The sequence below is a fragment of the Solanum verrucosum genome, unplaced genomic scaffold (assembly GCF_900185275.1).
Source record: "Solanum verrucosum unplaced genomic scaffold, falcon-dt-bn FXZP01000280.1, whole genome shotgun sequence".
Lineage (NCBI taxonomy): Eukaryota > Viridiplantae > Streptophyta > Magnoliopsida > Solanales > Solanaceae > Solanum > Solanum verrucosum.
Genome location: NW_026019982.1, coordinates 416,855 through 561,033, shown reverse-complemented (window position 1 = coordinate 561,033; position 144,179 = coordinate 416,855). Strand labels below are relative to the sequence as shown.

Genomic DNA, 144,179 nt, shown 5'->3' with positions numbered 1-144,179 from the left:
TCATGTCTATTAATTATTTTAGGGTTTATGATAATAAAAATGTGAGAGTAATGAAAATAAAGATCATTAAATTACATTAACTGCTTGTTTGGATGGTTGGCTTGTTTTGATTGTTAATCTAATTTTATTGTATTGTATCGTTGAACTAACCGTAATAACAAAAATTCTCATTATTCTATAAGAAATGAGTTTTTAACATTACACATTTAATATTACTAAGAGAATAAAATGTGTGAATTTTCAAAAAAAAATAATGTAATATAGCATATAAAGTAGGAAAAAATAAAGAAAATCTCCAAAAGAGAAAGATACCGCAAATTTAACCTCTGTGAAATTTCTCAACATCATACTAAATCCCAATAAAATGTAAGCATATCTAAAAGTAAAAATAATTTAATAGAAAAATATATTAGTAATTTCTTCAGAATCAATCAATTATATATGTTTATAAGTACAAATATTTATATCAATACATCTATTTTCAAGTTAATAAAATCATAACATTTATAAGTTCTTTAGCAATAATTTTCTTTAGTACTTATTTGTGAATGAATTAGAAATTATTTTTTGGTCAAGGATGATTAGATTGCTTGAATTGTAAAATGATGTTTTTTTTTTGGATTTTACGTAAGTAATTATTATTTTATATTATTTTTCACTTTCCTAATTTATGAAGCTATAATGAATAGTGTAATTTTGATTAAATAATACTCCAACAATATACTTGTATTAAAATAAAACAAGTAAGAGATAAAAAAAAAGTGCATACACCATCTTTCCTGAGATTATCTCTATGCATTTTGAATGATCATAATTCTATTTTAATACCTTTCAAGCGTGACACGACCATTTCATCCTCAATAACATAAAATGTTGTATTCATTCAATAATTTTAACGTCTATATTCCTTCGACGCCATCCTTCACTCCTCCTTTTTCTTGTCCTTTATGTTATTAGATAATACTTTAATATTGCTTTTCATTGAAAAATAAATAAAAGAGGAAAAAAGAGAAAAACTTATTACATCAAAATTTGTTGTCATATTGAAACTCTTTTGCATATTGAAGTTTAATTAATTTGTGTTACATAGATTCAATATTCCTTGACATGGGTCATTAAGAAATTAGGCTTAGATTCAATATTCCTTAAGATTGGTCATCAATAAATTAGTTAGGCTCGCGTACATATAAAATTTTTAAATAATCTGTATTGTACAAATTCAATATTCCTCAAGATTGGTGATAAAAAAAAATAGTTAAATTTTGATACATTTGAATTAGAAATGAAAAACATAAAATTCAAATTCAAAATTAATGATATTATAATCTATATACAGTTTTTAAAAGAAGATAATTGATCTTACCTTGATGAGAGCAAACCTATTTAAATATATATAGAGAAAAAAAATTAGATCATACATGAGGAAAGAGAAAAAAAAAGATGAAAATAAAATTTACAAAGCATATTATTCACAAACGACAAAGTGGATTGTTGAACTTATATTTAAAATTTAAAAGAAGAGAGAGAATTGTTGAACTTACCAAATTTTAATGGAGATATTACAAAGAGAATGAAAGTGAAATCAATTTGTGCCAGAAGGAATATGACATTTTCAGCTTGTATTTGTAAGTAAAAATTGGCAGATTTTTTCTCATACATTAATACTCATAATGGTGATATATAATTTATCCAATCAAAAAGAAAAAGAGAAGAAAACCAAAGTAACATAAGGAAAATGGAGAGATTCTAAGAAAGATTAATATTATATTAATAAGGAAAGAAACAAATGAGATATAATTCATCTAATTAAAAAGAAAAACTTTTGTAACATAAAGAATATAGAGAGATTCTAGGAAATTAATAGTATTTTATTGATAAGGAAAGGAATAAATGAAATAACGTTATTAGTTAACATATATGATTAGTAGGAGTGATTTCAATAAATGCTAATAATAATTAATAAGGAAATATATAGTTTTTCATGAAGGTTTTAGAATAGAAAATAAACAAAAATTTCAAAATTTTGACAAAATAGCTAAATAGTCATTCTGGCCATTGAGACATGCCACATCATCATTCTTACATTCAACTTTATATTATTATATAGATTGATTTCCCACGTAGAAATCGCACTCTCTGACATTGGGATATTCATGTGGGCCTCATGAAATATTAATATTTAGAAACTTTAACATTTGAGGGTAAAAAAACAATAGTATTTGTCATTTTCACTTTTCGAAAGACAAAATTATATTAACTTCTACCAATATTTAAAGATATGATTCTCACTAAATATCTAAAATTGATATAAGAAAAATTATAACTTATAATATTATTAGTATAACTTTTGAATATCTAAATTGTAATTTTAAACAAAAACAAAACAAGACAACTAATGTGAGATTGAGGAAGTAAAAAACGTTATTAACAAAAATGATAAGTCGATATACAAAATATTCTATGTTCAGGTCTAAAAAATAGTTGCCCCAAGGGTTAATGATGTAGGTACGAAGTTATCTGACCCAAGCATCAGTAAAAACTTAAATACATAACTTATCGATCATACAAATTAAAAGAAAAAGTCAAAAGATGGAAAATTCAATATTTATATGGCAAGATTGGATATATATTCTAGGGTGTGTATCGGTCGGTTCGGTTTGATTCGGTTTTAAGTATTATCGGTTTGGTTTATCAGTTTTCGGTTTTTAAATATGCTAAATCGATAACCAAACCAATAAGATATTTGTCATCAGTTTTTGGTTTATCGGTTTTGGTCTTTAACGGTTCGGTTTTCGGATTAACCAATAAAAAAATGATTTCAAAACAAATATATGACTTGTCCAACAATTTAACGCGAAATAAAAAAGAGAGAAATCTAATTACTCATTGAGTGCAAAAATTCTGCTTAGTGTAGTAAAAGTATAGCAAATACTCATAATTCACAACCCTAGTTGTTGCCTAAAAGACTAAAGTAATACTAAAACCTAAAGAATAAATGCAGAGAGCAGAGTTAATTAAGTAATGTTAATTGTTTAGGGTCCTTATAGTTAAAGTCTAATATAGTGATTATATTAATATTTTTTGTATGATATTATGTATGACTAAAAATTAAAATAGTAAATTATTATATTCTTAATGGGTTACCGGTTAACCCAATATTAACCCAATAACCGAATATTAAAAAACCAATATCGAGCCGATATCTCAATAATTTTTTTTATAAAATCATTAAATAACCGTTAACCCAATAACCCAATAACAATAAACAAATAACACATTTTTCGATTCAATTTATCGGTCGATTCAATTTTTATACGCCCCTAATATATTGAACGTTTGATTTTGACAAAAGAATAGCAACTATATGTTTAATATTTGAACTTTAAATAGTGGAGAATCTAAACAAAATAAAAATTGCAAAATATTGAAGTTGAAAAGAAAAAATAATTTTAAAAATTGGAGGAGACTCTACAGATGTTATAGTATTTGGTTAGTGCCATCAACTAGATAAGCTTTGAACATATATAGTGTTTTGACTTTTTGTATCAGCACACTGCCCCATTACAGTTTACGCATGCAATATAATGTAAAAAGGTTTAACTATGTCTTTGCACTATATAAAATTGAGCAATTTATCATCATTAATACTTTAACTTATGTATATTCTTATCGTTAAATATTTGGTTTAGATATACTTTTACTTTAAATGATTTCCCCATTTAAGTAAAATCTTCGTAGTTTCTTTTTATTGTAATTTGAAAATTTGATGATATTCACAACTTATGAGATCTAGTCCCTGAGTAGAGCATGTCTCTATGGTCATATGGTGAACAACTATAAAACTGTCAATTCTGATATGGTAGGTGAGCACAGAAAACGATAACAATGTACTCAACCAATGAGAAAACACTAGGTTGTTCTGCTCAGAGGATAATATATCCTTATTGATATGAAACAACCTAGTCAAGACATTTAAGCATATCAATTAAAAAGTGCATTTTCTCTTTGAAGAACAACAGTCTTCAAGAACCTCAAGGGACTTAATAGAGTTATTGAGTGTGCCTTTCGAGTGTTGTGTGAAAAAGCTTGTGTCGTGTGTGTTTAACTTGTAAGATTCGTTTCTAATCTATAAAATGCATCGTGTCTTTACTGTGATAACAAACAATGAGTATGATTAAAGTTAATTGTGTAGGATGTGATTGTAGTCTATATTAATTAGAGATAATTAGTATAGCGGGAAATGATACAAAACAAAGTTCAATGACTTTGCTAGGTAAATTGTCAAAGTTGAATGACCTTTTGAGATATTAACTCAGTCAAGTAATTAAGTTTTTGGTCTCTTAGATTATATGACCGAGGGGTTCGTGGGTTCGGATGAACCAATAACTTTTCTGTGAACCCCGTCTTTTTATTAGAAAATTAAATAAATATATATGTATATTAACTTGTGAACCCATTAACAAAATTGGTTGATGGCTTAGTAGAACCCCGAACTACTAATTTTAGCTCCGCCTCAGATTATGACATGAGTGATATAATGTTAATATTGAGTAATTAATTTCATAATCAGGTTAAATGAAAGAATCATTCTACTATATTATTAAAGGGAGTTTAGGCCAAAGTATAATATATAATATTCAAAATTGGGACTTTTCCCAATCTTCAATAAAAATATCACATATCATTTTAAAATTACCAAAAAAGTATTATAAATAATAATAATTAACAACTTAAAATATCATAAAGACATTTTAAAAGGGTTAATTTTGTAATTTTATCCATATCACATAAATTAGGACAAAGTGACCAGTAATGTACGTTATTTCAAACTTACATAAAAATATTATAAATCACAATAATTAATAACTTAAAACATTTTTTAAAAAAATATGAAAATTTGGATGACTCTCCAAATTTCATTTGTGTCACATAAATTGAGACAACAAAAATAACATATATTGGGTCCATTTTAATTTATTTGTCTTATTTTTTTTTATATTTAAAAATTGCGTAAAAATACTATAAATCATGATAATTGACAACATTAAATATGTTTTGAAAAAAATACAAAAAATTCCACTGATTCTTGAAGTGAATCTATTGTAAAAATACTATAAATCATGATAATTGACAACATAAAATATTTACAAAATGTTGTATGCGGGTAGTCTTATTATGCCTTAAATACCGTCAAAGAAAGTACAGGTTTGTGATTAAAAAACTTATTCCTTTATCCACACAAACAATCGATTCAAAAACTCGGTTATTAGCCCCAAAACATGCCATTTATATTATTGGGCCTGCGCATAGCAAGAACAACATTATCTAGTTTAAGATAAGAGCATGTTTAGACTAAATATTTGACGATAAAGATATATGTAAGCTAAAGTATTATTGGAAGGAAAATATGTTCAATTTTATATAGTATGAAGTCCTATTTGAATCTTTTCCATTTTTAATATCTAAATTACATTATTTTACTTTGAAAGGGCAAAAAGGACACTGCAATATTTTAGTTTTAAACTTTGACTCTTCAAGGCACTATTCTTCAAAGAAATAAAAAGGAGCAAATTAAAGAGGCAACTTTGTGTGATGAGACTCGACGCAGGAATAGAATAGTCATTTATTTAATTATCCCTCCCCTCCCCCCCCCCCCGCCCCACCCAATCCTAATTTTTGTCACATCTCATTTTTTATAGTTAATTTAGATATTTAAAAATTATATAAAAAATATCATAAGTTATAATATTTTCGAACCAATTATATGCTTCAACATACGTATTCAAAATCTATGTAATTTAATTCTCAAAAAAATAAAAAATGTCAAGTGACTCTTTGGGGTGGTTCAGTGGTTTGGGCTTAGGACTTTCATGTTAGATGTCTCAAGTTTAAAACCCCTTGTTAGTGAAAATAAGAGATTTGCCTTCTGGATCGAGCTCGTCGCACCAGGCTTACCTAGTGCGGGTCACCTCTCTTGTGCGATTTGCGAGCTATTGTATAGAAGTCGAAGGTTTTACCCTATGCGCACCTAAAGAGTAGCAGATACGGACAAGTATATTGGGACGGAGGGAGTAGTATTATATAATACTCCTATAAACTATAAAATCAGAATGCAATTTATGATCTATGACACCCTTGATGATGTTATCAAAGTCACCCCAGCTCAGCACCAGCAAATTGAAGTTAATTAATTGCTTTAAACCCTAATCTAATTAAGTCCTTGTTTGTCGTTTTTCACTCTAGGTTTTATGATCACTGCCTAATACATATAGACTACTAGTTAACTTTTTCATTTAGTTGATCTCAAAAAGAATATTATTTTTTATAATTAAAAATAACTTAATTTTAAAATTCTCTTAATAAAATAATTTATAGCTTTATAATAAATGTCTAAAGTTTGTTTTAGATTCTAAATTTCAAAAGTGACCCTAGTAAATATACATGTATGTATGCAATGAACAATAGTATAGAGATTGTTTAATTATATGAATAATCAACTAGGAATGATTATGTGACTAGTAACAAAAGGCATGAATTACTATTTTACAGAGATTTTTATTTCTAAATAATCTTATTCATAATACTCCTACTCTTAATTAATAAATATTTTTTTTTTTGTTTTTCATCCTATGTGAGGTATTCATTTTGAGACCTGACTAATTCAGGTCTGCGTCATGAAGATTTTACATTGAATGTTAAGCATTTTCTACTGAATGCGACTCCATACCTAAAAAATTCAAATCTGAAACTTAAAGTACTCATCACTCTACCAAAATTCAAATCATACAATTAATTCATGTACTATCCTCCAAAAAGGAAAGGAATATTGTTTCAAAACATTATATATATACACATATTATTTTCTAAAGTAACAACTAAAATACATGAAAATGAAATGAATGTTGAATATAATGAAATTGGAACAACTAACCTAGAACAAAATCCACATGAAATTGACATGTGAACGTCGGCAGTCTCATGTTCCTACTAATTATTTTCTTATAATTAAATTAACTTTTTTTTAACGATATCTAGCTAATATATATTATCTCATGACTAGGAGCTTTATCAACATTGGCATCAAATGAAAGTAAACGCCAAACAAATATGTCCATTGCTATTTATAAGAAAAAATAAATTCAACATGAGTATTTTGCAGCCATTTAAATTAGAGTTATGAGTTAAAAGCATATTTAAATTATTTTACTTTGTTCAGTTTCATATCTCAACTAATGAGAGCATGGATTTTCTACATGAACTATCACCCAATAGTCAGCGAAATATATCTAGACGTTGACTATACCAAATGTTTGTCTAGAAGTAGTTTGAGGCATGTTTATTCATAAAATCTTCGTCCACCTTGCATAATTAACAATTCTATTTATTGATACATTATTTTTTAAAATATATTTTTAATTGACTTCTTTAAAATTCTAGACTCTCCCCTTTCAAATCGGAGATATCCATTGTCACGGACCACAACTAAGAAGATGGTGGATGACACGGTTGAAATAAATTAACTTGTATGATGATAATTTTAGCCTTTTACCTAATATTAACTTATTTAAATTTTTCTCGGTGAAATTATGTGGAGTGCCACGTGTTAGTGTACACACATCATCAAAAAATAATCGAGGTGTGTTTCACTTACTATTGAGAGATAGTTCAGATATGAAATTCACACTCTTATGAATAGTTTAAGTATGAAACTCAAAAAATAAAAATAGTTAAGATATGTTTGTAACCTTTTAAGTTTTAACCTTTAAAATTACAATTTTAAATCTACTTAATTTAATTTATTACAGTTGGAAAATAACTATTGGATTAGATCCACCGATAACTAAAAGACACCAACATGTCATGTGAAACTCACTATCTCAAAATCTAAAAGAATGATCGAGGACGTGGCGCCACGCCTATTTAATTAAAAATAGATAAATTTATTTTATGTTGCACAAATAATGCTTATGATATAATAAATATAAATATATAGGCAAATCAAATGATGGTTGAACCTAAATAAAAAATAATGGCGCCGCCAAGGCATGATAAAATGTCTGTCTTATCATATACTTATTAGTGTATATAATATATCATCAACAAAATATAATTAATTAACATTTTCTTCAAGACCAGGTGTACAAACTACAAGCAATGGTGGTGCCCCATTATGCTTATATATATTTTTTTTTTCAATTTTATGTAATTTTAAGGATAATGCAATAGTACTGAAGGACAAATAATTAATGTATAAATAATTGATATGAACTCTAGGAGCAACAGACAGTCAAATTGTCTATTTGCAACTGCTTGTCAGGTGATCGTTGGCTAAGCCAACTGCCAATATATACTAGGGGCCGTTCGACCAATAGGATGAACGAGTTGAATTGAATTTGAGTTTGAATCGATCTAAGTATGAATTAGTAAATCATTAACTTGCACAAAAGTGTCTAAGATTAAGATGAGCTAAGTAATTTAGATTGGTTCATAGTTCAACTTGTCCAATATTTACTAATCTAGTATTTTTTTTAAAGAAAAATAATAATTTGTTTAATGACCAAACAAAACAAATAATTTATTTATTAAGATGGTATACGACATATTTTGACATGATCTTTTATGGATTATTTTGAGCTAAATACTTGGCCCAAAATAGCCCTTTTACTTGTGTTGAAATATGTTGATCGATCAAAATAACTTGAATAAATACATGAGCAAATTAGTTATATCACTTTTTTATGAATTAATTTTATCATATAATTGGAACAGATAATAAAAGAACTAGAATTTTTTTAAAATATTTTAAATGAGATAATCACAAACTGATGTAAACATTATCAACCATGGAATTTGGATAGAGATGATTATGATTACTATGAGATGAGGTTAAACATTATCAACCATGGAATTTGGATAGAGATGATTATGATTACTATGAGATGAGGTTAAACATTATCAACCATGGAATTTGGATAGAGATGATTATGATTACTATGAGATGAGGTTAAATAAAGTAACATGATCATGTGGGAGTTTATTTAGTCAAAAGATATAATTGTATTTTCACAAGAAAAATCTCAGATTTTGTTGAGAGGCATAGGAGCTAGATAGCTAGAGTAGTAGAGTATTTTTGTACGCCAACGAGTTGATATACCTTTAATAAAAAGTCATTATGTATATCAATAAGTTTGTTCCTTTAACTATATAATAAAATATATACAACTTTAAATTAAGGCAAAAGAGGCGGACTTTGAATTAAAATTTCACAATATCAAACCTTTACGGCTAACATTTTGGTTGTTTTAATTTTTAGCCTCTATTTATTCCTCTTTAATTAGCAGCAAAAGAAGAAACTGACTCATTTTGTGGGGAGAATCTTATCTTGATGCTTCAGATGACTCATGCTAAAGCAAACAAGTCGCTTCGTCTGTTTCAATTTATGTGATATTTTTTCGTTAGTTTTGAAAAAACTAAAAAAATTAAATTGCAATCGATTGTAAACTTCTCATTTTACTCTTAAGTAGAGATTTTATAATAATACCAATATTATGGAACATTTGAAGCAACAAATTTCAAAAGTTTTATCGTTACACAAATACAAATATATTTTAGATCACAAATTTCAGAAGTCTTCAACTCTCTTCTTAAACTTCAGGCAGATTCACAATATATATATATATATATATATATATATATATATATATCAAATACTAAATTAGAATGGAGGGAGTATTTAGTGTTGATATAAGTTTCCCAAATCTTTTGAATATTTGTTATATGTATCATATAGCAATGACGTAGCTACATTGATCTAAGGTGGTCAGTTGAACACTCATCGTCCAAAAATTGTTTCTTGCATAAAGAAAATAATATTATAGGTCAAAAACAATTTATATATACAGTATATACTATAGTTTTGAATATCCTTAACAAAATCTCTAGCTTTGCCACTACAATGAAATTTAATGAAGAAACTCTTTGTTTAGTCAAGACATCATTTCAATTCCTTATGATACTTTTTCAATACCTTAATTTGACTTGGTAAATTATATTACTGAATTTCACACGCACCAAAATAGAAAAGAAGAAATAGAGAAAGCTACAAGCACTAATCATAGGTATAATAATCACACAATTACATTGGTTCTACTAAATTGACAAAGCTTCCATCTATGTTCTATCCTAGGTTATGCTTTTGTTTTTTTTCATTTGGTGGAGTAAAAGTGGAATTCTCCCATATGAATATATTAGAAAAAAAAAAACATCCTAATAAAGATATCAATTAAAAAATCCAGTAAAGACTAAAATCTTTTAGATGATATTGGAGAATCCATGCCAGAGGTTTGTCTGTTTTAGTCCACCTAACTACAAAATTAATTTTGATCATGCATGTTCTCTCCATTATCAATATCATCATATAATATCCATTTTTCTTCCTTATAAATAGAATTATCCATCATAATCTCCATGCAACAACAACACTTATACACCCTCTTTCAGCTCAATTAGCCAAAAAACCCTTCATTAATTGTTCTTTGCTTAATTAACTAATATTCACATGGCTAATTCATCATCAAAAATGTTACTAATCCTCTTCATGATTATTTTTCTTTTTTGTCACTTCATTTCTTTGGAGGGTCGCATTCTTGGTGATCTTCAAGTTGTTCAGACCAAATATGATAGTCATTTTGTTCTTAGTAAGGCCGGATTTAGCCTAACGGAGATTGAGGAGTATACGAGGCGATCTTTAAAAGGCCGTTCAGATAGAGTTGCACCTGGTGGACCTGACCCTGAACATCACTCTTCGCCTCCAACTAACTAGCGTGCCATCATATGATGCTCGGATCCTCTAAAAATGTCTCTATTATAGCTGTGTCGAATCTTTTAAAAATGTATCCTGCACGATATTTTTGAAGGATACGAGCATAGGTTGGAGTTGATGATCAATTGCTTTTTTACAATTTTCGTTTTTCTTATTCCTTTTTGAAGTCATGTCCTTTTTTTTTTTCTTTCTTATTTCGTTAACGAGAAATAACGTATTTTTGCAAGATCTCATGAAACAATATGAGAGAAAAGCATCATGCTGCATCCATCTTGTAACTTATGAGATGAGAGATATGATTTGTAATGAGAATTCTCCTTTGTGAAATGAGGCTACATGTTGGAGGTTTAATTATCTCTTCTCAACCCCACCAAGTGAATTCATAATACAATTTTCACGTGACATGCTTAATACCACAAAATAAAAGAACATTTTAGTAAATTCAACATATCTTTAATTTAAGATCATCAAATTCAAAAGTCTTTTTTTACTTTATTAAACTCCTTATCAATAACTCAAAAACAAGACAATCTAATAGAAAAAATATGCGTAGTAGATCAGCCGTTAACAGTAATAACAAGCAATTAATCCCCTTCGTATTTCTTCTTTCCCTACCCTATTTTTTATTTTTAAAAAAGGTTATACTATATAGTTCAGCAGTGTACTACTCTCTTCGTTTTTATTTATATGTCATTCTTTGTTATTTCATAGGTTTAGTGCATAAATGAATTTATTCTTCCTATTTTATCCTTGAGAGTTATAAACTTTGAAAGTATGAATTTGACCAACATAGAAAAACTAAATGATTAATTCATATTCATTGGTTAATTTAATTAATCAAAATAATATAATTTATATTCATTTATTGAAAACTTGACTCCAAAAAATCACTAAAGAAGGGCACTATGATAAACTTATATAGTTTCTTAAAAGACGTAAAATCTATAATTGTACTGGTCCTTTCAAACCAATCTTTCTAAACTTAGAAAAGGACTTTGGCTACGATTAATCTTGAAAGCTCAAACTTCATAAAAGGCGACTAACTCTTCCACTGCTACATGAACCATCCGCTCCCTTTTCGATTCTTCTTCTATATACGTGATTAAATCGATATATAAATAGAAACAGAGAGAGTAACCTTATCTTAAGCCATGCAAGTAGAGTTGCAACTTACAAGCTTCACTTTTTCTTTTTTCTTTTTAACAAAAAAAGTAGTAGGAAGTGGGTCTTACCATAAACATACCACATTGTACGACAAATTTAATTTGTGGATAAAATAAAGAATGGATACAAAGATCCTATGATAGTGACACCAAACGAAATTTAACATATCACTAGGTTTCATTTAATACGTTGCCCTAGTACTCAATGATAGATTAAACTAATATTTTCACAATAATTAAATATTAGGCACCAGAAACCCTAAAAAATATTCCATAATCCTACCTAAACCCCGTGCGTGCTAAAAGTATACATCGTCACAGGATTAAAGCAATACTCCATTATTTATTTTCAAGTACTTTAAATGTTTTGTCCTTTAGTATCTGCCAGACAAAATGACTAATTGTGATTACGTGTTAATATCGTGCTTAGTAGATGATTTGTCTCTCTTCCTTTTTATCGACTTGTTTCTCTACAAATAATCATTAAAAAAAGCCTTAATTACTCCGCTTCTTAATTATTTATCCACTTTTAAATTGACACACCTATTAAGAAAATAATTATTGACATAACGAGTTTACCATTTTACCCCTTTTAATTATAAAGTTGATGGATTAAAAACTTAAGATTTTCAAGAAGTTCTATCTTTTTCAAAGTAATTAATTGAGGGTATAATAGATAAAAGTATTTTGTCCTTTCTTGATTTATCAAAATGGACAAGTAATTACGGACAACTAAAAAAGGAAAAATGGACAAGTAATTAGGGTATTCAGCAAACCAAGAGTCAAAGATAAGTAATACTCCAACGTTTCAATTTATTTAAGGACAAATATACCCCCAAACTTTTGAAAATGGTATGTCAATACTCTTCGTCATACTTTTCGTTCATCAAGGCCCTTGCCGTCCAATAATCAGTACACATTTACCCCTCCCACTAACGGAGCACTTATTGTGTACACGTGTCGCAATTCTACGCCACAACCCGAGTTGACCAATTTTTTAACACAAATTTCAAAACCTACCCATAACCCATTTAATCCACCCAATTTACCCACAAATAAACTCTCTAAAATTCTAAAGAAAATTGAAAATCTTTGTTGATTTCATCAAGTCCCTGATAGTATCCTTATGAACATTAATATAATTTTTAATCTTCTTCGCATTTTGATAATCCACATACGACACTGCCAGCAACAGGCGGTGGAGGTGGCGGTGGAGGTGGCGGCGGAGGCCGATACCTACCCCATCCATTATTACTGTGAGAATGATAATAAGGAGGATACTGATTTTGATAGATTACAGATCTAGTACCATAACTGGACTGACTGAAATTAAAATGGTAATTCGAATTGGAAGGAGGCGAATAGTTGGGTGGGGGAGGAGGAGTTAGTAAAGGATAAGGGTTTCGGAAAGGGGGAGGTGTTGTAGAAGTTGCAGGTAAGGAGTAGGTTGGGTGGGGAGGTGGTGGGGAAGGGAAGGAAAGGGCGGAGCAATAGAAGAAGACGACGGCGGCAACATTGGAGGAGGTGATGATTTTGATGCCTTTTACTCCATGAAATTCCCATTTTTTCTTCATTGCAGGAACCAGAAGAACAGTAAATCAACAGAAGAATTAGAGAAGAAGAGTTACAGAAAAGAATAATGGAAAATGTGGGACCCACATTGTTAATGGAAAGTGATTAGTATGTTAAGTTGTTGAAAAATAATTTCAAAAAATAAGTTTTACAAAAATAATCCATTAATTAATTGGAGTATTACAATAAAATTCTTATTATAATCAATTTTTTTAAAACGCGTGTAAAGTTTAACATAAATAAACTTTAGGATTTTTCTTTGGGATTTTAAAGAGTTTATTTGTGGGTAAATCATGTGGGTTAATAATTGGGTTATGGGCGGGTTTTTGAAATTTGGGTAAAAAAATTGGTTAGCCGCGTTGTGGCATAGTATTGCGACGCGTGTACACAATCAGTGCTCCGTTAGTGGGAGGGGTAAATATGTACTTATTATTGGACGGCAAGAATTTTGATGAACGAAAAGTATGACGAAGGGTATTGACATACCATTTTCGAAAGTTCGAGGATATATTTATCCTTTTTCCCTTTATTTTTTTTAAAATATATGTTTCTAGTTTGACAATTCTTTAATTTCAATATCTCATACGATTTACTTAATTAAGACCAAAACAACTAATAGATGTATATGATTTTAATTTAAGATTACAAAAATTTAGAGTCTATCTGGATATGAACTAAATTATACTCCCTCTGTCCCAATTTATGTGACACATTTCGCTTTTCAAAGTCAAACAATTTAAGTTTGATCGAGAATTTGCTCATGAATTTTTCAATTTTTAAAAAATGAAATTTATATATTTGTAAACTATATAAAAAGTATTATAAGTCTCAATAATTGATAATTCAAAATATTTAAAAGATATAGGAAAAATTTACGGTCAAAGATACACTTGTTTGAATCTCGTAATCCAAAATGTGTCACATAAATTGGGACAGAGGGAGTAACATATTTTATACATCATTTTGGGTTAAAAATATTTCTATTTTATTTTGTGAAATACTGCCAAAAAAGTTGATCGTAAAATACTATGTTCAACGCACAAGTTATTATTTACATTTTCCTTAATAATTCAAAAACCTAAGAATTTCTCAAAATACAAATATATAATATAATTTTTCGAGAATCGAAAATATGTCTATTATTTGTGCAAGATAGTGTGCATGTATGGTGAATTAGCCATGCGCTACGCCAGCTTGTCTTGTGCGTTGCTTCTATATCGATATGTTGATCAAGTATTTTTAAAGTTTAATGATATCTCCCTCAATATGTCTTGCACTATGTTAAACCAGAGTTCTAACACTAATTATTAGTACCTCCGTCCATTTTTAATTGTCATAATTTCCTTTTTTAAATTTAAATTATAAAAAATTTAGCTAACATTTTATGATGTATTTTTTCATCATCTAAATTTTTTTGTTTAAAATATGAAAGTAATATAATCTAATTAAACATTAAAAATTAATTATATTAACTTTCGAAATTTTGTGGACAACCATCAATATCCCATTAAGAACAACATATTTGTATCCCTATTGTAAACAATTATCAACTCCCAATGCTTGGTAATTGTTGTTCATAAGGAGAAACGATACATCGTAGGCTAAATGTTACAACAGAACACTATTATTAACATGAGAACATACATAGTACACAAGTCTACGCGATTTATGCTAATTATTATTCAATAGTCCAAAGAAACAAAACCAACTCGAAACCAAACCAAAACGAAATGATGCATGTCCATCTCAAGTTTTCTTCATTGTGGTAGTAGACTCTTTCTCAATTCCCACAACTGGTTCATCTCCACCGCGACCTGCAACAAGTTCAGTAGTTGTTTTCCCAATCTCAACTATAGTTTCGCCAATGGCTTGCAACACCACCGCTGCACCTTCCACCGGTTTGCTTTCTTTTCCGACTCCTGATTCTTCTTCTTCCTCGAAGTAGGATTCTTCTGTTTTCTCCTTTCTCCTTTCTTTTTCATCAACCTTTTCTCCTCCTCTGTTTTCTCCCTGTTTAAAATACATTACAAGATTCATAATGCAAAAACTATAATCAAAATGAACCATTAATCAACACTAATTACTTGAGGAAAAAACCCAATTACCGTTTGTTTACCTTGGTGTCTTCTTGTAATTTCTTAGCTTCTAATTCTCTTTCTGCTTCCGCCTTTTTCCTAGCTGCATACTCTGCTGCACTTTCCTCAGCTGAAACTACATAATCCTTCGCAGCACCTAACGTATCCTCTGCAAATCCCACTGTTTTCTTTCCAGCATCAACAACCAAATCCTTCACGGCCACTGTCGTCCCTCCCGCGTACCCTGCAACAGTAGAAGTAACACCAGCTATAGCTTTAGTTGCATCTGCAGCTTTTTCAGCAGTGAAGTGTGCTGCTCCCCATCCAGCTACAACCGCTTTGTCCTTCACTGTTTCAGCTACTTTCCCTGCGTATCCTACCGCGCCTTTCCCTGTTTCTAATGTAACATCTTTAACTTGTGCTGCCTTTTCTCCTACATAACTTGCTGCACCTTTGCTCTGTTCTTGAATTTCCCCTGTTTTTTGAGCAACATAATCTTTGGCTTCCCCTGTTTTTTGGGCTGCATAATCTTTAGCTTCCCCTGTTTTTTGCATTGTGTAATCTTTAGTATCCCCTGTTTTTTCCATAGTGTAATCTTTAGCTTGTTGAGCTGATTGAGCTGCAGTTTGTCCGGCACCCGAAAGGGTATCCTTAGTTGCAGCATAAGCTTGTTGGCCTTTTTCGAGAGCGACGTCTTTAGCAGCTCCAGTTTTTTCAGCAACATATTGAGATCCCTTTTGCAGGCCTTGAGTAATGGTGCCTTTAGCTTGTGCACCCTTTTCTGCTGCATAAGTACTCGTAGGACCAAGTCCATGAGTTGTAGATTCTTTAACATTCTGCAATGTGGAACCACCCATTTCCTTCGCTTTTTCGTATCGCTCTTCAGCAGCCCTTATCGCGTTCATCGAGTTCTGCTGTGCCGTTGCTCTGTACTGAGAAATTTCCTCCAAAGACGGACCACCTTTCGTCTCTTCAGCACCACCTTTGCTCTGTTTTCCTTTGTTAATGTCGGAATCTTCGTGTTCTTGGCCCTGAACTCCAAATTTAACACCACCTGGTTTCTCTTGAAATACTTGTTGCTTCCTCTCTTGAGTTTTATCGATTATATCAGATGATTGTTGCTTCTCCGCTTGATGTTCTTGATAAGGAACACTACTAGTAACAGTAGTCTTGACATGAACAACATCAGGAAAAGTTGTTGTATCCTCATGAACTTTATCAGCTAGAGACTCAAAATGACTAGCCATTTTATGAACTCTGTCTTTCTCAAGTTGGAGTTTCCTTTCATCAGTAACATTCTCTCTTCTTGCTTGCTCTGAAGCCATTGTTGATAACAAAACAAAAATTATAATTCTCTTGTAGTTTTATATATATATAATTGATGAAGTAATTGTGATGATGATGAGTTGGTAACAAGAAGAAAATAAGTCTTTTATACTAAAGAATTTAGAGTAACATTGTGATAACTATTTCTTGAGAATTGACAAGTGGTTCAATGTGAGCAATTTTGTCATGCAACGTGGTGAAAAAAGATAGCTGATTTAGGGAACTGCATGACTCAGCAGCTACATGCTAACGTGTTGCCTTTGCCGTCGTGTGTATCCCTTTATTATTATGAAGTGTAAATAGCTTAGTCCAAAGGTTATCCTAAGTGGATTATAACTAGTTCGGTGACATCGTTTGACTTAATAAGAAAAAGTTTGGACACTTGTGATTTAGAAGAATTTTTAGTTATTTATGGCGATAATATTTTAGATGGTAACTTAAATTTGAATAGTTTACTTAGAAAGTCATTTAACTTAAAGTAGGTTACTTAAAAAATTATTAAATTTTATTTTCTAACTCAAAAGTCACTTAATTATTACTATTTAATTGATATTTTACTTAGAAAATCACCAAATTAATTTAAATAATTTTTTAATCAAATTTTTATTGAGATACTGTTACTGTTTTAAACTTAATTTTTTAAAAATAATAAGTTGCTCATTTTAATTATTTTATTAAATTTTGTTGCAATGCATTTTTTGTTATGAACTATTTTTAAAAAAAAGGTTAAGATGGCTACTGTGCGTTGGATTACTATCGATTCCAACCTTTTTTTTTTTAAAAAAAAAATCATATTTCAGCATATTTAGTTTTATTTTAGACAAAGGCTAAAATGGAAAAGGGAATTCTTTTTGTCATTTGCTACTATACGTTTTTTCAAAAATATGTAATTAAATAATCGGAGCAGGATTGATAAGATAATTAAAATAGATATTTTATTATTTCTTTAAAATATAGTTTAAAATAAAAATTAAATTTTGTTGTGAAATAAATTTACTCAAATTGATTGGGTGACTTTCTAAGTGAAATATCAAATAGTTGAATAACTTTTAAGTTATAAAACAAAGTTGAGTGACTTTCTAAGGGCCCGTTTGGCCATGCGATATGGTATCATGATATGAAATCATGATATGGTATCATGATATGGAATCATGAGATGAAATTGAAGGTTTGTTTGGACATGCGATATGGAATTTTTGTGTTGTATATTTTCTCATAAACATAAAAATCCCATGAGTTGTAAAACTATTAAAATAGCCCCAATTGTTTATTCAATCTTATCAAATAAATAAAAATTATAAAATCGCATAATAAATTATTACAAAGTTATTTGTTCTTCAGTTAAATGATTGTTTCATCTAACTTTAATTTAATTAAAAAAAAATGAACATAAATTGTACTTGATATGTTCATATCTCTCAACTACTCTTACAAATAACCTATAAAGTAGAAAAAAAACATACATTAGTGAGTAAATATTAACTTAGAAGTTAAATGCACTAAGATAAAAATTAACAAACATCACTAACTTCTAACTATTTACAAGAAAAATCAATAGTTAAATATTATTGAATAGCGAAATTTTAAAAAGTTACCACAAGTTTGAGTCAAAAACAGTTCTAATAAAATTTAATCAAAAAAATTATAACTAGTCCACTTGACTAAATATTAATAACTAATTGATCAAATTTTTCCTAAGTCCTCAATCAATTGGACTTGATATCCTTCAGTCATGTGAACGAACATTTTGCAAATACTAAGATTAAGAAAGTGCGGCACCGCCAATGAAAATTGTCTTTTATCAATATTATGCTTAGTCATAAGATTAAGACGTTTTTTTTTATTATGAAAAATCAAAAAAGTATTACTCCCTTTGTTCTCATTTATATTCACCAAATGAATTTCTACTTTATCATTTATATTCACCAAATTTAAAGTGATAATAAATTTTATATTGGTGAGAATAATAAATTTTAAAAAGTAATGATGTGATTATAAATTTTATTTACATATGAAACAAATGGTTAGTAGATATAAATGTGGGGTTGTTTTAATAAAATATCTCATGGATCAATTATTGTATTAAAATATCTCAAATCATGATATGAAATCACATGATGATTCCATATCATGGTTTTTGGAGAATATGATATCACCTCTCATGATATGGAATCATGAGATGAAATCAGCGTAAAATCGCATGTCCAAACGCTAATTTCATCTCACGATACCATATCGTGATATGATATCGCATGGCCAAACGCCTACTAAGTGAAAAAGTCTAAGTCAAGTGACTTTCCAAGTGAGTTATTCAAAGTTGAGTAACCATCTTAGATATTATCTCAATATTTATGTAATTTCAAATCATTTTATTAAGGATAAAAAGTGAACTTTAAAGTTAAATTATTTATAATTAGAATATAGTAACATTCTTTCAAGACAGACTAAATAAAAGGTGTCACGTAAAATGTGGAATAATTATTTTGATATTGATGATTTAAATTTTATTTTTGAATTTTAAAATATAAAGAAAATAATATAAGTAAAAGATAATAATTAGATGGAAATACACAATCGAATCATTTTTTTTGATTTATTTTCAAATACTTATATTGCTATAAAATAGTGTCAACAATTCTTTTAATAGTTACCTTTAAAAAAAAGTTTTTCAAAACAAATTGACTATAAAATAGTTATTAATGACTTCACATCTAGAAAAGTTAAAAAGATAAAAGTTTAATTGAGAATTCTTTTTAAAACAAATAGACTTTAGGGCTCTGATATCTTATTAAGTTGCTCTACTTTTTGTCATATCCTCTCCTCCTAAAATGACCAAAATCAAAATTTGACTATATAACATTTCTAGTCTCGAATTTCATATTGACACACTTGCAACAGAAATTGGATATTTACTCAACTTATGATGAGCAAAAGAAACTCATTAACTTGAAAATATGTCCTATTAAATAGAAAAATTATCTCATTTATCGTTCGACATTGTATCAATAGTTGCATAAACTTTTTGATCATTTCTTTAAGAAATGTTCAAAAAGTTTATGCAACTATTGATATTGTGTCAAACAACAAAAGGGGAAGTTCTATAAACTATTTGATCGATTATTAAGATGTTTTTTAAAATTTATATATATATATATTGATCAATTTATATATATAATTCATAATTATTCAATGTAAAAAATAATTATATTTTATTATATAATGAAAAAGATTCCTTCAACTTAATAAAATGATAGACATTTGTTGCAATAAAAAACATTGGTTCCTCTTCTTAAAAATCTTTATTGATGAATAATAACTTTTAAATAATTCAATTCAAAGTTCTAAAATACCAACCTAAGTTACTATCGTATAATTAAAAACTTAAAATTAGTGCAATGTTATGACTTTATAATTAAATAAAGAACTTTTCTAAATATTAATTGTACTACATATATAATAATATTTTTCTAGTGGTTATAAGAAAACTTTTGCTAAAAACAAACTACAATTAGTTTCTAGTAATTATAAGAAGACTTTTGATGAAAAAATTAAATAATTGTAAGTTAAGTATTGAAATTTAAAACACAATGATCGGGAAATTTTTATTTGTTTCAATATACAAGAAAGTTATACAAAAATTATATAAAAAAGAGTAGGAATGAAATTTGACGCTATATAATTAACATTTACTATAATATTTTTAGTTATCATTACCAAAAGATTATTTTTCTTAGTTTTTAATTTGAGTTGTTCAATTAAGTGAGTAAACTAAATTATCACCTTTAAGCTCTCTTTATTTGTTTGAAATGTACCTTTATTTCCATGCATTGAAATACACTAATCACCTTTCATTTCTCTATTCTTTAGAACATAATCAATAATAATTAAAAAAATCATTATTTCACAGCTCTGTATGAATAGTATTCATGAATCGATATTTCATCTTAAAAGTATAATCTCCATATATTTTCAATCATTGGACCGCACATGTATCGGCGCGCGCCAATGCTACCGAGTATATATATATATATATATTGTAATGACCCGGAAGATCATTTTAGAAAAACTTTCATAAAAAAAAATTGATGATTAGTCGGTGAAGTTGGTTTGAGAATTTTAAACTATTCAATAACTATGGCTATTTTAACTAGCGGGTATTTATTTAGTAATTGATAAAAATGGGTCAAGTCTGAAAATTCATTTAAGAACCTATACAATTTGACTGATACCTATTAAAATAAGCTATTAGGGTTTGTCACTTTTTGGTACAAAAGTAATTTATTTAGAAAAGAAAAGAGATAAAAGGGAATAGGCGAGGACTTACTCGCAGCGGCGTCAGACGAATGGAAAATGGGAGGCGTACTTCTCCAGGTCAGAACTAATACAGTTCCAACTCTTTCCATTTATATTGAAGTTAGGATGCTATATATATATATATTAATATAATAATGTTATGAAAGAAAAATGGACAATGTACTTAGACTAGTCTATAATTGTTGTTTTGTTTAGTTTTTTTTCTTAGTGTGCAGTGACTGATGTATATGAAACAACTACATGATAAAATATATTGGTAAGTTTTGAGTTTTCACTCTTTATAGAGAAATATTGTAACATTGTTAGTGTTGTTTTGTAAGTCTAGGATACAATAGATAGTGGATCAATTATGGCGCAATGATGAGCCAATTATTAAGCAAATTCATAGAAAGGTGGGTGTAGGATTTCTACCTGAATTGATACAGTTTTCGTGTTTTAGTTTCATGTTGGAAATCTCTTATGAACATCGTGTCACAACTTCAATTATTATATATAATATTGGGTGCATATAAATAAGTATTAAGTATATTATATAACATGAATACCATTCGAATAATGATATTGGAAAAATTGGATTTAACCCTAGACTTGAAACTTGGAAAATATGATAATTGAAATGTTAATTGGCATCAAGATTTTAGAACTTGATTATAATTTTGAGTGAGTTTTTGGGTCTAGGCTAGACCTATAGTAATATAAGTGTTGTTAGTTTTGAAAACTTATTGTGAATATTTATTTGAATAGATCGAATTGATTTAGAAGTTCAACGAAAAGGGAAGGTTCAAGTCCCGGAGTGATTGTTCGACTATTTGAGGCAAGTGGATTTCTAAACCCTTGTTAAGTGTATGGAATTCATGTATTTCCTTGTAATATGTGATTAGGGTAATGAGGCTTGGTGATGGGTTGACTTGTCCACATTGATTAATTCTAATGATGAAAAAGGAATAATAAAAGGCAATGTGATCAATTGTTTGTGTGATGTGTTGAGAGTTGTTTGAAAGGCTTGTTGAATCATTGTTGATGTTGTATCCTGATTGTCTTGTTGTGAATTGTGCAATGTTATGAAAATGGTCATCTCCTCATTATTTGTGTGAACATGTCATTTGCATTGTTCTGAGACATGGTTCTGACAAGTGTTATGTGCATTGAGAAAGAATAAGAAAATAAAGAGGATGTACCATTTCGAGGGACGTATCGCGCGCCGCGATGGATACTATATTTTGAGGGACGTGTCGCGCGCCGCGACAGATACTATATTTCGAGAGACGTGTCGCGCGCCGCGATGGTTACTATTATCGAGGGTCGTATCGCGCGCCGCGATGGATGCATGGATAGATATGTCCCCCATGGGTCCCGGACTGAGAGACAGCGGGTGTGTATCATTAGGTCAGACATGCATCACTATACTTGACATTGCATTTCATTGCATTGCATTTTTTTATTATTGGTGAACTTGATCTTGTGTGTTGCTGATCTTGTGAGTGCTTTTCTATGGAACTTGTGACTGATGAATATTGAGCTTGTTGTTGAAGGTATGCAATTGTTAGAGTGTTGTTGTTGAGGATATGAAACTATTGTTGTTGTTGAGGATATGAAATTGTTAGAGTGTTGTGTTGAGCTATGTGTTTTGTAAATTGTGAATTGTTAGGTTGGGCTGGTTTTATACAGATTGTAGTTGTGAAGGTTCGGTTGGGGTGTAAGGAGTACTTGTATTCTATCCCCTTAACTCGTGTTTAGAGGTTTACTTGCTGAGTACCGTGTGGTTTGGTACTCACCCCTTGCTTCTACAAATTTTTGTAGGTTACGAGCCTGGATTTTTGTGGTACTTGTTATTCTCTCCTTTTCCGAGGCCTCTGGGAGATTTGTGAGGTAGTTGGTTGTCTTCTCAACGATCCTTCTTACTCCTGTTTATGATATTGTTCTACTCTAGAAACAATGTCATATGAGACTTGTATTTTTCTTTTGATTCAATTGTAATACTTTAGAGGCTTGTACACGTGACAACCAGATGTTGGGGGTATATTTGAGTTTATTATAAAAATTTCCGCATTTTATTGTAATGGTTGAGTTTTAGGCTGACTTGTCTTGGTGGGTTAAGACGAGTGTCATCACATCTATTTTTGGGTCGTGACATATATATATGTATATATATATAAAATATTGATATTGTATAACGATGTATATATGATATATAATGGTATGGGTGGTTCTAATTTCTTTTTGGTATTGTAACAATACAAGCAAACTAAATACGATGCTGACCTTCTTGTATAAACCGTTAAAGTTAACATTAGCAAAACAATGACATTTCTAATTGAATGAAATAGAGAATTTCTTCACGTAAAAAGAATTCTTAAGAGAATTACAATTAGTTGCCTATTACAGTCTATCGTTATTGTTAGGGATGACAATGGAGCGGTGCGGGGTGGGGCAGGTAGAGTTTAACCGTAAAATTTTTAATCCATCACACCCAACCCCGCATAACATTTTTTTTTCATTTTCAACCATCCCCACCCCACCCCGCCCCACATAGACCCATTCCACATGAACCCGCCTCACATAAATTTTTTAATTTTTTTTTTCTAGTTAAGTTTGATACTAAAAATAAAATTCATAAAAATGCATTCATTTTTTCATTAAGTTGTATTAATTTAATAGGATAGTGACTTAAAATTTTATTTTTTTAGAGGTCAATTGAGAAAAATGTAACAAATTGAATTATTTTTTATTAAACCATCTTTTTTATTGAACCATTTTCACTTACTATCTTGAATATTTTAGTAGCTTTAAAGAAATTATCTTAATAAACTAATGCTCTATCACTCTTATAACATGTAAAAAATTAAAATTAAGTTTAACCCCACATAAAATAACATATATCCACAACCCGTCCCGCATTAATTTTTAAAAACTCACTTCAGCCCGCCCTGTACAACCTTAAACCCGCTCCCCTCGCATAGCTTTAAATCCGCCCACCCCGCATCCCCTCGCCCCATTGCCATCCCTATCTATCGTATCCATGGTTCTCAAAGAAAGTTCAAGTTTGCAATATTTATACAATCCAAAAACCACCCTCATTCTCCATGTAACGTCCGACCCTGCAAGTGATATTGTTCGTTTTAAGCTTGGGCGTGCACAATTTTAAAACGTATCACTAGTTGGTAAGACCTCTACTCAACAGTGAAGTTTGTCTCGCTTTAATGGAATTTGCCTAATTAAACTTAGTTGAACTCTGGCCTGCATCACAAGGTTGACATATAAGTGATTCTAATACCATTTAAAATGGTCCAGCCTATTAGTGATATTGTCCACTGGGCCTAAGTCCGCACGACTTTAAAATATTTCACTAATTTGTAAGATTTGCTTACTTATATACCCAATATCTCTCATTTATTTTAACGATATAAACTTCCTCTTAAGCTAGAGTGTCGCACCTATTTGGTTATATACCATGAGCACAATCCAACTCATTCTCTATGCAAAGAATGATTCAAGTAAAATTTGCTTTTAAAAAAAAAAGATCAAGTCAATTTATAAATGTCCGAATAATGCAAAAATGGAAACACAGTGAATTACCAAATAGAAGCACGAATCGTCACATATATGTCTTTTTAAAATAAAAAAACTCTAGTGAAGTTATTACATTCTAATAAGATTGAAGTTGTTTCTCTTCAAAATAAAGATAAAATAAGTAAAATTAATCATTGATTTCAGATTTGATCTCAAAAAATAAGAATTGTTTTAACATATTTAAAGTCACATCTTAAAGAAGTTATGCAACATGACAGTACTTATATATCTTGAGATAATAAAAAAAAACTCCATTTCATCCAGTTCTTTAGTCATTGTAAAAAATATAAAAATTCTCAGATTGCTCCTAAATAATCAAATTTCAAAGTCACAATGAGTGATGAAATTACAATATCCTAAATAACGACGTTCAACGATACATAAAGAGAATACAAAAGAAAACACTTTGAGACGTATCAGAAGAAGGTCCCAAAAAGGTGGAAGGAACAAATTAATAGCATCACGGTGGCATACTTTCATAAATTTAGAAATTAAAATACTTATTTGGAAAAAAAAAAGTCTAAGAATTATAACAAGAAATAGACTAACTTACGATAATCCAAATTTAAGAGAAGTAAAATTGAAGCCACATGAAGTCCAAAAAAGCTCAAAAAAAGGAGCTTAAAATTTAGACTCAAAGGAGACGTAATTCTTAATGACGCCCAAGTTAGTTGAATTGGGGTGTGATTTTTGGAGCAAAACAATTCTTTTTCTTAAAAAAAATTATTTAATAGTAACTTTGATATTATTTTTTTATATAATTTTTTCTAACAGGAGTGAAAAAGTAAATTTAAACTTTTTATTTTTTTAAAAAAAAATTGATTTATTATTTTAATGGTCAAAATTACTTTTCACTCATTTTCTTGTAAGATTTTTTATAAAATTTTCTCTCTTTTTTTTCTTACAACTACAAAAAATAAATTACAATATAAAAGCAAAAAAATTAGTTTTATCTGTTTCCTAACTTTTTTTTCTTTTTATTTCTCATATTTTAACACTAAAAATGACAGAAAAAAAGTTTTAAATTTATTGTTTTCACTTCTCTTAGATGAAAGAAGGTATACATGAATCACTTTGTAATGATAGGAGTATATGTGAAACACTTTTATAACGATAAAAATACACGTGAATCACTTTTATAATGATGATCTATTAGCTCTAAATAATAAAGTAGAGGTATATTAGACCTTTTTTTTCCTATTTACTTTATATCCTAAATGAAATCATTCAGCAGTCAGGCATATCATTTTATACTTATAAATCCTCTCCAAAAGTAATATTGAAGGTCCTCTGTTGACAAGTCTTTATCAAGCCTACACTACTGTGTTATTATCAAAAAGTGAAACTCGACCTTTCCCACCGGGGCTATCCCATTCTAAGATAAGATAATTTTAAAAAATGGTTAAAACTAAATGCGTTTTTCCTCTCTATTGTTATACCCTAAATAGAATCAATTAAGACCCTATGCTATCTGACTTTGGAAAGAATTCAAGTCAGTGAGAGGATATGATAGAAGATTTCTAGCATATCTTTTCACAGACATGAATCCTCTCCAAAAGCAATACTAAATGTCCTTTTTTAACTAGCCACTAAAAATGACTAAAACTAAAGTTTCACAATATAAAGTTATTCGTCTCAAATTTCATATTGATGTGCAACAAAAAAAAGTATTTTCTTAATTCTTGATGAGCAAAAACCTCATTAACTTAAAAGCATGTTACATAAAGTTAAAAATTTACTCTGATTGTCGTTCAACATTTATAGTATCAAATAGTTCTGGAAATTATTTGATTATTTAAAAAAGGTAAGGGTTCGCCTCTTAGGCCCAAAAACATTATTTATATATATAACTAGTATCAAATGTGTGTATATATAGTTTATAGTTTTTTTAAAAATTTTATTATATAAAGAGAAAGATTCTTTCAAATTAATAAAATAATAGTCATTTGTTGTAATATAATACATTGATTTTGTTGTCAAAAATCTTATTGATGGATAATAAGATTTAGATAGTTTAATTGAAAGTTCTAAAATATCAAATAACAATTTAATATCATTTAATTAAAAGCTTAAAAAATTGAATAGAAAATTGACTTCATCCTAATGCTATGACTTTATAAGTGAGTAATGAACTTTCTAAATATTAATTGTACTAATTATTAACAATATTCAGAAATGAGAGTTGGGCATACGAATAGGGGTACTTTAGTATTTTTATATATGTCCTGTCATGTTCATCTCTCTGGTGCCACATGTTGAGTCAATTGTCTTCGATAGGCACTTCTAGCTTTTCTATTCATTTGCCTTCTTCATTGGGGTTACTCTGCCTATTTTCTTTCATTTGTTTCTTCTCAGATAGAGTATATACTTTTTGGAGAATTGGAGTGGTAAAATTAAATTTTTATTCTTCCAAGTTCTATGGAAAATGTTAGTATAACTAATGTTGAATATTCTATCATTTTCCTATGATTCATGATTAAGAAAAGCTCATGAGGGTGTATGAAATTCACTTTAGTGAAAAGCCAGATGACAAAGCATTCACAAGGTTGTTAGTATGTTAAAAGTTCTATTGATAGACAAGTCAACGTTGAAGTTGACAGGATTGTTCACATTTAGATTATAAATAAGTTACTACTCATAATTTTAAAAAAATATAATATGTGGTAATGCAAGTCTTTTCCAATGCAAGAATGAGAAAAAGTTAATTTGTACTCATTAAAAAGCTCTAAAACGAAAGAAATTAATTTAATTTTAGTGTTGCTTAAATCCTATACAATTTAATTAAATATGTATTCTTAAATGCTCTATTTTACATTGAGTATTCTCCCTTAGTTTTTGTACAAATCATTACTTACTTGGTAATTTAATGTAAAAGAGGTCTTATATTTCTTAGTATAAATTATAGGAACCACATATTATAAATACTAAATAACATCCTATCCCTTCTAGTTTTTTATTTACCAAAAATCCCTTAAAAATGATGTTTGCGGGATACATAGCGTTGTGCACGGGATACATTAGGTTTGATACATTCCACATAGCGGAATACATAGCGTTGTGCATGGAATACATTAGGTTTGATACATTCCACATAACGGGATGCATAGCGTTGTGCATGGGATACATGCGGGATGAATAGCGTTGTGCACGGGATACATAGCGTTTGATACATTCCACATAGCGGGATACATAACGTTGTGCACGGGATTCATAGCGTTTGATACATTCCACATAGCGGGATACATAACGTTGTGCACGGGATACATGCGGGATACATAGGTAAAATAAGGGATTTTTGAAATTTTTGAAATAAGTAGGGATAAATGGATATTAAGGTAAGTAAAGGAGTGTAGTTAAGTAATTTGTCATATTTCTTATCCTTGTGCCAAAAGTGGATCACTGCAAAATATTTATACTATAATTAGCCAAATTATATAATATAGAGGTCATAATTTGCTTCAAAAAAGATATTTAGACAAATGTTGAAATTCTAATTAATAGTGGTGTTGTGTTTGCTATTATACATATTTCAATGTTTTTCATTCTTACCGTTGAAGTTGAATTGGCAACTAGGGGATCAATTTTGTTATCTTTTCTTTTGTTTTCTATATGTTGCCATTGCATTCCCAAATGACTGCAATTTTTATAATTTTTGCATATTTGATATTTGTCATTTTCACTCTAGACTAGATTATTGAAATTATAAAATTCTCAACAAAAATTAAAACATTTAATTTAAAATGTTGGGCCCAGACGTCTTTATCTAGTACATACATTTAGTAAGTACTAGTATTTTTCTAGTGGTTGAAAGAACGACCTTTGTTAAAATAAATTACATTTATAATTTTCAAGTGATTAAGCAGATTTTTATTGAAAAAATTAAAATGAATTATAATTTGAGATATTGAAATTAAAATTTGATAATATAAAAAGAAGATTTAATGCATTCTTAGTTGGAGAAAGAATAGAAAAATGATATTTTACTCTATATGATTACTCCCTCTGTCCCTATTTAGTTGTCCACTTTAGAAATGACACACATATTAAAGCAACAATAATTAGCATAGTGAAGTTACAATTTTGCCCTTATTAATTATGATTCCAAAATAAATTTATTCAAGATAACTAATCAATGTTGGGGGGAGTTTAAATTTTCAAGAAGTTTAAATGAGGGTATAATAGGAATTTTTTTTTTGTCCTTTCTTGATTTGTCAAAATGAACAAGTAAATATGGACATCTAAAAGAGGAAATATGGACAAGTAAATAGGGACGGAGGGAGTAATATATAAAACACTTTATTTACATTTTCTGCCTAAGGCCCCTATCAATCTGGACACTTTTTTTTTAATGCGAAAATTTTACGCCTAACAACTCTACATAATGATTTGATCTTTAGAAACATCCATCATTTAACTACTAAGCCATAAATAAAACAAATTCATAAATTTCACTTTTAAATTATTATAATAAAAAATAATCTTACAACATCAATTGAATCAACAGAAATTAAGTACAAATTCAGAGGCAATATGCCTCATCAAATTCAACTAATTAAGGCATCCTCTCATGCCTAAAAATCACATTTTTTCTATATTACACTTCAACACTCACTAACCATTCTTATTTTGTTGACTATCATCAAATGACAATTTAAAGTCAAACAAATTCCTAAACACAAATCACCTTACAATTGAAAATCATTCACCACAATCAAACCTCTCTATAACAACACCATCTGTTCAGATATGTTTTGGCTGTTACAACAAGATGTTGTTATAGAAAACATAAAATCCGATCGCATTTTCGTCTTCAACTAATGAGTGATGTATAGAGAAGAAGGTTCCAAGTATCAGGCAATCCAGGGAGACACCAATGGCTACAATCTAAAGTATTGTGATCACTATAAGAAGTTGGATGTGCATCTTTTCTATATTGAGAAAGTGTTGTAATGTCCAATAAATGAACTGATTTTTTAATTCTGCTTAGTACTTTGTTAACCACAATGGCTGCTTGAGTTGTTCCTGCTGGATACCTTATGCCAAAGAAGGGTTGTTTCTCATTCTTGCATGATTTTGTTGGATCATTCCAATCTTTTCCCCTGATATTTTTAAAATAATAAGTGCATGTTAAAAAAAAAGAAAAGGAAACTTATGGTGATAAAAGTTAATTTATAATCATATAACTCGTTCAACTCGTTTAAGTTTGGACATACATTTGACCTAACCAATTCAAGAAATCTAAAATTTGGATTGGTCTAGACTATATATGTAGTTCAAATTGACTCTTTTTTAAAAGAAAAAAAAACTATTTTTCGTTCGATATCTTACCATAATAAAGAAAAAATAAAATGAAATAATAGGTAATTAAGCTAATTACTATAAGAAAATAAATAAATAAATAAATCAAAATTTGGCAAGAGTTGGATGGAGTGGTCTATATCCCATTATTTAGCTAATCTTGACCTAAATCCATCTCCACATTAATATTTGTGTGGTTATTGACATGTTCAATATTTACTGATTCATTTTATTTTAATTTGTTCAAATTCAACTCAATATGCAAATTTGGCATCCACTAAATGTAATCATTGCTACTTGAAGAAATTGGAAAAAAAGTTTAAAGTAAATCACAAATTGAAATGATTTGAAGAAAAAGTAATTACTTACTCGTAATGAGTTGGTGAAATTCCTTGAAAGAAGACTTTGGTTTTAGATGAGTCAACATTTCGGTCAACCCATTTTGCCCACGTGTACATCCCTTTGTAATAAGCCACCAAACGGTTCATATCTTTAAATACTTTATTACCTTCTTGCATATAATCCCACCTGCAATTATATTAAAAAAAAGTTTTTTACTTTACATCTACTAACATCTCGAGTCAAGTCGATTGATCTCGAGAAATTGGATGAACCAAGTTGACTGATATGTCATCAACTGGTCTCGGCCTCTAGGGCCGGATCTAACTGATGGATTAGGCTGGTGGAACTAGCCCAAGTCCTTAGGGTCGAGCCATAAGTTATAAACTCATTTAAATATGTATTTATTTAATTGAAAAAACACGGATAAGATAAGAGAAGATCGTACGGTTGAGAACTTTTAGTGTGGGTCCACCAATGCCAGCTGTTGAAAATCAAGACGTCCATTCCTCTCCAAGCATTGCCACTTATTATAGAATCCAACTTTAGAATAGTTCCAACATTTTCTCTCACCATGTCTACCAAGTAAGGAGTCCGGTACAATAACAATCTTACTCCATAATCCTATATTACACAATCAGAGTTTGATAAATATTTGACAAAGATCGAACGCGCTCACTTATAACAATAATGATAATAACATATCTATGTAGTCTCATGAAGTGGATTTGGGAAGAGTGGAGTATAATCAGACCTGACTTGTATTTTTATAGAGGTAGATTGATTGTTTTTGATAGACCATGGACTCAAGATAAAAAAAGTCTAATAAAAAAAAGGTAATGGAAATAAAAGAAACAACAGATAGTAGAAAAACAATACTACAACAAAATAATATTATAACAAATTATTCTATACAACATATACGAAACAAGAGTAATGCAATGTACTCGAATGGACGACAATTTAGTACACTCCTACCTATTGGTACGGACACCTTCTTACCTATTATCCTTCTATGTTAATTTGTGTTCTTCACACACCTTCTTATTTAAGATCGCGTCTTCAATGAGCTATAACTATGTCATGTCCTCAGTAAATAGAAGTACTCACTTGTGACAAATTTAAAAGATCAAAACTACAAAAGGGACATTGCACATGTAAATATCTTTTTCATTATGGAGAAAGTGTAATGTTTTTTCAAAGAAAAGTAAAGTTATTTCTTATTAAAAAAACAATGCAATTTAATATACTTGGCATAAGTAGTAAAGAAGTGGTCCAAGTATGTTGTTTGCCATATATAAACTTTAGACATTAGAGAAGAAAGAGTATGAAATAAGTAATTAATGGGCTACCAAACTTTTACATGTTGTCTTGTTCTCCTAATTACTTCTTTTTCTCAAACAATAACTCTAGTGGAGTGTCTACCCACAACTACTAATATAACAAATTAAATAGGTATGGCCTCATTAGCATAACTTTGATTCATATACACTCCAAATATACTATATTTGAAGTGTAACATTCCTATATTATTAGTTAACTTTAACTTGTTATAGTATCCAATAATTTGATTGTGTAAATATTATTTTCGAGATTGGTGTTTGACAAGATAGGCAATCTAGATATTACAAAAATTACTCTCTTCGTTTCAATTCGTGTTTTACTTTCTATTTTAGTTCTTTTGAAAAATAATGTCTTTTTAATATAATTTTTTAACTTTTACTTTCTACCTGACATGTTTAAAATCATAACATTAAAAGACATTTTGATACATTGTAATATTTTAAACGGGAAAAAGGACTAATATACCCCCGAACTATCGTAAATGGTATGCAGATATCCTCTGTCATACTTTTGGGACATTGGTACCCCTGCCGTCCAAAAACTAGAGCTTATATACCATTTATACTAACATGCATACACGTGTCATAATTTTATCCACCGACCCGACATTTATTGAGTTTCAGATCGACGGATAAGTTTGTGCCACGTGTCCCTATTTAGTCTTCCGTTAAAGTGAAGGGCTTATATGTTCTAGTTTTTGGACGACGGGGGCATCAATGTCCCAAAAGTATGACGGAGGGTATCTGCATACCATTTATAATAGTTCAGGGGTATATTTGTCCTTTTTCCCTATTTTATATATATTTAATTTAAAATCACATAATTGACAAGTGTTCTTCACATTCTTAAACTCTGCATCAAATGATCCCGGCTCATAAAACAAATTCATAAAAATGTCTTTCCTCATAAAAATTGGAAAAACAAATTTCACAATTTGACATTTCATACTAATGGTCTCCTCCACTAGAATAAATCAATAAAAACAATTTCCTTGTACCAAATCACCCTTAATTACGACGTGATCTCCGGCAAAATTGATGACAAATCCATATGCTTATAATACAATTTTCAAAAAGAAAATTGTGTTCAAATTTAGTCATGATTGTCGTGTGTTCTTTTTCCAATATTTGTCAATTCCAGCTTTAGAAATATTTGACGATTAAAAAGATTCAAAGAAGTGTGGAAAACGAACAAAAAAAGGAGTAAAATTTAAATTCCGACAAAAAAAAAATCAATTCTCTTAAGTGTTTCCGTGATTTGCTATGTGTGCTTGGTTAGGAGGAAATATATTTTTTTCATTTTTTGTGTGTTTCGTTGAACAAAATTTTGAAAAATATTTTCTTTACGAAAATAAGTTCATTAAAAATAAAAAGAATGACTTTCTTGAAAGAAATAAAAAAAACGGGTTTTATAAGTGACATTTATACATTCTCTCCTCCCACGCAATGCCCCCAACTCTACCAATTGACCATCCCACCCCTGACTCCCGAAGCCCCCACTTCCCACCCTTCTCATTCCTACGGTGTTTTGTTAGATCATATATATATATATATATATATATATATATAATTTTATTATTTTCCTCTCCTCTGTGTGAGAAAAAAAGGCAATAAATATATGGAGCGGCTGCCACATTGTTGTCTTTATTATGCCAAACAGCAAATAAAAGTGAAACTTGAAATTTAAAACACGCTGCACGCTTTATTTATTTTTTCACAATTATTATGATTATTGTCACCTCTTAAAAGTTGAAAAATAAAAAATATCACAAGAATTCCTAAAAGCTCTATTATAACTAGTAATTCAATTTCAATGTTTAAAACACCAATTTATCAAAACCAAAAATTCCTAATTTAAATCGAACTACTTTGTTAATTAATTTAATAAAATAAAATTCAGCCGAAAAAAACATATGTCCTTGTAATTAAAGCATGCATTATTATAACACCTATAATAATTATGAAATAAGCATCCTATAAGGTTAGAAGACAGAAGTAATTACTGGAGTGTGTTTGGTATAAAAAAATATATTTTTTAACGTTTGATAAGTAAGTAATAAAAATATTATGTAAAAATATTTATATGTAATTTATAAAAATATTATTAAGGGGATGGGACGAGGGTAGGACAGTTAAGAAGTGATGGTGATCTTGAAATGACTGTTAATAAAAAAAAAGACTTGTTTTTCCTGGTTCCAAGGAAAATCATTTTTTCTGATTCTTAGAGCCGGTTTGGATGGGCTTTTAGAGTATTTGACAATTATCAAAGTGATTTATTTTAAGTCAAAAATGACTTATTTTAAGCCAAAAGTTAAAAGCTAGGGGAGGGGAGCTTCTTTTTTTTTTTTAACTTAAAAGCCCTTTTATGTTGACCAAGTATATTACCTTTTTGCGCTTAATTCTTTTATACAATTTCCAAATTGCCCATATTGAATTATTATTATTATTATTATTTTATTTTTAAAATTATTATTATTATTTTATTATTTTATTATTTTATTATTATTATTATTATTATTATTATTTTATTATTATCATTATTATTATTATTATTATTATTATATTATTATTATTATTATTCCTCTTATAAATAATTTGTGGTGGTAAAGAAATATGTGATATTTTATTATTATTATTATTTTATTATTATCATTATTATTATTATTATCATTATTATTATTATTATTTTATTATTATTATTATTATTTTATTATTATTATTTATCATTATTATTAATATTTTATTATTATTATTATTATTTTATTATTATCATTATTTTATTATTATTATTATTATCATTATTTTTTTTTTATTATCATTATTATTATTATTATTTTATTATATTATTATTATTATTATTATTATTATTATTATTATTATTATTATTATTCCTCTTATAAATAATTTGTGGTGGTAAAAAAATATGTGAATGATAGGAAAATATTATTACTTATGGATGTAAAATATAAATTAATTTTGTTTTAATTTTTTTTTAAGTATAAAAACCTTAAATTAATCAACTTTTCATCATGTTAACAACTTAAAGGATATTTCAGACATTTTGATAAAAAAAGTGTTTACCAACACTTATTTGCCAAACACATCAACAACTTTTTTTCAACTACAACACTTTTATCCAAACACATAACTACTTATTTTAAAAATAAGTTCCAACACTTTAAAAAGTTACTTTTTAAAAGTTACTTTTTTTAAGTCAATCCAAACGGGCTCTTAATTAAAAGCTTATTTTTCAAAAAATTGATGACTTAATTAATCAAAATAAAAAAATTAAAAATATTTTTAAAATTTTCTTCCGTATCAAACACACCTTATGTTATATTAAATTTGATTACTCAAAATTTTATACTTAAATACATGCATATATGTAGCAAAATTTACCTTCCTTTAAAAGGCTACATAAAGACAAGGACAAGACAAGCATGTCTTAAATAAAGCTACTCCAACATTTTCGCCAATCTTTTTTTAAAATAAAACAAAAAGAGTAGAATTAGAAATTCAAATAAAAAGATTAAAAAATGAAAAAATCATAAGCCAAAAAATTCAAAAACTTGTATATGAACAAAAAAGAAGTTTCTCTATCTATATAATGTATTTTTTTTAATAAAGGATTCAATTGCTCGCACAATTCTGACTCCATCCCTATTATGAGACCGAGAAAAGATACTAGCACGAACAAATAATAGTAACAATATGTCTAATGTAATTTTACAAGTAAGATATTAAAAAAGTAAATATAAGTTATTTTCGATAGATTCTCGATAGAAAGAAAAGACTTACCAGAAATACAATTTCAGAAATTCCTTCTTTCTTTATGACAGCAGTTTTAGCATTTGGCACCCATGAATGAATCATACAAGCTAATGATTCCCACATATTCAAACTCAATGAATCACCCACAAACATTATATTCTTCCCCCTATATTTCTCCAAGAAAACCAACCCATTAAACCTGCAAAAAAATCAACATTTTCCAAAAAATAAAAATAAATAATTAGTAACAACTAAAAACAACCTAACTTGTTCCAACTCTTCAAAAATGATACCGCACATATGTCAGATCCTCCAACAATGCACCAATAACATTTCTGAAGAGTCGGAGCAAAACAGAATGAGTCAAAAAGATTCTCTTCTAACAAACCTTGGCAGGTTGCAAGAAAAAGGCTGCCATCTGTATTTAAGGTACAAATTATCAGGTCTTTTGTACTTTTGGCAGTTGAATTCATTGTCAATAAAAGGACAACTTGAAGAATCATAGAGAGGATATGAAGAATCATAAACCCATTTTCCACTGTAAATATTACAACTACTTTTAATTCCATTTATGGAGTTGCTACTGCTGGTGCTGGTGTTGTTCAGAAAAAAATGCTCTGTTTTTGCTTTTGTTTCTACTGAGAAAAGTAATAATAGTGAGAGAAATAGGAACCCCATGTTTTCAATTTGGGTGTTGAAATTCAAATGAAAGTGTTAGTACAGTGTATATATAAAGAGAGGGAGTGGGGTAGAACAGGGGAAAGCAGAGAGGGAGGAAGAAAGCAAGCACATGGTGAAAGCCAAATTGTACTACTTCACCATTTCAATTTATTTGTATTACTATGTTTTTTTTCAAAAGTTCATTTTAAGAAATACTCATATTTTTCTTTATAGTAATTCTTTTATAAAATAAAGGGAAAAAAGATAAATATACCCCTGAACTGTCGTAAATGGTATGCAGATATCATCCGTTATACTTTTGGGACATTGATGTCCCTGCCGTCTAAAAACTAGAGCATATATGCCCTTCACTCTAACGGAAGACTAAATAGGGACACATGACACAATCTTATCCGTCGATCTGATATTTATTAAATGTCAGGTCGGCGGATAAGATTATAACACGTGTGTGTCCGTTTGTATAAAGGGTATATATGCTCTAGTTTTTGGACGGCAGGGGCATCAATGTCCCAAAAGTATGACGAAAGGTAGATGTATATCATTTACGATAATTCGGGGGTATATTTGTCATTTTTCCCTAAAATAAAATTATTGACTTGATACATTTTACATAATGAAATATTTATTTTTCGTATAAAGATTAAGTAAAATAAAATGGAAGGAATATAACTTTTTCATATGTCATATTTAACCTCACAAGATTAAATAATATTTTAGTACATTTTATATATATAAAAAAATTAATCTTTTAAATTACTATTTTTCATACTTAGTTGTTCACTTTTCATTTTATAAAATTAAGAAGAAATCATAAATAATATGAGTACCGTTTATTTATCAATATCATGTATAGAAATATTAGAATCATTTATACAAAATATTTATCTATATTGAGTCAAAATTAGACAGATACTTTCTATTTTTCATACTTAATTGTTCACTTTTCATTTTATAAAATTAAGAAGAAATCATGAATAATATGAGTACCGTTTATTTATCAATACCATGTATAGAAATATTAGAATCATTTATACAAAATGTTTATCTTCAAATATAGGATAATCAATTTTAATTTTTCCGTTCCATTTCATTCTTTGATACTCCCTGCATTGCGTTTCTATTTATATGTTACCAATTTAAATTTCATGTTCCTTGAAAAATTAAATAAGTTTATCATTATACTCTTATTTAGTGTTTTTTTAAAGTCAAATTTTCAATAAATGGACATAAATCATTTATTTTGATTAATTAAATTAACCGATAAACATGAATTAATGATTTAGGTTTCATATGTTGGTTAAATTCATATTTTCAAGTTTAATAACTCTCAAGGATAAAATATGAAGAATAATGTTATTTATGTAGGAAAAAACCTTTTGGCCAGAAAATTTGGTCAAAATGGTAAAATAACATATTTCACACTATGTTATTTTACCTTTTTGAACATTTTTACCCTTTTAACTTTAATACTTTTTAATTAAAAAAATATCAGTTTATTTTAAAATAAAAAAGATATTATAGACTTCTTAAATTTCTGGCCAAATTTTCTGACCATTTAGCATTACCCATTTATGTATTGGTTTTGTGAAATAGTAGCAAATATTAAGATACATCTATTTATAATAAGAACGATATATAAATAGGAACGGAGGGAGTATATTTTTGCTTATGTAGTTCCCTTAAGAGTCTTTCTTATACTTCCTCTGTCCAACAATATTTGTTCACTATTGACTTTGCACACTTCTTAAGATTTACTATATCACTCTTTGAATATAATAAATAGAATGTCTTGAATAATGTAATAGGGAAATAACTATAATTAATGATAAGGGTAAATCAGTAATTAAGTATAAAATTGTCTATTGATTTCATAAAGTGATCAAGTATTGTTGGACATTCCAAAATAGTATAGTGAACAACTACCGTTGGACGGAGGGAGTAGGGTAAAAGATTCGAATGGGTAGGAGCAAAAATTTAGGCATTTAATGAAGTCATTGAAAAAGAATTTTTTTTGGAACTCTATGAACTTGTCTATTTATTCGAAAAAACTTTTTACTAATTATAAAGGTAAAATAGAATATATTTTTTATTAATTATATTTTAATTAGTAAAATAAACAAGAACTAATTTTGAATAATTTTTTTAATAAGATGAATAACTAATATGAGAGGGAAGGAATAAATTTTAAACGAAAAAGTACCATCCATGTACTCAAAGTCAGCATATAATATGAGATCTTGCATCAGTGTATGGATTTGATATAATTTCTTAAATAAATTGAAGTTGTATACACCTTAAAGAAAACATTACACCTTATTTTATCTAGTCGAACATAACAAATTATAATTTTATTTTTTAAGATAGGATATTAGAATAGTATTAATGTCACGGATTAAAATGAGTCAAATTGATTATTTTTTTAAAGAAGATATGACCTACCTCCTCCTCTTTTATTGTTTTACTTTCTCTTCTTTCTTTATTTCAAATAAAAAAAAAAAAAAAGAGAACTTGCTTTTTCTTTTAAAGAAAAGTGATTTTTTTTTGTTTTTCGAAATTTAAATTATTTTTGTATATCAAAGTTGATCCAATCGTTTAATAAGTCATATTTGGGTTCAATTGGTTAAGTCAAGTCAACACGATACAACTCATTTGAACTGGGTTGAATATTAAAAAATAATTAGTAAAGAGTAAATTTAAGTGGTCACTCACTTTATTACTTAAATTAATAATAACAGAGAAATACATAATTCATATGTAATATGTGTACAATATTATTGTAACATTATAAATTGTTACTTTTGCTGCCGTTGGGATAAATCAGATCACTCCTTTCCACGTTCCTACCTACGTATATAAATAATATTTTTAGAAGTGAACATTCTTTTTAATAGTAGGATTCGAAAAAGGACTAAAAAAACGTTATATCACTATATTTTATTAAGCCAATAAAAAACAAACGGTCATTTTCTACTTTCATTTCGGAGAGAGATACGATTGAGAGAAGTACTATATAATAACTGAATTATTAATATATACCAACTAAAAATTTCCAAGTATTAATTAATAGTAGTGGCAAAAATAAATTCATTTTGTATCTTTACTCAAATAATGCACCAAACATCAACCACATACACTATGCATATTTAAGAACTAACATGTTATTGTAATTTTAATCAACTTATCGATATAATAATCAATATACTATTAATGCACCAAACGTAAACTTTGAAAAAGGTGGGAAAGATTAGCATTAATTAGAAAAAGGAAAGCACTTAATTATTCGCATGGATGCTCTTTAATTAAGTTTGGTAGGTGATTATAAAACCTTTCACATGTATAATTTACTTTTTCATGATTGAGTGGGCCATGGAATATAACATAAGTTTCTGTTAAACTTTTTTTTTTTTCAAAAAAAAAAAAACTAAAATATTGAAAACGTTATACTCGGAATTTAAACCTATAATCTAAAACAAATTTTGAACTCTTTCCCATCACACTAGAATATTCTTTTATGTAAAGGAGATTTGACAGTTCATATATAATAAAAAAATGGTTTTTACGCTATTTGTGTCATACGATATAATTTTTTGACGGAGGAAATATATTTGAGTTTTTGAGTGCCCCTAACCTTTAGGGGGGCGTAGATCGAGTTCTGGGCTAAGGTTTCTACACATCAGCTCCTAGCCAACTGGCTTATTGTTATTTATTTGACGATACTCGTAGTACTTGATCAACGAGAATTAGTTATTGTAAACAAACATATTGTAACTATATATTAAGGAAAAAAAGAAAACCATCTTTTCTGTCTTTTCTGACTCAGGAATACATTATTATGATAGTTAAAACGATAAATTCTTTTTGACATTGTTATATATTTTTCCTTACACAAGAATAGCTCACCGTAGAATAATAGACATTAGGTATATGGAAAATAATTATTTCAATTTATTGTCAATTAGATCATGTATAAAAGGGATTTTTGTAGAGAAAATGAAATAACTTAATATATATCTTTTCATATATAATAAAAAGATGGTTTTTACGCTATTTGTGTCATACGGTATAATTTTTTGACGGAGGAAATATATTTGAGTTTTTGAGTGCCCCTAACCTTGAGGGGGGCGTAGATCGAGTTCTGGGCAAAGGTTTCTACACATCAACTCCTAGCCAACTGACTTATTGTTATTTATTTGACGATACTCGTAGTACTTGATCAACGAGAATTAGTTATTGTAAACAAACATATTGTAACTATATATTAAGCAAAAAAGAAAAAAACCGTCTTTTTGTCTTTTCTGACTCAGGAATATATTATTATGATAGTTAAAACGATAAATTCTTTTTGACATTATTATATATTTTTCCTTACACAAGAATAGCTCACCGTAGAATAATAGACATTAGGTATATGGAAAATAATTATTTCAATTTATTGTCAATTAGATCATGTATAAAAGGGATTTTTGTAGAGAAAATGAAATAACTTAATATATATCTTTTCTAATGTAATAAAGCCCTCATATAAAGAAAACAAAAATATAAGACATTGTAGACTGAGACAACACTTTGGAATATATATATATAGGTCCAGAGGCGGCTTTTGAAAAGAAAAATAAAAAATATATTTTAAAACAAAGCATATTTTTCATATCGAAAGTCTGAAAATCTCTGGTTAAAGATAGAAAAATTCGATGTTTTCCACCCAAACCTTTTGTGTTGTGATGTTTATTAATTGCTTGAAGCTCTTAGTCTACATTATATATATACTTCATATAATTTATGATATTACTAATTGCATGAATGTAGTTGTCAAGTTATGCTGCTCAATGAGTATCTATATCTATATCTATATTCTGATGCATTTTAGTTATCTTATAGAGTATCGAATAATTCTATCCAATTAAATTTTGGCATTAGACCACCCATTCCTCAGATTAATATCTATCTTTATCCTCTTTTCTTTTTTGTTGCCCGTCGATTTTCGAAGGCAACAAACGGAAATATATAATGTTAGTATATCGTCCATGTGCGTTACTTGTACAATTATTTTCTAAGAAATGCTGGTCCAGGACAAGATGAATTTTGAATAGTTTACTAGTGGATGGATTATGACTTGCACTCATGATTTCAACATGATATATGCTTTAATTACACTCTATCATAACAAAATTGATTTTGATATCTTATTATGGATTTATATGTTATCTTTCAATCAATCTAGCATCATCATAATTTTAACAACCTCACTTGTATATTAGTTAAAACATCTTTATAACAACTTTTAACGTGATCTCAACTAGCATCTGTGTCTTCTAACTTTGAATGTGAATAAGTAGACACATGTCCTTCATGGCTTTATACACATAAGACGCCATGTAGGACATATGTCTAGCTAATTGTTCAACTTTATTCAAGTTTAAGTGTCTGCTTGTGCAAATCCAAAGTTGGAGGACATAAATACAAGATGAAACCAAGTTAAAGAGCATATTTATCTATTATACCTATTTATTTAAATATTTTTTTGTTGCTTTAGTGAAAACATTTTTATACCGATTAGAATGCATATAATATAACATAACATCAAAGATTAGTTGCTTTTAATCTATATAGAAAAGTTTGACTATATACATGTATACCAAGAATCTATCAAGACTATTTTGGACTTGTCTATAAGTGTAATCAACTTTTTTCCTATTATAATGGAATCATTGTGAAGCGATAGTCTATCGAAGATCATTTTTTTGCTTGCTCAAGAATTGAAATAGAAATAACAGTGCATACACACCATCATTTTCAAATTCACTTAGGAAATTATATGAAGTATGTTATTGTATATTGTACAAAAATATTTTATTTTTTAGGTCCCTATCATTGAATTTAAATAATCTATTTTTTTTCATATAATTAGACTCCATATAGTCCATAGATGAATCTTCTGCCAAACAAATTATTTTAAGAAGGAAAAAAATAACATAAAGAACCAAGAAAAAGTAGCAGCCACCAAAAGGAAGGTTCACATGAATACTCTAACACAACCCACCAAACAAAACATCATATTTATTTTTTATGTATAAACAATTAAGTAAACAAAGTTGTTTTGATTAGGACATGAATAATGATGATGATGTATATATCATGACTTTTCTTCTACATTTCCAAAAAAAATAAAAAAATATAGTATTATTTTAAATTTGATTAAAGAAAACCTGGATAAAACTCTCAAAATTTCAACTGTGCTGCATAAATTGGGACGACGGAATGAGCTTTTTTAATTTGGAACCTTAGAAGAAAAGGCACGAAATTGAATCTGTTAAAGGGATGGCCTACTTAGAAACAAATTGGAGGGACACAATTGCTATTTTTGCAGTATATATGTTGGAATTATGCTTTTGTATTTTTAAATATGTCAATTTTAAAATACAATGAGACACTGGACCATTAAGTAAATTGGTTGTATTTACCTAACTTTATACTTTAATGTTTTTGGGCTGCTCAAATTAATAATGGATTAGGTGGAAATATTAAGTTTAAGCAAAGATCTTATATTGGATTTATGTGAATAGAAACATTTTTATTTAGGAAAAATCCTTTTGGCCAGAATTTGGCTAGAATGGTATTTTTCCTGTGTTATTTTACCTTTTCGAACATTTTTATTTTTTTTAAACTTTAATACCTTTTAATTAAAAAATGAAAAAAAGATTAGTTTATATTAAAATATAAAAAATTATACACTTTTTAAATTTCTGGCCATTTAGCATTACTCTTTTATTTATATCCCATTGCCTTAGATTCTGGAATTATAAGGATTTTAGAATAGAAAACAAAAATAGTAGTATAAAAGTTAGCATTTATCTTATTTCTAACTTGCAAAAGAATGATCTTGGATATGGATGGATGGTTTTGACCTTTTGACCTCGTTTATACTTCAAGTTTTGACTTTTGATCTTGAAGGTTTGCTCGTGAGACAAATGAGGAATAAAAGTTCAAAACCAATTATTTCCAAGGTCACTGGATGTAATTTAGGCTCCATTGTCCCTTACTGTTCTCGCTCAGTTTTTCAACGGCTTGATTTGGAATTTTACTTTGATTTTTGCTAAATTCACCCACCACATCCTTTATGATAGATTTGCAATTCTTCATAGGTAGACATGGTAGAAAAAACGTTTGAATAATTCACTCGACCGTCTAAAGTTTAAAGAGAAAGGGAAACGACTCTAATTGTTGAGTACCCATACCATATCGACTTCTATTTTGTAGCGAATCTTACTTACATCAATTCTAGCATTTTGTCTTGATATTATATCCTCTTCTTCATTTTAACTTTTTAGTTTTTTTTTCCTTTTTAAAATTATTCAACTTTTATTTTTCGTAGGGAGGAATTTATTTTGCATGAATTAGGTATAAGTTTTTTTTTTTTTGATTTCTCACCAGATGTCCGGTACCCACAAAGAAGTCCGACTAAATCTAAATTCGCGCCGAGAGACCCCATATTGAGGGTAAAACGCTCCCTAATAAAAGCGACTTTGTACCAAAAATGACTTGAACCCGAAACCTCTAATGGATTAGGTATAAGTTATTATTTGATGGACAAGTTGACATTGTGGGAGAAGTGGACATTGTTGGACGTTGGGCCAAAGTAACAAATCAAGGAGATTTGCACCAGTAGCCATTTTATGGTGCTATTTAAAACATAGTCACAATTTAGAAATTAGTTTAAAATATAATCACTTCTTACTCGAAGTCATTCATAGTCTAGCAACTCATGGTACCTCATGTTCTTATAATAACAATTATTGATCATTCTTCCAAAGACTTTGGGTTCGAATTTCGCCGTGATATTCTCTATTTGTACACCACTATTTAATATATAATTGCTTCTTTAAGAAATTATACATTAATTTGTGCATGAAGTTAAAAAAAAAAAAGTGGTTCTTCAGACGTGTTGTACACGTTTACAACACGTCTGAAGATACATATGGCTAAAATTCAAATATTTGTGCATGAAGTTTAGAAAAAATGGCTTTTCAGACAACATGTCCGAAATAACTGAACTTCAACCATATGCGCATTAACTTCAAAGAGAAGTACCTAAATTCCAAGCAATTACCTTTTACCAACTGAATCAAGATATCACCAATATTCTCACTATTTCTTGGTAAATAACCAAGAATAGTGAAGTTATAAACACTTTCATGAACCTCAATACTATACTCAAAGACACGCAAAGGGTAGCGGCCGCAGGATTCTACTAGCAGAAAGGAAATATGGACAAGAAGTTACAAGATAGAACAAGGAAGAAATAGATCACTTGTTCTATTCCTTCTCATTAATATTCTCACACAAGAAACCAATAATCAACTGGAAACCAGCTCGAAAACACATTCTAACACGATTAACAGGATATAACAAACAAACAAACAAACAAACTTTTCGGATTCTAATTTCCAGGCATGCCTATAGAGAAGAGACTCTCATAATAAAAACCACACCACTCAAACTCTACCTTATTTAAACTCTGCAATTCTTTGAACTTTTGGGTATCAGTTTCATAACAAAAGAGATTACCTTTTAAGGACTGAATCAAGATATCTCCGGTACTCTCGTTATTTCTTGGTAAATAACCAAGAATAGTGTAGTTATAAGCACTCTGAGGAACCTCAACGCTATACTCTAGACACCATGCTTCACTCACACGGTCCTTCAACATCCAAGCATTTAACATATCAGCATCTGTTTTATTGTGAACAAAACATAGATGTCCATTTATCTCAGCCAAATGTGAAAACCCAAAGTTATAGCCATTTGGACAACAGAGGGTATTTACTTCCTCATTTTCCAAGTTCATTTCAAGAATTGTCATACGATCGCTGCTAAAGGTATTATCTTTTGCAAAGGCTAGCCAATAAACGAACTCGTTGATGTGGACTGGTTGATGACATGTTCCAGAATATTGTGTGCAACTCAACAACAAGTCTCTCCATGATCCTACTACACTTGTTTCTTCTAACTTAAGGGTTAAGATATTGAAAGACAAAAGTTCTTCATAATCGGACTCGAGGTTCCAATCATCAGAATTGTCCACTCTCCCCTCGAATGATACTACAATTTTGTACTCATTTGTTGAAGAGACATAGCCTAAACAAGCTTTACCAGCAAATTCAGAAAGAATGATCAGCCATGACTTTATTGACTTGTGTTCTTCTTCATATCTCATGTGAGACGAGTTCGATCATTCTTGAAGATTGAAGGGAATTCTCTCAGCTCCCTAATCAACCTTTTCTTTTGTATCAGAATTGTAAGATATAAATCAGTAATAGAAACAATAATTGTACCTGTTAACAACAGCGGGAGTTTGTAGAGCGATCACCATGAAGAGAAAATTGCCCAAGTCAAGTGATTCACTAGAAAACAAAGTTGGTATCCACTAACTATAAATGTCTTTTTGTATGTCAATATGAAAAAACCTGAGACTTTTTTCATAAATGATCAATTTATGAAGTTGACTTTAAAAGGAGAATATGACAGATAACCAGTTGAGTGGCAAAAAAGTCAGCAAGTAGCTTGCATCATATGATTAAATTATATATATATATATATATATATATATAATAGAAGAATCAATGGATGACCAGGACGTTTAACAAGGCATTGCTGATGGAACTTTGAAAAGTTTTGCCTTCTATATAGTTTCTTACATGTATTTGTTTGATTGGTAAAAGATCAATTTGTTTCCAAGAAGAACACATTAGTCCATTTGAAATTCATCATAGGAAGCTACATCAATAATATTAAATGGCAATTTACTCCTTTCATTTCAAATTTTGGTCCATGTTTGAAAAATGGCAACATACTAAAGCTCTATTCATTGTGAATCAAAGTACTACTTACACAGTTACACTATCAAGGATAGAATTGGAATCGTCACCTAACACGTTAACTAGGTTTATTAGGACATCTGTAACTAATTTCTATGCTAAACCACATAACGTCTAGAAAAACTAAAGCAACGTTATTCCCATAAAAATGAGAATTAGTTTCACATATGAACATTTAACTTAATTCACAAAACAGTAAAGTCAGAAAACCAACTTTTTTTATCAGATTAAAGTAACTAAACTTTATCCTTTATTACAGAAGTGGAAATTGACAACATTAAACACAAATCACAACAGAAAATGAAACCCTTTACAGTAAATTCAACATATAATTGGCAATATTTTCTAAAAATGTTGTTTCTGTCTCAGTCAATTTTCCTATTTCTTGAAATTTCCTATGCACATGCATGATTTACTATCCATCTATAGTTCGTTATCTATTTATAGTCACTGAGATATTTAATGGGAATAGGTCCATAGTATCATGAATGCAAAAGCATTACCTCACATAATGCCATAGAGAAAATGAGAAATGTTTAATATAATAGTAATTTGGTATTTTTATTTCCTTTTCATACGTAAATAAATAGCCTGTAACATTATAGTTAGTGCACTTGAATTCTACTAGCAAAAAGGGAAAAATGGTACGAAAATTGTTTAGGTCATTTTCAGGACAAGTAGTTGTAGAAGAAAGCAGAAGGGTAGTTGACTAGCTTCTCACCTATTTTCCTAATCACAAAGACAGTTATATTGTAAGAACCTTCACAAATTATCACCTTGAACAACTTCAATTTACCTGCAAACCACTTGTTCAATGTTTTATCATTAATATTAGTTACTGCTCCTCACACAAGAAACCAAGAATCAACATGGAAACCACCTCAAAAATCACTCAGAAATGGATGTTATGTGCATTCGGGAGCTTCATTAGCTGCTTCATTTTCTTGCTATACTTAAAGCACAACAATGAGGCAGTAAATTTCAGGGCTCTGCGACATGCCATGTTCAATATGGCCTCGTCTCTAGACGATAGCTTTTCCCCTCATGGAAATTTAGAAATCTCGAAACCAGCAAGAAGAAGAGAAGATGAAGGGGATATAATACAGAAAAACAGTAGGAATAAGTGCAACATATTTGAGGGAAGATGGATTTATCAATCAACGGAAAGCCCATATTATGAAGCATCACAATGTCCATTCCTGAGTGAACAAGTGAGCTGCCAGAAGAATGGAAGGCCTGATTTTGACTATGAAAATTGGTCTTGGGAAGCTCATGATTGTGTGATCCCACGGTAGGAAAATTGTTTCTTCATTTTCTTGTTTCACACTTTTCTTTATTTTGGATTTAACCGACAGTGTGAAGGATTTTGCATGATCAGCATATAGAAAGTTAAACTCTTTCTCTTTTGTTATGAGCAAATTTCAGCTTCAATGGCAGAGATATGTTGAGGAGGCTTAGAGGCAAGAGGGTCATCATAGTTGGAGATTCACTAAACAGGAACCAATGGGAATCTCTTGCGTGTCTTCTTTATTCTACAATTCCTCCTTCAAGAACCCATCTTGATCTTAGCAGTGGCTACTATAAAGTCTTCAAAGCTAAGGTAAATCAACTTAGGGACTTACTTTTTCCAATGCAAGTACCCTCACAGGCACCGGCGCCCCTGATGCAATAACGCATGGTAAAACAGCACTGGTGCAATAATGCATAGTCACATGGACACGTCCACTGCACCCCTTGAATACCATGAATTTTATTTTTGCGCACTTTCCGACATGTCTGATGTTATCATACATGTGATTTGAAATCACTCTTTGTTTTGAACGTTCATACTCATATAAAGTCAATTTTTGGTTTTTCTAGGACTACAATGTTACTGTAGAGTTCTACTGGAACCCGTTTCTTGTCCAGTTCGACTCAATAAATGCTCCTAAAGTATTAAGGCTGGAGAAACTGGATTTGTCGTCTCAGCATTGGCAAGGAGCTGACATTATGGTATTCAACACAGGACATTGGTGGGTGCATCGTGGGAAGTTCAAGGCGTAAGTTCACTAATGAACTTTCTTAAAAGTTATATAACATCTCTACGCTGATAAAGAATTTTCAAACTATCAGATGAATATATGCACTGTCTGTAAAAAGTGAGATTAGTAAACTAACCGAAAAAATAAGACATGTTACTTGGTGCAACATGTTAAAATAAATAAACTTTGCATGCAGGTGGGACTTGTTCGAGTACAAGGGACGATTAGTTGATGAGCTGAAGCTAGAATCAGCATTTGAGGTGGCAATGAGAACCTGGGCAAATTGGATAGATCAGAATGTTAACTTGACAAAAACAACAGTTTTCTTCAGAAGCATTTCCCCAGAACACAAAGGTCAAAACGGATGCTACAATAAAACACAGCCAATCACAGATATGTCCTATGTAACACATTTTTCCGAGTCCCTGACAAAGATTGTTGATAGAACATTGTCAAAAATGAAAGTCCCTGTAAGATACTTAAACATCACTAAGCTCTCACAGCACCGCGTCGATGCACATCCATCAGTCTATGCCAAAAAGAAAGGACAAGAACTGATAAAGAGGAAACTAAAGCCACCCCAGAGTATTTCTGATTGCAGCCATTGGTGCCTGCCTGGAATGCCCGATACATGGAATAGGTTACTATATGCATCTCTGCTTTTGGATCACCCCATTGATTCCCCTAGTCTATCACATTTGGTCTCTTGAAAATCAGAGATTTACCATCAGTAGGCTATATTAGTTGTTGTATTAGTGTGGATAGTGGTGGCAATTTCAACCCATATTTTCTTAACCCGCCCGTCATAAACCCATTTGGGTTAACCCATTTTCAACCCGCAATATAATGGATCAAATGTGATTTCATATTTCTATTGGATTCCTCCTGCTAGCCTAAGCGAGATATCTACTGAGGGAACTTTTGAACTTTCATATGAGTGTATAACTGTGTATGTTGATTGTTTCCTTTCTTTTCACATTGACCTCACAATGCATTTATGGAGGACAAATATTTTTACTTGTTTATGTTGTTCCAATTAATTCCATAACATTTTACATAGTTCACATTTTTTTCTGAAAACATCTTCTGATGATATTAAGAATACTCTCTCCGTTTTAATTTGTTTGTCTTGCTATCTTTTTTAGTCCATTCCAAGAAAGAATGTCAGTTTCCTTTTTTTAGCAACTCTTTAATTTCAACTTTTCACATGACATGTTTAAGACCACAAAATTGAAGGATATTTGGTATATTCTACACATCTTTAGTTTAAGACCACAAGATTCAAAAAATTTCTTTACTTTCTTAAACTCCTTGTCAAGTCAAAACCAAATTGAAACGGAAGGAGTGGTATTATAAAAGTGTTTCTTCTTTGTATCCATTAGTTATACATGTGCAGTGCAATTACTTGATTTCCGATAATGATTTCAGGATTAACCAAATTCATGGAAATCAATTCTTACAAACAACTGCTTTAGTTAGGTTATATTTGGAATGCTCAAGTGAATACCACATGTACTATTGTAAAAGTTGCACTTTACAGGGCGCAACAATACCCTCCAGCAATTAAGCAGTTATTACTACTGATGTACGCGCACAAACATTAAATATAAAATGCAAAACAAATCGAGACAGATAGTAGAAGAACTACAGTACGTTGGCATACCAAATACCAATTAATGACATAGAATAAGTTCATTCAAGATAGACTTTAACACTGTAAAAAGTTTCCATATATATATATATTAATTTATGAAGATTGGCTACAAGATGGCCATACCTCATATATGGGTTGGTTCTTCAAGGTACCACTACGTATTATTTACTGGCTCGCTCTACTAGAGGAACGGATTGCTGATACTTTATGCAATTTTATAAGAGAATAATGCATAATAATATCACTCTCTAGGACGCCATGGATTGATTGGAAAAGCAATAATACTATTTACAGTATCATCAGAACTATAAAATCTCCCACTCAGATTCAGGATGATCATTAGCAGACAACATTTTTGTGTTTGAATTCATGGCAAGAACAGGCATCACCTTGTCCTCCTCAGCCTCTAGGTTGAATTGTTGATCTCCATATAGTGCTCCAAGTTGTTCATACTCTTTCCTTGTCAACCTCTTTTTCGTGGAGAAAGCTTCCCGAAGCTTATTCTGAGAAAATATTGACAGAAACGGTCAACAAAGATCTAAAAGATGCATTTAAGTAAAGAACCAGAGCCCCCCTCTGCTCCTCCTAAAAAGCGGACTAAAGGAATAAATACAGGAAAGAAATATATATGAGAGAGAAAGATAGAGGACCAACCTTATAGGACTTCTTTTTGACAGGACCATGTGGAACATGAATCCTGTCCTCTTCAACCAGGACACATGTTTCATCCAACTGGGATTCATCAAATTTCTCAACAATTTCCAAATCAGACTCAGTGCTGTCATACTTGGACATAGCAGAAGACAAATTATCTGATTTTTCTGTAAGAAAGAACAGTGGTGTCATAGAGATAGAATTGAGAAAATTATAATCCAAGAGACAATGAAGTGATCTGAAAGGCAGGCACATGGTTTGTTTCACAAACATCCCTTTGATTCAATTTATCTCAAGTGAATAGGATAGGAGAAGGAAGACAACCTAAAGATCTACTAATTTTTCCTTGAACGAGCAAGTAACGTGGACGTGGAGTACATTTATTTGCTGGGATGGAGGAAGAGTGATGCAGATACTGTAGTTTTCTCTAAATTCCCAAGGAAACAAAAGGTGAAAGTGCAACTGTAGAACCTTATATTGACTAATAAAACATAAATGATACATAGACATACTGACTCCTAGCACTCTGGCGCACACATGAGCATCTGACCTCCTGCAGGTTCTCACGAATATGCACTGCAGAGGTATAACCAGTGTGAGCCTTACTGGATGAACTAACTTTTGATGGCTTTAACTCTTACAGTTGTGCCAATTTAGTACTATTAGACATTTCATCCAATATAACACAACATAAGGTCCACCGTGACTCATAGTTGCGATCCACTGTATATTTTCTGCTATAATAACATAATTTTGGGTAATTAATTATAACATCTGACGATTTACCATTTGGTATATAGTTTTCCTAGAAGTAACACTCAGCAGTCAGTCTTGAATCAGTGTTACACAACAAAATGGGAACAGAGAGAGAAGAGAGATCTATCAGCGTTACACAGCAAAATGGGAACAGAGAGAGAAGAGAGATCTTTCTCCAGTTTTAGTTATTAGAGTAGCTAGAATTAGTCAGTACCTTCATGGGACTCATTGATCTCCTCATTAGCTAAATTGTTCCGAACATTACTGCAAATTTCGTATCTTGTATTACATGCTAACTCCTTTGTACAAGTATCTGTTGCCAATATAGAAGTTATCACAGAGAGCAAATAAGAGAAGAAAACTGCAGACAGTATACCACTAGAGTTCGGTTAAAAAGCCACCAACTGAGATAGAGCTGGAACCTGTTTGTTTCTTCCCGACAGATTCAACAGACATCGTAACAGAAGCCTCAGAAGTAATTGAAGTATCAGCTGCAGACACATTAGTTTGAATAAAGTGATCGCGAACTTTACTTGCTGCTTCTCCAGAGTCAGATCCTTTAACTGAGGCCAGGGCTGAAGTCAGGGTCACATGATCAGATGCCATTTCAAAACCACCCCTAACCTCAGCACTTGAAGATAATTTTAGTGCATCCCCTGATGCAAGACAAATAGCATTAGGCTTCTTAGCTGGGTGGCTGTCTCTAACAATTTCTTTGATTCCCACATTTTGACGTTTATAGACTCCTCCACTTTTGCATTTCCCTGAGATCTCAAGAAAAAATGATCTTAGCAGATCTGTCTGACCAAAGAGATTAAATAGTAGTTGGTGAATAATCAGCATTTGCATTTTGTACCCTTGATCACTTGAGTGTCATCATTTAATTTGTTACTAAAACGTCTGGCACTTCCTTTAAGATTTGCTTTCAACTTCTTGTCAATTTCATAGTGAGCATAAGGGTTAAGAGACAAGTCAGCAGCTGCGACTTTCACAGGATCAATATTACATTGAGGATGAACATCTTGCATCACCTCAGAACAGAATCTCTTGACATTTGTACCAACAGTGTTCACCTGATTCTCAACATATTTAACAGTGTCCTGTAAATGGTCACAGTCTCAGTTATTCTGATTATAAACATTTGGTCGAAATTAGCAGGGTGGATAATACGCAGTACAATTTCAGAACCTTTTAACATATCCAGAGACGTTATTGATCAAAATTGACAGACCACTGTTAATGATGCATGGTGATATGCTGTCATTTGTTTCAATACCATGACGAGGATGTATGTCATCCTTCCTGGCAATCATAAATTACTTACTCTGGGTGGACACAAATACAACTTTTCATATAGGAAAAGAGAGAATCCATTTAATGAAAGATAAGATTGTAATAGCAGTAATGCTACCTCAGAAAAGCACTTCTTTGCCAGTCGAGGTAGAGCTAGACGTACAAAGCTATTATGCATCAATGAGTATTAGTAAGAATGGTTTTTGATGGTATAGTCCATCAAGATGTCTGCATTTGTGCCTATCACCCTTGAGTAAGTTCCAACATGTAATATTTCCAAACTGTTACAGAAAGTGTAACAACATAGAGGAAGGTAAGGGCAATGAAAGTATCAATCAGTCTTTTTACACTCTTCCTCCAATCAAACTCCACATCTATCAGCGAAAAGGTGCAACCAACCAAGTCATTGCGTATCCAAGTCACTGATTACCCATTGTGTATCCTGGAGAAAAAGAAGACCCAAGGAATAACCTAAATAGAAACATGCAGGATGCAATCTACTTGGGACCATACCTAGAGATCTGGGGCTGAACACTGGATGCAGAATAGGATTAGTTGAGTAATAGGACGGATTTCAGCTATAAGCAAATTAACTTAAGGAAATACCAGCAACAAATAGCAATAATAAAATAGGGAGTAGGGATATTCGAAAGAATGAAGTTCACCTGGTACATAGCCTCTTCCATCTCCAAACACATAGTTTCAAATTTTTGGTATATGTTTCCAACCCATGATATAGATTTCAAGTCCATTGGAGAATAGGTACTCAAGTTAGTTCCGCAAGATGTTATAGCTTCCCAGCTGCAAAAATTTCAGACAAGTCGTTGCATTGTTAAGATGGATTTTTTTATGAACTGCACAGAATTATAAAATTCTCTTGGGCCAAGTCAGAAACCAACTTCAATCTGTTTCAAAAACAATGAATTTGTTAAATCTAACATGACTAATTAATGTTGACTCGAAGGCCCTCTTTCTTAACGAGACACCAAATGTTATGTCAGCCAGATTCCATCTGGAAATAGTGAGACAGTGAAGTGTTGTAGTTTTAAATGTTTCCACATTAATTAGATATTGTCATTCAAGTTATCAAAAATACAAATCTCGATAAATCAATTGTATGCATACCAATTTCCTCCAAACAAACATTATGGGTAAAGAGGATTGAGCTAAATTCAGACAGCCAAATATTAGATTAAATAGTAAAATAAGATATAATTTGATCTACCTCAAATATCCCAGTCAGACACTAGGTTCTAATGGGAGGGTTTACGTCTTTTATATTTTGCATGCTGAACAAGAGACTAAGCGAACTGTTCAAAGTGGAGTAAAAATCGTTTTCCAAAACCCTGCTAGGGCTTCATGAAGTTGTGTAACCAAAGCATTTGCAAACTTATGCTCGAATTTCCTCACAGCCCTCTACTCTCGTAATTCTCACCTTAGTTCATGGATGCAAGACGGAGAATTTTTTTTAAGAGGATTAGGTCAAGGTGCACTGCAGTACTCCTACTCAATATACCAAGTCTTCTTGATATCAGGAGCAAACAAAATTTAAGGCACACAAGAAGCTTTTCAACAGAGATATATAAATTTTAGTGTCAACCTTACTTGCAAATGATTTCATATTAAATGTGTGACAAGGCCTCACCATTTTTCCCTTAAAGACAGATTTTTATCAGCTCTTTCTTCCAAGGAAAATCACAACCTTTCTCTCCACTAATATTTCTCCCCATGTTAAGTATGCAACACTTGAATTAGGTAAGAATTAGTAATAAGACCAGCTAAAATTGATTGTTCAGCCACTCAAAATTAGAATACCAATGAGCCACCCCACCTGAATCGCCAGGCAGAAAAAATCAAATTCCCGTGTGCTCATAGGATCAACTTTGCAATATTAGCAGATTTACATACATCATGCATTTGAATCACCACACAAGTAGAAATTATTCTAATAAAAAAAATCAACTATAGCAGATAGTTTAAACAGCATAATCCCCTTCATTCATTATATTCATTTTGTTCATCTGATAACAGAGACATGTTGAGATCATTATCCAGGGTAGGATGATCGACAAATTAACAGATTGACTGACATTGAGACATCTAAGGTCGAACATATGCAAATGTCTGAAAGGTCTAACCATCTAGTAGCATTTTGATAAGCTCACCTGTTAAGCATTTCCCACATTCCGACATTCAAACACTATGTCCATTGTTTCACAAATCCAACAGCAAACCAGACTCCTAAGACAACTAGAGAAGGGAACAGAAGGAACTTCTTATATAGTATACTGGTGAAGCCAATTGCATCCCAGGGGAATTAATCGAGGTGTGTAAACTGGTCCAGGTTACCACACAAAAACAAAATGCATCCAAGGGGTTCCTTATAAGAGTGGCTTTTCAATGTCTTAAGCATATAAAACTCAGAATTGTCCAAAGACATCTTTTTATCAAGAGAAGTGCTCTAAAAGACTAATATCATGTAATTAGTTGAACCTTATTGGCAATCTCATCTCTTGTTTTCTAGATTCCAAAGCCATTTTGGTCATCCAAAGTCAAGAAGGTCTAAGAGCTTCCTTATTAGCTAAACTAGGTTCATACCAAGTTTCCAAGAAAAGCTAAGAACACAATCACACACAAAAGAAAAGAAAGCAAGCTACTTCACCCAAACCCCACAATTTCACATAAGCAAAAAATCACAGCAAAGGCAAAAAAAAAACTATTTCTTTCCCAGAATTTCTTCACAGAAACACAAGAAAAAACCATTATTACCTTGATCAAGAAGCACAGCTCTACAAAGAATCAATCTTTACTATCTATACTACATATGTACACAAATAACAACAGAGATACAAAAAAGGTGGAGTCTTTATCAACAAAAAGTAAACAAAAATAAGAATACTCCTAGAAAGACAAAAAGGGGTTGTGTTAAACAAAGAAAAAATGATTTTTAAAGCTGAAGTAGAGGAACTTACTAAGTAGGAAGAATAGAAAAGGCAAACCCACCAAAGATTTTCAGCAAAATAGAAAAGAATCAAGCTTTATAAGATGGATTCTAAAGAAAAAGTAGAAAATACAATTGGGATACAGAGAAATGGAGTGGGTAAGATAGTTTTCTTGAATAGGAAAAATTCTGAAACGTATAGAAGTGTACAGACGCTGTTCACCTAGTTTTCCTCAAAATGGATTCTTGACACGTATGCAACAAAATAGAGTTAAATATGAGTATATTCTATCCTTATCGGAGCTTGACTAGTCTTAATTTGTGCCTTGTATGATCCGATAGAGGGAAAGCCGCTTCCTACGAAATATTTTTTTCATATTCAAAGTTCGAATTTGAGATCTCTTCTTATATTATATTAAACAAATATAATGTTCTCGAAAAGAAATATTTAAGTAAATTTTGACATATTGATAATCACATCAAAATCAAAATTCGAATAGTTTAAAAAACTGAAGAAAAAAAATGCATAGAATTGTTAATACTGTCAAACATTTTGAGACATAAAATAGAAATAGTGGAAGGAGAAAAAAATTCCTTTTATATATCTTTATTTAATATACTTTTTTTTTAAAATCATCCTAACAATTAATTCAATTCATTTTTTGTATTTTCTTTTTGAGCAACTTTCACATATAGCAAACACAAAATTCATATTTGTATGATATAGCAAAGTTTGCATAATTGCGCTCCATAACAAACATAAATATGTATATTTCGCTATACATATACAAAAGAAAGTAGTTGTATAATCTGCTTTGGTATACATATACAAAAAGATCAATTGTATAAAGTGAGAGAGGCGAGTGAGCGAGCGAGATCTGGGAGAGGGGAGAGAGGGGAACGAAAATATATGTATATATACAATTTTCACGCATTTTATACATTTGCGTTTTTGTATAAAGTGAGAGAGCGAGATCTGGGAGTGTGGCGAGCGAGATCTGGGAGAGGGGAACGAAAATATATGTATATATACAATTTTCTCTCACTTTATACAAACACAAACGCATTTTATACAATTTGCGTTTTTTGTATAAAGTGAGAGAGCGAGATCTGGGAGAGTGGCGAGCGAGATCTGGGAGAGGGGAACAAAAATATATGTATATATACAATTTTCTCTCGCTTTATACAAACACAAATGCACTTTATACACTTGCGTTTGTATAAAAAAGAGAGAGGTGAGGGAGAGAACAAGAGTGGCGAGCGAGATTCACCAGGAGAGAGGTGAAATAGCAATAGTTTGCTATGAGGTACAATTAAATCAAACTATATTTATAACATTTAATTTGAATTAATAGTTTGCTATTATATACAATTTTTCCTTTTTTTTCATCCTCCAATTTAAAAAGAATAGAATATACGTGAATCTTATTCAAAAGGTTATTTTCGAGAGATATTCGATTCAAAGTCTAAAATAGAAAAATTATAAACAAAGTTTATGCCTTTTCTATTTGTGGCTATATCACCCTTATCATCAATTCATCATTAGCTAAAGAAGGGGTGATAAGTATTCTAAGGATAAGAATACAAGCAATCATGAAATTGAGAGGAAAAATAATAATTTTATTTTCTTGAAAATGATATCAAACATATTTTCTTATTAAAGTAATTATTCCTTTCCTGAAAAAAATAATTATTTGGAAATTGGTGTGCAAGAATTAGTCTTAAAAGGGCACTTGGAAATCAACTGAGTAATATAGAAAATCCACTTGCTCAAAAGTCAACTGGACCCCAAAAGAAAATATTTTTATAACAGTTATTTTTTATACAGTAACATTTAATAAGGAAAAAAAAAATGTCTTGATACTATGAATTTAAATAAATAGTACTCATAGATAGGATTGTTGGTGAAACCAAACACGGGATAATTCTAATATAATAAAGTTGAATCCGTTTACAAAATAAAAAATGAGTTCATCAATCATTAACGAGTGCAGTGGAATGATAAACTTTTTTTTACCTTTAATAGGTAATTAGTAGATCGTTTCGACTATCATTTTATTTTGTTGTGGTTACTCTATTTATGCTATTATTTGATATTTATTGTGCTTCAGCTATTATTTATATTTTGTTGTGGTTATTGTTCCTTTCATCTGTATGCTTTAGAATGTTCCCCTATTCATTACTTATATTTTCTCCTTTTAAATCTGTTTTGAGGCGTGTTACTTGCGTCGAGGGTCTTTTGAAAACAGATTTTCTACCTCCACTAGGTAGGAGTAAGATCTATGTACACTCTACCCTCCACAGATTCCACCTATTACGGTGTGAATTTTGATTAGTCAGCCAATAAATTTTCAGACATCACTTTGGTTAATATAAAAAATGAGTTCATTGGCAAACAATCAATTGAATTTAGCAGAGAACTTGTATCTCCCACCAGATAAAAATTTTGCTTTGAAGAAATTGAAAGATTCTTTAGGCAAGTAGGTGTATAGGCAAGGCAATAAAGATATGGAATGAAAACTATAATACACATCATATGTACCAAAGACTTTCAACAACAGTATCTAGTGTGAACTTTGAACTTTAGTTTTCCAATTGTACTGAGTTTCCAACAAAACATCATCCAGCTGCTTGAAAATCTCCAAAGTCATCATCTGCAACATCTTGTGGACCTTGCTCTTTAACTGATTCTGATTTATCTGGTTCCTCTTTCGCTGTTGCTGAGTCCTTCGTTTCAGCAGATTGCTCGAGACTCAATTTAGACGGTGATACTGGGGGAGACCTTGCATCAGTAGCAACAGGTGAAAGTGGTGCGGGAGGAGGTGGTGGTGGCTTGAGTAATATTGTTGAATCTTTTCGGTTGGCCTTTTCCTCCAATGATAGATTATTTAGACCCTGCTCGAAGAACTTGGACCTTATGGTGCCACCAGGTTTCTGTTGCCCGGATAGAAAAAAAAACACGGTTATTGGATGACAGAGCAACATTACTACAGGTCAATATATTAAGACAGGATTTATGGAGACTAACATTCTTTATCTGAAGTTTCAGGGTTTCCCCCTCTTTCAAACTGTAGTCGACTGATGAGGATTTCTGGTATTGCTGCTCCATCTCTTCTGCAGTTTTCTTCTTATTCAGGTATCTGTTTAGAATATTTTGAATCAGATCAAGAAAAACAAACAATTGAACATAAAACATAAAGGAGCATCTCAAATGAGTTTAACGCCCCTTCCTACCAATCCTAACATTTCGACCTACAGGAAACCAAACCCTCCCCATCCAATTGACACTCCTTTGCTGGAAAATTACACTGTGTAACTAGGTAATAAAAATGTTCTTTCTATGTATAACTATATGTTGAATCCCTTTGGTTTCTTCATGTGTTTTACTTTATATTTTGACTACCTTTACAGTGAAAATTCTGCTACGTCACAGTCCGGGCCAAAAAGAAAAGGCAAGCATACAGCTATTAAAAAAAGGACAGAATGCAAAGAGAAAGGCAAAATTGAACATGTAAGGTGATGCAAGAAAGCAAGATACTTCTGATGGTCGTGAAGAGCAGCTTGGAAGTCATAGGCTTCAGGTCTTTCTCGAAATCCAATGCCAATAAAAGCATGTCTGAGGCGTCCACCTGTACAAGTAACACATATTGAAGTAAACGGTGAGAATCTACCAGTTCAAGAAGAATGTTGGTTTTAAGTTAGCTGGTCTCAAGGAACACTAATAGTAGAGTTGCAAGCATTATGAATAATGGTTTGACAGCATGGTTGAAAACCAAGGGATGCAATTCCAAATAGCATTATACATTAACATATCCTACCATGTAAAGTTCAGTGATGGACTTAATGGTGTTACTGCAGTAATGAAGTGAACATCAAAGCAGTTCCAAGTTTAGACAGGATAGAATCTTAATACATTAGAAGGTACAAAAGCAGAGGAAGAGAAAAAATTCCAGCCAAAACTACATGAAGTCTAACAAAGAAAAACCACACAAATTTGAGGTTCTATAATGCCTACGAGACAGGTTATAGTATGTAACAGATGCTATGATTGGAAAACCAGAACAAGAAACTTCTTATTATTAACCTCAACTGCTCATAGGTTTACACTTGAGATATGTCTAACCTCGAGTGAAATTGGTATAACCTGATATGCATATATAAGGTGACACAAAAGAGAAAAATTGTTTGGGACCCATAAAGATCTTGTATCTTTAGTGTGTTAAGCTAATAATGGATACTAACTAGAAGCCTACGCTAAAACGATCAGAAACTTTGTTACATCTTTTACAACCTCCCTCAGCAAATCTGTTTCACATGCATGTGTGTGCAGGCATGAATTATTTCTATATCGACCAAAGGTAGAATTATATGATGGATTTCCTGTTCTACTAGAACAAATTAGATTAGAGCTAAACATTAAACAGAAGTAAATGGTGGCTAAGTAGATACCAATGTTCTCTTCAATCCGAAGAACAAAGTATCTGCAAGAGAAGAATATAAACAGTTAGTACTAGAGCAGCTAATATTAATTTGAATTTGTAAATCAACAAACTGTAATAAACTGTTAAAATCTGGTAGAGAAGTCTATGATGCCGTTAGAGTACTTATAAAGCAGAAAAACAGTGTCAAAAGGAGGTGAATCATTTTGATTACAAACTATATAAACCTGCTACTATCGATTACAGCCTCCACTGGATGTGGTTCCCCATCTCTGAGAAATGCACGTGCATACAATTCACCTACATTGAATAAAGTGGTAATAAAGGAGATCACAAGTCAACATATGCAAATCTTAATCATCTCATCTTCACAATTAGTTGGAGAATATTTGCTTTTTGCCCTCTCTTTTTTTCTCTTTGGTAATAAAATGCTTACTTTTTAAAAAAAAATTGGTAGGAGAATAAACTGAAATGTTATGGGGCTATAAAGATTATCAAATCGTTAGCACCTCATAAAAGAATGCTTCCTAGAGTAGCTTTTAATAAGAATAAGAGAAACTCTATTATAGCCATTTTTTTCATTCAATGTACTCAACGGGATAGAGGAATCCATAGCATTGAACATGGAATAATAAAAGATCGAAAATTCTCGTTGATTGTTCGTTCGGAAAGTTAAGCTAATCCTCAAGTTAACTAACCTGTTTCCTTGTCTTCCAATTTGATGATGCACTCTTCGCCCTTGCTTAAAACCTTTAATGTACCCTCCCATGCCCATTTATTAACATTCCACTCATCAGCCCTGCCACGAAGTGAAGAACTAAAAGTGAATGAAAATAGTTGGCCTCAAATATCAAATAGCTAAGGTTCCAGCATCAAGCACTGCCATTGTGTCTCTCAATCAAGATTTATATGTTGTGCACATGCAGCTAAACATGAAGGAGCAAATCACTATTGTGCCAACAAAACCAAAGTAGGAATTTGATCAGGAGCTCTTGAAGAATGTAATAACATCAGACTCACAGTATATAGCTTCTTTTTGGTTCTTTCAGATCAATAAAATCATATTCCTACCAAACAGAATACCAGGAAATTTTGCGGGAAATTACAAAAGGTTATCAAACAAAAAATATCATAATCTCCTTAAAAATAATATTGTTGACATTATGAAGTATGTGACTACCTAATGGTTATCATATCTTGTGCCTGGAAGACTTTAAAACAACAGGGCAAACATCGCTCACACAGGCTTAACCCTGTCCAATGTTTGTTCAATTTGTTTAACCATCAGACAAGCAAGTTTCACATGTATATTGAGATATCTTTTCTTCAATCAAATATAGGCTGAATACTTAAGATGTCATGCAAACTGGAATGTTAGAAAGAAACATGAAAAAGCTACATCACAAGTTACTACATAGAACTACGGAAAAGCTAAACCAAAATTTACTATATGCCATTTATCGTGATATAGTAAGTTCTGATTGTGCTTATCCTGGACTCATTGACTTTTCCTTCTATTATTCAGTTATTTGTCTATTTATTTATTTTTGATAAGTTCATTTACTACACCTTTTATTTGTCTTTGAATGGCTTATTGGCTTTTGCCAAAATTATTCACTAGAATCTCCAAATTTTTGGAGGAACAAATCACAGCAAAATGTAAACACAAATAATTCGATGGAACTATCATAAAAGTAGACAAATATTAAAAAAAGATATTGAACTAACAAAGTTTTCTCATTGATGAATGAAAAAGCTAAGTGCAAGAGACAAATTTTTAGATGAAATGAATTGGCTGAACCTGTATGAAGCTGCACTTTTCCTTGGAGGGATCTGCATATCAACAAACATACAAATGTTAGTTTGAGTAGTACTTCGTCTTTTTATGAAGTAAGTAATATCATTGATGGCACCAAGAAAATGCAAACACTACAAGTTTTAGTGGTACTTCGTTCTATCTTATCAATGTCACGACTGCAGCTAATGTGAACATTTCTCACCAACCAACAGAAAATTAATGGATGAAGGAACGGATCCTCCAGGGGCCATGATTTTCCAATAGATGCATCAAGCTCAAGATTTGGCATAAAATGTAGTAGTCAAAAGGACTAAAATGCATAGAGACTCCATTCTTGTAGGTACACTGGAAGATGAAAACCCTAAAATCAATAGAAAAGGATAGAATGATAGGCAAGGATTATCAGCCAGATAAAGGGAATATTGTGCATATGCAAATACAGAACTTCAGTTATTAGGTGCAAATTTTGAGACTCAGATCCACCAACTCCAGCATAAAGACCCATAAGACACACTTTAAAAGACAGTAACAAGCAAAAAGGATAGACACACAGCAACCCCTAAGTTAAAAGTCATATAAACTATAATTCCAGAGAAAGATCAAAGTGTTCGGGCTTCACTGGTTATAACACACTCCACATATCACACTCCAAAAGTGAAGTTTGATGTTCTTTTGGGAAACTTTCCTGTTAGACCAATCCAGGTTGTGAACAAGGCTCACTAACTTATCACTTTTCAGTTTTCTCTAGCTTCCTTTTCTCCAATTTTTATAATTAAACCAAGCATGTAATCAAAATTCACCTAAGCATAATGATGCTACTTATGGATATGGGCTCATAGGTTGGAATGAGAAGACGACATTCTAATCATTTACTGCCTGGAGGTATGCTACAAGCAAAAGACCAATATCTCATTTTCCTTTATCTTCAAAGTGTTCAAATCAACTTATTTGGACACAAGAAAAGGTACGAATCACAACTCTTCAACCTAAACAGAAGTCACATTACAACGCTACAGCAGTGTACAGTTATCCTAATCAAAGAATGATCTTACCACAGGCAAAAAACCATAAAAAAAAAATCACAGCTTAATGAAGTTGCAAAAGCTAACAATATCACAAGAAACCATTTTTTTTCCACACAACAAAAAGGTATGAAATCAACATTGAACATAAACAAGACAGGATGGAACGCCACTAAGACACAAGCAATGCCACCCTAAAAGTCCATTGACGTAGCCTCGTAGGCATCAATATCACCTGTCTAAATACAGGACTATCACCTTTGCACAACAAATTTCAATCTTTTTCCAGTAATCCAATAAGCTGTCCAAAATATCATACATCCAATAATAAACACAAAATCACCCAACTTTTCAATCAAAAGAGAAGCCACATTACAACCCCAGTTTATCCTAATCCAAGAATTATTACCTTACCACTAAGCCAGAAGTAATAATACAAATGACACTATATTTCAATCTAATACTATATTTCATAAGAACCATATCAAATAACGAAAGATTCAATCAATCAATCAACTACACCTCAAACCAAGACTAGCTGAGTGAGCTATATGAATTACCCATGATTGAACTCAAATGGGTATCACTAAATTGGGATCAAAACTAAACAAGAACCTAAATTTCCAAAACCCCATGACGACATTTGCAAGAAAGAGTAGAAAAATTACAAGAAAAAGGATGATAGAAGTGAAAATTACCAAGTAAACATAACATTCAGGGACTTGAAATAGAGGAACTTCAATGGGTTCTTCGATTTCTGAGGTGCCTTCTGTTAATTTATTTTCTTTCTCCATTGATCTAAATCTCTGTTTACACAGCTGATGCTCCACCAAAGCTTAATTCAATTGAAAGTTCAAGATCAGAGTAAAGGAGAAAACTCACCAAACTCGGTATCAAATTTTTGATGAAATTTAAGGGCCTGTTTGGGAATTTTGATTAATCAGTTCTTCTGTTACTACCAAGACAAATGCCCTATTTTGTTACATCTTTTTTGGATGGTTTTTTATCGGTTTATTATATTGTATTGTTAGTTAAATATAAATAAAAAATTATACAAATGGATCATAAAACTCAAAATAATTATATGTTCATACCCCAATTCAAAGTAATTCAAGAAATATCCATTTTCTCTAAAAAAAAAAATTACAGTTCATACCCTCATTCATTAAGGCTAATAATTTTCATTTAACTTATGATATTGTATTAGTATCATTAAGGTTGATAATTTCGCTTAATTGATATATATATATATATATTGTATTGATATCATTAAGGTTTCTTGTTCAGAAATTATTCATTATTCAATGATACTATAAGAGTATATGTATATTATTATGGTATCATTAAGGTTTTTTGTTCATAAATTACTCATTAGTCAATGATATCATAAGAGTATATGTATATTGTTAAGGTATCATTAAAATTTCTTGTTAAGAAATTACTCATTAGTCAATGATAAGAGTATATATATATATGTTTATGGTATCATTAAGGTCTTTTGTTCATAAATGATTTAGTATCAATTAAGTGAAATTATCAGTTTTAATGATATTAATATAATGTATAATACTACCAGTTAAGCGAAATTAATTGGAGATATATAATGCAATTATTTAATGGAGTATAAATGTAAAGAGGTATATATTTATAATTATTTTACTTTTTTGGTTATTTGCTTAGTTTCTCCGAATATAGATGCATATGTATACATTATTATAATAACAACAAATTGGAGAAAATCTACATTCTTTTTCCATATGACTATCAAAATGTAAACAAAAAATAATGAGCTGATTAAACTAATAATTCCTACAACTTAAAGTGATTTTTTGGCCCTTTAGGGCAATAAAGTAGAATTGTCAATGGAGAGTGAAAGTTTCAGGTTTAATTTACATATATATTTTGATAGTAGAATATATTTTTTATACTATTAACAAAATTTAATTTGTTATAATAAAATTTTTATGTTTCAGGTAACTGATTTTACTTAAAGAAAAAGTTTAAATATATCATCGAAGTAAACAAAATGACTTATCTATGTCACTTGTTGATAATTGAACACAAGGATGTTTAGTATCAATTCTTTTAGTATTATTTAGGGAGTCATATTTTATATATATGTATATACGATAGATGTTGTATATTTCTCTTAGTTTTTTTTATGTTTACTTTTTTTTCTTTTGAACCTCCTTAGTAAAATTCTGATCTATCACTGATTAGACATAAACATAATACCACTAACGTTACTATTTTGGATCATATATGTCGCCATTACCCATTAACAAAACTCTTTTACTATCAAAATAGTGTCACGTGACATTATTTAAATCCTTCATTACTAATCATCACTCACCTCTTTTACGTATATCACACATAAAAGAATGAGAAGGATAATCTTAATACTAAGATGTGTTTTTAACCTTTATTCCTTGCTTGTCATTTTCAAATACTACTGTAAGTTTGTAACTATTTTAATATCTAAAGTGCTAATTGATCTATTCATTATTGTTTGCCGTAGGGATAAAGAAATGGGAAAGAGAATATTATTTCACCTACTAGACCAGTAGTTGTATCTTCCTCATGGACTTGATCAACTTAGATTTTAAAAACTTTAGGTTATACGATTACTGGAAAGTAGATAAAGGCAAATGGCAGGAAAATAAATATGAAAATTCATATGACCGACTTCAAATTAGTTTAGTACTGAAATTCAGATAATATAATTAAAGGAAAAGGTCCAAAATATCCTTATCATATTTGATTTGTTTATGAATATCTTTCGTTAACATATTAGTTCGTAAAAAGCCCTCGCATAATTTTTGGTCCTAAATTAAAAAATGTTACAATAGTGACGAGTCAAAAACACACTTAAAATATTTTGACTTTTTTGAGTTTTATACATGGATTATCACCAAATGTTTATCGAAATACATCCTATTATTAATTGTTCACTTTTCCAATATAGATAGGATAAAGGAACAACTTATATATGCTAAGGTGTGTTTCGATAAATAGTTATTAATAAATCAGATAGAAAAAGTAAATACATGATAGTTTAGAAATAGAAAGAATGAAATACTTTAGGTGTTTTTAGCCCTTTATTCTACGTGTGAATTTCCCATGATCATGTGATTTACAATATTTGAGATGGTCCAGTACAATATGTTGGAGTCTCACGTCAGTACATTCAAACTGGGGCGGATCTACCCTAGAGCAAGGGGTGTCGAGCGATACCCCTTTGTCGGATAATTTACATTATATATATATAGGTCAAAATTTAATTTAATGAATATATTTACAAGTGTTGACACATCTTGAAAGTTTAGTGTAGTGATTAAGGTGTTGCAAAACTTGTTGGAGGGTTTGTATTCCATTCTTGATATCGGCGTTTACTTTTTTATAAAAATACCATTTCGAATTTTATGTTTTTATTTTTGGAATTTCATATAAATTATTAAATTCTTTTGACATTTCTTTTTGTTTTGAATATCCTTATTAGAATTCGTGACTCCGCCATTATAAAAAGTTATTTCACCCTAACAACAAAATTAACCAAATAGTCTTAAGATATTTCCCCCTCTCTCTCCATATTTAATCAAACGGGCGTTGGCAGCTGAAATGATGCATATAAAAGAAAAAAAATCAATTTCCAAGATATTAAAATCAATATCTCAAAGCATATAGAGTAATTTATAACAAACTATGTACTACCTCCATTCATTTTTAATTTTCATAGTTTCGTTTTTTAGAGTCAAACTATAAAAACTTTGATTAACATTTTACGATATATTTTTTTATCATATTGATATGCAAATTGAAATTTATAGTATATTATATATAGTTTTTGAATAGCTAAATTTTTTGTTAAAAATATCGAATTAATATAATCTAATTTAACTTTGAAAATTAATCAAATTAACTTTCGAAAAACGCAACATGACAAATAAAAGTTGATGAACAGAGTATATAAGAACATAACTAACAAGAGCTACTCCCAAAATGCAGTAGTGAATTGACAGTTGTGTGTTGTATCATCTTAGGAGAATAAAAAATAGTACTTTAATTATTATTAATCTTCAAAACAAAACAAAAAAAACTAGTTTTATTCTTATCTAGTATTTGTGTAAACGCTCAACTACTCAACTTTTAATGTGATATCTATCACTTTCTAAAGGTTGAAAAAAAAGGCAAATATCTCCTTGTATTATGATTTTTTTGTTACAAGCAGTGGGGGTTGACAACAGAGCGGGGCGAAGCTAGAGTTTTAGTTAAAGGAATTTCGTAAAACTTGATATTTTTAGTTAATATTTTGTATTTGTGTTAAGAAATTTATTTAATTTAATCAGTGTCTAGTAAATTAATTTTATATAAAAAAATTATAATTTATAAACTCAAAATTCTGAATTTGTCGTTAATCGGCAAGGAGGGTTGATGGTTAACTCTTAAGTTGTAACATTCTATGTCAAAAGAGTTTGAAAACGCTAATTTTATATAGTTATTGTTTGATTAAACTAGTTAAAAATAAGTTTAACAGTCAAATTAAGCAGCTAAATGATGCAAGTTGAAATCATAATCGTAATGCAATTTGGTTACTCAAGAAGTCAAAAGGTTTGGGTGGGGGTGGGGTGAGAGGTATTCTAAATTTAGAGGCGAAATTAGGATTTTAATTTTATGGATTCTGAATTTTATAATGACGATTATAAGTGATAATAATTGGGTTCTAAATTTAATATATTTAATGAATTTATTAATACAAATACACTATTTGAACAAAATCTACTGAGTTCAGCCGAACCTACATGTAGGCGCTCGATTCCTAATTCCAATACTCTATGCATGGTTAAGGAAAAAAAGAGTGTAATTGTATAAATCATGTATGTAAAGAAGCATGAAAAAAATCCTATCGAAAGCGCCATCTCCAGAAATAGGTCCTGAAATATGTGAATCTGAGTTAATCGAGAATACTCCAATACACTATGGTTAGGGAAAAAAGAGTATAACTGTACTATAAACCATATGTATGTTAAAGCATATAGTAGTAACAATGTATTGTCATGAAAACGTAGTCTCCAAAAATGAATCCTGCAATGCGTGAATTCGAAATAAACTTCGTGTCCTTTCTATCATTTACCTAACTGTTCATGTTGCACAAATCAAACAATTTACAATCACATGCAAAGCCCATCACAACACAAGTACACAACTCAGCCAAACAGTTACAAATGTAGTACACAATAAAACACCAAATCTAAAAGAGAACAAGTCACACTAAATATGTATGTAAAATCTTGGTACATGATACATGTTTTGCTCAGTAAAATATTTTGTAACTGCAAGTAGAAATTTTCTCATGTGCTGACTTTATCAATTGTAAAATCTGACCCCATACCAAAATAAATGAGTGGGATATTAATGGTATTCTTACCTTATCCTATGTCATTGGTAACACCAACTCTTCTATTTTAAGGGATATTCATTTATGTAACAGTATTCATTTTGTCAGTCCTGAAAATTTGGCAAATAATAATAGTGATCCAGACAAAATTACCAAACTCCCTTTAAAAAAAATTAAAAAAAATTAAAAAAATTTACAGAGAATCGAACTTTCACCAATAATGTAAAAATTTAAATAGTCAACTAACTGAGTTACTGAGTGGACGTTTGACTATGAAAACCAAATATTATTCGCTTTTTTTTTTTGGAATTCTTAAGTTGGAATTAGAGTAGAAGTGTGTTTGGTCGTAGTTTTTGTAAAGAATATTTAAAATTTGAATACTTTTTTTCCCGAATATAGTTTATATCTTCCAAATTCTAAAGACGAGCAAAATCACCTAACTTGACTAATTTACCTAAAACATACAATCAAATACTGCCTCTGTTCCTATTTAGTTGTCATCATTTTAAGTTTTACGTCCCTTAAGAAACTAGGTAAGTTTACTATTGTACCCTTATTTAGTATACTCTTGAAGTCAAGTTTTCAATAAATGAACATGAATTAATTTATTTTGATTAATTAATTTGACCAATGAACAATTAATTATTTAGTTTCCCTATGTTGATCAAATGCATATTTTCAAGGCTAATAAATCTTAATGGTAAAATAGAAAAAAAAAGGATCATTTATACATGGTTTTTGTGAAATAACATATAAATAGAAATGGAGGGATTATGTTTTTCATAGATTAGATCGCATGTACGAGCGACTACATACTATTACAAATATTTTCAATTTATATGGAATTTTTTATGATGGTGATTTGATCAGTTGCAAATATATTTTGAAACTGTCAAAATGAGCCAACTTCATGACTTGCATTGCCATGCCCTACACAATTCATGTGTATATTATAGCCACTTTATGTCATACTTAGTGCATGCATGCAAATAGTTTCACATTAGCTTACTGTCTAACAAGTACTATAAAATAGAGCCCATTTTCTTGAGTTAGCTCATCTACTTTCTTATTCACTTTCAACTTTAAAAACTACTTTTCTATCTTTTTTTCCCAATGGAAATTTTACCTGTGAAGACATCAAATTCTGATAGATACAAAATTGAAGCTAGAAATCTTTCCTACAAATTACCTCCTAAATATAATGAGTTTAAATGGATAGGCAAAAAGTTGGCTAACAACAACAAAACTAGTACTTATATACTAAGGAATGTGAGTTGTGAAGCCAAACCAGGAGAAATTACAGCAGTTGTTGGTCCAAGTGGCGCGGGAAAAACGACGTTGTTGGATATTCTAGCAGGAAATGTTGGTCCATCATGTGTTTCTGGTCATGTTCTTGTTAATGATCAGCCTATGAAGCCTGCAAATTTCAGGAGAATATCAGGCTATGTGACACAAGATGAGGCTTTATTCCCTCCTCTCACTGTTGAAGAGACTTTGATGTATAGTGCGCGATTCAGGCTACGTGCAGGGGATGATAAGGCCAAAGACAGAGTGAAAAAGCTGTTGAATGAGCTTGGTTTGGACCATGTTGCTGGTTTAAAAGTTGGGAGAGAATCAAGCAGGACTATTTCAGGTGGTGAGAAGCGTAGAGTGGCGATTGGAGTTGAATTAGTCCATGATCCTGCTGTTGTTTTGCTCGACGAACCAACTTCAGGTCTTGATTCTGCTTCAGCTTTTCATGTAATGCATCTGTTAAAATCAATGGCTAAGAATCATGGTAAGACAATTGTACTAACCATCCATCAGCCTGGTTTTCGAATTCTTGAACTTTTCGATAAAGCTGTGTTGCTGTCAAATGGCTTTGTCCTTCACAATGGATCTTTGCATCTTCTTGAAGAGAAACTTAAGTCCACAGGACATTTCATTCCTCATCATGTCAATGTTCTTGAATTCGCTATCGATATAACAGATAGCCTTGCAGAATGCCTGCATTCTGGAGATCAAAGTGACATTGAAAAATGTGAAACAGAACAAGAAAGTGTTAATGTGCTTAACAAAAACACCAATAAGGAAGTTCTCTACTCCAATTCTCCACTGAAAGAAGTACTAATTCTGAGCCAAAGATTCTGCAGGAACATCTTCAGGACAAAACAACTTTTCTTGGCTAAGGTGATCCAAGCATTACTTGTGGGGCTAATTCTGGGATCAATATTTTTCAATGCTTATAACAACAACACCAAGAATTTGGAGCTGCAATCTCAAGTTGGATTCTTTGCTTTTAGTCTCACATTCTTGCTGTCATCCAACACGGAAGCTCTACCGATTTTCTTAGAAGAAAGGCGAATCCTAATGAGGGAAACATCTAGAGGAGCCTACAGAATTTCCACCTACAATATAGCTAACACTATAGTATTCCTTCCTTTCCTTTTCATAGTGGCTCTTCTCTATGCTATACCAGTATACTGGCTAGTAGGATTAAAGTACGAATTCAGTGCATTCGCGTACTATACTCTGGTGTCCTGGATGATTTTCGCGATGGGGAATTCATTTGTGGCAGCCTGTTCTGCACTAGTGCCAAATTTCCTCCTTGGAATGTCATTTATCGGTTGCCTAATAGGTGCATTTTTCCTTTTCTCAGGGTACTTTATATCGAAGGAGTCAATTCCTATATTCTGGCTATTTGTGCACTATCTGAGTCTGTTTAAGTATCCGTTCGAATGTTTCTTGATTAATGAGTATGGAGGAGAGAGTGGGAAACTGAAATGCATACAGAAAGTTGATGGAGTGTGTCTAATGTATGGTGAACAGTTGTTGACACGATACGGTCTGGAGGAGTCACAGAAGTGGTCTAACATAGCTATTATGTTGAGTTTCATCTTTTGTTACAGGTTTTTAAGCTTTCTGATTCTCTGGTATAGATCTATCAGAAACAAATGTTGAAAAGAATGACTAACAAAATTCCTTTAATTTTATCTATGAAAATCTAAGTACATTAGTTTGTTTTCTTCATATTCTTGCAACATTTTCAGATCTTTTTCCATGCAAATTTGTTGTTCCAAATGAAACCTTCCCTATCCCTTTCCATTTTCAAAATCAAGAAGAGTTGTTTCCAACTCCAACTTGCTTACCAGCCGCGAAAAAGAGAGCACAAAAATCATCATTTGAGTTAAAATATGGCAAAAATGAGGTCATATATACAGCAGTTGCAAGGTAAAGATACACTTGATGGCTCAACTTGTCTAGTAGTAGTAGCCAAAAGGAATATTAAAGCATAACACATTGCAGCATTTGCCATTTTATATTGACTATTGAGAGGAACACTTCATTTTTCGCATATTTTATAGCAGCAAAAGACTTGACAAAGTCTTCAAATGCAGAGTTTCAGCCTACTGTCTTCAAATGCAGAGTTTCAGCCTACTTTTCACAGAATATAAAAAACCTTAGAGCTGTCTGACCTGTTGACGTCTCACATATAATTGGATGACAACATTCTAAGAAGCAATGTACTTAGTCCAATAATTCATGGAACAATTTTACTAAAATAAAGACTCAATAGGCCCACAGAGGATGATCTTCTCATACTTGGAAGAATTTTTTATACTCAACTTGTTACTTGTCAACCCTCTTTTTTGTCTGTCATTTGTCAACCCTCAATTTGACACTATTTACTCTGGTTATCAGCCTACATGATCCTTCTGTTCTCGGTTCGTGGGAAATGCTTCCATCACTAACCAGTTCAGCTCGATTAGTGGGTTTTTGTGTTCAAATCTCAAATTTAATTTGCCTGACAAGCTTCCTCAGGCCAACTTTAGGACAAAATACAGCCTCTACCTCACACCTTAACATGAAAAATAATGAAATGACCTAGTAATATTAGGAAGGTTTTTAACTTTATGTCCTAACCATTGTGAAAAATGTTACACTGTGAGGTTATTTAAAAGTCAATTATGAGTAATTTGGTAAAATAAAGTCAGTTGGTAACATAAAAAAGAGGTTGAGTAGTATCTTATACAAACTGTTTAAACTAGTGATGGTGTAAATTTTGTTACATTACATTGTTAATGTATGTAAGTTAAGAACTACAAAATCTCTAGTTTGGTAGCATATGGTAATGTAGAATAGGCTTGATAGGAGAAAAAAGTTGTCCAAATCCAATATTTATGTCAAATCAATAAATGCTAGCTAGTCATATGTCCGTTATATAAAAATCTACCACTTATTTGTTGTAAATGGACGCTCGCTTTAATTATAAAGTGATAGTGTAAAATTTGTTACATTACATAATTTGAAGGAACTATGCGCAGAATAATCTAATTATAAAATGTTGTACAACTTGGGCCTGGGATGAGTTTATTGGTCTGAGATGAGTTTAAATGAAAAGACATGAACAGTGTAGGATTCATATAACGGACTTCCAAGTGTTTAGGATGGATTGAGGCATAGTAATTGATTGGTGTTATTGTTGGAAAAATTAAAAGAAAAAAAATAACGACATAAATAGACTTGGGCAAACCTTCCTTTATGAGCTAGCTTTTATAGTTAAGTCCAAGGGTCATATCTACACTATTCAACACTCTAACCTTCTAAGGCCGCGACAGCTCCCATTCTTTAGTTTACACCCCCTTAAGTAGGCCAATCTGTCGCAAATCCAGATTAGACAGGCTAATGGACTTCAAATACTGAAGGATTATATACAGGAAAACAAAATAAGAAAAAGAAAGAGCTCCATGAACCCACAAGGCATGCCACAGGCCAACATTAAATACATTATAGCACTTGTGTTGGAGTATCAATCAAACACCATCCTTAAATAGGCAATAGATAACTAAAGATTCAATACTTTCCAGTTTCCAGCAAGTTCCATGTTCATAGTTAGTATTAGCAAGAAAAATGTTATTACTACCTTCCAAATTGTATGATGCTAATACACTATTAGATAGATTCCAATCTGGAGGCAGTCGCGCTCTTTTTCTTTAAAGTAATATGAACATAAATAAGGTTAACTAATTTAGAATGAACAAATAGAAAATGTCTCATAGCAATACACATGCACAACTGGTGTCTTTAGAGGAATCTGCAACATATGTATATAAATTTTCTGGACAGCAACATCATGAAAGCGAAGGAACGGTTACATCAGAATAATTTTGCTTATATTTTTACTGGTTGCAACTTAGTGCAACACGTTCTCCATTTACAAAGGGAAGACATATGTAGCAGCATGCATATCCATTTTATCAGAGGATATGCATGCTAAGACGTATGCCATTAGCCCGTGAGATCATTACGTAATACATTATATAGTTGATAAATAAATGCAGTAAATAAGACACATTATTCACCAGAAATCCCCTAAAGAAGATGAGCTCGAAGAATTGAGAAATGAAACTCTTCGTCTCTTGCTTGATAGTGTACTTCTCGAAGAGAATTCCTCGGATGCATAAAATTTATCAAGCACTGACCTCAAAGCCTGACGAACAGAAGTTATAAGAAGCTGGCACCTTTCAGTATCCTCAATATTCCCTTCATTGCCCTCAGTAATCACGAAAACGCTAACCATTCTGCTCCCTAGCGTAGCAATCTCTGCCCTTAGAGTCTTTAGGGGGAGAGTATCCAGAGCTTGTCGCAGATCAGAAATAAGCTCATGCTTATAGTCACAGCACAAAGATGCCTTGACAGAATAAGTGGCTCCGTCAGATCCCTCTGCTTGTTGTTCAACTTTAACTTCATCAATGTCTGTTGGAACTAGAACACCTTTGGTAGCTTCTGCTGCATTTACTCTCAATTCTTTTATGTGGCCGATGACTTTGGCAAGTAAAGCAGCCTTGTCCATCTATAATAGAAATGCGCAATTTAGCTAGAATTAAACTCAAAACACTTCAAAGGACATGTGAAATAGTGATGGAACCAAAATTAACTTCACCGTCATCAAAAGGTGAAGTATCTCACCTTTGCCCCTCTAAAATGTAAAGAAATGCATATAACGCTGGATTAAACTAACAGGGGGAAAGAATTTTCCTTCTTACTTAACAGTTCGAGCACTTCTAACAGTGAAACTAGTCCTCTTCTTCTATCTACAGTTGCTTCATTATAGTCTGACATACTTTAAACCTATGTTTCATGCAAAACCAAATTCTAAAACCATTTATACAATATTGCTTATCAAAAAAAATTAGTGGCATCCATTCTTCCAAGAATCGATAAGCCCAATATCCCTATGGCGACAAGTTACAGAGCTTAGGATGTTTAGAGATCATAATAAAGCTCGAGTGTTACCTGATGAATTCATTGCAAGGACTCAACTGCTAAATCAGGTGTCATGCCATTTCAAAATACTTCTATTATTAATTGGGTAAATTGTTGTAGCCAAAGTTGCTAAGCAATATTAACAATTCAGTCCAAAGAAAAAAAGAACTATTCAACCATTCAAAGAAATCGCTTGACATTCAAAGCGTAGTATGTAAACAACACAATAGACTCCTCTTCTACTTACCCAAATATGATCTCTAGATTGATTAGAAGATCCTTTCAGTTAGCTAGAATCCGTTACTTGAACAAAACTACATCTTGTGTAATCATATTAAAATATTTGACGGTACATTCTATACCTTGCTAAAAAACCGATCCTTGTTTACCAACCACACATCAGTGGAAGAAAAATCCGACTTTCCAAGGGAGTTGAAGTGGGTAAAACAGTACTCATTATGGAATTAATTTCACCAAAAGACAACGTTGGGACTAATTGTAATTCTGCTCAATCTACTTATGAGCTAGCCAATGGGCTTCACAAGTTTCAGTGTAAGCAGACCTTAACCATGCATCACAGAGGTAAGAGAGATTGTTTCCGAAACACCCTTGTAAATCAAAGTAGCTAGGAAAAAGGAAATACAGCAGTGGAGAAAACAAGTCAATTAATACAGAAAGCAGTACAGGTCATTCAGAAAAAGAACAGTACCAACAGCACAAAAGACAACAGATGTTAACAGCTATCAAAAACAACAAACAGTAGACAAAGTTTGATTCTTGAAACAAAACCAACCAAAATAAACTGAAAATTTACCTTATTAGTGCCAGGTATAAGATTCCTAAGAGTACCCAAATGACCATTAATCCTCTCCCTCCTCCTCCTTTCAGCTTCACTATGATTCTTCAAAGCAATCAAAGCTTTTTCTTGATTATCCCCTTTTCCCCCTGGTTTCACCATTGCCTTCACAAGCTGACCACTCTCATTATCCAAAACCAATGAAGAAGATGATGACAACCCATTTCCTATTATACCCTGAAACCCCCCATAAACCTCATTCAACCCATTAAAAGAACTTAAAAAATCCATCTTTTTTGCAGCAAGAAAAACACCCACTTCAAAATTACAGAACAACACCAGGAGGACGGTTTGTGGGTGATGACCAAACAGAGATTCTTGGACTGGGTTTGCTTATTTTTTCAATTCTAGTAGGTACTTCCATCACTTAAACAGAGATAACTTATTGTTATTGGCAAAGTTTCTGAACAAGAAAAGATACAATTTTCTTCTTGAATTGAAGCATTATTGAGGGATTTGTGATGAGCCCCAAAGTCCAAATTTTGGAAGATAAAAACAAGAAGATTTTGAAGGGTCCCTCAAAGTGAAAGGGTAGCCAAGAACAGTGATGGACACTTTAGTATTGTTGATAAGACAGTCACTATGTACTACTACTACTGCTAGTTGTTTCTTGTTTTGGAAATTAGTGGAGAACTCTATTTAAACCCAACATTAGTTTCGTCACCTCGTTCGATTGGAAACAAATTATTTTGATTGTCCCAAATTAGATTATTCTTGATAACTTATTTCAACATATATATGAAATAACTTATCTCATTATTAATTAAAACTGCCTAATACCTCAAATTAAACACAAAATAAAATAATCTTATATTTATTACTAATTAAAAAACTACTCCTAATATAAAAAGGGGTAAGAGGGACAGCAATGACTACCAAATCATATAAATTTTTTGCAATGTAATAAATTTTAAAATGTCAGAAACAGTAGTTGTCTCATATCTGTGACATTTATTATAAAATCCTGCTGCAAATATTGACATGTTTTCTTTCAAAATATATCTCATAAAGTGAGGCTTTTGAAAATATAGAGTATATTAGTTTTTACAACTACCTTACGGTAGAAATATTTTTTCTGATACTTTCGGTTTAATAAAAAAATAATTTAAATTAGTCTAAAAGAAGAAGTAATAGAAATACCAAGTAATAACAAATTGTAACAAAAACAACAACACAGTAACAGAACAATAAACATAATAAAATAGTATAATAGTTGAAGTACAAAAAAAAACAAATAATAACATAAATCGAAGCATAAAAAATTATAGAAATAATGTCACAACTACTAGTAATCTAGTATGAACGAATAACAAAACACAGTATTATCTACTAATCTTCTAACTTAATTTGTGTTTTCCACAATCTCATATTTAAAGTCATTTCATCAGTAAGTTAGAAACTTTATCTCATAGAGTATGATGTACCTTTTCGCTATTGCAGTCTAAATTTTTTTATAAATTAGAAGAGAGAGTTTGAGGCAGTTTCAACATGTCAGTTTTCTGACATTAAATTAAAGTTTGAAGGTATTAAAGTCCTTTAAAAAAATTGCAAAATAAGCTTGCTTAAAAATATTGTAATTTTTGCATTGTTATTTTAATCTAAGTAAGAACTCTTATAAATATCTTCTTTTTTCTATTTAATTACAAAGTATGCCCTGCCCATGCTGAATTCTATTTGCCATAAATGCTATTAAAGTCTTGCAAAAGATTTTGCAAGATAAACTTGCTTCAAAAAATTGTATTTCTTTCTTTGTTTTTTGTACCTCAGCAAGAGCTTTAAAAAAAGTCCAATCTTTTTTTATTTAATTACAAATTCTGCCCTGTTATTGAAGAATATGATGAACCACACTTTTCTATTTGCCATAAGTATTATAAGGCGTGGGCTTTGGTCCACTTCCTTTTTTCCCTCTTCCATTTGGCATAAATTTCATAGATACTTTCTCCATTTTTATTTATTTGTCAAATATATTTAACAAATCAAGAAAAAAAATCTTTTTCTCCTATTATACCTTTAATTTATTAACATTAAATTAATATTTTAAGAAAATATAGTGAGTAAATATGTTTAAAACTTTACCAATTAATAAGAGTAAAATGATAAACTCATTATACCAATCATTATTTTCTTAAGAGGTGTGTCAAGTCAAAAGGGTCGGAGGGAGTACATACTTCATCCGTCTTTTACTTGTCCATTATTTAAAAATAAATTATTATTTTTTATTGTCAATTTTCATATATTAAGAATAATTTTTTAAAAAAAATTATATTATATTTTTAGTATTAATTATTTAACCTATAAGTTATTTTTTTAATGAATATATAAGTTCAAATATGACAAGTAAAAATGAGATGACATAACATATAATATAATAAGAAGAGATGGTAGAAAGGACAAATAATAAGAAGAATCAATTATAGGAATCAAGGAAAATGTTATCCTCTTATTGGCTGAGAGTTTTCTCGAAAATCAATTCATATCCACTAATTATAATTAATAAAGTAAATAGTAAATGTTATCTTTAATTTGACTCTTATAATAATAAAATAATATTTTACTTGTTTATTTTAATAAATTAAGAAAATTAATTTTTTTTTCCTGACTTTATCATTATCGTTAAGTAATTCTATAAAATACTAATAGTCAAGTTAACGGAGAAAGACATTATCAATGTAAAATATCATGTGTAACTTCTTTTTTTTCATACGTCTATTATAGAAATCATTTCCTCATTTTAAAAGGAAAAAAAAATTATTTCCTAGAAAAAAATATATTGCAAAGATTTTAACTGATTAAATATTAAAAAATTAATATTTTACATAACGAACACCACCTTACATCCATCAAATTTCTTTTCTTTAATTTCACGTAAAAATAAACTTAACAAAAAAATAATAATACTTAATAATATCGGGCCCATACTGGCATGGACAATTGCTTTCTAGTATATGAATAAATAACATTATTATAAAAAAAAAATACTACTTGTTATAGCATATTATTAAATAATGTATTTTTATTTTTGTTAAGATTTTAAATCTCACATGTGTAAGTTCTTTTTTAACTTTATAATGTATTTTCCATATGAAAACAAAAAAAAAAAGCAGGAAAAGTGCTAATGTGAAAGGAATGTGGTAGTGAACCTTCAGAGTTGTTTCAGTCCAAAATCTTATTTTGTCCTTTTATGGTGTAAATTAAAGGGGTCCTCTTTTTTCTCATATAATTTGTCGTTTACCCACTAAAATAATTACACTGTCCATTTCATTTTATTTGTCTCAAATTCTTATTTGAACAGTTAAAAAATAAATTTATATTATAATTTTTTCAAATAAAAAATGGATAATTAAACCAAAATCGATATATCTATCATATTGATTTGATTTTTATAAAATTGATTATATAAATTTAATTTTGATTTTAATCAAATATTGATCCAAATCGAATAATTAACATTTAACACCTCCTAACTGTGATGATTCAGTCGTTTTTATCATTGTTGTTTGCTCACCTCTTAATTTGGGAAAAAATAAAAATTGAGCAACAATTAATGTTTAATCAAATTTTTCAAATATATTTTCTTATAAATACTTTCAAGTTTAGTTTCTGAAAATCAATTTTTGCTACTCCCTAGAAGCACTTATTTTCTCTTTAAAAATTGGTCAACCAATCTTACCTTTCTTAAAATTAAAAAAAAAAAAACTTTTGGTCTAGTAAAAACTTAACCAACTAGACTATTAGTCAAAAATAATCTAGAAAAAGTAAGTTTATAATTGTTCCTTACCAAAGTGACTTACTGACTTCCATTATAAACTCACTATTCTTTATTATTGTCCCTTTTTGAATACTGTCATAACCTCTTTTGTCTTATATATAAAATAATCACACTCATTCGATATCTATATTGAAGTTGGACTAAATTTGAATTTGCACAGAAAAGTTTCATATTGGAGTAATGTGTTCCCTAACAAAAGTGACTTCATACCCAGAGAAACTCGAACTCAAAACTTCTGACAATACAACTCTGATCGGTATCTTGACTAATAAGGTCATATTTTTGACAAAATGCTTGAAGGAAATTAAATTTGTTTACCAAAGTCATGAAAATGCACTATTAGACTGTGTGTGTGTGTGTATGGTCAAGTTAGGCCATCAGACAAAGGCAGTTGGGTAAGGGGGCCACTTTGTGGGTGACTAGTAACCAGCTCACCTCATCACTTTGCCAAAGAGCCAATCACTCACTTACCTACTCCATTTTTCAACTCTAATATTGAGACCCTTCAACTCAAATGACACATTATTATCTTTAATTTTTTTAATAACGTAGTGTACGGATCAATTAATTTGGATGTACCTCGATTAATTTGATGGTATATATTTGTTATTTCTCATTAACATAAGTATCAAATTTTGATAAATGTGATAAGTCACCTCCTTCGTTGGAATTAAACATGTGTGAGCGTACTTTCGTGATTCTCAATCAATAACTGTTTATTTTGTTGTTTTGTAATCGTTATTTTATTTTCAATTCTGCTTTGATTCCACTTCTCTTAAGTCGAGGATCAATAAGAAACAATTCATCATTTCTATAAAGGTAGAATGAGGTTTATGTATATCTATTCTCAAAATTTATTTATGAAATTATATTGAGTGTATTATTATTATTATTATTATTATTATTATGCCTCAGAGAGATATGTTTTAGATCTCGTAGAAATGTTTATATGTACAATTAAGTATTTTATATTGGATATAACTCTATATAGATAAACTTTTTGATAAATATTATTTAATTAAGAGAAAATGGTCAAATGACCTCCAACCTATTACTGGATTTCCAACTACACACATATTCTTCGCGGGAGTTCTATTACCCCTGAATTACATTTAAATGGAATAAATAACTCGTTAAGTGCTGAGTAGACATATAAAGTGTATGTCACTTTCTTTGAGAGAGTGAGTTGCCTATTTTTTTCTTTATTTCCATTTTTTTTCTAATTTTCTTTCTCTTTATTTCTTCTTATTTATGTATAAAACTATACATTTTTCACCATTTTCATTATTGAAGCTTTTTCAATAGATGTTTGGTATAAAAATTATCAACAACTAATGCATTTTATGAATAAATAATTTTTCAATAGACTTATTTAAAACATATCTAACAAATTAAATTTATTTTTAAAAATCATACCCATTAATTAATTTTTTTTAAAGTCATGTACTCAAGAGTAACAAAATCAAAGTGAAGTAATTGTATATTTAAAAAATATCTTCAAACTTATTAAAAGAAACTAAAACAAAACAATTTCTTCTACATTTTTAAAGAAGCATCCTACATGTTCTCCTAAAACCCATGAAGAATCAAAATCAAAAACTTAAATTATAAATTAATCATGAAAATTTTAGAGGAGAAAGAATAAAGAATAGGGAAGAGAAAAGGGGACTTGAATTTTTGTTTTTATAAATTTTTAGAGATATAGAAATTTATTGAGGTAAAAAATAGTGTTTATTATAATTAGGATTGAAAAAATGATTGGGGAAGAAAGGAAGAGGAAGGAGGAGTACCTTTTAAAAAAATAAATATTAAATGGTGAAATATACGTGTCAAGTGTGTGTATTTCACCCAAAGATACATGCCTGATAAAGACATTTCAGGGAGGAAATAATTCCACTCTAAAATAACTCAGGGAGGTAATAAAACCCCGTAAAGTATAAGTGTGTAGTTGAAAATCCGGTAATAGATTGGGTGATCATTTGGCCATTTTCTCTTTAATTAATAATCTAATAGAAAGTGATAAAGTAACTTGCTATCAAAGATTAAAAAATTCATTAATATTGTAAAGAGAGATTTTATACCACCATCAGTATATATTACTTTTTTTGCCTATTTGGTGTCCAGGGCATATATTAGAGTTCTAATTAAATTTGATTCGCGCACTATAGAGTTCATTCGGGTGTAACTCTTCTAACAAAATTTTCTCTATATTCAAGGCTTGAACTCGAGACTTCTAATTAAGGGAAAATTAATTACACCACTACACCACCATCCAGATTCATCAATATATATATATATATATATATATATAATAAAACTTGAATACATTATACATACTCTTTTAGAGGCTTTTCCCTTTGTCATTATGCATCTTTGGGCTGATCCTCTTTGTTTTGTTTGCCATTGTTCTACAAAAGCAACATTGTTAAAGTTGAGACACAAAAACCAAGATTTAGATTTTGGCATTTCATATTAGTTTCTTTTTTCTTTAATGACTATAGGTTTAGACTTGGAAAATATAGCTAAACCCATTATAGCTGCTTTAATTAAGATCGATTTTATGTTGCTGTACTTTGCTGATCTCAGTATCTAGAAGAGATCTTCCTAGTGTCTCTAGTTTTGGCATATCTATATCCTATTTTCCCTCATAGTTACATGGTCAGAATTTTAACGGAAAAGGGTCAAAAATATCTTTATACTATTCGAAAAGGTTTAAAAATATCTCTCATCCACCTATTGGGTTAAAAATAGGGAAAATTGAATGAAATAACAAACTATTAATTCAAATTAAATGTTATAGCCATAGTTTATTTTAATTGTATTTCGCAGCAAACATCCCCTTTTTTGTCATCTGATTCGATATACAATTAGTCATTTTCGGTATACAATTAGTCATTTTATACATTTCGGTATAAAATGTATAAAATGCGTTTGTGTTTGTATAAAGCGAGAGAAAAATGTATATACAAATACAAATACATATATTTTCGTCATATACACTTATAATTATACAAATACAGATCTTATTATACAAATTACAATGTGTAAATGAATTTATACAAAACTGAACAATTTGTATAAAACTGGATGTTTGTAGCGAATTATACAAATCAAAAGCTCCATAGTAAACATAAAATTTGCTATGGGGTGCAATTATGCAAACTATAGCTATAACATACAATTATGATTTTTATATTTGTTATATGTGAAAGTTGCTCTTAAAAATACCCATCAGTCAACCTTTTTGATCCACTATTACCCTTTAAACTAATAACTTTATATTTTTTTAATTAATATTATTATTATTAATTATTATGTGGCGTCTTTCTATTGGATAAAGTTTAATTCCAACCCACCAAACTTTCTCCTACCCCACCCGACCCATATTGACATCCCTTGACCCAAACCCAATTACAAGATCCATTAAAAAAATAAAATTGAATCATCTCTTCTCCCCTAAACCTAATATCCTATTTTTCTTCTTTCCCTTTTCTTATTAAGCTATTTCAAGATCAATTTCATCCAAAATAACCATAAGTTGTTGTAATTATAAGGCACATAAGCACTATGGTCCCTCTATAATCCAATAGAAAGACGCCACATAATAATTAGTAATAATATTAATTAAAAAATATAAGGTTGTTAGTTTAAAGGGTAATAGTGGACCAAAAAGGTTGACTGAGAAGTATTTTTAGTCAATAGGTGGATGAAGAGTATTTTTAAACTTTTTCGAATAATACATGAGTATTTTTGGCTCTTTTCCAGAATTTTAATTAAGATATTTAAAATATATAAAAATAAATACATAAAGAAGTCGAATAGATTAAGAAAATTCAATATCTATGTATAAAAATAATAATTTTAATTATATATATATAATGTAATTTTTTGCTAAAAATTTTCTAATCCCTTGGTCCCATTTAACTCCGCCATGCTTCTAGATTTATGCCGACCATAAAAATTAAAGAACAAGTAAATCTTTTTTTTAATTAAAAAAACAAAAACATCTTCAATTCATATATATTTGGAAGATCTTTTGTACACAAAACAAGAGGTTGACTATATGGCCTAGTGGTTCAAAATTCACCTTGAGGTTTTGAGTTCAAGTCTTAGGTACTATATTTTTGTCTTTCAACCCCTCTTGGTGAAAATCTTGTATTCGTCAATAGTGACGTAGCCATGATTCAAAACGAAATATTATTTTTATGTTCAGTGGATTCGAACAATTTATATATATACTTAAGAAATATATTTTTACCCTATTTTTATAGTATAATATTTGAATACAAAATCTTAGTAACTCAATTTATTGACTATCTGAACTCTATTTTACTGTGAAAATTTGAATCCCCACGTAAAATCATAATATTACTGAATAATTTGAAGAAGGATATGTATGTTTTGTTTAAGTACCTGTTAGTACGTACGTGGATACAAAATATTTTTTTTTAATTGCTTGATGTTGGGGGAATTAATACTAATATTAAAGGGGGCAAGGTCATGTATGCTCATGCAAATTAAATTAAATTAAAGAACGTAACACGTCGAGATTAAATGACAAGAGCATCAACTACTCAATTCATATTTTAATTATTAATTAATTATACATAATTAGTCAACGGATTAATGTGAATCTTATCATTATTAATTCAAAGCTCGTGCCTTTTACACTGTTTCCTTGTAAGAGGCAAAGTCGATATCGATTTAATTAAACTTCAATAGAAGAGAATTTGAAAGAAAAAGAAAACGTCATTATTATTATTTGGTTCATTAATTATATATATTTGTCTTTTAAGATTTTTGTACATTTTTTAGAACGATATATATTTGATGGCCTTTAATCATAAAAAGTATGTATTGGTCTAAATCAAATTTAATTTTACCTCTCTTTATATGTCTTGTTTTACTTCACTAATTGAAATAGTAAAGATGATCTTTAAAAAAAGAGAGTAAATAAGGACATATTCTTTTCCTATATAACTTCAAAAGCTATGAATGTTGATGATCGAGTTTCATATCGGATGGAAAAAAAAAGGATGGATTGTGATCACCCACTTCTTTTTCATCTGACGTGAGACTCTTTGGGAATAATCTTTCTCTCATGAACTAATTAATTTCTTTACGATGAAACAAAGAAGTTTGTTACAATGGATACAAGGACGGAGCCCTAGGGGCTAGGAGGCATGGTAAATTACGTGTGTACCTCTTCGTCTAGTTTAGGTGCATGTGCACCACTTTATTTGTAAAAATATTGACTCTGTCACTGATGGAGTAATATATAATAATTAATCGTCAATCAGTACTGCGCTCAGTTGGAGCACATTAATATTAAACATAATCAACCTTTCGATATATACCTAAGATTTTCATGAGCAATATTTTCCAATATGCCTTTAAGTTTTCTATTTTTTTTATTTCTAAATTGGTGACCTAAATTTCTTTAGAAAAATATCTTAGTGCATCGGCCTTTTAATTAATCTGTCATTGGATTCCACTGTTTAGTTGAGGTTTAGTTGGGAACGTATAATCAGAAAAAATAAATTTTATAGGTGAGGATATAAAAGGAAAATAAATAAAAATTAAATGGTTGGATATGAGTTTAATTAGTTATAAAAAGAAATAACTTTATTTAACTACTCCAATATAAATTATAAATCACTTTGAGTCAACTCTCAGAATAATGAAATTCTGTAATAACGTATTTAGTTTTAATTAGCCTAGTTTTGTAGCAGGCCAGAATGATTAACTATGCTTGTAATTTTTCTTATTCGATGTTATTAATTAAACATGACAAACATATGAATATGCCTTCATTAATGTATCAAATTATGTACTAGTAATAATTACTCTATTTGATTGTTCATATGGGTTGTAATCAATTCTAATTTCATTTTCATTTTTGGTAAAGATTGCTAATCTAGTAATTTGATTCATGTTGGGTATATAATAAGAATAATTGGAAAATTGAGGGGAGATAAAAGGAGGAAATATGAAGTGTTTGAATAAGGAAATACTTCTACTAGTTGTTAAAAGGGTTGGAAAGAGGGATCTCCTCGTGTCGTCATTGTCGCTCGCTCGGCTTTGACTTTGAAAAATGACCGAGAGATTATTTTTTGGACAAAGTTTTCTTTAATTATTAATTAATTAATGGCCAGCCCAAAACGACACAATCCAAATCGGATCCGTGCGACTCGATCTTGGGTTAAAACGTCTTTTTCATTTTATTTAAATTTTCCACTGTTTTAAATGACTATTCTGAAATGTTGTAACTTTTAGAAACAACCATGACTATTCTCAAAGGTTGCAAACTTTCATGAACAACCATGCATTAGTGATTGTTCTGAAATGCTACAAACTTTCAGAAACAGTGCTTGTTGGCTATAAATACTTATAATTCCTCAGACTTTTCACTACGAAATTTCTGAATTTCTTCTTATTCTCCTACACAATTAAATTTTTGTGTACTTTGCTCTCGTTGGGTGGTTCGCTGACAACATTATTTTTGTATCAATACACTAGTGAATAAAATCGTTCTATCATGGGAGGATATATTCCTTTAAACGTCGGGTACTAAAGGAGAATAATTTTCTTAAAGGGACATTGTGCATTCAATAAACTCGATTTTCTTTCCTTTCTGTTTCATTCTACATATCCTGGTATGTTTTTACAGACATTAATTTCTTAGTGAGTATACGTTTTAAACTTTGTTTTTATGTTTCTGCAACATTGTTGTTATAACTATTTGTTAGTACATATTAAATAACGATTCCTACGCAAATAGTTGAAAGATTTAATAGTTCATCAGAATTTTTACTTGAGTATACATTAGACAATTTTTTAGTGGTTTGTTCTATGTAAAAATTAGGCAAATGACATAGTATAAGAAAGAAATTACTTTATTTCCCTACTCTTTCATTAATTACCAAAAATCCCTTTTTTTAGTGTTTTTCGGATACATAATATAGCAGTGTGGATACTTAATATAGCAGCGCAGATACTTTAATTAATAACGAGCGGATACTTAAATTATTAAGTTGTTAGCAACACGGATACTTAATTAACGGGCGGATGCATAATATAGCAGCGCGGATACTTTAATTAATAACGGGCTGATACTTAAACTAATAAAGTATCCGGTTAAGTTGAATTGAGGGAAAATAAGGGATTTTTGTATTTTAATAAAAGAGTAGGGAAATATTGAGAATAGGTAAAGAAGTGTTGTGTATTTAAGTAATTTTTCCTTGTTCTCTATCGTAGTAATAAGAATTTCATAAGAATATTTGCACCCAAGTAGCGATGGAAGTCTACTTTAAAGTCCAACACCTTTCAAAGTGGGCCTCATAAGTGGATAGGCCCAATTAAACCTATTACATAATGGGCTTGTGGATCTGTAGCCCAGGATTACCTATGGATACCAAGTTTGCTTAGACTTGTAACTAGTGGATATGGATCAGCCCAGCTACTAAAATGATCCAACTTAAATATAGACTATGACCCAATATTTAGGGTGTGTTCAATATCCTATTTTCTCATGTTTGATTGGTTGGTTTAATTTTGAAAATAAGAAAAAGTGACTTCTTTTATGTATTTAATAAATAAAAGTAATAAGACAAACAAATGATATCGTCTTCTCCACCCTCACAACTACCTACACCCACCCAACCAGGGGCGGACCCACGTGGATTCTAGGGGTTCATCCGAAATTTCTAAGCAAAAAATTGCATTGTATATATAAGGTAATTTTTGTATATTTATGTAGTTATATTAGTTTTGAACTCCCTCGTGAACAAGAAGCAAGTTGTAGCGCAATGGTAAGTCCTTTTTAATTGATCCTCACGTCCAGAGTTCAAATGATCCTCGTGTCAAGGTTCGAATTGCATTGTGAATATTTTCTTTTATTAGCTTCTCTTCATTTAGTTTCGGGGTTCAAATGACCCTCGCATCGAGGTTCGAATCCCATTGTGAACATTTTCTTTTATTAGCTTCTCTTCATTTAGTTTGAGGATCAATTTTCACGTTTTTTTTTTTAAAACGTGCTAAAAGAGTAGATTTAAACCCTAAAAAATCCAAATGTGAAAGAAAATCTAAACATGCTAAAAGGTCTCTTGTAACGGAACTAACTTTTTGTACCTAAAAACTATATACTACTACTTCCTTGGAATTATGTTTTGTTGACTTATTCACACGTTTATACTTTTATTTTTCGAACCCTGAATGAAAATCCTAGATCTGTCTGACCCAACCCATCAAACCCCACCGTCCACCACCCATCACTCTATCCTCGTCCATCATCGTAATTTGTGTTAGATATATATAAATACTTTTAGGATGATGTTTTATTTACACATCAAATACAAAGAAAATATTTTTTTAAAAAAAGATTTGTTTTGTAGAAAATATTCTCCTCTGTATTGAAGACACCTCTAGTACAAAATTATTAATTTTGCTAGGCCTAAATGGCCAGAAAGTCGGTGTTAATAATTGAATGTCGTGCGTAAATGCAATTTAAAAGACGGAGCTTTCAAAAAGATTATACTGATTTTATTTCAATTCAATTAAATGGAATTATTGTGCCACAAACTTTGATTCCCTTTTTAAAGAAATTAATTAATTTTTGCTAACGATAAATTCAAATTGATAAAATCCAAATTATATATTGTATCTAGACGCTAGAGCCGTCAATATGGGCTAGGCCCGTTGGGCCAGCCTAGCTTTACCCGTGATTTGATAGGGCTAAGCTATGATTTTTGGAGCCTATTTAAGAAAAGGACTTTTTAGTCCTGCCTGAATAAGCCTGTCGATTTGTGGGCTTGAGAAATATAGATAGGGTCTGCCCGTGGACCAAATAAAAATAAAATAGAGTATTAAAAATAACAGGAGTCAACACTCAAAATCTGTTTAAAGTTTGAAATATTAGAATTTAAATACAAATTATGTTTATAAAATATGTACTACATAAAATAAAGTTCCTAAAATTTATAGGGAATCACTTTTTTGTGTTTTATTATGATCATTGGAAAACAATTAGGTTAATATTTCTATTTAACTATTTATGTTTTTACTTGAAATCAAACTTAATAAATATTATATTGATAATTTTATTTGTGTATTTGATTAACAAGTAGTAACACTAGTCGATATTTATGATAATATTTTTAAATTATAATTTAATTTAAAAAAATTATAAAAAATATACTTTTAAGAAAAGAGGGTTGGCCCGACAAAGCCCGTAGGCCACACACTTGTGGGCTAGGCCGACCATTTTTTGGCCCATATAAAAAATGGGATAGCCCGGCCTGGCTCGTCAAATTGCAAAGCCTGTATGAGTTAGCCCGGATGGGGTGAGCCAACCCATATTGACAGCTCTACTAGCCGCAATAAAATTAATTTATAAAATTATAATCCAGCTAATTTATTCATATTTAAATTGATTATTAAGTCAATTCATATTAACACGCTTAATTCAATTCATTTAGATTTTAAACTAATTCAACTTTAAATTAATTGTTCAAATTAAAATGTGACAAATATTATAAGCGAAAGAAGTGGGTATTAGTAGTATTTTTTTAATGCATCGACTGAAGTGGGCAACAAGTATATTACGTGAATGCAATAAAAAACTTATTTAGTGGACCAAACGTTCTTTAAAATCTCATTAAATAGCATAAATTTGTCTCTAATTGCTACCAAATAAAAGAATCGGCTAACGATCATGCTTTTAAATAAGATTAATGTCCAATTCATTTTTACGAATTATTATATTTATTTATCATTTTCAAAAGCGGATCTACCTTAATAAGTGGGGTATATTTGTACAGAACTAGAATATAATTAACAGTGCACAACGTATGAGTGTTCTTGTGTCATTGGTACAAGGCATATGAACCACCCGCGAGACCATGATTTGAATCCAGCTAAAGCGTTATTTCTTTATATTTATTTTAAGTTTTGCTTAAAGATCATATTTGATGCACCCAAAGTATTTAAATCCTGAGTTCGCCTCGAGTCATTTTTACCTTATAAAAAGTATTTTTGCTTTCCTGTCGTATTCTTAATATATTTATTACTTAGTTTAAAGATTATTTTTTACAACCTAAGATACAAAGACTATATAATAATTAAAATAAATATTATAATAAAATATATGTATTAATTATTATTTTTAAAAAGCGTGTAAGTTTCAGAAAAATATATCACTGTTGGCTCTAATTTTGTCTTTTTTTTATAGACATGACACATTTCACGTTGATGCCCCACGTGCGCACTATAATCTTACATCTCGATATTGATTTGATGAATTAAGTAATTAATGATGAAGTAAAATAAAAAATATATAATTATATTTTTTATATGTTAAAAATGACAACTAACAGTGAAAATTTTAGTTTCAAAATATTGAACAAATAAAAATAAATAAATAAAGTACTATTTAGAAAATATATATATAAATTTTTTTATTTTCATGCTTATCCTTATTCAATAGAAGTGAAAAATAAAATGATAAAAAAGAATTGTAAAAATAAATAAAATTAATTTAATTAAATTATATTTCAATTAATATTTTATTAAAAATATAAAAAAAAACACGACAACTAAAATGAATCGATGAATTAAAAGAGTAACAAACCATAGTCTTAGTTCTATTTTTTAATGGTCTTAATTTATTGTCTCGTGAAACTTGACAACATTACATTTAAACGGCTCTTGCCTTTCTCAAAGGGTTCCTCCAAATTTATTTTAAAATTTTAAAACTAAAGGAAAATTCTAAACTTATTTTTGGTCATTAATTTAATTAAAACATAGTGTTTGTTCATATATTTAGTAACACTTGAAAAAATATAATGACTTTTAAATGGTGTATTTCTAGTATAGTTTATTTTTTAGATTTTTTTTATGTGTCTGATATTTATATTATGATTTCAACTAATTTAAATTTGTATTGTATAAGAAACGTTATTTTCCATAATTTTTTCTTTACTCAAAATTTGAACACAAATCTGATTAAAAATTGGAGGAACTCTATTCATTCTATCAGGACCACTACAACTTTTATTGTTAGTTCAATTTCTTTTTATTATGTCCTTCAAATGAATTTCAATTTGAATTGTTTTTCTGAGTATATTTTTTTTTTTTTTAGGTCTTCTCATCTTGTTTGATATCAGCTTATAATAGGATTTATGACCATATGGGAATTCCCTATTATATAAAGAAGTACTTTTTTTTTCATTTTTATTTCACGTAATGATATTTTAAGATGTTGAATTAAAATGTTTGTCGTTATTCAAATCCCAAAGGAGTGGTATTGTTACATTTTTTGCTAATCAAACTAGCTTTGATTAATAATTGATTTATTTTAATACCTAATTTTAACATTTTCAACTATGAAATCATATTAATAATACTCTTTATAATAGTTCCAATTACGTGAATATTAATTGAAAATTATGGGAAATTGTTCATTAAACTCGCTACATGCTCAAAGGAATTTATTTAACACATTAGATAAATTACAATTGAATCGATAAAATAATAACATTTGATTTATACTGATAAGATTAAAAAGTAGATTTGTGTTGAAACAAAAATACAAACTAATATTCACCCAATTTCCAAGAATTGGTTAGGTTTGTAATTACTTGTGTTACAATTATTATACTATTTTGTTATGTAATATCGTTCGTTTAAACTTATTACAATGTAATATCTACTTTATTACTTGCTATATTTGTTTTATTTTGTATATTCAATTTCTTATTTTTGAGATGCAATATGTTAGTCAAAAATCTTCTAAAAACAACCTCTTTATTTCTACGAGACAAAAATAAAATTTGCATATATTTTATTCTTTCAAAGTACACTCATTGAATTTCATTGAATTTTTTTTTTTGTTTAAGATGATTTATGCATTGATTTGTCTGTAATGATAAAGTGAATTCATAATCATGAAATCTCAAATTTAAATTTCAATAAGATATTGATAAGTATATACTGGTACAATTACAAGTTGGCTCAACAACTATATATATATAGAATTTTTTTTTGAAAATACTATACGTTCTTTGCAATATGTTTTTTTAATTTCGAGTTTAGACCTTTGTCGTTTGATTGGGAACTAATGAATTAATTATCCTTAGGTTAGTTATCATGAGATAACTTACCCCACCCTGTATATGTGATAACTTATTCCATCACTATAATATAAATGGTGGGATAAGTTATCCATAAGTTATACCAGACATGTCAACCAAACAAGACATCAAACTTTTATTCTAATACTATTTTTTTTATCTCACGACTATATATTTTTATTCCTTACACCAAACGATCTCTTAGAATTTATGTAATGAGTCGATTTTGTTAGTGAACGCGAATACGTAAAAGTACCAAACCTTTACCCTAGCAAAGTACCACTATCACACTGCAACATCTATAAAACGGAACTCTCCATTTATCATTTTCTCCCTCTGCTTCCTCTTATCCCTCTCTGTAACACTTTCATTTGTCTGCTTTCCACTTCACAATCATGGCGGCGGCGGCGGCGACTTCCTTCTCCATCACCACTTCCACTCCTCCTTCCCCCTCCTCCTCAACCAAATCCCTAAAACCTTCTCTTGTTGGTAACTTAGGGTTTCTATCCTCGTCAACACCATCGCTTAAGCCTCTCAGAGCTCAAGCCACCGTTTCATCTGGCAGCTCAAAATCCGGTGGCGGCGCACTCGCGGCTCGCATGGTTGCAGCACCTGCTACCGTCAAAGCTCCTGCTTCGTTCGATTTTGAAACATCCGTTTTTAAGAAGGAGAAAGTAACCCTCGCTGGAAATGATGAGGTGCATTCCTCATCTTCTCTATTTGTTTGTCCAGATTCAATCTAATCGTGTAAATTTATATTTTTGATTGATAGAATGAATCAATCTAGTCTAGTTTAGCTTGAAAGTTAGTTAAAGTGATGCTTATGAGCGAAAAGTGGCTAAAGAACTGTGTTTATGCTGAAAATTTATCTGTCGTTTTTTTGAAGTTTTTGACCATATGAAATATTGTGGTGCAGTACATTGTGAGGGGAGGGAGAGATTTGTTCAAGTATTTGCCTGATGCTTTCAAAGGAATCAAGCAGATTGGAGTTATCGGCTGGGGGTCTCAGGTATATCTCATGGATTCAGTTTTTGTCAAATCCATTTTTAATTAGAAATTGCCTTTGATTGAACGATGTTCCTTAGTCAGAAATGACTTGTAATGAGATGTTCTTATTCCAAGGAATTAACTGGTATTTGCAATATAAACTTTAAGGAAAAAGTTCCTTATAGTAGTACTTTAGTGTTGCCCGTCTAAAGTATAAGAGAAGGATGATATTTTTGAGTGCTATCTGATTGGTGAAAATTTGTTAATAGAATTTTTGAAGATTCCTTTTTCTATAATATTGGAATCTGGCAAATATTCCTTTACATTTTCAAATTTCCTAGTGAGCTATTATCTTTTGATGTAATCAGTCACCCAGCTTTGAACTGCTTTTTTCTGTTGCTCTTTCTGAATTGCTCGTAGCACTTCATCCTATGTTGAATTCTTTATCTATTTGCTATTGGATTGTTGATGATATGGTTTCCATGAGTTATCTTCGTCTAATTTTGCTGAACATGGAAACTTTTTTCCTTATATGTGAGATAAAAATATTTTACATGCTTCCTTTCGTGTTTTGTGCTCTTTTTTTTGGGTGTTTTGAAGAGCAAAAAACAAGAAATGAAGCACACTCTTCTTTGGACTGCGGGGTAAAATTTATGAGAAGTTAAAAAATGTCAATATACATTAATATAGTGCTATACTAATTTCAATTTCCAATTCAATAATGTCAATATTAATCGAACTCCTCGAAAAGTTGAGATTGAATGAGCCTTCAAACATTTCTTTTGGATCACTTTGCGCATCATTGTTTGAACCACACTTCTCTGAACTGCATGGTTTCACCCGTGAAATAATAGCTCCTTGGTCTCATCGCTTCATCACTGGAAGTGACAGCTTTTAACAGCACTGCTCTTTTTTCTTCTCTTTTCCATATTCAGATTTGCTTAGTAAATACCATTTCTTTTGTAGGGACCTGCTCAAGCCCAGAACTTGAGGGATTCTCTCGCAGAAATAAAATCTGACATAGTTGTTAAGGTAATACTTCATCTTCTTCTGCTTTCTCCTTCCCATCCCACAGAGACAGATAACAGTGGAAGATGGTGTTTGAAATGGTGGTGAAATGTGTTATACTTTTGGCATATTGTTAAGCTTACAAGTGTAATTTCTGTTTCATGTAGATTGGTTTAAGAAAGGGTTCAAGCTCATTTGCAGAGGCCCGCACAGCTGGGTTTACTGAAGAGAACGGAACCCTTGGTGACATATACGAGACTATCTCTGGCAGTGATTTAGTGCTGCTTTTGATTTCTGATGCTGCTCAGGTTGGACATTGTTTTAGCCTCTGTTTTTGTTGTGGCAACATTTGGTAATTACGTTTTTTGATGGTTACATTTTATTGAAGGCTTCCTTCACACAATAGTTCAACCTCTTGGCTAACTTGGTAGATATTTTTTGGTTGAGTCTACAATTATTTTGGACTAAGATATGATATTGTTACTTTTTGTCTTCTGTTCGTCATCTTTTGAAATCACATTCACGTTGGGGTGCTAAAATGTGTGAATTACAATGTTAGGGCCAACTTTTGTCTTGGTATAACTATTGCTAAAGCATAAATTTTTAGTATTCGGAATCAATGTAAACAGAAGCATTCTTGGGAGGCGGAAGGGGTTTAAATATTGCTGTCTAATTTTTGTGATGTATGTGCAGGCTGATAATTATGAGAAAGTGTTCTCTCACATGAAGCCAAACAGCATACTTGGGCTTTCACATGGATTCCTCCTTGGCCATTTGCAGTCAATGGGCCTTGACTTCCCAAAGAACATTAGTGTGATTGCTGTATGTCCTAAGGGAATGGGGCCCTCAGTCAGGAGATTATATGTTCAAGGAAAAGAAGTCAATGGTGCTGGAATTAATTCAAGTTTTGCAGTTCACCAGGTCTATTTCAATGACCTTTCTCTACTCTCTTTCCTTCAAGCCATTAATTTATGTTCAATCAGTCTCACACGGTCACACCTTTTACTATCTCCAGGATATTGATGGAAGAGCCACAGATGTTGCTCTAGGGTGGTCTGTTGCCCTTGGTTCTCCCTTTACTTTTGCTACTACTCTAGAGCAGGAATATAAAAGTGACATTTTTGGAGAACGAGGTTAGTGTGTTTTCAAGTCTATTTCTAGCTTACTAAAGCCGTTATGGTTGAGTAATTGTGGTTCCCTCGTTAGGTATTTTACTTGGTGCTGTCCATGGAGTTGTGGAGTCACTTTTCAGAAGGTACACTGAGAATGGAATGAATGAGGAGCTTGCATACAAGAACACTGTAGAATGCATAACTGGAGTCATTTCAAAGACCATATCAACAAAGGTCGGTCTTCAATTTTTATCTTCCGTAAGAGTATTATGTCGAGGAAGATGCTTATGTAGCACTTTTGTTAAAAATTTCCCTAAAATTGTGGTATGCACATGTATCCGTTTTCCAGGGCATGTTGGCTGTGTACAACTCATTGACTGAGGAGGGCAAGAGGGAGTTTGAAGCTGCATACAGTGCTTCATTTTACCCCTGCATGGAGATTTTGTATGAGTGCTATGAAGATGTAGCTACAGGTAGCGAGATCAGGAGTGTTGTCTTGGCTGGCCGCCGCTTTTATGTAAGTCATCTTTTACTCTGTAGTTTTATGATAGTAACTTGGCCGGGTTTGGACTATGGTTTTAGTTTAGTTCTTTAATGATTAGGTTTCGAGATGTTTTTGAAGAACAATTCTGGGGAAATTTTGCACAAGTGGATTAATTTGAGAAAATGTTTTTCCCAGTATATTTGGACTAGTTTTTGTCAGACCTTTGGTTTTTCAGTTACAGGAAAATAAGTAAGATTCCTGAAAAGAGTCTGTTTTAGAAACAAACACAATTGTTTCAGGTTTGGAGCACTATCTAAAAACTATGCTAATTAATGTGGGCTTATTTTTTTACCCAATCAGCTATGAGAATAGCAGAAGGGCATTGGTTTTTTCTCTATATAAGTTTCGAGACTATAATCCTCCTACTAAGCCAATGTGCCTTTTTTCGGTGAAATCTTAATTTTGTTCACATGTTAGACCTAGTACTATAAGGTCTTCAAGGGGATAGTTGAAGAAAAACGTCAAATACTAAAATAAAATGATTTTATCTTTGGCTTCTGTACACGCAGGAAAAGGAGGGCTTACCTGCCTTCCCAATGGGGAAAATTGATCAAACAAGGATGTGGAAGGTTGGTGAGCGCGTCCGAGCAACCCGACCAGCCGGTGATCTTGGTCCTCTGTATCCTTTCACTGCTGGTGTCTTTGTGGCATTGATGATGGCCCAGGTTAGCATTTCTACTTTATACCTCTATTTTTATTCTTATATTTTATGCTTGAGCCATGGAAGTATTGCATGATATTTCAGGATATGCTTGAAGTGCTCTTTTGCTCTGGTCGCTTTCTCTTCCTTTTTAGATAATCATATTTACTCTTTTGCTTATGTGCCTTGGATTCGATACTTTTAGGACATCCAGCGTAAACGGTGTTAGCATGCCACTTGAACATCTGAATCTTGAATTGAGAAAGTTGTGCTTTTTGAAGAATTTTTTGCCTTAGAACTCAAATGAATCTTACTATTTTTTTTTAAGTTCTATAAAATCACTATGGAAAGGGTTGCCAAATGATGAAAGATTACGTGAATATAAAATGACCTGTTCTCTGACATTCCTTGTCATCTAAAATATTGTCTTCGGAAAATATGAACAGATTGAGGTTCTGAGGAAGAAAGGTCATTCTTACTCCGAGATTATCAATGAAAGTGTCATCGAGTCTGTAGATTCATTGAATCCGTTCATGCACGCTCGTGGAGTATCATTCATGGTTGACAATTGCTCTACAACAGCACGTTTAGGTTCCAGGAAGTGGGCCCCTCGATTTGATTACAACCTCACCCAGCAAGCACTTGTAGCTGTGGATAATAATGCCCCTATCAATCGAGATCTCATCAGCAACTTCCTTGCAGATCCCGTGCATGGAGCTATTAAAGTATGTGCGGAACTGAGACCCACAGTTGATATTTCTGTAACAGCAGATGCTGATTTTGTCCGCCCCGAGCTCAGGCAATCTGGCAATTAAGGGTCACTTTGTGAGCGAGTTAGAATTTTGTGTAATTGTGAGGTTGAGATTTCATATTGTTGATGTGTGTTGGTGAAGGCAAGAATACTTAAATCTGTTAGCTTATAAGAATCTTAACCTTTTTCGGGTACTAGCACTTTCTTTATGTAACCTTTTGCTGAATAACAGATTCGAAATTTGGGAACCCTTTTAGCAAACTATAAAATGTGGGTTATGTGGCAGTAGCATGTTTCAGTCTCTACATGTGTAATTTTAACAGTTTTAGTGCGGTATTTTTCTACCATTTTTGTCCAGTTTTCATCTAAAGTTATGAACGAGAGCAACAACTTATTATAAAGAAATTTGTGTAAAATACCAACTTTACAAGTATGATAAAATTTGTGCAAAGTGTCAATGTTAATTTTATAGATATCAGAAGGCGTGATGCAACTTCATAGATATAAAAAGCAAGTACAAAAAGATTAAATGCGCAATAACATCATCATAATAGACAACATATTAAACACAAATTTTTTTTTTTTGATAAGGTAACTTTATTAAACACAAAATTAGTACAAACTTAACAATAAAGTTGAACTTTTGCATTGTTAAGCGAGATAAATAGTACAAAATAATCAAATTCATATATGACATCTGTACTTGACAATTTCACCATAGGAATAAAAAAAGAGTAAACAAAAATTTCGTATGTAATATATTGAAATGCAATGTAATATTAATAGTTATGACCAAAAATTGGAAAGAAAAAAAAAAGAAAAATTCACAATTAGAAGTTTTTCTGAATATAAAAGTATTTGCAAATCTCAAGGTTAAACTCGTATTAAGGCCCTGATAATACTAAAATAAGCACTGAATTCACCTGGCATGAGAACATAGAGTAAAAGGAGAAACTACAAAAGACTAAACTAAACACAAAATTTCATTATTTTCAATCCATTGGCAAAGCACTAACAGTAACTATGAAATTCATCCATGGGACTGTTAATTTTACAGAAAAAATGGTAGGCAGGCTACTAATCCATAACCATGTGAGCAAGAAACCAGAACAACGATTAAAGTTCTGAGTTTCAAAAATTATTTCATGTTTTTTTTTGTCACCCTGATCCCAAGAAGACATATTTCCTCTTTCAGGGTAACAGATGTAACTACTCGCTATGCTAATGCCAATCATATCCTTGTTCATTTTACGTTAAGGTCGCAATCATCCTGTATAGCAACTTCAGAGAAGAGGGACTTGAATGCACCTAGGGAGAATTCAGTCAGATTCAAGGCAGCATTGGCAATGGATTTGTCTTCCTCAAGTATTTCTATTTTGTCCGATTTTCCCTGTATGAATGACGCATGGAAAATGCTACACTTAGTACAGATGAGAAAATTAAGCAAGATAAAGTAGAGAGAGTGCTAAAACATGTGAACAGTGGACATAGTGATATGATAATTAAACATCGGCAAGCCAACTTCTCTGTACATCTTGGAAGAGGGTAGACAGGAACTTAAATGTTTATCAATTATATCGTTTTTGCAAGTATCTGTCTAAGCCTACCACACAATCCTACACAAATTTGGAAAAGACTTCAGTTGCTGTAACAGGAAAAATATGTTTTGGTTACAGTATTACAACAGCAGAGAGTGTTTCTGCTGTAATCATATGGAATGTCTGTGCCATAAACTCGCAAATGGACTCAGTAACAGGTACATTAATTTTGTGGGTTTGACTAATCAACTAAAGCAAGTATGAGATGCAAGCATACATATCATCGGAGTTGTAGGACCCAGCCCCATAGATAGAAATAAATCCGACATGGCAATAAAGGTATCCGATGGATTTCAAGTAGTGGTTCAGTAGTTTGATGAGGATGAAAACTTGAAGAAAAGGGAAGTTTCTTAGAATGTAAGAAATTCTAAGGAGGTCTGATTTCTGTTCTAAAAAGTAATTCTCTTTAGGAACTATTTTTATTGGAGGAAAAATTTTTCCTCCTATAAGTATGGTTTTATTCACTTAATTGTATGACAATCGAGAGATAGAGAAAGATGTAGTTATTCATACAATAGCAACACATCCAGTGAAGTCCCACAAAGTGAGGTTTGGGGAGGGTAGAGTGTACGTAGACTTTACCCCTACCTTAGAGGTAGAGAGGTTGTTAATGATAGACCCTCAGCTCAAGGAGTAGTTCTCCATAAGGGAAGAAAAAGAACTAAAGTGAGTGGTATTCTTGTGAGGGTGTCAAAGAAAATGTATTCCGAGTGTGTATAACCTAGTGGGTTTCCTCTTTTGGGTGGGTGAGTCTCTCGAAGACTTTGAAATTACCAGAGCAAAATTTTCAACTATAGTGATATTGTTTTGCTCCTTTTGGGTTGTGGCTTTTCCCTTAAGTTAAAGAAGAGTTTTCCACGTAAAAATATCATTATCCTTCCTTACTTTCATCCTGCTTTTACTATGGTTATCATCCCAGTGTTAATCCTTGAGTTTTAGCTAGTATAGGAGCATGAGAAGGGGTTTTCATAGGCACGGGCATACGATCAGTACTATTTACATGCAACAAGAATAAAGTATGTGCATGCCTAGCCATTTGCAGTGTTGTAATGGATGGAATACGACGAGACCCTTGTATACCTAACCATTGATGGGGTTGCAATGGATTGGAAGGTGTGAGACCCCGGTTTTGGTTGAGATGTTTTCTCAAAAAGAGAGTTGGGCCAAGGGTTTTTTCACAATGTAGATCTTTGTGAGGAAAAAAAAGGGAATGCAGGAGTGAGTGGTACTTCTGATAACCGAGAAATCCCCGAAGACCCCGGCACACGGTTCGAAACTTGGTGGATAATAGGTCCACCCTTCTCCACTTAAGTATCAAGTTTTTGTATGTGACCGGATTCGAACCCATGATGGAGCCCAATATATTACGTATATGTGCTCTTGCCACTAGAACTGCCTTGAGGGCAAGGGTGAGTGGTATTGCAGTAAGGGTATTGAATGTATTTTGAGTGTGTATAATACAGTGGATTTTGGGTTTTCAGTTTTGAGTAGGGGACTCATGAGGAAACTAGAACCTCCAAACTACTCTGTTATACTGATACTATTTTGCTCTTTTCGAGCTGTTGTTTTCCCCATAAAAATCTTGTTATTCGTTAATTTTTACCATGGTCACTATCATCCCGGTGGGTAATACAGGAAAATTAATAAAACTATCTATATCACCTCATCGTGTGATCCTCTGATGTAACCTACAATCACAACTTCCATTTTGCCAGGCTGGATCTGTTCGTCACTTGAATCAACTATACAAGCTTGCTGAAATGGAGTAGAAAAACGACTATGGTCATCTTTAAACTAGGAAAACATATAAGAACGAGAAATTTAAAATAGCAGCAGATAAAAGATAAAAGAGATGATAAAGCTAATGTATGTCAAGTAGGAATTAGGGACTATGCAATTAGACAAATTGTAACTATAAGCAACATCATGCATGAAGCAATTAAAATGCCTCGAGAAGATTACTGACAAACTTTTTCTTCTGCTAAAGAAAATCAGTGAACTTTTTTCATTGCTTAGAACATACGCACTTCCAAAAACTGTGCTACACTATTTGATGCTTAGTAGACAGCATGTCAAACTATATATAGCAGTTGTCCACTACACAGACACATTGAGTAATGCTCAATAAACACTTTATAACAGTCACAATAAGTGCACAGTTAAATACAGTATTCTGCAATACCCCTAACTGAAAACAAATAAGCAACCATAATACCGACAGTTCCCTGAGCATCAAACAGTGTCAAGTGAAGCAGCATTGGGTTAGTTTACTCACCATCTTCCTCTTAGAACTGCAGCAGCCATGTCCCCAACCAACGCCAAGAACAATCTTTATGAACTTGTACGCCTCAGGTTTTGCCCAGCCAAAATAAACTCCAAACACTTGATCTGGTAGAGTAGACGGCCCTTCATCTGGATATGATCTTTAGTCAGAATTCTGAGAGTCTAATAACACAAATAAGAAGGAATCAGGGAGGGAGGATATGGGGCTTGTCCAAGACCTGCAAAATCATGGAGGAGGCCATTTTTGTACAGACCCCTGAAATGAACAGGTTCAACCAGCAACGCATTATCAACCCCTACAATCATCAAGTAATAAAAGTTGCATTATGCTAGAAGGACATGCAGGACCAAAGCATAAAGAAGGTATACTGGAAAGAAACATACAGTCTTCAAATGGTGGGAGACCCCATACTTCCGGCTTTAAATCTAGGAGTGAACGAAGCACAGAATCAGCTATTGTATATTGATCAAATTCAGAATGGAAAGATGGCACAGCTACCACCTTCATTCCAGCAGCCTTGCCTGCCCTGACTCCGATACTGTCAAAGTTATTGGGTGAGGAACTACTGTCATATCAGTTTCGGTTAATAAAAAATGTTCAACAGTCGTGCATTAACTGCACAAACAAGGAGCAAGTCAATTTAAAGAAAAACAGGATTACTTTGATTTCTAAGGAAGTATCTGAAGCCCTTCACATGCATTAGTGTGTGCCACAGCACAGCACAAAAATTGTCAGCTTTGACTAGAGTTAAGATGGCACACACTCACATCTCATGTGAATCATGTTTAAGCTGTTCTAATTAGCAAAAATGATATGCTGGAATAGATCACCAGCTTTTGATACCAAAGCAGCATTAAAATTAGTAGAATTACACACTGTAGAAATTAAGACTTCCATGTGTAGGTACGTGTATCAATGAGTTATTTCAGTCTTGTCCAGAAAAGATCAAAACCAAGAGGCATTTATGGTTAAAGCCTCATGTCCTAAGATAGGCACAAGACTCATACTCACCCCAGTTTGCGATTAATGTTTCTATAGGAGGTAAAATAACTTAACATGCTCCATGCACCAGGAATGTGAAATTCAAGAACCAAATTTTTACACACATAACGCAAATTCACTTCTCAGTCCCACAAACATTGTTAGATGGAATTACGTACTCATGATATCATCATATCAACATATGTTAAGAATCAAAATCAGCTTCGAGAGTGTGTTCAGCTAGTCAAGTTAGCTATTAGTATGGGAAAAAAAAAGGAGGAATGTCAAACTTTTTGAGGTACATGTTAATCTGGTAAGAGTTTACATTAAGAGTTTAAGCAGTAAACTAATGCTAGACAGCTAGTTATGCTGATCGCTTGTGACGATGTAAGTTTGATCCTTGAGAATAGAAATAGTCACTTACATGAAAGGTGGATGATTTCCACCACTCACTAGCACACAACATAGGCATGCAAAGAACTGTCCAACTTAAACAAGCTAACTAGAAATGAGAAAGAAAAGGCGACTTACACAGAATCCTCTATCACTAGGCAGTGAGCTGCATCTGCACCCATTTGTTTTGCAGCTTCAAGAAATCTAAAATCAATTCAAGAATTCACAGGAAATTAGAAGAAATATATTATCTCACAGGTGACACCAATTATCAACCATTGGAAAAGAAGTTCAGTCTGTCAGTGATAACACACAAATTTTGCAAGATTTTAGACTAACAATAGCTTCTGAACAATGAACATGTATAGCACAAAATTGTTATTCGGTACTTATTTTAGACATAATAGGAAAAGGGGAGATTAATTGAAGACGCTTTAAAGGAATTAGCTATAGGGCTCTTGAATTGAAATACTTTTGCTTACATATTTAGTCTTTTTAGTCAACCATGAATATCTAAATAGCAGAGATCAAATGATAGATTTCAGTAACTTTATGAGCTTTTGAAAGAATAGTATCATGAGCAGTTTGTACATGCTATCGTAATTAAGCACCTTCTTGGTTCTCCTGCTATCAATGAAATATTCTCAGATTTTCTTCAAGAAAAATGTGATAACACAAACTTCGAGAGGAATAGAGGATAAAGGAGTATGTCATATCTTATGCATAGCAGTAACCAGAACTATTCAGAGAATCACCCACAGTAGAAAGCCTAACTTACATGTCTGGAGAAGGCTTCCCTGATTTAACCTGATCACTTCCAAGAATTACAGAAAAACATTCTTTCCAACCTAGTTCAATGAAGAAAAAGGATTATGTTAGTTTATAATATACACCTTCACAAGGAAACAACTGAAAGAAAATTGATGTGCTGACCATGATTGAAAGTTCATAAAGGTGACCTCATTTAGGAAGAGAAGGAAACATTTTTTTAACAATAAGATGATTCAAAAATAACACTTTGCTGGCTTTAACAAAAAGAATTTTCTCAGTCCTAAGGAACTGTCTTATGGACTATTTACTTCGAAAATAACAACACTAATTGATGAAGCAAGAAAATAAAAGGATAATGTGAAAAGGAGCATAATGAAGATAAACTACGTTTTACATTAATTTCTTAATGCGTTATAGCACAACCTTCTTGGAGAGAGACTTTCCCATCTATGTTTTTCCTTTTGGAATTTGAAGCAAGGGCAAAGGGAACTCCATGCTTATGGAGATGTCTTATAAGGCGATTAGCACCAGGAAGTGCTTTCGCTTGCAACCACCTGCAACAAAATAGGAAAAAAACTATACGTGAATACTCTGTTGCGCATTTGCTTAATCATTGAATATCTTAAATCAGTGCAGGGAAGCTGAAACTAGCTAATCTATCACACCGTCAACACAATGTAAGAAGATGTGCAAAATTATTGACAAGTGGAGGCGACTAGTGCATAGTGTTTTACTAGATTCTGTTAGTTATACAGAGCAGAGCATTAATATCGTGCGGCTAGTCAAATTATTAAAGATGTCATGGAAACAAATATTTCATTCTCATCATGTCATCAACTAGAATCGGAGACAATATCACAGAACATTTCACTCGAAGACATTAAGATATAACTTTGTAACAGAGTGTAGGAAAACGGGAAGATGCATGTGCTCTTGAAGCAACACAAAGAAGACTTCTATTCAACATGTAAGAGCAATAGGAGGATGTAAGGATCAATAACCATGTTACTTATCCAATATGAAGTAAAATGAAATGCACAAATATGATGATTTTGTAAGAAGATGACATCAAACAACATAGGCGGATCCAGGATTTGAACTTAATGGCTTTGAGTTCCGAATTCTACCTCAACCTATTAATGTGTTGTGTTCGGACTCTATGTTTGATACTATTTTAATGGATTTTTTAACACATATATTAGGTTTGAACCAAATGTATCAGTTTGGACACAGACAAATCCAAGATTTGAAGTTTATGGATTCCTATAGTGACCTCAAGTTAATATACAGTAATAATTGGGTTCACATTCAAATATTTAGTGGATTGATACATATACTGGGTTTGAGAAAAAGCCGATGAGTTCACATGAACCCATAAGTTATGTTGTAGATCCGTCTCTATTTTGGACAAATCCATAACTAATGCACTGGGTCTGCCACTGTTAAGTGTCAACCAATTATGCTTTATAGTAGTTTACAAGTGAATATCCATATAACAATATATCCAAAATAAAAAGAAACAACTAATATATTGAGAGACATGGTTTAAAAAACACTTACAAGTCATGATAAAAGGGCATGACTGCTTGGACATACTGATCGGGCGTGATAGGGAGGTCGTAATCACTGACAATGCCAATAGCGTACTCTTTCTGCGCCATGCCCAATCTTTTCTTTTCCTTCTCCTTATCTGGCACCTTCCCATATCCAGCCAGAAATTCCTTCAGAATTTCCTTTGTCAAGTGCTCTAAAACATACACATCCAAGATTTAGTATCAGTGGGCTCATAGTGAGGTGCATACAACAACATACCCCAGTTTAATCCCACAAGTGGAGTCTGGATAGGGTTGTGTATACACATCCTTACCATATCTCGTGCACTTTACTTTTAAAATTGTTTCTATGGGCCTAATTTAGATTATAAGTTTAAAAACTCAATCTTTCTTTCTTAAGCTTTATCCCACATATATTGCATCCCACAAAATGGAACTGATAGAAGCACCCAAAGGCGTGGCCTAGCGGTTAGTAAAGTGGATTGAAAATCATGTGGTCTCATATTCAAATCCCAGCAAAGACAAAAACACTAGGTAATTTCTTCTCATATGTCCTAAACTTGGTGGACAGAGTTACCTAATACCTAATACATGTTGCTGGTGGGAGGTGACAACCGACAGGTATCACGGTAATTAGTCAAGGTCATTGACATCAGATATTGACCCACCTGGTGAACTGCCTAGGTATAAGTCCTAAGCGCAAGCTGACTCAGACACCATGGTTTTTTAAAAAAAACAGGGACTATATCCCTACATTGTCAGAGTCAAAAACACCATTCAGTTGAACTCATAGTAAAAAAAAAAATTAGATCCCAAAACACAAATGCTACAAACCCAGAAAAATATAAAACTAAAAAGGGAGTGGAAAAAGAGGACCTGTACTCAAAAGGGTACCATCCAAATCAAAAATGACAGTTGAGATTTGAGTATTTCCATGTTCTTCTGCAGAATGAAGATCCCCCATTGTTGTGTGTCAAAGAAGTTTTAGGCTTTGCTGTGAAATCTGATGAATGAGCAGAGAAAACATAGAATATGAAGGATTTTAAAGAAATATTTTAACGAAAGGATCAAATTCCATTTGCAATTGGGCAAAGGTGCTTACACAGTATGGGGAGTCTTTTTCCCGCCTTCCAAAAGTAATTATTCGGTATTCCAAATATTATTGTTCCACTACGTATATCCTAAATTCCAATATCCTCTTCTTCCTTTTTGAGTGATGTTCCAATCAACAGGCACTTACATTATTTAACTTGTCCACTATGGTGAATTTTGGATTTTCAATATGAGGGTTTGGAAAAACAAAATGTTGTACTATCTGAAATTTTGAACCACCTCAATCCCTAAGCCAATTATCATTTTGTGTCTAGGAGATAGAATCTCGAGTTCGGAGCCAAAAGGACAACAAATTTTTTCGAAAATTTTAAAAAGGCAACAAAATTATTTATCAAACTAAAAGGGTAACAAATTTAAACATATCAAGGTTTCCGTCGCAAGGCGCGGATACCCATGCGACTTGTAAGGGATGGCATCTTTTAGCCTTGTAAGGCTCAGCCGCCATGAGCCTTACAAGGCACAGGGAATCTGCGCTTTCCAGCATTTTTCTAAAAAAAACATACTACTCTTTTACTGATATTAATTCTTTTTGTATTAATTATTTATCCAAAATTTTCACTAGTCTATAATTAACGGATGATTTTGAATGTGTGTGATAAAAAAATATACTAAATTAAAAAATATTTTCAATTTCAAAAATTATTTTCTACTCTAGTAAAAATAAAAGATATTTCTCAAAAACATTTTTCATTCATAAATCAAACACTAAAAATCTTTTCCAAAAAATATTTTCTACTCACCAACCAAACATGAGAAAACAAGTAAAAAATCTACTTGTTTTCCAAGAAAACATTTTCCATTGAAAACATTTTCCTTCATACCAAACACACCCTACATGTGTCTAATTTTAACAGTTTTAGTGCGGTTTTTTTCTGCCATTTTTGTCCAGTTTTCATCTAACGTTATGAACGAGAGCAACAACTTACAAGTTTTATACGTTTATAGTGTGTATTAGGAAAAATAATGCATGCATTAGATGTGTGTATTAGTAAAACCTTATTTGGTACATTTTTTCATGTCATGTATAATGTGTATTAAGTTGTGTATTACTAATACCAAGAAATTCTAGGTATTAGTAATACATAACATTTTAACACTTGCATTAGATTATATAATTATAAAACTACCCTCAAAACCATTTATAAAAACATTTTCCAAGAATCTCTGCAGCTGGTCTTGTGCTCACCAAGGATACCATTACTCGTTAACACATTTTCTTTACAAAGTAGTTGCCTGTATCCCCTGGAAGAGGTGGTGTAGAACTAAAGATTTCTCATGGGTGGTAAATAATTTGAATTTGTTCAATTTGACAAGCTGAGCTTTATGGTCCTGTAGAGTTTTACGCGTCTTCATCGCTGGACTCTCTCATATTGAAATATTGCCCTTCTTATTCAATATAGTTTAATCAAAATATTTACTATTGTGACGATTAGTTTAATAAAAAAAAAAAATTTGCCAACTTTTCACAAAAATATTTTGACGTAATAGTAACAACTATTTAATTTTATATTTGAAAAAAAGAAGAGAAGAGGAGTTAATGATGTTTTAACAAAGAAATCTTTTTTGATGTTTTAGCAAAGAACCTTGTTGCAAAGGTAATGTACAAAGAAATAAAGTGTGAAGGGTATTTTTGTAAACATACATTTTTTTAATAGAAATTATGCAAGATTTGTTATTTCTAATACATCAAACCAAACATTGTATAAAAAATAATGAAGGCATAACTAATGCAAACACTACTAATGCATACATTACTAATACACTCTATTTTGCATTGTTCTTATACACTCTACCAAACGACCCTAAATGAAGAAATTTGCGTAAAATACCAACTTTACAAGTATGATAAAATATGTGCAAAGTATCAATGTTAATTTTATAGATATCAAAAGGAGTGATGCAACTTCATTGATATAAAAAGCAAGTACAAAAAGATTAAATGCGCAATAACATCATCATAATAGACGCAACATATTAAACACAAAAATTAGTACAAACTTAACAATAAAGTTGAACTTTTGCATTGTTAACCGATATAAATAGTACAAAATAATCAAATTCATATGACATATGTACTTGACAATTTCACCATAGGAATAAAAAAAGAGTAAACAGAAATTTCGTATGTAATATATTGAAATGCAATGTAATACTAATAGTTATGACCAAAAATTGGAAAGAAAAATTCACAATTAAAAGATTTTCTGAATATTAAAGTATTTGCAAATCTTAAGGTTAAACTCGTATTAAGACCCTGAGAATCTATATATGTTTATAAAGCTGAATAAAATCACGCTGATGTGGCATGCTTCATTGATCAGTATTACTATTTCTTAAAATTTTGATTTTTTTCTCTCATTTTCTGTTCAATAACCTTTTAAAATAATTATTCACTTTCCTTATTATTAGCCTTTACTACATTTAACTCTTCCTTCCAAAAGAAAATATGTAACAGCTAAATACATAATGGAGCAATTAATGTGCATTATCACACATTTTTTCCTATTAAATCATTGCTTCAACCCACGTAATATCAGTTTTTTTGTAATCCTTAATCACCTATAATTAATTAGACAATTCATTCCCCTATTTATTCATACCTTCTTAGACCTTCCTTTGGGGTTTCATGTAAGTATTTTTTTCATATCTTCTTATACCTTTTTGGGGGGTTTCATGTGATTTTTTTGTTCTTCTCTTTCATCTTCTTCCTTTTATTTTATCCATCCTTGATAGCATCATTTTAAACAGGATAATTACTATGAAGCTTTTTGATATGAAGAACAGAAGAGGAAAGCCAGGAGTTGATTGTATCCATTCTTGATTTTATTTTTAACGTATGTATATATGTTACCATCCTTTGAAAAGGATTACTATGAAGCTTTTGATATAAGCCAAGAGTTTTTTATTATTATTATTTTATCAATATCAATGTTATTTAATTTTTTAAAGATTTTATTTTAGTTTTAGGAAGTTAAAGTTCTAATTCTATTCGATACGTCTCTCTCCCTAAATCTAAATTTGTATAGTATAATATTAAAGTTAAGTATACACAATGTAATATTAAAGTGATGTGATATCTCTCTATGTTTATTAAATTTAATTATGTTTTTTGTTTGAATTTTTTAAATATTTACTATTGTAATAAATTGTCAATGAAAAAGTGTAGAGAAAACTGAACATTTACATCAATATATATACTTCGGTGATGTGGCGCTCTCTAAGGCCACAATTCTTTTTACAATAGTAAATATTTTAAAAAATTCAAATAAAGATAACATGATATTTAAATTTGTAACTGGTAATGTCTCAAAAACAAAAGATGGCTTGTGGTTAGTATGATTTTGATGTTAGATGAGGTTAAGGCTTAATTTGGACATGGTATGAAAATATGGATGATGATTTTATAGCTATGAAAGTAGTTGTGTCGTGTTTTTAAAAAAAAACTCAAACACATATATACACACATGTGTTTATTCTTTTATTTTATTTATTTGTGTTTTTCTCCTTTATTTGTTTTTAAAGTTTCACCTTCATGACTCATAAGTCATACCTATTAAACTTCCACTTTCAATAATATAATTTATCATTTTGTCTTATATAAATTCACCATTTTTTGTTTCATAAGATATATTTCTACTCAAAGATATTACTTTTATTTTTTGTTCCTTATATTATTATTATTATTATTATAGTATCAAAATTTTGTGCATTGAATTTGTATTTTTATTTTCATCATCTTTTTTATTATATGATTAAGACCCTAAGAAAGATATGTATTCTCTTCATGTAACTGTTTTAGTTTGACTTCTTATGATTTTTTAATTATCATAAGTCTATATTTTTATTTAGATGCAATACAACAATGTCGGGAATATAGTAACTACTGATGAAGGCTCAAACAATACTATTAATGATTTACAAGAAATATATATATTAAATATTGAAATACATTCTTTTAATTGTATAAAGAATTATTTATATTTTCTTTAAAGATTCCTCCATTTTATCTACATAAATTCATAATTTATTGTTTGATGAGACCCCTACTCAAGATTATCCTTTTTATTTCATATTTGAAGTTATATTTTTCTTATATTACTATTATATATAAATAATTTTGGTTAATAAACACATTATTAAAGGAAAAATCTTCTAAAGAGCAAAGACTCGTAAATAATTCAAAATTGTAAAATTCATAATTTATTGTTTCATAAGACCCTACTCAAGAATATACTTTTTATTTCATATTTGAAATTATATTTTTCTTATATTACTATTATATATAAATAATTTTGGTTATTAAGGAAAAATCTTCCGAAGAACAAAGACCCATAAATAATTTAAAATTGTAAAAATCATAAAATTTGAGTAGGAATAATAAATTGAACTAAGACTCTTTAGTATAATTTTTCAGCACTCAATATTTCAAAATATATATATTTTATATTAATAAGGTATTTCATTATCGCGCAAAGCGCGATCAAATTCACTAGTGCTAAAATAAGCACTGAATTCACCTGGCATGTGAACACAGTAACAGGAGAAACTGCAAAAGACTAAATTAAACACAAAATTTCATTATTTTCAATCCATTGGCAAAGCACTAATAATAACTATGAAATTCATCCATGGGATTGTTAATTTTACAGAATAATTGGTAGGCAGGCTACTAATCCATAATCATGTGAGCAAGAAACCAGAACAATGATTGAAGTTCTGAGTTTCAAAAGTTATTTCATGTTTTTTTTGTCACCCTGATCCCAAGAAGACATATTTCCTCTTTCAGGGTAACGGATGTAACTACTCACTATGCTAATGCCAATCATATCCTTGTTCATTTTACGTTAAGGTCGCAATCATCTTGTACAGCAACTTCAGAGAAGAGGGACTTGAATGCACCTAGGGAGAATTCAGACAGATTCAAGGCAGCATTGGCAATGGATTTGTCTTCCTCAAGTATTTCTATTTTGTCCGATTTTCCCTGTATGAATGATGCATGGAAAATGCTACACTTAGTACAGATGAGAAAATTAAGCAAGATAAAGTAGAGAGAGTGCTAAAACATGTGAACAGTGGACATAGTGATATGATGATTAAACATCGGCAAGCCAACTTCTCTGTACATCTTGGAAGAGGGTAGACAGGAACTTAAATGTATATCAATTATATCGTTTTTGTAAGTATCTGCCTAAGCATACCACACGATCCTACACAAATTTGGAGAAGACTTCAGTTGCTGTAACTGGAAAAGTATATTTTGGCTACAGTATCACAGCTGGAGAGAGTGTGTTTCTGCTGTAATCATATGGAATGTCTGCGCCATAAACTTGCAATGGACTCAGTAACAGGTACATTAATTTTGTGGGTTTGACTAATCAACTAAAGCAAGTATGAGATGCAAGCATACATATCATCGGAGTTGTAGGATCCAGCCCCATAGATAGAAATAAATCCGACATGGCAATAAAGGTATCCGATGAATTTCAAGTAGTGGTTCAGTAGTTTGATGAGGATGAAAACTTGAAGAAAAGGGAAGTTTCTTAAAATGTAAGAAATTCTAAGGGGGTCTGATTTCTGTTCTAAAAAGTAATTCTCTTCTGGCACTATTTTTATTGGAGGACAAGTTTTTCCTCCTATGAGTATGGTTTTATTCACTTATTTGTATGACAATCGAGAGATAGAGAAAGATGTAGTTATCCATACAATAGCAAGACATCCAGTGTAGTCCCACAAAGTGAGGTTTGGGGAGGGTAGAGTGTACGTAGACTTTACCCCTACCTTAAGAGGTAGAGAGGTTGCTTCTAATAGACCCTCAGCTCAAGGAGTAGTTCTCCATAAGGGAAGAAAAAGAACTAAAGTGAGTGGTATTCTTGTGAGGGTGTCAAAGAAAATGTATTCCGAGTGTGTATAACCTAGTGGGTTTCCTCTTTTGGGTGGGTGAGTCTCTCGAAGACTTTGAAATTACCAGAGCAAAATTGTTTTGCTCCTTTTGGGTTGTGGCTTTTCCCTCAAGTTAAAGAAGAGTTTTCCACGTAAAAATATCATTATCCTTCCTTACTTTCATCCTGCTTTTACTATGGTTATCATCCCAGTGTTAATCCTTGAGTTTTAGCTAGTATAGGAACATGAGCAGGGGTTTTCATAGGCACTGGCATACGATCAGTACTATTTACATGCAACAAGAATAAAGTATGTGCATGCCTTTGCCATTTGCAGTGTTGTAATGGATGGAAGACGACGAGACCCTTGTATACCTAACCATCGATGAGGTTGCAATGGATTGGAAGGTGTGAGACCCCTGTTTTGGTTGAGATGTTTTCTCAACAGGTGAGTTGGGCCAAGGGTTTTTTCATAATGTAGATCTTTGTGAGGAAAAAAAAAAAGAATGCAGGAGTGAGTGGTACTTCTGATAACCAAGAAATCCCCGAAGGCCCACCCTTCTCCACTTAAGTATCAAGTTTTTGTATGTGACTGGATTTGAACCCATGATGGAGCATAGCATATTAAGTATATGTGCTCTTGCCACTAGAACTGCCTTGACGGCAAGGGTGAGCGGTATTACAGTAAACCCTATATTACTAATCCCTGAGGGCAAGGGTGAGCGGTATTACAGTAATCCTTGTATTACTAATGAACCAAACACTTGATAAAATAAACCTTGCATTACTAATTCCTACACTACTAATCCCTGCATTACTAATCCCTGCGTTATTAATTTTTGAACCAAACGACCCCTAAGGGTATTAAAAGAAATGAATGTATTCTGAGTGTGTATAATACAGTGGATTTTGAGTTTTCAGTTTTGAGTAGGGGAGTCATGAGGATTTTATGACGCTGAAAACTAGAACCTCCAAACTACTCTGTTATACTGATATTATTTTGCTCTCTTCGAGCTGTGGTTTTCCCCATAAAAATCTTGTTATTCGTTAATTTTTACCATGGTTACTATCATCCCAGTGGGTAGTACAGGAAAATTAATAAAACTATCTATATCACCTCATCGTGTGATCTTCTGATGTAACCTGCAATCACAACTTCCATTTTGCCAGGCTGGATCTGTTCATCACTTGAATCAACTATACAAGCTTGCTGAAATGGAGTAGAAAACGAGTATGGTCATCTTTAAACTAGGAAAACATATAAGAACGAGAAATTTAAAATAGCAGCAGATAAAAGATCAAAGAGATGATAAAGCTAATGTATGTCAAGTAGGAATTAGGGACTATGCAATTAGACAAATTGTAACTACATGCAACATCATGCATGAAGCAATTAAAATGCCTCGAGAAGATTACTGACGAACTTTTTCTTCTGCTAAAGAAAACCAGTAAACGTTTTTCATTGCTTAAAACATACGCACTTCCAAAAACTGTGCTACACTATTTGATGCTTAGTAGACAGCATGTCAAACTATAGATAGCAGTTGTCCACTACAAACACATTGAGTAATGCTCCAATAAACACTTTATAACAGTCACAATAAGTGTACGGTTAACTGAAAACAAATAAGCAACCATAATACCGAGAGTTCCCTGACCATCCAACAGTGTCAAGTGAAGCAGCATTGGGTTAGTTTACTCACCATCTTCCTCTTAGAACTGCAGCAGCCATGTCCCCAACCAACGCCAAGAACAATCTTTATGAACTTGTATGCCTCAGGTTTTGCCCAGCCAAAATAAACTCCAAACACTTGATCAGGTAGAGTAGACGGCCCATCATCTGGATATGATCTTTAGTCAGAATTCTGAGAGTCTAATAACACAAATAAGAAGGAATCAGGGAGGGAGGATGTGGGGCTTGTCCAAGACCTGCAAAATCATGGAGGAGGCCATTTTTGTACAGACCCCTGAAATGAACAGGTTCAACCAGCAATGCATTATCAACCCCTGCAATCATTAAGTAATGAAAGTTGCATCATGCTAGAAGGACATGCAGGACCAGAGCATAAAGAAGGTATACTGGAAAGAAACATACAGTCTTCAAATGGTGGGAGACCCCATACTTCCGGCTTTAAATCTAGGAGTGAACGAAGCACAGAATCAGCTATTGTATATTGATCAAATTCAGAATGGAAAGATGGCACAGCTACCACCTTCATTCCAGCAGCCTTGCCTGCCTTGACCCCGATACTGTCAAAATTATTGGGTGAGGAACTACTGTCATATCAATTTCGGTTAATAAAAAATGTTCAACAGTTGTGCATTAACTGCACAAACGTGTTCTCAATATGTAGAATCATGAATGATCAGTTCACTGAAGAGAAAACGAAAAAAACAAGGAGCAAGTCAATTTAAAGAAAAACAGGATTACTTTGATTTCTGAGAAAGTATCTGAAGCACTTCACATGCATTAATATGTGCCACAAGCACAGCACAAATATTGTCAGCTTTGACTAGAGTTATCAGTTAAGATGGTAGACACTCGCATCTCATGTGAATCATGTTTAAGCTGTTCTTATTAGCAAAAATGATATGCTAGACTAGATCACCAGCCTTTGATACCCAAGCAGCATTAAAATTAGTAGCATTACACACTGCAGAAATTAAGACTTCCATGTGTAGGTACATCATCAATGAGTTATTTCAGTCTTGTCCAGGAAAGATCAAAACCAAGAGGCATCTTATGGTTAAAGCCTCATGTCCTAAGATAGGCATAAGGCTCATACTCACCCCATTTTGTGATTAATGTTTCTATTGGAGGTAAAGTAACTTAACATGCTCCATGCACCGGGTATGTGAACTTCAAGAACCAAATTTTTGCACACTTATCTCAAATTCACTTCTCAGTCCCACAAACATTGTTAGATGAAATTACATACTCATGATATCATCATATCAACATATGTTAAGAGTCAAAATCAGCTTCTACAGTGTGTTCAGCTAGTCAAGTTACCTATTAGTAGGGACAAAAAAAGAGAAAAGAAAGAGGTATGGCAAACTTTTTGAGGTACATGTTAATCTGGTAAGAGTTTACATTAAGAGTTTAAGCAGTAAACTAATGCTAGACAGCTAGGTATGCTGATCGCTTGTGACGATGTAAGTTTGATCTTTGAGAATAGAAACACAGTCACTTACATGAAAGGTGGATGATTTCAACCACTCACTAGCACACAATATAGGCATGCAAAGAACTGCCCAACTTAAACAAGCTAACTAGAAATGAGAAAGAAAAGGCTACTTACACAGAATCCTCTATCACTAGGCACTGAGCTGCATCTGCACCCATTTGTTTTGCAGCTTCAAGAAATCTAAAATCAATTCAAGAATTCACAGGAAATCAGAAGAAAATATATTATCGCACAGGTGACACCAATTATCAACCAATGGAAAAGAAGTTCAGTATGTCAGTGATATACACAAATTTTGCAAGTGATTTTAGACTAACAGTAGCTTCTGAACAATGAACATGTATAGCACAAAATTGTTATTGGGTCTACAAGACTTATTTTAGACATAATAGGAAAAGAGGAGATTAATTGAAGACGCTTTAAAGGAATTAGCTATAGGGTTCTTGAATTGAAATACTTTTTCTTACATATTTAGTCTTTTTAGTCAACCATGAATATCTAAATAGCAAAGATCAAATGATAGATTTTGGTAACTTTATGAGCTTCTGAAAGAATAGTATCATGAGCAGTTTGTACATGCTATCGTAATTAAGCACCTTCTTGGTTCTCCCGCTATCAATGAAATATTCTCAGATTTTCTTCAAGAAAAATGTGATAACACAAACTTCGAGAGGAATAGAGGATAAAGGAGTATGTCATATCTTATGCATAGCAGTAACCAGAACTATTCAGAGAATCACCCACAGTAGAAAGCTTAATTAACTTACATGTCTGGAGAAGGCTTCCCTGATTTAACCTGATCACTTCCAAGAATTACGGAAAAACATTCTTTCCAACCTAGTTCAATGAAGAAAAACGATTATGTTAGCTTAAAATATACACCTTCACAAGGAAATAACTGAAAGAAAGTTGATGTGCTGACCATGATTGGAAGTTCATAAAGGTGATCTCATTTAGAAAGAGAAGGAAACATTTTTTTTAACAACAAGATGATTTAATAAAAATACTTTGCAGGTTTTAACAAAAAGAATTTTCTCTGTCCTAAGGAACTGTCTTATGGACTATTTACTTCGAAAATAACAACACTAATTGATGAAACAAGAAAATAAAAAGATAATGAAGATAAACTAAGTTTTACATTAATTTCTTAATGAGTTATAGCACAACCTTCTTGGAGAGAGACTTTCCCATCTATGTTTTTCCTTTTGGAATTTGAAGCAAGGGCAAAGGGAACTCCATGCTTATGGAGATGTCTTATAAGGCGATTAGCACCAGGAAGTGCTTTCGCTTGCAACCACCTGCAACGAAACAGGAAAAAAATTATACGTGACCACTCTGTTGCACATTGCTTAATCATTGAATATCTTAAATCAGTGCAGGGAAACTGATACTAGCTAATCTATCACACCCTCAACACAATGTACGATGATGTGCAAAACTATTGACAAATGGAGGCGACTAGTGCATAGTGTTTTACTAGATTCTGTTAGTTGTACAGAGCAGAACATTAATATTGTGAGGCTAGGCAAATTATTAAATATGTCATGACAACAAGTATTTCATTCTCATCATGTCATCAACTAGAATCGGAGACATTATCGCAGAACATTCCAGCTCGAAGACATTAAGGATACAACTTTATAACACAGTGTAGGAAAACGGGAAGATGCATGTGGCTCTTGAAGCAAGACGGAGAAGACTTCTATCAAACATGTAAGAGCAATAGGAAAATGTAAGGATCAATAACCATGTTGCTTATCCATATGAAGTAAAATGAAATGCACAAATATGATGATTTTGTAAGAAGATGACATCAAACAACATAGGCGGATCCAGGATTTGAACTTAATGGCTTTGAGTTCTGAACTCTACCTTAACCTATTAATTTATTGTGTTCGGAGTCTATGTTTTATATTATTTTAGTGGATTTTTTAACACATATATTGGGTTTGAACCATGGACGCAGAGACAAATCAAAGATTTGAAGTTTATGGATTCCTATAGGCTATAGTGATCTCAAGTTAATATACAATGATAATTGGGTTCACATTCAAATATTTAGTGGATTGATACATATACCGGGTTTGAGCAAAAGCCACTAAGTTCACATGATTCATAACTAATGCGCTAGGTCTGCCACTGTCAAGTGTCAACCAATTATGCTTTTATAGTAGTTTACAAGTGAATATCCATATAAGAATATATCCAAAATAAAAAGAAACAGCTAACATATTGAGAGACATGGTTCAAAAAACACTTACAAGTCATGATAAAAGGGCATGACTACTAGGTCGGGCGTGATAGGGAGGTCGTAATCACTGACAATGCCAATAGCGAACTCTTTCTGGGCCATGCCCAATCTTTTCTTTTCCTTCTCCTTATCTGGCACCTTCCCATATCCAGCCAGAAACTCCTTCAGAATTTCCTTTGTCAAGTGCTCTAAAACATACACATCAAAGATTTAGTATCAGTGTGCTCATAGTGAGGTGCATATGTTGCTGGTAGGAGGTGACAACTGACAAGTATCACGGTAATTAGTCAAGGTCATTGACATCAGATATTGACCCACCTGGTGAACTGCCTAGGTATAAGTCCTAAGCGCAAGCTGACTCAGAAACCATGGTTTTTAAAAAAAACAGGGACTATATCCCTACATTGTCAGAGTCAAAAACACCATTCAGTTGAACTCATAGTAAAAAAAACACAGAAATGCTACAAACCCAGAAAAAAATAAAACTAAAAAAAAGACAAAGGGAGTGGAAAAAGAGGACCTGTGCTCAAAAGGGTACCATCCAAATCAAAAATGACAGTTGAAATTTGAGTATTTCCATGTTCTTCTGGATCCCCCATTGTTGTGTGTCAGAGAAGTTTTAGGCTTTCCTGTGAAATCTGACGAATGAGCAGAAAACACATAGAACATGAAGGATTTTAAAGAAATATTTTAACGAAAGGATCAAATTCCAATTTGCAATTGGGCAAAGGTGCTTACACAGTGTGGAGAGTCTTTTTCCCGCCTTCCAAAAGTAATTATTCGGTATTCCAAATATTATTGTTCCACTACGTATAATCCTAAATTCCAATATCCTCTTCTTTCTTTTTGAGTGATGTTCCAATCAACGGGCACTTGCATTATTTAATTTGTCCACTATTCTGAATTTTGGATTTTCAATATGAGGGTTTGGAAAAACAAAATGTTGTACTATCTGAAATTTTGAACCACCTCAATCCCTAAGCCAATTATCATTTTGTGTTTAGGAGATAGAATCTCAAGTCCGGAGTCAAAAGGAGTACAATTTTTTTTGAAAATTCCAAAAAATAATTTTGTTCACTGAGACCTAAGTAACATATTTAAATTAACTTATTTTTAGATGCTTTCAACTTTTAAACACTTTTTTATTTAAAGGTTATAAGATAGTTTTAATCACCCACTTTTAGGCTTTTTTTTTTTTTTAAAAAAAAGTCAAAAATAGGATAATATCTACTTGTCAATTTATAACATACTCCCTACGTTTCACAAAAAGTGACCTGGTTTGACTTGTCACAAAATTTTAGAAAATAAAGAAGATTTTTGAATCTTGTGGTCCTAAATTAAAGTTATGTCAAATGTACTAAATTGCCCTTCAATCTTGTGGTTTTAAACATGCCACGTGAAAAGCTAAAATAAAAATGTTACCAAAAAGGAAAAGAGGTCATTCTTATTGAAACGGAGGGAGTAACTTTTTAATATTGTCATTCTAACTGGCGACACCTTGAAATGCCATATTCGTCTTGATGCTCTGTAACATTATTATTGGTGGAGTAAAATACTAGGAATTTTTTAAGAAGTTAATTTGATTAAAACACTTGTAACGATAGCTATACGGATATGAGTTTCCTTTTCAAGTTATTAAAGATGTTCAAAATGAAACAAGTGGTTATAAAGAAATTTATTTTGAAGAGTGAAATTTCTCCGAGATGACAAATTGTTGCTTATCAAATGCCAAGGGACAATTTTAAAATTTGCACTGTGCCAACAGTGGCGAGAGCTGGATGCATATGCATGTCATCAAGTTATAATAGATTGACAATGACAAGTCTGTATACTAGTGAATATTTTATTTGAAAAGTATAAGACGGCAGACTAAGGGGAGGCACAATTAGAAGTGGATTTTAAGCTAGCGTTTGGCCATAGATTTCCAAATATATATGGCAAATATTATTTGGGTGAAGATTTGGGTGAAATTTCACCATGTGTTTGGCCATAGTATTTGGGAAATATATTTCAATTTTTTAAGAAATATGACTTATGCCCATAAGTTTTTAAAACTATCAAAACTAACCATAAATTTGTATTACATAGCAAAATAGAAATGTCACGTAACAAGATTCATGACTTCCGCAACAAATCAAAAAGCATCATTACAGTAAATAGTCGCATCGTTAAAAAAGACTAGTACAAATACTAGAAAAAACTATAAAGTGTTTTTGTAAAAGATAAAAGTTTGGTGTTAAATTTGAATTTTTAAAACTTTCCAAATAATGAGATTTGGCCCAAATACTAGAAAAAACTAGTATTTGGGAATTTGGGTTATTTGCCAAAAAAATTTGCCAAATAATGAGAAAGTGTATGGACTAACAATATTTGCCAAATTTTTTCCCAAGTTTTACTTGGGAAATCTATGGCCAAACGGGCCCTAAATATAAGCTAGCACAGGCAAACTTCCCTTTTTTTTTCCAAGCATGGGCAGCTGTAACCATGCTATTTGGTCAAATATAAACAACACCTGATGGCAGTTCCAAGAAACAGATGATAGAAAAGATACTCAACATGAATACGTAAACGTCCACTCTATTTAAGTAAGCAGAGTTCAGACAAAATAACTTATCCTTCTTGAATCAACTACTTTTGGCCACATGCAAGGAGATAAGAAAGTCAAATATAACCAATCAACCTCCATCAAGATGTAGAGAAAAAAGAAACGTGCAACAATCTTCCCCCAAGAAAAACCAAACAGCACAACTCCTTGGGAAAAGTCATTAGTTATCAACAATCTACCCCCACTAAATTTGTCAAGGCATTTTTGTCATTGCTTTGGCTCAATAAGCAAGAATAACTGGCACTAATTCTAATTCTTCATATCCTTTATTTTGGGGTAAAAGACTACTCATGCAGAGAGAATAAATACTATTGGGGTAAAAGATACCAATAATATGCACCAACATAGAGTAGCAAATATGCTCAGCTTCAAACTAAATGAAAAAGGAGAGAATAATGGAAATTAAGTGACATTGAGATAATAAGGGTGAGAGGACAAGCAAATAGCTGATATCCTCCATTTGGCTGCGGCAGTCATCTGAAAAATAAAACCACCTATAGACCAGCAATTATCTAAAGACTGAAACAACTCACTATACGGAGAGAGGAAATAGCACAGGGATACAAATTACACACTGAGTTGCAGACAACCAATTAACATGTGAAGAATCTGACACGACAGACCCATAATAGAAGTATCTACTAAGACTCAACAAACAAACACCCCCCTTGGCGTATCCTTGTCCTCACACCTCCAAATACACATAGTAGTTCTAACCATTAGGCCCACTCACTGCAAGAACACAAAAAAGAATATTATGATTTGGAATGACTACGTAATTGAATTACTACCAGTCTAGAAAAATCTAAAATCGACTCAAAAGGAAGGAGACTGGATATAAAGAATCTACCTCTGCATCTTCACCTCCACCAGCTTTGTTTGTGGCATCTCCCTTTTGGGCATCTTCTGTGAAAGGGCAACAAAATTTTAACACGCAAAATTAGTAAGCTTTCCCCTCAGATTCAGTAAATTAGGCAATATATTCATCTAGCTCAACCCCCAATACTGCTATTAATATCACGTTTTTATGCCTTGTCAAACTATCTTGCGCTGCATTTATCATATATTTCTAAACGAAATAATTACTCACTGGGGAATAGCATTTTGATTGAAGGGCACATGTAAACTAACTGAAAAAATTGTACAAGTACACTGTCAAAATACAAGCAGATACCCAAGATTTAGCTGAAGGTAACACCAATAAAACTGCATGGTTAATCCTATGTCAAGAAAAGAAACCCATGACATAAGAAAAACCCTTCAAGAACTAATACTTCCTTGCCTGACTCTTTTTTTCTCCTTCAAGGAATAAGCAATGCCACACTTCTTCTTTATCACCCTGGACTTATTTTGTGAAAATAGTGAGTTAGCACTTAGTATTACAATATCATCTTCTTAATTTTTCCTTTCTGAAAACCAAGAAATCTCGGGAAGGCAATGGCGCACATTTCAAAACTCAGTTGATAATGGGCCCTTCCTTCTATTACTCCACTTAAATACAAGGCTTCTATATGTGTCAGGGTTTGACCCACGACAACTTCCCAACTCGCATATCACACGCTATGCTCTTACCTTTAGACCAAAGCCCTTGGGGCAGTTCTCTTAATGCTATCTAAAAGGTTGCAGAACCAAATTAGTTTTTTCTGTAGACATCTCACATGTGATTAAGCTATCAAAACCACTAAAGAAACTATAGCAACTACTAGCAGAAAAGACATGCAAAGATCTCAACCAAGCCTGAGAATAGTAATTTCAAGCTAAACAGAGATAATTATAAGAAACGAATAAGTAGATAAATAAAGTGCCGTCAACCAGGGAAAATTATGAACACCAGGAAAACTCTAGATTATACAAACGCCAAGGTGTCATAGGATATGAGTCAAAGCATACCAGCATCCTCTGGAAGATCAGAAGTCCACAAGGTGAGGTTGTCCCTTAGAAGCTGCATAATCAAGGTGCTGTCTTTGTAGGAATCCTCATTCAGGCTATCCAGCTCAGATATTGCTTCATCGAAGGCCTGTTTTGCCAGATGGCATGCCCTGGAGAAAACAGATTATAATCAGCTGAGCCTAGAAACAAGTATGGACACACCGATTAAAAAAAGGTATGGACAGCTTCAAGAAGATGAATATACAAAAGACAAACCTTTCAGGTGAATTCATGATCTCATAGTAGAAAACAGAGAAATTCAAAGCCAGTCCCAAACGAATTGGATGAGTGGGTGGTAATTCCGCCTCCGCAGCAGTTGTAGCTGACTGCACAAGTTTTAGCAACAAACAATAAGTGGAAGCAGACAGACACACATATATCGCCAAACTAATAGGGAATTCAACATCTAAATGCAGCAAACAGAATTGGAGAAAAGAAAAAAGGAAAGAATTGTATTTTATTATACAATACAAGAATTGGGTTGCAGCCTACTGGTAGCTACTCTGACCCACTTCTCTTAGATGCAGGTTCTAATCCATAAAAAAGACACTCCCTCTTCTACCTTCCTTCCACTATTCACAGGCCTACCGCCACCCAAAAAAGTTTTTAAATAATGGGACACAGACTATCCTGGTCAAAGAGGACTGTGATAATACCCAAGCAAATGCTAACAAAAGGAAAAGTGAGCTCTAAGTTCTGGTGGGGTTTTAAGCACAAAATGCAAATGAAGTGTGGGATTTAAGAAAAAGTAATAGTTTCATTCTAAGACAAGCTTTTGAACAAGCAAACTCCTCTCACTTTGCAGGTCATTAGATTATGAATCAACCATTCACTGACAATCAACCTACTTTTACTGCTCAACTTTTTACTTGTGTACTTGAGAACTGCTTTGAAGAGTATATATATTAAAAACAAGTAAAGAAGCACTATTCTCAGAAACAGCGAATATTTGTTTATTTCAGATTAGAGACTATAGAAAAAGTTTAAATTAAAATTACAGTTAGAAACACTGATTCTAACCAAAAAAAGAAAGATTCAAGGGATTAATGATAGCATCTGGGACATTTTCCACTATCAAGAATAAGGGGGAGCATGGGAACTGACATGTGAGTCACTCTATTTTTGAGAAGCCAAGTCGCAAGCAAACCATATACCTGATATGCTTTCAACGAAAGCTCAGCAACCTCCTTCTTGTCATTACCAGCTTTAAATTCTGCAAGATAACGATAATAGTCCCCCTTCCTGCAGGCAGAGACAGATCAGCTTAACAACTCCAGTTTTCTGAACTTCCCAAAACAACATATATTTAGAACTCAGACCGACAACAACAGAAATCAGAACCTCACATTTTGTGGTAAAACACAGTTGATTCGCCTGCAGTGCACGACGGAATTAGATGCTGATCAATGACCACCATAATATCATTGCAAATGTTGGTGAGCTCCGACTCCACCTTTTGCAGGTACTCCTTGATTCGCTTGACATTTTGCTCATTCCCTCTAGATTCTTCCTTCTGCTCAATAGAGGACAAGATCCTCCAAGATGCTCTCCTAGAACCTACCACATTCTTATAACCAACAGAAAGAAGATTCCTTTCCTCCACAGTCAATTCAACATCCATGTTTGCGACATTCTTCATTGCTTCAACCATTTCTGTACCACAATTCACAATTCCTTAAAATCTCAACCAATTACATAAAATATGAAATCTAGTTGCATTTTCCATGCATTTAACCAAACAGATCAAAAGAAGGTAAATCTGTGTAGAACTTCCAAGCAGATAAAAAATATTTGCTAACATATTAATTCTGAATACATTTTTAAAAATCCTTAATACATCAAAAGCACCAACTGTATCATATCAACGAAAACTCAAATTCCAAGTAACCGGTAATCCATTTATGAGTAGTTCAACATTCTTCAAGCGCATCAACTCTCTCCGTACGAATCCTTAAAGGAACTGAAGTCCTACAACCTACATGAAACGATCAGAGCCTAATTGCATTTCTATTGCATTTAACCAAAGTGGATCAACAAAGTTTGTGTGCTCAACTGCTGACCTAAGTCCGTTTGCTGATATATGAAACTTCAAAAGCACCAATTGTTGCATCTCAATATAATCAACTTATGAGTAATTCGTCCTTCAATCGGATCAACCATCTCTGTACTAAAGTCCTACAACCTACATAAAATGACTAGAGTCTAACTGCATTTAACCAAAACGGATCAACAAAAGTTAATCCATGCTGACCTAAGTCCATTTACTAATATATATAAAACTTTAAAACATCGAAAGCAACAAGCGCAGCATTCCAGTAAAATTTTACGTTCTGAGCAACAAAAACATAACTAACAGTTCCATTTCCGAACCTTTTCTGAGTAATCACATGAGAGATACATCAAATTAAAGCATATACTCAAAAGAAACAGAAACAATAACAGATCTACACACAGTAAAAAGTAGAAACCCTAACCATCGTAGCGTTCGGCTTGCTCAGCGAGCTTAGCGACGTAGACGAAGTTCTCACGTTCTTTGGAAGAAGCCATTTCCGATCTCTCTCAAATTGAAATCAAAGATTTTTTGTACTGAAGACAGAGAGTTTGCTCTATTCTCTCCCTTTTTGCTTCTCTGGTTGTGTGTGAATGTGCTTTCTCGATGACGATTTTACGGCAGTAGCTACAGTGAGTGGAGTTTTATCTAACAAGGGCTTCCTTAAAAGGGAAATAGCACTTGTCATCCTTTAACTTTTGTTTTCTACTAGAATAGCCCCTAGAGAAGTTCAAATTAAATTTAACCCCTCCAAAAATTTACTTTTTACATGTGACTGTCCTGTTAATTTGTGACAAATAAAATATGTGGGAATACGTTGAAACCTTTAAAGTTCCATAAAACTTTAGGAGTCGTTTGGTAGTTGATTAGAGTTATACATGTATCTTTAATATAGAGATTGGTTATGAGTGAATTTATGTATAATTTTATGCAAGATTTTCATGTTTTATCCTGCATAAAATAATACATAGATTCTCTCATAACTTATACATGTATTAGTTATGCAGATTTCTAAATTATCAACCAAAACATAAATTAGTACATGGATAATTTGTTTCTCATCCAGCTACCAAGTGTGCCCTTAGTGCACTAACTTCAATCAAGATCTACTAGGCTAACGGAAAGCAGGAATAATATGCACAAATGACTCAAGTTATCAACTTCACCATTAACTCTCTCATACATTTGCCAAAAGCCAAAACATAGCCAAAGTCAATAAATCAAGTGCAACATAGCTAATTAGGTAATGAAGATCTTTTGTTCTTCCTTTCTTTCTTCTGCAACCATTTCCCTTTCATTTTTATCACTTAAAAATGACTCCTCACAAGCATCTCCGACACAATTATTTGTCCATTTATCAGGTAAAACTAAGCTCTCTTTGTAATAATCAACATAACGCGGATTGTAACACCAACCATTTGTAGAGTTACCAAGGCCAACATCTTTAAACTTTCCAACAACATGATCAACTGAAACCAATACTGTACGATTCGCTTTCCATATGATTTCACCATTTTTCCTTATAGAGTCATTGGCCTCACCAATTCATGAGTAACCACAAGCTCATCTAGAGCAGACCTTCCATTATAGTAAGCTGTCAAGAAATAATCATCACGAAGAGGAATATAACGAGACATAATACTGAACTTTTTCACCCCTGAATCTGCTGCACCATACTCTCTCATCGAAGGACTGACTTTATTGGTAGTTTTATGAAGATGTCAATCATCACTTCTTGTGGCAAATATATAATCTGACATTTTTTCTTATCCTCAAATAGGTATCTCTTCTAGTGGTTAAGAAGTGTGTGTATTTTCTTCTTGATTTTATTTGTGAGATGTGACTGTTCAGTGTTCACTTTGAACACACAAAAGCCTTTTGGAAGTCCAATGTGGTACTCTTGGGAAGATACAAAAACACTTCTAGTTCTCTGTTTGAGACTCTTCAGTTCTAAAAAAGAATTGTATAGGCCAAAGAACCATTTCTCCGCACACTTTCTAAATGATCAACATCAGTAACAACAATATGATTTAAAGCTGAAACTGTAGCTACAAAATCAATTTACTTCTATGTTAGTGGCTAAGCTGTTCTTGGATCCAAATAGATAAATAAATATTTACTATAATGGATGAAAGAAAATTATTTAATTTGGCAGCAACTCACGTCATGAACAGCATCTGGGATCAGTTTCATTTGGTTTTCACCTGTAAAATTGAAAAGCAAAATCACTTCCAATGGAAATGGTTTCATATATCATATTCATAACAAAAATTAGCATGAATAGTTCATTGCACCTTTCTATCAATAGCCCAGACAACATCTGTGGTACTGTTAGGGAGAAAATATGTACCTAAAACAATAAAGGTTTGGACTTGCTTTTCCTATTTTTTTTTGAGATAAGGGTAACTTTGTATTCACAAAAGATTCATCATCCAAGAGATGACGAATTGGAAACTTACATCCCATAGTGTGATGAGCACACCTCCATGATGTTAATCAGATTACAAGTTTCCTAAGAAATCAACTAATTCTACCCCATCCCCCACCAAGTCTTGTTTACACCAAAAAAATAGAAGACTATTACAGTTTGCTTTAATCCTCTGAAAATTGATTTTCTGTCCTTCAAAACACCTAGCATTCCTTTCCTTCCATATAGACCACCAGATGCATGCTGGGATGAGCTTCCACCATTCTTCCTTCTTGCCACTACTTCCAACTCCTGGCCAGCTGTTCAGGACCTCCAAAGTAGTCTTTGGCATCACCCAACTAATCCTCAGACTGCACAAAAACGTATTCCACAACCTTGTAGCGGTTTGACAGTGAATGAACAGATGATTATTCCACAATCTTTAGACCATCCCCCACACTGATGCATATGTTGCTCCTGAAGTGTGGCCATAATCTTCTAATGGTCTTCCAAACACTACATCCAAAAGTGCCCATAACCTCTTTAGTTGTCCATTGATTAAATAAACCATATTTGCCTGCAATGAATCTTCTCCATAAGGCTCTGTCTTCAGTACAAAATCTCCATAACCATTTCTGAAGTAGACAGCTGTTCTGTAGACTCAGGTTCTTCAGGCCTAAGCCTCCTTGGATTCTATTGAGTGTGATTGACTCCCACTTTACCAGATTATAGCCTCCCTTTTCCTTGTTACCCTGCCATAGAAAAGTTCTCCGTAGCCTATTAATTTTCTTCTCAATGTTCTTGAGGATTGGAAATAAGCTCATCATGTAGGTGGGCAGTTAAGCACCAATATTTATTTGTTTTGCCTTTCTTTTGTTAAGAGCACTACTTCAGCTGAGCAATCTGAGAAGAATAAACCAAATTTGACATAAAAATTGGAAATTGAAAGAACAAACGAATAGGAAAGAGTAAGAAAGCTCCTCTGTGTTGGAGCAACAATGTTCTGGGTGTAGCAGGCATGAAAGGCATATCAGTGGAATAAAAACTCTGTGGTAGCCGATGACATGAACAACTGAAATAAGCAAAGAAAAATATTGTCAAAAGGAAATACCAATATTGACCTTGGTTGTAACATCAAGTTTCACTTATTATACGTCGTGTACAAGTAGAAAGAATATCAGAATAAGCAGAACAGGCTCACATACCTTAACAGAAGTTTGGAGCCGGTGTAAACCAAAGTTCACTTGGCAGCAGATCATTGCTGAACAAGCGGTTGTGCCAACGTCTAAGAGCTCGTTGATGAAATATCGCTTGTTCAACAATAGTTGTGCTGTCAGGGGAACTATAGTTTAGCTTATGGTAGATCCAATGGTCACTCTTTCAGAATTCTGAAGGGAAGAAGATAAATCAGTTGGTTAATAATTATATATGTAGATTAAGTCTAATGGAGGAAAATGTTGCCAGTAAAATAAGCAGTGATATAAAGAGACAAAATGCTGACGGATATATGAAGTGACCAAGGACGGTTCTCAAAGTCATTCAGTTTACGTGGAGTCAAGGTTGTGATCCGAGAAGAAGTTACTGAACTGTAATGGTTGATAAATAGTACACTATATTTGGCACAACAAAATCCAAGAGGCTCATATTCAAATCATTTTGCACAACAAAATTTACAATTCAAATCCTTTAAAATGGTACATAGTTTGAGCCTAGTTCAATATTCAGAGCAGTTCTTTTATTTTGCCGGTGACCTGGACACTCTAAAAGGTGCAAGGAGTTAAAGAATGAGAACACATACTGGTATGAATTAAACATGAGACTATTCACTCTGTTTGTATTATTGTAGCCCATCATATCACAATTAATTGTATTATATTGTAGATACAACGTTTGGATAAATTGTACCGTTTGTTGTTGTTTAATAATATTTTTCACGTTTTGTTTGATTGTATCGTGTTGTATTGTAACAGGTAAGTTTACTACAATACCCTAAACTATTGTATGCATTAAATTTATCACCAATTTGGAAAAACAACTAAGACATTGTATTTCTGCTAATTTTTTTGCCGACTTCCTTGCTTACACTGTATCAACATTAACTACTCAATAGCACATGCTACATAGAATAGCATCAGCTTCACTTCACAAAAAAAAGAGACATGCAACTCAAAGACAATTATTTTCAAAAAGAATTTGAAAACATTCTTTTCTTTTGGATCAAGCATATCATGTATGGTCCAGAACTTATAACAAAGTAAGTGTTTTCCAACAAGTCATGTTATTAATTGTTAATGGTCCAGGTTCTCTTAGCATCTATACTATTGTTCGCGTGATAAAGTTCATACTAATAAATATAGTGATGAAAATAAGGAAATGCAAAAAACGTTCTCCATAAACTGAGATATAGTTAAAGCAGAATAATAACTTCAAGAATATAGTTATGGACAAAAAAAGTATCTGTATTTCGAAACAAGGGCAGAAACCTGAGCAAATAAAATAGTTAACTATGAAGAAAGAAAAAGAGTGCAAACGTAGGGTATGGGTATTTCAGTGGAGTTAAATAATATAGGCTAAAGGGTAAAATAGAATTATGAAATATTAAGTAAGGACATAATTTGAAAGAGAAATTAGGTAACGACGCGATCACACCATATAAAGTCATTACATAAAAGGGCGCTTTTCACTGTTACGTAATGACAGAATTAGCAATATAATATAATATATTTTAGTTAACAATCAAAATAAACATTGTATATACGATACAACAATACAAACACTATGTAAAACAAACCTTTAGTAATGGACGGCTTGGCTGTATTGCAGTTTTTATTACAAGCATCTGATGTAGAACCTAACATAAAAATATTTGTCAATATATATTAATGATTTTTTGTAGATTTGGCTAAAGTTATGACAACTTTCAGTAACTTACCTTCCTCATAGATAGAATGAAGACTTCCTATGTCAAAAGCGGGAAATGAGGGAAGCTCAGTAACTGCGTAGATCAGGCAATGATCAGAATAGATGTTCAGAATAGTAAGTGAAAAGACATATTCATGCAGAGGAAGAAATAAGCATTTGCACAAAATGGTGAAATAGAGTTTGTGTTTTTTTGAAAAAGGGTAATTGTAAAACGGTGAAATAGTGTGTTCAATCCAGAGTTCAATAAATTTTAGATCTGATATGTTAACCAGTTTTGGAAGTCTAGCAAGAGTTTTTCATATTAAGGATATGCTTTTCATTAGCTATCATAAGTTGGTAGAGTTCACGGCACCTAAAATTTCTATCAGCTTATTTCTTATCAGAGTTGGGGCATTAGCTTGTTTGTCCAGCATCCATGGATATTAAACTTGTTGCTCCCAAACTTTTTGTTGCTGCAAGTGTTCTACCCCAGTGTTATCAAAGGCAAAAAGCGCAAAAAAGCTCTAAGGTCCGTTGGGACTTTAAGCGCAGAGCACAAATAAAGTGTGAGCTTCAATGAAAAAAGGCGCAAAGGGAGAAAAGAATACAAATATATATGTTTAGTCCAAGACTAATAACTATAAACATGAATGACTAACATATGACCAAAGAAATTGAAAAAAATCATGATAAAGTGAAATATTAATTGTTTAGTGTCACTTCTTCAGAAGAGGCTCATTGGCAAGGAAAAGTTTGCCTTAAAACCTTGATGACGACACTGAAGCGCACATAAAGCGAGGCAAAGCGCTCAACACGTTTTGAGCCTCACTTCAGGGCTTAAGCGCGCCTTTGACTACACTGTTCTACCCTCTTTACTACTGTTGGACCTGTTTCCCCTAACAATTTATCAAATTAGTATTATTATACGGAAAATTTTGGATAAAGAAAATCTAAAGCAATAAAGATAACTTTAAACAGACAAGATTTTTTATCAAAAAAACTTCAAAAGTCATGCCACATATTTAGAAAGAAGATCAAGGAGAGAAATGCGTAGTTATCCATGCAATCAAGCCTAAGCTTGATCAAGACTTTAGCCAAACAATTGATCTGCAAGTTCAACTCTTTCCTCTACTTCACCTTTTAACCCCGAAGTCGGTAGAAACAAACTAAACTATTGGGAAAATGAAAGTCAACCAAACTATCAGCAGAGAAACCAAGTACCAAGTTAAAATACAAATTTAAACCCTTAAATGCAAATAGATAATAAATAATGGTTTATTCTATGGAACCTGATAACATGATATGGAAACACCATCACGATGGACTATTCTTAATAAATGGGGTGTACAATAGGAGGCTGACTGAAGTAACAGAGAGGTCAACAGGACTGGAAGTTTGTATGGAAAAATGTGGCACCAATCAAGTTGAAATGCTTCACCTGGCTAGTAGTCAGAAGAGCAATATCTTGTCGGACTCATGACGCACTACAGAAAAGGGAAATCTGCATTGCTTCAAGATGCTCATCATGTAAGGAGGCTTTAGAGACAAACAACCACCTTTTCCTACATTATAAGAGTTACAGCACAAGGGTGGGCATCATTCATCAATTTGGCTAAAGCCCGCTAAGGTGAACTGGTCTATGTCAGAGCATACTGCTAATCTTTTAAGTTGTTGGATTAGGATGGGAGGTAGCAAGTGCCAGAAGATTTGGTGGAAAACAATACCTGCCTGTATTTGGTGGAACATTTGGAAGGAGAGAAATGAGAGGATTTTTGAAGGCAAAGAGAGCTCCGTATAGAAGATCAAGTGGAAAGTCATAACTTCTTTATGTTCTTGGTGTAAAGAACAATGTATAGAAGAGGAAGTTCAGTTACTTGACTTCATGGGATTACTGCAATTAGTTTCTATAAAGTATAATTTTTTGGAGGTGGCCAACATTAGGGCATGCTCAGGAATAAAAAGTTACTGGTTCAAAAGAATGCAAACAAAACCAGTTCACAGGCATGGTGATGAAGAAACCAACTGCAAAAGAAGAGTGAGGAGGCTGGAGATGTTCTAGAGTACAAAGAAGCTTCAGAAACTTTGGCAACGGAAGATACAATAGGAAACAAAAAAATGCAGTGTAAAAACCTGGAAGAGAAAACGGAGGAACCTAGCAAGATCCAGATGTTGCATTTTAAAGCAAATAGCCAGGTAGGCATGTTGACAAAACAGAGGCCTGAAGCAGGAAACAGTTGCTTCTCATATGAGAGAAATGTACAATTTACTTACTAATGTTTTGTCTAATGGCCGAGTGCCCCATGATGTTTTCTGGGCTCCTCCTTCAAGGCCTCCTCCATCTTATTTATCGACTTACTTGAATTATACTTATTAGTTACCCTTTTTCAGAAATTTCTAGTTCTCTTTGAGTGTACAAGGATGGCCGGTTATTCACCTAGACTTACTGAATTAGGAATTCCACCAAGTTCTTGAACACATGCTGATATGAAATTAATGCACTGTATTTGTCTTTTAAAAGAATGAAAGATCTCTATATCTTTACCTTCTCGTTTTTCATCTTATCTTAGAATCTAAAGATCGACGAAATACCTTTCACTTTTTTTAAATCCCTCTCTTCTTAGTTGCTCATCTTTCTGGGAATCTAATGGTCGTAGACTACCTACTTGTGGCTATGTTGAAGAATTATTTACCCCTAGCAGTAGCAAGGAACCTTGATCCAAGGGTCTTTTGAAAACAGCCTCTCTAACTTCACGAGGTAGTGGTAAGGTCTGTGTACACGCTATCCTCCCCAGACCCCACTTTGTGAGATTTCACTGGATATGTTGTTGGTGATGACCTAAAAGCCATTGGACCCTATACCTCACGGACCAAAGACAGAGGTGTATTGTATTGGACTGAAGTATGACCACTGTATACCTGTGTGACTGTGTCATTGACAAATATAAGCCAGTCAAGTACACATCATCTTGTAGCAAATTTCGTGCAGAACGAGCAAAATAAAAGTAATGCTAAAGGAGGAAATACCAGACAAAGAAACCCAAACAGTTTCCTTTCTAGAAGCAAATATACTTCTGCAAAGACTGGTTGCATAAAATTTCTAGCTAGTACATCAAAAGAAACCCTAGCGCAACTGCATGTTAATGGCAACTGAAATTGGAATTTCAGCTACGACGAAGACTTAAACTCCTATCAGCAAGATGTAGAAGAGAAGAGGAAGATGAAGGAACCAGAGAGGATAAGCCCATCACAACTTGTTGTAAGATCAACAAAATAGAAAGAAAGGCATGTGATCATGACAACTAAATTCAGTTCATAAGTGGTCTTTAGAATTACTACCGAAAAAATTGGCTAGAAACAGTAATCAGTTAGTCTGCAAACCACAATCCAAGACTATTCTACCATTCTTAATCCAAAAGTTTAGCACCCAAGAGCAAATGTGCACTTCAATTTATGTAGTGACAGGCAATTGTTGGATCTGTGATTACGGTTTATTAGACTGTGTGAGTTATGCCTATATCCCTAAAATAACCGTTATGTTGCGGTGAAGGAAGAAGGATCACAAGGCATTTGAAGATAACCTGAAAGACTGTTCCAGCATATACTGTTTGGTTGTTTTGGAGTAATAACAGCTATGCTACGGGTGCTACCCAAGGGGGAAACACAACAGATATCCTCTAACAAATCCAATTTCAGTAAATAGACGATGTAAAAGTTTTCTAGTATACTAAAAAAACCAAGGTGCCAAGATAAACACACAAACCTTGAAGTATCATGCACCAAACATTAGATAGATATATAAACACACAAACCTTAGAAGTATCATGCACCAAACATTAGATAGATAAACACACAACCCTTAGAAGTATCATGCACCAAACATCTATCAAGAAAGTAATTAAGACAAGTATTTACAGTCTGTCTTTAGAACAAAGAGTTTCAGTACCCTAGAGTATTAAATATGCCATACACTTCTGGCTCATGGAAACTTTGACCTTCCAATACATCAAAAGAGGTCTTCATTGTGAGACTGAACCCTGCAAAATAATGTAATGTTTGCATGAAATTGAGAAGACTTTTAAGAGAAAATAAGTTGGCATATGCCTAAGGGATCAACACCTAAACTTCAGTGAACTAACTTCAATCAAAAACTTACTGAGCTAAAGGACTTCAAGTGCAACATAGCTAATTAATTGGATGAAGGATCTTTGACTTGCTTGATCTTCCTTCCTTTCTTCCGCAACCATTTCCCTTTCATTTTTGACACGTAAAGCAATCCACTCATGTGCAAAAGAGGTGCAATCCGCATTCTATATTTAGATTTTTCCCTTGAGATCCTTCTTTTCCTATCTTTGGGCTCTCGCTTCCATAAATTGGATGACTCCTCACAAGCATCTCCAACACAATTATTTGTCCATCTATCAGGTAAAACAAGGCTCTCTTTGTAATAATTAACATAACGTGGATTGTAACACCAATCATTTGATGAGTTACCAATGTCAGCATCTTTAAACCTTTCACCTGTATGATCAACTGAAACCAATAATCTTCGGTTACCTTCCCATAAGATTTCACCATTTTTCCTTATAGCCATTGGCTTCAGAAATTCATTAGCAATCTCAAGCTCAGTTCGAGCAGCGCTTCCAGAATAAGGTGTCCAGAAAATGTCATCACGAAGAGGAATATGTTGTGCAAACTGATTATTTTGGATGCTGAACTGTTTCACCCATGAGTCTGGTGCACCATACTCTTTCATCATCCAAATATCAATAGGTTCACATTTGTCATAGTTATTATCAACCAAACAAAGAGATTCCTCTGACACAAAAAGGAACATTTCATCATAGTGTGATCGTGACTCATTGATTAAACTACTCGGCAATATCATCTCTAAGAATGTCTCATCATGCATGTTGAATAAAACAATCACATTCACAAATGATAATACATCCCATTTGGAAGCAATCCAATGAGAAGCTCCATTCACATACGCCTGTGATGTAGTGGCAAGGAATAGGTAAGACAGAGAGACATGGCTAATGTCTTCCCAAACACCAGTACTTAACTTATAAAGATCAACATGAGGTGGCAACGGATGAGACGAAGTGTCTACTACTCTTACCACCTTGTAGTCATTGGTAACATGATCAAAACCAAACCCCAACGCATAAGCATATGTATCACATTTCTCACATGTATAAATTTGTTCTGGGAGTTCTACAGGCTTTCTGATAGATGGGTTCCAAAAGTAGAAATGATTCAAGTAATTCAATTGGTCGGCAGCAGCAAGGCACACAATCCCATTACAACTACCCACAATAGTTACGACACCGTTACTGCACTTAAATGAAAAATCTAAGTGGTTATTTTGATCCAATTTCTCATTATAACGGAATAAAGCATAAATATCTATTTCTGTGTTTCCAGAGTAATTTTGAATCAGGATGTGATCATCTTGTTTCTGATTGAGATGCGTAGAGATAAAATTAGGGCTAGTGAGAGTACCATGACTTGCAAACACTTCTGCATCGAAGGATTGATTTGATTGGTAACCTTGTGAAGATCTTAATCATCAAGTCTTTTGGCACATAATCCGACATTTCTCTCCCGCGGCGAATCTGTTCAACTGAATTGAATTTCTCTGTTCTTCGAGAGCTAAAAAAAACTAACTCCACTCTTCTACACCTTCATGGTTGAACCCACCCTAAAATCTGCTGCTAATTTATTTGTGCAGCTTCATATCTCGATTATCTATTTCTAGTTTAACACAAAACTTTTTTGAAGTACAATGTGGTACTTTCGGGAACAAAAAAGGTTAAAACTGATAGAGAAATATCCTTTATTGATCTATTGGCCCCAAAATATTTTTGACATCAATCTTTGTATCCTTTTATTACCTTTATTAGATTCACCGCACTTGCAAAGCACGTTATGTCTATTCTTGATATCCACGTAACCGTGAAATAACGTGACACCGACACTTTATATAATTTGTAAGTTGCTAAGCTCGAATCAACATTTGGGTCTCGGATATATGTAAAGAAATACAAGTACCTTTCAATAGTACCAAGTCACTTGTATCCTAATTTTTAATAGTTTAAGTCTACATGAAAGTAGCATGTTCTACGGTATTTACATGGTGATGATCATCTCATCTCTTATTCAACCGAACCTATGAATACAGCCAATGAACTTTCCATTAGCTAATCATGCAGTGCATACTTACTTTGTGGGCACTTAGACACCTTGAATTTTTAATTTTTTGAATTTTTGGAAAGAAACTAACAAGAAGTGATAATTAGGTGTAAACGTATTAAATTAAGTATTCCATTCCCACTTAATCATTGTAACGGAACAAAGCATAAATATCAATTTCTGTGTTTCCAGAGTAATTTTGAATCAGAATGTGATCATATTGTTTCGATTAAGATGCGTAGAGATAAAATTAGGGCTAGTAAGAAGAGAATACCATGACTTGCTAACACTTGTGCATCGAAGGATTGATTTGATTGGTAATCTTGTGAAGATCTTAATCATCAATTATTTTGGCATATAATCCGACATTTCTCTCCGGCGGCGAATCTGTTCAACTGAATTGAATTTCTCTGTTCTTCGATAGCTAAACAAACTCCACTCTTCTACACCTTCCTGGTTGAACCCTAAATCTGCTGCTAATTTATTTGTGCAGCTTCATATCTCCATTATATTTCCAGCTTAACACTAACTTTTTGGAGTACAATGTGGTACTTCCGGGAACAAAAAAGGTTAAAAACTTACTAGAAAAATACCCTTTATTGATCTATTGGCCCAAAATATTCTTAATGTCAATCTTTGTAGCTTTTTAATTACCTTTATTAGATTCGTGCGTTATATTTGTATGTCTGTTGTTGTACGTGTGTATATTTATTATTGCACGTGTATGTCTATTTTGAGATTTATATAACCGTGAAATATTATCCAAATGTCTTTTACAAAATTCTTTATTATTGTCATCGAGAACTTGCACTAACACTTGAATCAACATTTAGATCTCGGATATATGCAAAGAAATACAAATTACCTTTCATTAATACCATTTCACTAGTATCCTAATTTATAATAATTAAGTCTACATGAAAGTAGCATGCTCTTCGGTATGTGCATGGTGATAATCATCTAGTCTCTTATTCAATCGAACCTATAAATACAATCAATAAATTTTTTATTAGTTAATCATCCCGCATACTTATATTTGTGGGTGATTACACTCCTTAAATTTTTCATTTTTTCAAAAAGGCTAACTGCCAGAAGAGACTACGAAACGGTAATTAGGTGTGAGCGTATTAAATTAAGTATTCAAATTTCATCCACAAAAATGAGAATGTGGTAACAATTTATGTACATACAAGGAAACATGGAATATTGAAGCGTATATGGAGTGTGTCATTTAAGTTTGACTTTTTATTTTTAATTTAAAAACTATTTTTTTAAATTAATCCAAACGGGCTCTTACACTTAATAATTGAATTTATATATAAGATACTCAAAAAAAAATAAAACATCAAACAACAATATTACATAATATTACAACCACGAGGATTCTCATCACTAAATGCATCACCAACACGACTACCAAATGTGTTTGAATTGCCCCTGTAAAGACTATAGGCACGGCCATAGTTATCGTAGCCGTGTTTGCGATAGTTATAGGCGGAAACCGGTGGTTCTCCGGCGTAATAAGTGGCCGGACCACTGCAGCCTTGTTGTTGATAATAATGATCAGTGACATAACTAGGGTTATTTCTCATCTCAGGATTATGAGGAAATTGCCATATTTCAGCTCTTTTACCAGTTCTTCTAACTGTTTTGAGTATTTTCTTTTGATCAGCCCATCCTGTTACTGTCACTTTTTGCATAGCCATATCTATTTCTACATTATCAACACCTGAATTTGACATCAAAAAGTATGTGGAGAATATAATTAACGAATAAATGTGTGCTCTAACCGCTTAAACTATTTCAACATGGTATCAGAGCAGACAGAAGTTTTGAGATCGAATCTATTGTCTATAGTGCATATAAGTATATTACCTTTAACTTTCTCGAGAGATTTTCTGACCTTGCTCTCACATCCGGCACAATCCATATGTACTCTCATCTCTGTCATCTGTACTCAACCAAAACATAGTACTTATTAAGGCATATAAAATTGGTTCAAAATCTTTCGTTACGATTGAATTATATATAGATTATAGAGAAAAATTAAAGATAGAGGAGATAGTGATTACCGTTGTCATCTTCAAGCTCTTGATGAACTTTAGATATGTTCTTGTTTTGTTTCTTTAGTTACAAAAATATAAAGCTTCTCCAACATGCAACATTTAGTATCCAAAACTTTGGCTTTTAAAGACTTGATACACGCTTATAAATTAATTATATTTCATTCCTTCCTCCTTTTTTTTAAAGGCGAAGTCAGAATTTTAATCTGGTGTATTCTGAATTTTATAACAACGATTCAAGTGTCAATAATTGAGTTCTAAAGTTAATATTTATACACATTTAGTTATATTATTTGAACAAAAGTTACTGAGTTCGACTGAATCTGTATCCAAACTTCTAGCTCCGCGTCTACTCCTTCTCCGTTTCCCGCGTTCTCTCCTACTTAAGAAAATAATATATGTCACCGACTTGTCTCTTCTTTGCTATTGCAACAAGAGAGGGTGCAAATGGGAATATGATTAATGCTTGAGCTGTCACTTAACATGTAACGTAGGATTTATTAATATGATTGCTTGAGCAATTAGAAAAGTTTAAGCACTTTGACTTTGATTAATAGTAATATTTAAAAAATATTGAAATGGGAATTTAGATAATTATTTTTTAAGAATATTGAAACAGAGTAATCAAAATACAGTAATTACATGTGAAGGCGGAATTAGCGTTAGAAAAATTGCATGTGGAACAGGCGTCGATTCCGATTTTAGCTTCCCCTGTTGTCGCACGTCTGTGGTTTTGGGGAGCTGCTGCAGCTTCAATAGCACCACTTCGATTACAATTTACAATCTACTACACAATGCGTTAAATGGAAATAAATTTAGGTGATGGGCCAAATAAACGAATTGATTATTAATTTGCATAAAGATTGCTTGAACTGAAATGAACTAGATCAAGATAAATAAGTAAATAAATAATGGGTCGTAACAATTAACCCAACTTGTCCAGCTTCAACCAAGAAACTAAAGCGTTACTCCGATGCAAATTATATTTGTATGTGTAATATTTCGATTGCAACTGTCGTGGGCAGGGGCGGACCCATATAGGTACCAGGTATTTTAACTATAATCAAGGGTATTTTAGAGCCAAAAAGTGGATGAAATGTAGTTTTGTACCATTTCGAATACGTCAAGGATATTTTAGGTCCTTTTTAAATTACAAATTAACTTTACATTTATCATGTCTTATCATTATAATTAATAAAAGTTGAATAACATAGCTACAAAATTATATATACATAATTTCTTGAGTAGTATATATGTATATGTTAATTTTCTTTTCTATTTTTATTTTCAAAAATATCCTGGCCTGAAAACATGATAAGTTAACCTTACAACAACAACAACAAAAACAAAACAAAAAAATTAACTAATCAAGTAAAAACTTTAAAGAATATTTAGTTATGAGTTAAAGAAGGACCATGTTATCAACATAACATGATCATGCAAGCACTAGTTCACTAGAGAGAAGCTCCAACTTCTCACTAAAAACTCAAAATACACCATCAATATGTCTCAAAGCCAAGCAATATTAAATCCACCAGTTCCACCAGACAAAATAGGGATTAATGTGACCCCAAGCCAAGGTCCAACTAATGGGAGAACAATAACTTTCAAGAATATTCTACTTGCTCCAGTGTCGATACAAGGTGGGGAAACCAAGCAATGTTCGGACCATATAGCCGACATGATCTTGGACGAACCGAGCGGTAGTATTAGCAAACTGGACGAAGGAGAACATACAACCAATACTGAAGGGGAGGAGGAAGAAGGCAACTGCATCTTACTATCCGAGGAGGAGAAAAAAAGAATTTATCGGCCCTGGGCATACTCCATCATTATCAAGCTACTGGGAAAAAAAATTAGCCACCAATACCTGAAGAAGAGACTCGCCCAATTGTGGAGGGCCTCAGAAGAGATCATTTTAATAGATTTGGGCCACGATGTTAAAGAATGACAAAAGTCCCACATCGGTGGTTAATGAGATGGGTGGACTCCTTATAAAGCTTGGGCAATCCTCCTTCCTTTGAGCTAGCTTTTGGGGTGTGAGTTAGGCCTATGTAACACCACCAGTATGTAGAAAAACATTACCGGAATTAGGATTAGAGATGTGCTTAACATCAGATAAAATCCTAGGACTATGGACCATGTGATGAGTGTCCCATGTATCCACTATCCAGTTAACAACACCAACATGAGATGTGTTATAACTAGACATACATGCTGATAGAGCTGTACCATTACCATCATTCCCTTAGTCAAGCATATGCAGGATTTGATGATACTGCTCAGGAGTAAAGGTGGGTACATTTGCATGTGTTCCATATGAGGTCAGTATCTGTGATGATTTTTTTCCAAGATGATCTGCAGAGCTAACACCAGGATTTTCCTGTCCCCTAGATGCATTGTGGAACTTCCAGCATAACTACCAGGATCAAAGGAAGAATTCATGTTCCATTGAGATCCATATTCACCAGCAGCATAGTTTGCAGCACCTCATCCTTCAGAATTGTTACTGAACTTCTTCTTGAAGTTGTGCTTGAAATTAGCTGGGTAGCCATGTAGTCTGTAACAGTTGCCACTAGTATGGCCAGTGTGGTGACAATAGTTACAGTATAAATGTTGATTACTCTTTTTAGACTTGAAATTTGAGTCAGATCCAGTAGCCATACCTGAACCAGAGCTAAAACCACCACCTGAATTGGAACCAGTACCTCCACCGTAACTAGTACCAGGCTTGTAGGAAGCATTGCCGGAGCTAGATCCAGGTTTGTGATTGCCTTTGTTGCTATAGAATGCAACATGGAGTAGGCTTGATTAATGGAAGGTGTTGGAGTAATCATGAGGATCTGACTACGACTCTGAGCATATGAGTCATTTAGACCAGTCAAAAACCGAAGCAGTCTCTGATATTCAAAGTGATGTACATATGTCCTGGACTTTGGACAATTGCACCCTGGACATGGCATAATTGCATCAAATTCATCCCAACGCTCATGTAATCTAGAATAATAGCTAGATACAGTGGAAGTGCCCTGAGACATTGTACGAATTTCCTTATAGAGAAAATGAATTCTGGATCCATCAACCTTATCAAAGCGTTCCTTTAGATCTATCCATACTTTGGACTCATTCGAAACATAAATTACACTGCTTAGGATGTCTTTTCTGATAGAATTGATGATCCAGGAGAGAACTATGGTGTTACACTTTTCCCATAGATCAGGAAGAGAATGAGGAAAAAATTCTCTAGGATGCTTACCATCAACGAATCCCAATTTACTTTTCCCTAGCAAGCCCAGACGTATCGATCTACTCCAGATAGTGTAGTTCTCCTGGTCCGTGAGTTGAATCGAGACCAGAGAACTACCAGGGGTATCACTTGGTTGAAGAAATAAAGGATGATTGTGATCAATCTCAAGTCCACGAGCCACTGGTGGTGCATCAACAGACTGATCTTCACCTGCCATTGAAGATATCTTCGAGGAAGCGCAAATTACAGAAATTACACTAACAAAGTGCAGTCGAATCAAAGAGGAAAAATCAGATCTCTGCTAAATCGAATACAAAGCTTTGATACCATGATAAATTGTAGAGAAAACAGTGATGAAGAATGAATCTAGATAATAGATGTTTTGAATGATAATGAGAATTTTCTTTAATTTTTCTCCCATGTATCTTCATGCACCTCTTGTCTAGATTCATTCTTCATCACTGTTTTCTCTACAATTTATCAGGCTTGGGCAATCCTCCTTCCTTTGAGCTAGCTTTTAGGGTGTGAGTTAGGCCTAAAACCTAATTTAATATTGTATCAGAGCAGGGCTCATGCCACCCGATGTTGGGGCCCCCAAAAATCAAAATTGTTCGCGCACTAGATGCTAAGCACTGGGCATGAGGTGGGGTGTTAAAGAATGACAAAAGTCCCACATTAGTGGTTAATGAGATGGGTGGACTCCTTATAAGGCTTGGGCAATCCTCCTTCCTTTGAGCTAGCTTTTGAGGTGTGAGTTAGGCCTAAGACCTAATTTAACACACAATTATTGCATAGTTAAATTCTACAAAGAAGAGAATATGCAACGCACCCTACAACAAGGTCTTTGGTTCATTAACGGTTATTATTTATCGGTTAAAAGATAGCACCCAAATTTCGTGGCCTCAGAAGCTAGAGAAAATATTTCAGCCATTTGGATAAGACTACCGAAATTACCGATAGAATTTTATGACCACTCGATTCTAGCACGCGTCGGGAAAAGGCTAGGGAAATTAGTTAAGACGGATGTATGCACCTCATTTACATTGAGAGGTCGGTATGCACTCATATGTGTTGAAGTTTCCATGGGTGTTCCGGTTAAAAAATCTGTTCACATAGGACAACACAAGCAACCTATCATCTATGAGGGATCCGACATCTTCTGCAATAGATGTGGAGTCCTGGGACATAACGCCATAAACTGTGTGGTGCCACAGACAAATCAACAAAATATGCAAGCTATGGAAATAAGGCAAGGCGACAATGCAAGAGGTTCCGATGTGCAGACGTCAACTCCTTATATGGCAGATCCAAAAGAGAAATGGCAAACAGTAACCTTCAATAGGCAGAAGAAGGAGAACAAAAGAACGCCGGAAAAAATCAATGACGAACCAGGTATTAGCGTTAAATTATTTGAAGCCAGTACATGTAAGTATCTTGAATCTAAGATTTTTAAATACAAAAAAAACACCTCTCTTAATGATAATATAGATCGACAACCCAATCTGGTACTAACAATAATTATACTAACGTTCTTGGAGCTCGACTCCAGGAACATACCCACAATCCCCCCAAACACCATACTGCTCACGTCATTAACTATGATGTCATTAATAAAGATAAAATAATTGAAAAAGAAACCAAAAAAAAATTCATAACAATTAATTCCCCATATGTAACCCCCAAGAAAATGTATAATGTGGCAAGTACAGTAGCCTACCCAGCTATTTTACCCCCTAACGTGACCCCTATAGACACTGACAATCTAGCGCCTAATTCACAAAAGAGTAACTTAACCAACCCCTACTCCACCAATGAGAAAGTAGAAGCCAAAATTGCTCCACTAGATATGGTACACGTGGATTCTAAATTATCCACACAATCATCCAAATTGATGCCATTAAAGGAAAAAATAAACGATATAGATATTCAACCGACTCTACAAAAAGAAGCATTACTTGAAAACTTGGATGCTCCTTCTCTAATAGACAAGCTTGCCACAGATAATAAAAAACAAATAACTAATAATTCTATTAATGCCTTAGAAAGTCATCATACCAGTAAAGTATGTATCCCTATTGATTCTATAACAATAGAACTCCCTCATTTAACACGTAATGTCACTACCCACTATATAACATCAGAGGAGGCATCTAGTGACTAGAACTCCATCTCGCTACACCATGAAAGCATCGTTAAACCTATCACCAAAAAACTTCATGAGAAACCAGAACACCTTTCTGGAATCCCTCTTGAAAACATCGATTGTACCACAATAGACTCTCCCTCCCTCTTCTCTAGAAAGCTTAGATCCAAACATATAAGTGAATCTAAAATTAGAGGAGATAGATGAGGCTCTAGAATGTATGAGGAAAATATGAGAAAAAATCATGATTCTAAAAGAATAAAAAGAATTGCTATCCACTGAGAAATTCGTAAAAAAACGCATACTTATTTATCCTCCGACTCTATAAAAAAGCTTGACAGATATAAAAACTCTGCGCAACCTGAAGATAGGGAACTTTCTGTAGCGATGAACCCAAATCTGAGGATCGGGAACCCATAGCTTCCGGATCCAACTCTGAGGATAAATCCACCCAGTCTGAACAACTCAATGAATCTCATAATATGGAATTGTAGGGGATGGAATGGCTCTGAATTTAGGAGGAACTTTAGGTCCTTAATAAGCTGTCATAATCCACCATTGGTAGCCCTAATTGAAACAATAATGCAAGACCACCAAAGTCTAGTTGACGACTTCCAGTTCATAAGAATGATCCAAGTTCCCGCAGTGGGAAACTCCGGTGGATTGGTTATTTTATGGGACAATTCCCTAATAGAAGTGGATGAAATCGCAACAATAGAACAAGAAATTCATGCCATGGTCAAGGTATGTGCTACTAATGAGTATTGGCTTTTTAGTTGTATCTACGCTTGCACATACCTTAATTCGCATAAAATCTTATATGAAAATCTGAAAAAAATAAAAGATAACTATGATGGTAAATGGTTAATAGGAGGAGATTTTAACGAACTTATGAAAAGTTCAGAAAAAGCTGGATGTAGGCCCATAAACAATCCTCGTACAAATGAGTTCTGGGATATGGTTAACTACTGTGAACTTATAGACATGGGATATAAAGGAGGGAAATATACTGGGCTAAATAAACGTTTTAACAATAAGTCAAGTTTAATCCTTGAAAGGCTTGACCGTTTTTTCGCAAATGAAGAGTGGCTACATAAGTTCCCTGATGCACAAGTACATCACCACATACACACTCTGACCACTGCCCCCTACTCCTATTCGTACTACAAAATAGCCCTAGAAAACGTAATAAACTATTTCGGTTTAAATCTATATGGACGACACACCCAGATCTAAGGAACATCGTACTAGAAAGTTGGGAGGGAAAAAAGGACATCTTAGATGCTATTCTAGACTTCTCAAAAAAAGTGACCACTTGGAATAAAAACACCTTTGGGAACACATTTCACAAGAAAAAGACTTTACTACGGAGATTGGAAGGAATACAAAAATCTACTAACTACACCTCTAGTACCTTTCTTCAAAACCTAGAACTAGAACTTAGTCAGGAGTATAATCAAATTCTTCGTTTAGAGGAAGACTTCTGGAAACTGAAATCAGGAGTTACATGGCTAAATGAGGGTGACTCCAACACTAGGTTTTTTCATATTACTACCCTTAACAGAAGAAGGAAAAATCGAATAATGGCATTACAGGATGCACGTAGAGGGTATCAAAAACTTAACGTACAACTACTTTAATAATCTATTTTGTACTTCTCAGGATTCTTCAGTTCATAATAAAATAACTCCAATAACCAACCAACACTCATTAGATCTATTAGAATTAGGGAACATCCTGTCTATCAACGAGATCCAAACAATTGTATTTTCCTTTCAACCTTATAAAGCTACAGGACCTGACGGATTACACCCTTTCTTCTATCAAAATTATTGGAACATTGTAGGGGAATCAATTGTACCTCTTTGTGTAAAAGCCTTCTAGGAGGAATGCATACCAAAAGATATAAACAAACTCATGTATGCCTAATTCCAAAAATAAATGGTGCAAACACTCTTAAAGACTATAGACCTATAAGCTTGTGCAACATCACCTATAAAATAATAACAAAGATTATCTCCAATCGATTAATATCCATCATGAATACCCTGATTGGTCCATGTCAATCAAGCTTCCTAAAAAATAGGCAAGCCACTGATAACGCAATCATAATTCAAGAAACCATGACTCACTTTCAAAAGATGAAAGGCAAAAATGCTAGTATGATTCTAAAAATTGATCTCGAAAAAGCCTTTGATAAGATTGAGTGGTCCTTCATTAGGAATACACTTATATATTTTGGCTTTCCCCATAATATCATCAATCTAATCATGTCATGTGTCTCCACAAGTAGTATATACATACTTGTAAATGGGGATCATACTGAATTTTTTCAACCATCTCGAGGAATACGACAGGGGGACCCAATGTCTCCATACATATTTATATTGTGTATGGAAATGTTGTCACGAAAAATAGAGATGGAAGTTCAACTAAAAATGTGGAATCCCATTAAAATCTCAAATAAG

General features: G+C 32.1%; 14 protein-coding genes across 20 annotated transcripts; 3 read left to right on the top strand and 11 right to left on the bottom strand.

Moving 5' to 3' along the window:
* Positions 1-13,130: 13,130 nt before the first annotated feature.
* On the bottom strand, positions 13,131-13,559 carry LOC125817669 (leucine-rich repeat extensin-like protein 3). Its single transcript, XM_049497226.1, has one exon. The coding sequence runs from the start codon at positions 13,557-13,559 to the stop codon at positions 13,131-13,133; it is 429 nt and encodes a 142-aa protein (XP_049353183.1).
* A 1,744-nt stretch (positions 13,560-15,303) lies between these two features.
* Positions 15,304-16,957, bottom strand: LOC125817512 (seed biotin-containing protein SBP65). Its single transcript, XM_049497057.1, has 2 exons — positions 15,674-16,957; positions 15,304-15,567 (listed from the first exon to the last, which is right to left on the bottom strand). The coding sequence occupies exons 1-2, from the start codon at positions 16,955-16,957 to the stop codon at positions 15,304-15,306; spliced, it is 1,548 nt and encodes a 515-aa protein (XP_049353014.1).
* Positions 16,958-29,280: 12,323 nt separating this feature from the next.
* LOC125817571 (protein trichome birefringence-like 39) lies at positions 29,281-36,393 on the bottom strand. Its single transcript, XM_049497116.1, has 5 exons — positions 35,982-36,393; positions 35,621-35,792; positions 30,928-31,103; positions 30,510-30,668; positions 29,281-29,941 (listed from the first exon to the last, which is right to left on the bottom strand). Exons 1-5 carry the CDS (start codon positions 36,269-36,271, stop codon positions 29,653-29,655), a joined length of 1,086 nt encoding a protein of 361 aa, XP_049353073.1. The 5' UTR covers positions 36,272-36,393; the 3' UTR covers positions 29,281-29,652.
* Positions 36,394-46,804: 10,411 nt separating this feature from the next.
* LOC125817444 (protein trichome birefringence-like 42) lies at positions 46,805-48,961 on the top strand. The gene is made up of 4 exons (XM_049496978.1): positions 46,805-47,440; positions 47,575-47,749; positions 48,010-48,188; positions 48,367-48,961. Exons 1-4 carry the CDS (start codon positions 47,019-47,021, stop codon positions 48,878-48,880), a joined length of 1,290 nt encoding a protein of 429 aa, XP_049352935.1. The 5' UTR covers positions 46,805-47,018; the 3' UTR covers positions 48,881-48,961.
* Positions 48,962-49,893: 932 nt separating this feature from the next.
* LOC125817580 (uncharacterized) lies at positions 49,894-55,486 on the bottom strand. The gene is made up of 7 exons (XM_049497124.1): positions 55,297-55,486; positions 53,193-53,328; positions 52,091-52,334; positions 51,657-51,998; positions 51,449-51,547; positions 50,479-50,645; positions 49,894-50,327 (listed from the first exon to the last, which is right to left on the bottom strand). The coding sequence occupies exons 2-7, from the start codon at positions 53,277-53,279 to the stop codon at positions 50,130-50,132; spliced, it is 1,137 nt and encodes a 378-aa protein (XP_049353081.1). The 5' UTR covers positions 53,280-53,328; positions 55,297-55,486; the 3' UTR covers positions 49,894-50,129.
* Positions 55,487-57,953: 2,467 nt separating this feature from the next.
* On the bottom strand, positions 57,954-63,674 carry LOC125817515 (uncharacterized). Its single transcript, XM_049497059.1, has 8 exons — positions 63,426-63,674; positions 61,709-61,740; positions 60,606-60,706; positions 60,135-60,207; positions 59,918-59,949; positions 59,007-59,097; positions 58,497-58,608; positions 57,954-58,402 (listed from the first exon to the last, which is right to left on the bottom strand). The coding sequence occupies exons 1-8, from the start codon at positions 63,519-63,521 to the stop codon at positions 58,088-58,090; spliced, it is 852 nt and encodes a 283-aa protein (XP_049353016.1). The 5' UTR covers positions 63,522-63,674; the 3' UTR covers positions 57,954-58,087.
* A 5,557-nt stretch (positions 63,675-69,231) lies between these two features.
* Positions 69,232-71,062, top strand: LOC125817477 (ABC transporter G family member 10-like). The gene has a single exon (XM_049497009.1). The coding sequence runs from the start codon at positions 69,236-69,238 to the stop codon at positions 71,060-71,062; it is 1,827 nt and encodes a 608-aa protein (XP_049352966.1). The 5' UTR covers positions 69,232-69,235.
* A 2,178-nt stretch (positions 71,063-73,240) lies between these two features.
* Positions 73,241-75,698, bottom strand: LOC125817582 (transcription factor bHLH30-like). The gene is made up of 2 exons (XM_049497126.1): positions 75,183-75,698; positions 73,241-73,955 (listed from the first exon to the last, which is right to left on the bottom strand). Exons 1-2 carry the CDS (start codon positions 75,453-75,455, stop codon positions 73,461-73,463), a joined length of 768 nt encoding a protein of 255 aa, XP_049353083.1. The 5' UTR covers positions 75,456-75,698; the 3' UTR covers positions 73,241-73,460.
* A 15,627-nt stretch (positions 75,699-91,325) lies between these two features.
* On the top strand, positions 91,326-96,448 carry LOC125817766 (ketol-acid reductoisomerase, chloroplastic). The gene is made up of 10 exons (XM_049497313.1): positions 91,326-91,819; positions 92,038-92,130; positions 93,075-93,140; positions 93,284-93,424; positions 93,810-94,037; positions 94,132-94,249; positions 94,323-94,462; positions 94,578-94,745; positions 95,282-95,437; positions 95,859-96,448. The coding sequence occupies exons 1-10, from the start codon at positions 91,517-91,519 to the stop codon at positions 96,225-96,227; spliced, it is 1,782 nt and encodes a 593-aa protein (XP_049353270.1). The 5' UTR covers positions 91,326-91,516; the 3' UTR covers positions 96,228-96,448.
* Positions 96,449-97,138: 690 nt separating this feature from the next.
* LOC125817765 (bifunctional riboflavin kinase/FMN phosphatase-like) lies at positions 97,139-104,766 on the bottom strand. The gene is made up of 10 exons (XM_049497312.1): positions 104,620-104,766; positions 103,751-103,937; positions 102,614-102,744; positions 102,198-102,267; positions 101,558-101,623; positions 100,429-100,583; positions 100,263-100,340; positions 100,037-100,173; positions 99,424-99,516; positions 97,139-97,553 (listed from the first exon to the last, which is right to left on the bottom strand). The coding sequence occupies exons 1-10, from the start codon at positions 104,705-104,707 to the stop codon at positions 97,407-97,409; spliced, it is 1,152 nt and encodes a 383-aa protein (XP_049353269.1). The 5' UTR covers positions 104,708-104,766; the 3' UTR covers positions 97,139-97,406.
* A 4,855-nt stretch (positions 104,767-109,621) lies between these two features.
* LOC125817763 (bifunctional riboflavin kinase/FMN phosphatase-like) lies at positions 109,622-116,812 on the bottom strand. 2 transcript variants are annotated; one of them, XM_049497310.1, is made up of 10 exons: positions 116,695-116,812; positions 116,185-116,362; positions 115,091-115,221; positions 114,691-114,760; positions 114,038-114,103; positions 112,831-113,012; positions 112,665-112,742; positions 112,439-112,575; positions 111,853-111,945; positions 109,622-109,837 (listed from the first exon to the last, which is right to left on the bottom strand). In XM_049497310.1, the coding sequence occupies exons 1-10, from the start codon at positions 116,771-116,773 to the stop codon at positions 109,691-109,693; spliced, it is 1,161 nt and encodes a 386-aa protein (XP_049353267.1). In that variant the 5' UTR covers positions 116,774-116,812; the 3' UTR covers positions 109,622-109,690. The 2 variants fall into 2 exon arrangements, with proteins under 2 accessions (XP_049353267.1, XP_049353268.1); XM_049497311.1 differs by having other exon boundaries at positions 112,831-112,985.
* A 2,360-nt stretch (positions 116,813-119,172) lies between these two features.
* On the bottom strand, positions 119,173-123,401 carry LOC125817338 (14-3-3 protein 9). 2 transcript variants are annotated; one of them, XM_049496864.1, is made up of 7 exons: positions 123,183-123,401; positions 122,055-122,361; positions 121,863-121,950; positions 120,925-121,034; positions 120,670-120,818; positions 119,630-119,685; positions 119,173-119,511 (listed from the first exon to the last, which is right to left on the bottom strand). In XM_049496864.1, the coding sequence occupies exons 1-7, from the start codon at positions 123,253-123,255 to the stop codon at positions 119,509-119,511; spliced, it is 786 nt and encodes a 261-aa protein (XP_049352821.1). In that variant the 5' UTR covers positions 123,256-123,401; the 3' UTR covers positions 119,173-119,508. The 2 variants fall into 2 exon arrangements, with proteins under 2 accessions (XP_049352821.1, XP_049352822.1); XM_049496865.1 differs by having other exon boundaries at positions 119,630-119,682.
* A 7,773-nt stretch (positions 123,402-131,174) lies between these two features.
* LOC125817390 (F-box/kelch-repeat protein At3g06240-like) lies at positions 131,175-134,780 on the bottom strand. Of its 5 annotated transcripts, XM_049496921.1 has the most exons (4): positions 134,708-134,763; positions 133,569-133,748; positions 132,220-133,399; positions 131,175-132,100 (listed from the first exon to the last, which is right to left on the bottom strand). In XM_049496921.1, the coding sequence occupies exons 2-3, from the start codon at positions 133,661-133,663 to the stop codon at positions 132,253-132,255; spliced, it is 1,242 nt and encodes a 413-aa protein (XP_049352878.1). In that variant the 5' UTR covers positions 133,664-133,748; positions 134,708-134,763; the 3' UTR covers positions 131,175-132,100; positions 132,220-132,252. The 5 variants fall into 5 exon arrangements, with proteins under 5 accessions (XP_049352878.1, XP_049352877.1, XP_049352879.1 ...); XM_049496920.1 differs by lacking the exon at positions 131,175-132,100 and having other exon boundaries at positions 132,165-133,399; positions 134,708-134,762; XM_049496922.1 differs by lacking the exon at positions 131,175-132,100 and having other exon boundaries at positions 132,165-133,372; positions 134,708-134,761.
* Positions 134,781-135,616: 836 nt separating this feature from the next.
* LOC125817506 (heavy metal-associated isoprenylated plant protein 28) lies at positions 135,617-136,392 on the bottom strand. Its single transcript, XM_049497049.1, has 3 exons — positions 136,331-136,392; positions 136,134-136,209; positions 135,617-135,987 (listed from the first exon to the last, which is right to left on the bottom strand). The coding sequence occupies exons 1-3, from the start codon at positions 136,337-136,339 to the stop codon at positions 135,617-135,619; spliced, it is 456 nt and encodes a 151-aa protein (XP_049353006.1). The 5' UTR covers positions 136,340-136,392.
* Positions 136,393-144,179: the final 7,787 nt, after the last annotated feature.

What these genes read in the sequence shown, in the direction of transcription:
- LOC125817669 (XM_049497226.1), bottom strand. Translation starts at nt 13,559, where the DNA reads ATGAAGAAAAAATGGGAATTTCATGGAGTAAAAGGCATCAAAATCATC.
- LOC125817512 (XM_049497057.1), bottom strand. Translation starts at nt 16,957, where the DNA reads ATGGCTTCAGAGCAAGCAAGAAGAGAGAATGTTACTGATGAAAGGAAA. An exon ending in AATTACAAGAAGACACCAAG is followed by an intron (nt 15,568 to 15,673) that starts GTAAACAAACGG and finishes TATTTTAAACAG; the next exon opens with GGAGAAAACAGAGGAGGAGA.
- LOC125817571 (XM_049497116.1), bottom strand. Translation starts at nt 36,271, where the DNA reads ATGGGGTTCCTATTTCTCTCACTATTATTACTTTTCTCAGTAGAAACA. An exon ending in TTTTCTTGCAACCTGCCAAG is followed by an intron (nt 35,793 to 35,981) that starts GTTTGTTAGAAG and finishes ATTTTTTTGCAG; the next exon opens with GTTTAATGGGTTGGTTTTCT. An exon ending in CACACTAAAAGTTCTCAACC is followed by an intron (nt 30,669 to 30,927) that starts GTACGATCTTCT and finishes ATATAATTGCAG; the next exon opens with GTGGGATTATATGCAAGAAG.
- LOC125817444 (XM_049496978.1), top strand. Translation starts at nt 47,019, where the DNA reads ATGGAAACCACCTCAAAAATCACTCAGAAATGGATGTTATGTGCATTC. An exon ending in CATGATTGTGTGATCCCACG is followed by an intron (nt 47,441 to 47,574) that starts GTAGGAAAATTG and finishes AGCAAATTTCAG; the next exon opens with CTTCAATGGCAGAGATATGT. An exon ending in CATCGTGGGAAGTTCAAGGC is followed by an intron (nt 48,189 to 48,366) that starts GTAAGTTCACTA and finishes CTTTGCATGCAG; the next exon opens with GTGGGACTTGTTCGAGTACA.
- LOC125817580 (XM_049497124.1), bottom strand. Translation starts at nt 53,279, where the DNA reads ATGGACTTGAAATCTATATCATGGGTTGGAAACATATACCAAAAATTT. An exon ending in TGACACTCAAGTGATCAAGG is followed by an intron (nt 51,999 to 52,090) that starts GTACAAAATGCA and finishes TTGAGATCTCAG; the next exon opens with GGAAATGCAAAAGTGGAGGA. An exon ending in GATCAATGAGTCCCATGAAG is followed by an intron (nt 50,646 to 51,448) that starts GTACTGACTAAT and finishes TCTTTCTTACAG; the next exon opens with AAAAATCAGATAATTTGTCT.
- LOC125817515 (XM_049497059.1), bottom strand. Translation starts at nt 63,521, where the DNA reads ATGGAGAAAGAAAATAAATTAACAGAAGGCACCTCAGAAATCGAAGAA. An exon ending in CTGAATGTTATGTTTACTTG is followed by an intron (nt 61,741 to 63,425) that starts GTAATTTTCACT and finishes GTTGATATGCAG; the next exon opens with ATCCCTCCAAGGAAAAGTGC. An exon ending in TGAAACTTCAGATAAAGAAT is followed by an intron (nt 58,403 to 58,496) that starts GTTAGTCTCCAT and finishes TCCGGGCAACAG; the next exon opens with AAACCTGGTGGCACCATAAG.
- LOC125817477 (XM_049497009.1), top strand. Translation starts at nt 69,236, where the DNA reads ATGGAAATTTTACCTGTGAAGACATCAAATTCTGATAGATACAAAATT.
- LOC125817582 (XM_049497126.1), bottom strand. Translation starts at nt 75,455, where the DNA reads ATGGATTTTTTAAGTTCTTTTAATGGGTTGAATGAGGTTTATGGGGGG. An exon ending in TTATACCTGGCACTAATAAG is followed by an intron (nt 73,956 to 75,182) that starts GTAAATTTTCAG and finishes TTTCTATTATAG; the next exon opens with ATGGACAAGGCTGCTTTACT.
- LOC125817766 (XM_049497313.1), top strand. Translation starts at nt 91,517, where the DNA reads ATGGCGGCGGCGGCGGCGACTTCCTTCTCCATCACCACTTCCACTCCT. An exon ending in AATCTGACATAGTTGTTAAG is followed by an intron (nt 93,141 to 93,283) that starts GTAATACTTCAT and finishes TGTTTCATGTAG; the next exon opens with ATTGGTTTAAGAAAGGGTTC. An exon ending in CAAAGACCATATCAACAAAG is followed by an intron (nt 94,463 to 94,577) that starts GTCGGTCTTCAA and finishes TCCGTTTTCCAG; the next exon opens with GGCATGTTGGCTGTGTACAA.
- LOC125817765 (XM_049497312.1), bottom strand. Translation starts at nt 104,707, where the DNA reads ATGGGGGATCTTCATTCTGCAGAAGAACATGGAAATACTCAAATCTCA. An exon ending in TGGTACCCTTTTGAGTACAG is followed by an intron (nt 103,938 to 104,619) that starts GTCCTCTTTTTC and finishes TGTATGTTTTAG; the next exon opens with AGCACTTGACAAAGGAAATT. An exon ending in TCAGAGGATCACACGATGAG is followed by an intron (nt 97,554 to 99,423) that starts GTGATATAGATA and finishes TCATTCATACAG; the next exon opens with GGAAAATCGGACAAAATAGA.
- LOC125817763 (XM_049497310.1), bottom strand. Translation starts at nt 116,773, where the DNA reads ATGGGGGATCCAGAAGAACATGGAAATACTCAAATTTCAACTGTCATT. An exon ending in GAAAGTCTCTCTCCAAGAAG is followed by an intron (nt 114,761 to 115,090) that starts GTTGTGCTATAA and finishes TCATTGAACTAG; the next exon opens with GTTGGAAAGAATGTTTTTCC. An exon ending in TCTCCCACCATTTGAAGACT is followed by an intron (nt 112,743 to 112,830) that starts GTATGTTTCTTT and finishes TAATGATTGCAG; the next exon opens with GGGTTGATAATGCATTGCTG.
- LOC125817338 (XM_049496864.1), bottom strand. Translation starts at nt 123,255, where the DNA reads ATGGCTTCTTCCAAAGAACGTGAGAACTTCGTCTACGTCGCTAAGCTC. An exon ending in GCAAGCCGAACGCTACGATG is followed by an intron (nt 122,362 to 123,182) that starts GTTAGGGTTTCT and finishes ATTGTGGTACAG; the next exon opens with AAATGGTTGAAGCAATGAAG. An exon ending in TTTCGTTGAAAGCATATCAG is followed by an intron (nt 121,035 to 121,862) that starts GTATATGGTTTG and finishes AAACTTGTGCAG; the next exon opens with TCAGCTACAACTGCTGCGGA.
- LOC125817390 (XM_049496921.1), bottom strand. Translation starts at nt 133,663, where the DNA reads ATGTCGGATTATGTGCCAAAAGACTTGATGATTAAGATCTTCACAAGG. An exon ending in AGAAGTGTTTGCAAGTCATG is followed by an intron (nt 133,400 to 133,568) that starts GTACTCTCACTA and finishes ATTTAAGTGCAG; the next exon opens with TAACGGTGTCGTAACTATTG.
- LOC125817506 (XM_049497049.1), bottom strand. An exon ending in ATCTCTCGAGAAAGTTAAAG is followed by an intron (nt 135,988 to 136,133) that starts GTAATATACTTA and finishes TGTCAAATTCAG; the next exon opens with GTGTTGATAATGTAGAAATA.